The sequence below is a fragment of the Micromys minutus genome (genome assembly GCF_963924665.1).
Source record: "Micromys minutus genome assembly, chromosome: 13".
NCBI classification, from domain to species: domain Eukaryota; kingdom Metazoa; phylum Chordata; class Mammalia; order Rodentia; family Muridae; genus Micromys; species Micromys minutus.
This window is the reverse complement of record NC_137982.1, coordinates 39,836,796-39,980,974: the sequence shown is the minus strand read 5'-3', so window position 1 is coordinate 39,980,974 and position 144,179 is coordinate 39,836,796. Positions and strand designations below refer to the sequence as shown.

Here is a 144,179-nt window from a genome sequence, read left to right as displayed (position 1 = left end):
TTTCCTAAATTGGTTTGAGTTTCTCTGCACTTAACTTGATGATGGCTATCTACTTGCTGCATATTATCTTTGTTATGTTTAGGTATGCCCCTTTTATCTCTGATCTCTCTAAGGATTTTATCATGAAGGGGTGTTGTGTTTTGACAAAGGCTTTTTCAGCATCTAATGAGATGATCAAGTGGGGTTTTCTTTTCATCTCAGTTTGGTTATATGGTGAATTTCATTGACAGATTTTTCATATCTTGAGTCATCCCTGCATCTCTGGGATGAACCCTATTTTATCATGGTGAAAAAAAAAATCTTTGATATGTACTTGGATTCAGTTTATGGGTATTTTATTGAGTATTTTTATATCAATGTTCATGAGGAAAATTGGTCTGTAATTCTCTTTCTTTGTTGAGTCTTTTTGTGGCTTGGGTAATGGGGTGACTGTGTCCTCATAAAATTATTTTGGCAATATTCCTTCTGTTTCTATTTTGTGAAGTAATTGGGGTTTTTTTGTTTGTTTGTTTTTTGTTTGTTTGTTTGTTTTTGGTTTTGGTGGGCTTTTGTTGTTTCTTTGTTAGGAGACTTTTTTAAATGACTGCTTCCTTGTGACTCCTTCCTTTCAGGTTATAGGTCCCTTTAATAGTGTATCTGATCTTGGTAAATGGTATCTCTTGAGAAAGTTGTCCACTTTTTTAGGCTTTTCTAATTTTGTGGAGAAGTTTTTGAAATATGATCTAATGTTATTATGTCCCCATTTTCTTTTCTGATTTTGTTAATTTGAACATTTTCTCTCTGCCTTTTAGTTGGTTTAGATAATGGCTTATCTATCTTGTTGATTTTCTCAAGGAACTAACCCTTTGTTTCATTAAGTTCTTTGTATTGCTCTCTTTGTTTCTGTTTTACTGAGTTTAGTCCCAAGTCCAGACATCTACTCCTCTTGGGCTTGCTTGTTTCTTTTATTCTAGAGCTTTTAGGTATGCTGTTAAATTGCTAGGATTAAATCTCCTTAATTTCTTTATGAAGGTTCTTAGTGCTGTGAACTTTCCTCTTAGCACTGCTTTCATTGTGTGCCATATATTTGTGTTGAGCATTCATTTTCATTGAATTCTAGAACGTCTTTAATGTTTTTCTTTATTTCTGTCTTGACTCAGGGGTCATTCCATAGAAATTGTTGACTTTCCATAAATTGTAGGCTATCTGTTGTTTTTGTTATTAAAATTCAGCTTTAATCAATGGTGGTCTGATAAGATGCAGTGAATTGTTCCAGTTTTCCTGTATCTGTTGAGACTTGCTTTGTAACAGAGTATGTGATCAGCTTTGAAGAAAGTCCCATGGGGTACTGAAAAATGTATATTGTTTTATGTTTGGGTGAAATTTTCTGTAAATATCTATTAAGTCTATCTGAATCTGTTAGCGCCATTATTTTTCTGTTTGTTTTTTGTCTGGATGAACTGAAGTCTCCCACCATAAATGTATGTGTCTTGATGTCTGGTTTCAGCTTTAATAATGTTTCTTTTACAAAAAAAGGGTGCCCTTGCTTTGGGGCCTTAGATGTTCAGAGTTGAGACATCATCTTGGGAGGTCTTTCCTTTGTTGAGTATGAAGTGTCCTCCATCTCTATTGATTAATTTTGTTTTGAAGTCTATTTTTCTATATTTGAATGGCTACCTCAGCTTGATTCTTGGTCCATTTTCCTGGAAAATCTTTTTCTAACCCACTCGTAGGTAATGTGTGGCTTTGATGATGAGGTGTGCTTCTTATATGCAGCAGAAGGATAGGCCTTGTTTAGTTATCCATTCTGTTAGTCTGTGATTTTTTATTGGGAAATTGAGTATCCTGATAGTGAGAGATACTGATAATTAATAATTGTTATTTCCTATTATTTTGTTGTTGTTTATGGTAGTGCTAGTGTGTGTGTGTGTGTGTGTGTGTGTGTGTGTGTGCATGTCTGTGGTTGCATGTCTCTGTTTCCCTTCTTTTCTGGTATGAGATTATTTGTTTCTTCATGGGTATAGTTAACCCCCTAGGGTTGGAGTTTTCCATTTTATCTCTATAGGGTAGGGCTGGACTTTTGGGTAAATATTGTTTAAATTTGACTTAGTCGTGGAGAATCTTGTTGTCTCCATCTATGAGGATTAAAAGTTTTGCTGGGTATACTGGTCTAGGCTGGTGTCTATGGTCTCCTAGAGTCTGTTCAGGCCCTTCTGGCTTTTAGGGTGTCTATTGAGAAATTAAAATAATCCTAATAATTCAACTTTTGTATGTTATTTGGCTTTTACCCATGCAGCTTTTAATATTTTTTCTTTGTTCTGAATGTCCAGTGTTTTAATTATTAGTTGACTAGAAACTTCCTTTTCCAATTCAATCTATTTGGTCCTTTAAAGATTCTTCTGCCTTTATAAGCATGTCCTTCATAAGGTTAGGACATTTTTCCTGTATGATTTTGTTAAAAATATTTTGGGCCTTTGAGATGGGCAATGAGCTGTGTGGATGATGAAACACAGAAGGATGTCTATAGAGTGTGCCTTAGGAAGCCACCCCAAGGGCATAGGAGGTTTCCATGCAGATGGAGCTCTTTCTTCTTCTCATTTGCCTGGCCTGCTCCTATGCTCCGGATAGTCACCTGAGTAGGGGAAAGTGCAAGACGTGAGACAGGCAGCAGGATGGTGGTGTCAGTGGCTTTGGATCTTTGGGCTCCAAACCCAGGTAGCACTAGGGTTCAAAGAGCAGGTAGGGCTCTTCCCTGTTCTGGCTGGCATGACCTGTACCTGAGATGTAAACAGAAATGCCAATTTTTAAAGAGCCACCATCGTGATCTGATTTTCAACCTGTTAATACAAGAGTAAATTGGGTAATAATGTTTCTGTATTGGAGTAGGAGTGCCCAGAGAATGATGAGAAAGGACGAACTGTTGAGTTGCGTGTTCTGGGTACCGAAAAATAGCATTGTAAACATTAGGTCACATGGGATATGAAATCAGAAAGGAGGGGAAAGGAGATCAAAAAGAAAAGGATGAAGAAAGGAAGAGCAGAAAGGGGGAAACAAATAAGAGCAAAGATTTGTTTTATTACATACATACATGCACACATATATGTGTGTGTGTATATATATACATATATATATACACATTATACATATCTATATATAAAGACATTATATATGTGTATATATGTATATATAATGTCATAAAAGGCATTACTTTGCATGACAAATTAAAATTTAATTAAAAATAAAAGCACTTAGGAAAGGTGTGAAAGCACTGGCTAGTGTTGTGCGGACCCACCAGAGAAGGCTGCATGGACATGGATGTAAGACACTAGAAAGTCTTTATTATTAATATTCACTTGTGCTGCAGTGAATATTAACATGGAAGGCTTATTTTTTTATCGGCTCCCAAGGTCTCACTCCACGGGCGCTCTAATATTGAGCCTGACACAGGACTCTGTTACTTGGTCCATGAGCTACACTCACCAGGAGATTCCCTTCCCAGGCAGTTCACTCTGCCCACCGTGGTGCTTCTGCCTCGGCATGTCCCTTAACCCACTGCCCGGCACAAACATGACTCTAAGGCCTGATAACTTTTCATGCACGTTTATATATTACATTCTCAATCCACAAACCCTCTATACCATAGGATTACATAAAATGGACAAAAATATAAACTGTCCTTCTATAAGAGATAAAAGACCTATAGAATCCCTTAAAAATATTCATTTCTACCTAACACCAATTATAGCCATCAGGATCCAGGTCTGCTTTCTCCTGCTCCATCTTGATCTCCCTTCAATCTCTGTTCCTCTTCCATTTTCCTCCCTTTTCTCCACCAACCTCTCCACTGCCCAGTCATATATCACCTTAACATCAATCCACAACACTGGGTTTTCATGATCCTGTACAGTCCTGAGCCTTTCTCAGAGTGAGTTTTTCAGCACAGAACCAACTCCTGAATTGACACACCTCTGTTAGTAAGAACAGTTAACCAAAAGGAGGTCTACAGAAGCCCAAACACAAGAATGGTACATTTAGAGACATCCTAGAGCTATTAGCTTTGATGAATCAGGTCTTTGTCTTTGTTGTAGCTGGTGGTACTGTCCATGTGCTGAGCTTTTAAAGCCTAATTCAGCTTTTAGTTTTTAGAGTTCTTAATCTGTGGGTCAAAATCCCTTGGAGAGGGGAGGCAAATGACCTTTGTACCAGGGTTACCTAAAACTATTTTGCATATCAGATATTTACATTATAATCCATAAAATTCGCAAAATTACAGTTATGATTCAGCAACAGAAATAATTTTATAGGTGGGGATCACCACAACATGAGGTGGTATTAAAGAATTGTAACAGCATTAGGGAATGGTACTTGCTTTATGACTTCACTTATGTACCTGTTACTATAGTACTCTACAGCACCACTTTTAAACATCAGCATCCACTGGAATCACATGACACATCTCATCAAAACGTACTTTCTGATTTGGCAGATCATGGGACAAAAAAAATGGACCAAAATTTCAAATGTTCAACAAGAGCCTCAAAGATAGAGATGCTGTGGCTCCACTGCCTCACTCTGAGAAACAAGGCTTTAAAGCTTACAAAGATTTATGTTCTTGTGTGATCTTTGTCTTCACAAATATCCAACAGAGTAAGAAAGCACTTGCCTTCTCAAAAAAAAAAAAAAAAAGTGTGCTGAGGAAAAGGAAAACAGAGCAACTAACATATTTGAAACACGAAGCTTTGTCAGAACACCCTCATTGTTAACCTCTCATTTTCAGAAGTTATGCTCTTGTAGTTTTCTGATTTTCCAATAAACATAGACTTGTAGATACTAAGGTACTGACGGACTGAGAGGAATTGTTCCACTGAATGCTCCTCTGGAATTCAGTTGATGTGTTTCCTTGGCCAGAGTATTTCCAAACACTCATATCCTTTCACATGCTGTTGGAGATCTGAAACTCAAAGCAAAGTAAGAAGAGTTGTCATTCGCTACTCTTCTTTCAGGCCACATGCCTCACATCACATTTGACCGAACTGTGGCTGTTGCTGTGCCTCGTACCTCAAAACCCCCTTTGACTGGGCACATGTAGTAATGTGCTTCATCTGTGGTGTCTAAGTAAGTGCAATGTGATGTATCCCAGTTCAGTGAAGTAGCATGATCTCCCACTTTACCCTGTGACAGAGATGTGACAGTAGCATAGCAGTAATGTGGCACTGTGCAGAGACTCATAGAGAACAAGAATATTACATTGAAGATAGGTTCTTATTTTCTAAACTACATTTTATCTCCTCCTTGGCCAAAATTGTCAACACTTTTGAATTTTGGTTTTCTAACCCATAAATGATGATGGTAATATTGTGAGTTTTCAAATACCCAGCATATATTAAGCTTTTGCAATAATTTACATACCTCTGAAATCATTATCAAATTTGACCTGAAAAGAGAAATGTTTAAAAATTAATACATTTTTTTCTGAGACCCTACCTTACTACAGGATAGTACCAAGCATCAAGGTGCTAAGTAGAATCAAATAACATAGAGCTTTTAACTCTATAAATTATATTAAATCTATGAATGCTTTTTTATAGTAATTTATTTTTTTCTTTTATAATTAGAACATGATCTCCTTTTTCCTTCCCCAACTCTTCCCATGTACCCTTCTTTGTTCTCTTTTAAATCTTTGTTCTTTAATTGTAGATAGCTAGATAGATGGATAGACAAATGATAGATAGTGTATATATATATATAATATATATATAATTCAATGTGATATTTGAAACACAAATTTGCTCAGTCTATATGATGTCACCTATATATATGCTATACCAGGGCTGACCACTTTGTAAGAGATAGCAGTTGGGCGCTCTTCCCCAGAAAAAAAAAGAAAAACAAAACATTTCTCCATCTCTCATCATTGCCCTATTGTCCATAGCTCTTCCTCTAGAGTGAGGCTCCTTTCTCTTCCAGGTCTGTTAGTATGGCCATTGCTGTTGTCATTGTTCAGGTCTTGCAAAGGCAGCCATGTTGATGAGACTTTTTGGGTGTGACCTCTCTGACATTTCTAGGTGACCTGGCCTCACAGAAGCTTGCTGTCCCTCTGGCTCTCATACTCTTTCCTCACTGGGCCATGGGAAATAAGATATCACTTATCTCTAATGGCACCTGCACTCAGAGATGAGCCTTCAGGGAAATAGGAAGTACATATGTGCTTATATTAAGTTATGGCAAAGTTCAGTTTTATTTTGTAAATATAAGTTTTCATAAATATCAGCAATTTCCTTTCAATATCAAAAAAATCTGTATACTTAGCAAAACTTTTGCATATATAGCAAGTGCTATAATTAATTTCAAAATACTGTCAAATGGAAAAATTGCTATTTGAAATCCAATTAATAATGGTAATAGTTTTAGTTCTCAGTCTCAGTTGTCTTACCTTTGCAAAGGAGGAGAATTACTGAGGAAAGAGATGATAAAGGAACCCGGCAATATATTTAAATGACTTGCTAGCATAAGAGAGTGTGTTTGTAAGCACAGAATAGAATCCAGCATAGTAATCGAATTTTTTATGACTCTCCAAGAACCTTCTTTGTTTCTTGTTATAGCTTCATTATCTCTCCATTCTCCATCTGGACAAATTAATTGAAATACTATAATATACCTAGATCCTGCCTCCAAACCCAAGGCCTAGTCCTTGATCTGTTTGCCATAGGGGTATACAACATAGGTATGGGAACATTGCATATTATTTTCCAGTCCTTATTATATGCCTTCAGTCATGGCTATTTGAGTAGCAAGACAGAAGGACCATTCAGGCACAGGGGTTTGAAGGTAGTGAACAAGACAAGATAATGACTTTGTCTCCAAAAAAAATTTCTTTGTTTTCCTGTGAGACTATGATTTATTAACTAATGAAACATAAAATGTGTTTTCAGATTTCACATCACATTTTAATAAAATTTTAGAACCTTGGGATGATTTTCTTCCAGGTGTTTCCTAGGACTCTCCTTGAGCCCAATGAAAGTCATGAATGTTGTTCTTTCATGACCTTGAGTTTGAGAGTTTTATGGTTACTCTTTAAAAACTGTGTGTAGAGATAGACATTAGGAGGATCACTGTTTTTATTCTTTGTTAACCCTAATATTAATTTAGTCCTTGCTTAGTCGGGGTTTCTATTCTTGCACAAAACATCATGACCAAGAAGCAAGTTGGGAGGGAAGGGTTTATTTAGCTTATACTTTCATATTGATGTTTATCACCAAAGGAAGTCAGGGACTGGAACTCAAGCAGGTCAGGAGGCAGGAGCTGATTCAGAGGCCATGGGGGGATGTTACTTACTGGCTTGCTTCCCCTGGCTTGCTCAGCCTGCTTTCTTATAGAACCCACAGTGAGCCCTCCCACTTTGATCACTAATTGAAAAAAATATCTTACAGCTGGATCTCATGGAGGCATTTCGTCAAGGGGGGCTCCTTCCTCTGTGACAACTCCAGCTTGTGTCAAGTTGACACAAAATCAGCCCTTACAGTCCTTCAACTATTTCTTGTATTCACTTTATGTCTGATTGCAACCTTTCTCCTTCCTCTCTTCCCAGGTGTACCCTACCCTCACATACTACTCCCCTCAGTGCCAGCTCACCTTTTCCCAAGAGCCAACTGTTCCCATGGGTATACCCACCATGGCACACTAACAGTGTTAGGAATTGGCTCTTCCATGGGGTGGGTCTCAAATTGGGGCAATTATTGGTTAGCTTGCACATCTTACTCCTGCACATCTACTAGGTAGGACAAATTTGGGGTCAAAGGTTTTGTGAATAGATTGGTGTTCCCCTCCCCCCCTGGGAACCCCACTTGGTCCATCACCATTTTAAACAGTAACTTCTGTTATATCCTCTATTACATTCATATCTGTCAAACATGAGTGAAAATCAATCATGGTATATCTATTGATCCTCCACTCCCTCCCCTTTCACTTTTTATGTGCAGATGTTGTGATGTCGCTCAATATTCATTTTCTTTATAGTTTGAATAGACTCTTACCATGCCAAACTGCCTTTGTAACCTTGAACAAGACATGCTCTCTCTCTGATGTCACATTTCTATTATCTAAACTAAAGTCATCTTCTGGATGGTCTGAGAACACATTGCAGCTTCACATTTCCTTAATGATTATCAAACAATATATTCAAACAGTGGTTGTCACAATTGTTGCATGACATTGACATTGTAAAATTGAAATTAACAAAGAGGTTTTTTTTCATATGTGGAGATTTTTATAAATTGCACTGTGGAATTTTAATGCTTTCTGGTCTTGAGAAAATTTGAATCATTCAAGATGCTAATCACAAGAGACCCTCTTGCTCATCTTAAAACCAATAGGTACAAAGACCTAGGTTGGGCTTTCAACTTGAGTCCCACATTTTTTCTTTAATACACACAATCTACCAACCGAGGTAACATCTAATTGTCATCTCCCTTCGTGGGCTACTAAGCAGCCAACTCTTGCTAGCACATGACAGAGTAACAACAAAGTAAAGGCTTCGTCTTCCTGACATAGAAAGAGACACAAAAGCAATGGTAAGACATTTTATGCTCTCATTTTCTTCTCTTGTTGGAACCACTTATAGAATAGGTACAGCCCACAGCTTACCTGTCAGGTTCCTGTGTTCAACAACTAGGGAAGTAGAGACAGGCAAGAAATAGCTGGTACATTCTTCTCTTTTCTGAGATGAGATCACACGGGATCTCCCCAAAATCGGGAAATGGCCTGTTCAGTATTTATTGATGGAAACATGACAGGGAAAAGGGAAGAATAAAAATTATTCTTTAATTAGTGAGATACCACAGAAAGTATATGATATGTAAGCTGAGAGCTCCACTGTAGTTTATTATGTAGAAGGTAAACAGATAGAAATGGGAGACCTTTATCTCAAGTCCAGAGACAGCAAACACAAAGGTATGAACAGCATGAAGTTTCAAGGTTCTTTTTAGTTTGCATTTTTTACATTTTAAAAATGAACATTTTAAATTTTGAATATATGCATTTAAGGGTATTCTACAGTAATTTCTTAAAATCTTGTATTTTTCTTCAGGTCTTATATGAAGAATAAAGTAGTTGGTATTGTTACCACTCTGATAAATCATGTGTCTACTACTAAATGACAAGCAATTTATTAAAAGCACTCTTGTACAATTAATGGGATGTTAAAGTTTTTCAGAAGCAGTATACAAAGAAACACTTATTCTCTTATGATTAACATTTTCAATGTAATACATGACCATATTCCATAAAAGAAAACATTTATTTTATGATTAACAGAAGGAGCCTACTCACTGAGAACATTATTAGAGAATCATTAGAGAAAAACATACTCGACTTAGACACTTGAGACATTGGTACACTTTGCAATGTACAGAGGGCTGAAGGCTTGTCAAGATGTATAAGTCATAAAAAAAGACATGCAAGCAGAAGGAAGAGGAAATGCATGCATTGAAAATACCCTGACTTTCTTGTTGGCTGATGTGGGATGAAAATTTCATAAAGAATTTTGATGTGCTTGGCTTGCTGGTGTGAATTATGCCTGAGAAAATGCCTTTATTAGCAGGTATTATTGAAGTAAATAAATTCAGAGTCGGACAATTGTGATATGACCAGTATTTGATATCTCAGTGCATGAAGTTCCCTTGTAGTAGATCAACTGGTTTGGAGGACACAGAAGGATAGCAAAAGAGATTGGTACAGAGACATTTTAGGGGCTATCTTGTAAACTCAAACCAGGAAGTACCAGATCTTCCGAGATACTGGACCTTGAGCCTGTGACATCATTAGAAACCCAGAAAGTATTCTGGCTCTTGATTTTTCCCTCCTCCTTTCTTAGGTGGGAAATTTCCTGTAGGCATCCTGTCTGCCTTACCTGGTCCTAAAGCTATAGCAAGAGGAGGCCTCTTCCATCGACAATAGCCCTGTCATGGTTCTTTAGACTGTCTCACCTGGGAGTATACCAGCCACCAACCCCTCTGGTCCTCTATAGACAAGGGGACAAGTGCATGCTGGCAATCAGAAAGGAGAGATGTTGATATGAGTACTAAGAAAATGCACAGCACTGACTTTTGGAATATGCTACTAGAAAGTACTAAAAGTGTGCCTTTGGGCTGTTCTTATTTGAATGTCCACATATTTCAATCCTAAGCACTGTTCAGGTGGAATGTGTGGTTTAGAGTCACAATATAACATAATATGAGTACTACATCTTTAGTTCAAATGTTTTTTTTTTTACTGCCTTTTCATTTCTAACTTTCCAGTAATTAATTACCAGATGTTGGTCACTCAAGCTATTTTAGTGTTACTCAGATTGAACCAGAGAAGGAAGGAGCAACAGTATTTTCAGACACTGAACAACTATAAAATACTGTGGCTTTTTTTTTTTAAACTGGAGCAGAAAGTTATCTTAATTTTTTAAAAAGACAATTTCTCACTATGTAGTTAAGTTGGAAGCTAAGTCTGTAACTGTGACTGTGACTGGTACTGTGGCTGAGGCTGTGGCTGTGGCTGTGACTGACACTGTGACTATGGCTGTGGCTGTGACTGTGACTGTGGCTGTGACTGTGGCTGTGACTGTGACTGTGGCTGTGGCTGTGGCTGTGGCTGTGGCTGTGACTGTGGCTGTGACCGTGGCTGTGGCTGTGGCTGTGGCTGTGACTGTGGCTGTGACTATGATTGTGGCTGTGACTGTGGCTGTGGCTGTGGCTGTGGCTGTGGCTGTGACTGTGACTGTGACTGTGATTGTGGCTGTGACTGTGACTGTGACTGTGGTTGTGACTTACTGTGGCTGTGGCTGTGGCTGTGACTGTAACTTTGACTGAGACTGTGACTGTGGCTTTGGATGTGACTGACTGTGACTGTTACTGTGGCTGTGACTCTGGCTGTGACTGTGGCTGTGACTTACTGTGGCTGAGGCTGTAACTGTGACTGTGACTTTGGCAGTGACTGTGACTGTGGTTATGGCTGTGACTGTGGCTGTGGCTGTGGCTGTGACTGTGACTGTGGCTGTGGCTGTGACTGTGACTGTGGCTGTGACTGTGACTGTGACTGTGGCTGTGGCTATGACTGACTGTGGCTGTGACTGTGACTGTGGCTGTAATTGTGACTGTGGTTGTGGCTATGACTGTGGCTGTGGCTGTGACTGTGACTGTGGCTGTGACTGTGACTGTGACTGTGGCTGTAATTGTGACTGTGGTTGTGGCTATGACTGTGGCTGTGACTGTGACTGTGGCTGTGGCTGTGACTGTGACTGTGGCTGTGGCTGTGACTGTGAATGTGATTGTGACTGTGAATATGACTGTGACTGTGACTGACTGTGACTGTGGCTGTGATTGTGGCTGGGGCTGTGGCTGTGACTGACTGTGAATGTGGCTGTGGCTGTGACTGTGGCTGTGACTGACTGTGACTGTGGCTGTGACTGTGACTGTGGCTGTGATTGTGATTGTGACTGTGGCTGTGACTGTGACTGACTGTGACTGTGACTGTGGCTGTGACTGTGACTGTGGCTGTGGCTGTGACTGTGACTGTGGCTGTGGCTGTGGCTGTGACTGTGGCTGTGACTGACTGTGACTGTGACTGTGACTATGGCTGTGACTGTGACTGTGGTTGTGGTTGTGGCTGTGACTGACTGTGACTGTTACTGTGGCTGTTACTGTGGCTGTGACTTACTGTGTCTGTGGCTGTGGCTGTGGCTGTTTCTGTGGCTGTGGCTGGTACTGTGACTGTGGCTGAGCCTTGAGCTTTGTCTGTACCTGAGACTGTAGCTGTTTCTGTGTCTATGTTGTGTTTGTGTCTGTGGTTGTGTCTGTGGCCTTGACTGTTGTGGTGGCTGTGACTAAGGCTGTTTCTGTTGTTGAGGATGAGGGTGTGGCTCAGGTTGGCATGGAATTTTCTAACCCATAATAACTTTGAACTCATATTTGTGGTCCTTCCCAGTTCTGAAGTTTCTAAAGTACCCAGCAGTCCAGGTTGCTGAAAACCTGTATTTTGTGCATGTTTGCTAAGTGTCCTCTCAAATGAACTCTATTTCTAGCCGTAGGGTCAGTACTTTGGTCGGTTTGCTTCCTTTCAGAAACCAAGAAAGGGCCCAGGAGATAAACCCACGGTCCCATAAACAAGTATTTGGGAGCGTTTTTATAAAGACACAATGAAGATGACACTCCCAGGATTTTAGAATGAAGAGGGTAAAACACTTGCTATGTCCCAAAGATTAATAAATTCTGGAAGTAGGGACCTCATTTTTATTATTCATTGGTGGGTTGGTTGGTTTGCTTGTTTGTTTCTCTTTACAAACTATGTCTCTATAAGGTTCAGAATGTCTCGCTATTCTCAATATACAGCTATGGGAATATTCACAGTATATGCCTCACTGTCCTGTAGGAAGGAATAGAGAAATTAAAGACTAAGAGGGGGGATGATGGATGATGTTTTTTAAAGTGACAAAGCAGGTGCGGTGATTTCACCAGCATTAAATATGCTAAGTGACAGGAGAAACACACCCCAGATAAACAAGTTTATGCAAGACCAAATGTGAAAGATTAATTATACTTTTAATTACAACCTATGGCCTGGAAAGTTTAGGTTCTGTTGCTCCCCATAGTTCAGCACGGGTTCTTCGTTGTCTTGGGAAGATCTAGTGGACCTCAAGGATGCGTGTGCTTGCGTTTGTTCTCTCAAACACGGTGTGACAATCCGATGCCAAGTAGTATCTGAGACATACGTAGATATAGTACAGTACAAGATCATGAAACCATGGACGAGGATGCAGGTATAAAGATGATCCTTTGTAGCATCAATACTAAGGATAGGGGAATATAAGTTTTAAAACATGCTCACCAATACTGAGTTTAAAGTTAAACTCACATTGGCCTCCTTCAGAGCGGTTCACCATGAAGTGGAAAAGCACAGTGCACATGGTGTTATGAAAGAAAATATTCAAGTAAGTTCCTGACGTAAATCCATGACTATGCAATAAAACATCACTCATTTTTTCTCCAGACAGAAGAAAAGAACAAATTTCATTCATAGGTTCCATAGTCTGTAAAGGTAACAATAATATATTTATAGGGAAAATAAAGTCGTATTTACAAACAAGAATAGCACTTCTTTCTTTCCTTAAAAGAAACTCTCTCCGGTTATGACTGTTTTATCTTTAAGTCCATAGTTCCTTGATAGACAGAGAAAAGGTGAATAAAAAAAGATATTAGAGGAAGTAATAAAACCAAAATGAGGGGAAATGGGGGAAGGAACCTGAAGGGGTTGAGAAAGAACACACAAATTCAGGCTGTGGGAACCTATTTACTATGTGACCACTAGATGGCGTTATAACGTTAGGTGCTGTCTCCACTTTTTTCTTTCTTTCTTTTTTTTTTTTTTTAAACAAGCTATTTGCTGATTTGTATTAGGTACCATAGAGTGAGGCGAGGATGAAACCGAGAGGATACTGCAGAGGTCTCTGGTGCGTGTGTGTGTGTGTGTGCGTGTGTTTGTGTACGTATGTTCTGCCCCTGTGAGGCTGCAGCCCTTGTGAAACACTTGGTCACCTTTTGCGAGCAGAAATCCAAATCGTTGCAACTGAAGGTGCTGACTCGTCGCGGGGAGATGTTGTTCCTCACTGCAGATGGATAATTCTCCTTTTGATCAGGTAAGTCACCTGATTGTCTCATTGTGATCTTACTCGGTGGTGAATTCTTACCTGGTGATGCTTGGGGAGAAGAGCCCATGGAAATAAGAGTTGGGGCAGAACAGGAAGTCTATTTTTTGCATGTGAATTCGGACCAACTGTCCCCCTCCTCCTCCTCCCTTCCTCCTCCCCTCCTCCTCCCCCTCCTCCTCCCCTCCCCCTCCTCCTCCTCTCAACCTTCCATGAACTGAAATCTGGTTCGTTTTGCAGTTCAGCGTTTTGATAGAAGGATGCGATTCTTTGGCCTAAAATAACTTGGCATCGGGCCAGCTCTTGCCTTTGCTTGCCTGCATCCTCCTAGTCAAGGTCTTGTCTTGAAGCCCCTCTGTCATTGGTGCTTTGGAACTGGATTCGATGGCTGTGAATAGAGGTCATTATTGGTCCTAAAGATGATGCAAAAATTAGACCTCACATAGGAAGCAAGAAACAGCAGGGCTGCTTCAGGAGCCTTAGCGTTGCAGGAGAGGCGGCTTCTTTGGGCAGAGGCTTGACTGTTGGAACGGAGTGCCTCATTCCCAGGACAAGGAAGGGACAGCCGGCTGCTGTTTTCCCCCTGACTCTTCCTTAACTACACTTGCAAATGAACTTTAGGGAAGCGATAAAAGGCATTCTCACAATGCCGGTTAGTAAGGGCTGACTTACTTTTAATTAGACATAGGTCACCAACAGCAATGATACTGCAGATGCCTCCTGCCTGACACAGAACCACTGCGAAACCTCTTGCTTTCTGAACAGGGAAAAAAATAAAAACTGTTTTAGGTTGCTGTGAGGCTCTTTCACGCCACTTCCTTACCTCTCCTGGTTTCCTTCTCTCCTACCTGTTTGAGGTCTGTATATACAGCCCACTTGCCACGTCTACAAAGTACCTGCCGCCCCTCCTTTCAACAAAGCAGCGGAAATGCGCGTGTGAGCAGACGCTTCTGCATGTGTCTGGCGAAACGACTGAGTCAAGCCTGGGTGTCTTTCTGTTCGGATGTGCATGTGACTAAATATTTTCCAAGCTGCAGTAGCGAACTTGTAAATTGCCAAACGCGGTTGCTATCACACCTAGGAAATGTGGCTTCTCCTCGGCTATGGATCTGCAGGTTTGCACCGTCTTCTCTGGTGTGCTAGTGTAGCGGCAAGAGTTTCTCCAACCAGCGCTTTAAATCATCCCGAGAGGAGGACGCCAAACAGGAATAGGAAAATTCCATGCTGAGCTTGAGGCTTCCCGATTCTGTCCCTCCTGCCCGAGGAAAGCACAGGGTAGCTCACCTCTACCTTTTGCTGTAACACCTGAGGGCCGAGGTGACACAAATGTGAGCTTCCACACACATTTGCCTCCCCGGAGTCTGGCACTTCCCTTTCTTTTCAGAAGCAGGATAACTGTGGTGAAAAACTCCTCACAAACTCCCCTTCCTGGCTACTGATGGGTAATGCCAGCGAACACTGCCTCTCTCTTAGCTGGAGGAGTGTTGTAATTTAGGCCCTTCCTCCACACAGCTCCTTGAAGTGATTTTTAGACGGTGTCTATTTTAGGAACATAATGTGTAGACAGGAATGGATGGCCACAGAGATTTACGGGAAAACAATTTCGCAGAGAGGATGAGGTAGCATTATAAACCGCCAAGACCCAGCACAAGTGGCTGGTTATGTCACAGGGACCTGGCAGTGGGATTTGCTCTTTTAAACTCCCTATTTCAAAGGCTAGAACAAGAGAGAGCTCATATACAGGTTAAAAAAAAAATAACACATTGGCCTTCACTAGGACTCCATTTACGTGACTCCCTCTTGCTGGGAAATTTGCTATCAGGAGACTGATTTATTATAGCGATTCCTCTTTAAGGCATGGCCAGGAGGGTTTCTCCATCGGTGGAGGATAGGAAGGCAGGATTGGAGGCCTAATTAATTATACAGTATCCAAGAAGGCACTGGGGAGAAGAGCTCACCATCTACCTTCCCATCCAAAGAGATCAGGAGGGAGTGGACAGACTGAAGGACACAACTCAAGGACCAGGAATTCGGGACTTTACTCCACTGAGAAGCCTTCTCTTGTGGAGAGGTGCTCAAGATTGAGACACACACAGACACACGATGATCAGATCACGTTCTCTGAGTGTTCCTGACAGTACACGTTACCCTGGGGTTCTTTTTCATTTTCTGTGAATAGCAGAGATCTGGGTGGAGCAGTTAAGCCTAGCATGCAAAGTTCCATCCAAGATGTCCTTTCTCTCCAGGTTTGGTTAAGAAGAAGAAATCTGTGGGGTACTCCTTGCCACTTTGCTTCAGCAAGAAGGCCCTATCTAGCTTGGGAGAGGGGGAGGGGGAGAAAGTCCAGGGAAAGAGAGAAATGCAGCAATCAATGGCCAGAGGAGAGATTTGTCACAGCTCTGGATCTGTGAAGTAATCACTTCCCTTTGAAAGTCTGAAATGTCAAATAAGCAGAATTTACAGCTCAATTTTTGTTTCTCTGGCTTGGGGTAGGCTACAGAGAGAGACTGACTCTTGGTGCATGTGTCTGTAAAAAATCTGATCTACAAAGTGCCTCCAATTAAGCTTGAAACTCTTCCCTTTTATCTCTGTGCCTAGAGGTGAATTTGTTATAGAGATACAGTATTTACTCCATGCAGGTACTTTTCTAAGCAGTACTTCATGAGTGCACTTTTGAATCCTAAGAGGTATGTAGTAGTGCTAATTTGTCAGGGGAAGAAATTAAGGCCACGAGACTAGATTACTTTGCAGGTCATTACCCGGGTAAGTGGCAGAGCAGAGATTTGAACTCAGGGAGTCTTGCCATAGCTTTTGCATTCTGAAACACTCGTGTCTGTGTAATGGTAGAACCACTGCCCTGTGATTGCAGACTCAGGAATGGGAGTCTGCCCTTGTCGGCATCACTCCTTGCCATTCTCCTGTACCAAGATGTCAAAAGTGGTCTTCCACGATTAAAAAAAAAAACTTTTAGAAAGGCTTCTACAAGTTGTCTTAGGTGTTAAAAGATGGGAATCAGAAGGAAATTCTTGCCTATACTGTGCCTTCAGTCTATTAATGGAGTTAGAGACTAGAAAAAAAATGCACAAAGGACTATCAAAGCCCTTAAAGAAAAAGTCACAGCACAAAGAGATGATAGGAGAGAGGGGTTTAAAGAGATAACAGAGGTAGAAATGTGTCTATGAGGTAGATTCCTAAATGAGGAGAGAGATGGAACACCTTGTGTGTAAAGAAGAACAGTTGAGTCACAGGGAAGAGGGGAGGTGATGTGTGATAAGGACCATCTGTATGGGTGGCTCTTCATGCAGAAACAAAAAGGGGATGAAGCCAAAATCTGCCCCATCCACAAATCTGTGGAGTTCTGGTGGCTAGACTCAGACTCTTAAAGTGGCTTCTATTAAAAGACATGAGGGAGATTTGTTGAGTAAATTTAAGCCTTGTATTTTATATTGGCAAGTTTCTAGGTTTAAAAAAGTAATCTGTTCTTATTTACAAGAAGCCTTAAAGAAAAAAAAAGACTTGTTAAATCTCTGAGGAAAAAATGTTCTCATTCCTAGAAGGCAGTGATGTTGGTGAGAAAATGTTACCGCGCGCACACACACACACACACACACACACACACACACACACACATGCACACATGCACACACACACACACACAAGCGCACACACATACACATACTCACACAATTCAATGAAAGATTCTGGGTGAGGTTATTGGTGAGAATGCAACAGACTATCAGGTAAAATAACTCTGAAGTGGCTGAAGAACTAGCTCAGCCGTTAAGAGCACGTGCTCCTACAGAGGACCCCACTGAGTCCCCTGAACCTCATAGGGGGTTACAGTCATCACCTTAGCTCCTTTGAGGTGAACAATGCCCTCTTCTGACAATCTGCCACCGAGCATACATGTGATATGTAGACATACATTCAGACCAAAAAAAATTACATATATAGATGATTTTATTTAAAAAAATCTTTAAAGAAAAAGAACAACTCTGGTCATCTAGTCAGTCTTTCTTGCACATAAAGGATTTTTTGTCTGCAATAAATAAATGGGGAAAACACACACACACACACACACACTCAAGAAGAAACCTGTATACCAGTGTTTATCTGTTACTGCAGTTGGCACACAACAGCTGGTCAGAGGTGTTTGATTAAGTCATGTTTTGCAAGTAAATGAGTGTGCTATTTTAAAATAATTTGGAAAAGCAAAGCTCGGCTTGAAATTACCATTGTTAGATCTTTGTGCACTCAGAACTCACATTCTAAGGGAGTACAATGTGAATGAGAATCGTTTTAGACTTCATAACTACCTGTTTTCTCTTTGCACTCAGATCACACATTATAGTCCTCAATGGAGCTTGGTTTCAAGTTTGCCCCTAGGGACAGAAAAACTCCTGTTCAGCTCCTCCGGACTCGGTTAATACCCCTCTAGCCTCAGTGCAGTACCTGCAGACTGTTTGTTTGTTTGTTTTTAATTGGTTGTTTGTTTTGGCTGGTTGGTTTTTTTTTTTTAATAACACCTGTCCTTCATATAGGCCTAACTCTATGCAAAACTGTACACTTCCTCTCTTGTTTGCAGTGTTTTTGTGGCTGGCTCCTTTGTTTATGTCTCTGGTGGTCCATTTGAGTCAACTTCTTGTATTCCATATGATTTACGGATCATGCTTCTTGCTTTGGCTTGTGAGCATCTACTTAGCCCAGAACTTTTTCCTGAAAGGACTGTATTCTCTACCCCAATTGAACTTTCTTAGCAACATTGCCAGTGATTCGTTTGTGCTGTTACTATCATTTATTTACAACAAATGCCCAAGACATTTTTAAAGAAAATGTCACCCCCAAAAAAAAGTATCTTCTTTGAAAATCTCACATAGATCTAAAGTTTTTTTTTTAAGGGACCCATATTCTCCCATTACATATTTTTGAGTTTAAGTGTACCTTAAATTTTTCCTCCTCATTGGAAAAGTATTTGCTTATGATACTCCCAGAAAGCGAAGGTGATTATTAAGTACAGCATTTTAATGAGCCTAATCTTCCTGAGAAGAGATGGCTATTTCTGAGAAAGGTTCCAACTGCACTGCACATCCTCTGCCGAACACACATAAGTGATGCTCCTGCCCTTCATTAGAGGCTGCTTATGTGCCGCTTAGTCACTTTTGTCTCTCAAGTGCCATTAGGGGTTCTGTTGGACTTGTAATTATACCTTTCCAATAGAGTTGGTTTTATTTAGATGCTTTGGGCATAGATAACAAAACACTGGATACTGAGTGGTTTAATCTATTGGAGTTTTTGTCTTATGGCTCTGGAGACTTGAATGAGGTCAGGCATTGAGATATTAACAGGTATGTTTCCTTGAGTTGCTTCTCTGCTTGGCTTGCTGATATCATATCCTGTGTTCTAGCATGTTTATTCCCTTTTCCTTCTGTGATCCTGAATTCACAACGCTTGCTTTGATGCCTAAATTTCCACGTAAATGGACAAAACTCAGATGGTATTGAATCTAAAGACCATGTGGAATCTCACTATTTTAAGGCCTTGCCTCCAAGTACATACAAGTATGGAATATGGAACTTTAGCCTTAGGCAAATGAACCTAGAGGTAAACATGATTCATCATGTGATGGTTGCTTTTGGCTTGCTTATAGTAACTAAAATAAATAAGGAAGACTGAATGGATATCGTTTTTTTGTTGCTGATGACATAATTAAAATTGTATTAACGATGGATTTTCATCATTCATAGCATTCTCCCACAATTAGTAGTGGGGGACATATGTTGATATGTTAATGAGGCAATCAGCTAATTACCATTATATTTAAAGAAGCAACATAAATGACAACTCGTGCAGAAGTGAAAGCATATTTAGAGCCACCATCTGTAGTAAGGATTAGGGCTTTTACTCATTTTGATCACAAGAGGAACCAAGGCAGATGCAAAACTTAAGAGCTTATGGACAAATTTATAAATAAAATGATCAATTTCAAAGTGTTTCTATAAGCAATAGAAACTGGGTCAGTCTCATTTGAATAAAACGCAATGTCCTGGGGAAATGTTGCAGCCTAGAACCCAACTTTCGAATCAGAAAAAAATGTCAGGACCGAGGCCAACCATAAAAGTAGATGGGCTGATGTCTGACTTCCCGTGCTGTGATCTCCCTCCTAAAACAAACCAGCTAACCGCTCTCAGGCATTCTTGCTGTATGTGGGACAGCTTTTGAACTACAGTTCTAAGAAATCAGCATATGACTGATAAGTTTAGATTATTCATCCGATTATTTTAATTCAGAATAATCTGTATATTTCATTTGACTGTCACTTGTATCAAGTGATTCCCATGTTGGAAAAAGACATTGCAATCCAATGAAACTTAAAACAGTCTACATATACTATGTTAAATTATGGTCTATGTAGACAACAAGATATTACAATGCCATTGCATGTAACTTATCAAATAACATTTAATTCTATGGAAAGCTGCTCGGGATACAATAGCACAAATCCCAGAAAGATACAAATGTTTGTTTCCTCTAAAATAAAAGAAGAAAACTGGTGTTAGAATTGGTAGAGTCTGCTGTATGTGACTGTGATTTCTGTTTTCTTCTTATAATTTTTCTAATGTCAGAATAATTGTTCCTTTTAATAAAGTAGAGCAAGTAGATATAGACATAAAATACAAACAATAACCTAACTTAAGGTTGTATAGCAAACATCAGTATTAACAATGCCAGTGTTTTGTTGTTTCTCCTGTTTTATTGATTTGTTTTGAAATCCTTAGTTTGTGATGGCAGAAAGTATTTTTGAAATAAGAATACATGGTTTTAAAAGTTAAAATAGAGGCTGGAAATATGACTCCGTGGTAGAGCACTTGCCCAGTATGTATGAGACCCTAAGCTTGATCCCTAACATTAAAAAAAGACATATCAGAACACATTATTTCTCAAATGAAACTTGGTAAATAAATTTATAAGGATAAACATTATAAATAACCAATTATTTTAATATTTTATTGCATAGAATATTAATTAAATTAATCAATATTCAATAATATCAATTTGCTGGTCTGAGAAAATTCTAATAATGGAAATTTTGAAAAGGAATCTGATACATTTGGAATAACAAAACTTGAAATTGTGTAGTTTTGTAACCTAATGCCTCTAGTCAGACTTCAGAAAACTTTCAGGAGATTTATTTGTACTCATCGGGTGTCCGTTACTGGATATGGGACTCAGGAGGAAAAAAAATGAGTGTACACCAAAAAAACTAAATAGTAAACAATAAATAAACAAAAAGCATCACTAGCCACTGAACCAGAAGATAAAATTTTAAATTGTGTAGAACTCAACTGATTACATTGTCAAAAATCAATCTATGCCAGTGTCTGGATAAGACTATAGCAAATGTGGGGTGTGCAAGGCTGAGGCAGACCCATTGGTGGAGAGAGGCCCACATAAGGAAGAACCGCCTCCTGGAAAGTCAGAAGTTGTTCAACAGGAGCAGGGAAAGAAACCCTGTAAACAAGGATTGTTAATGTCATGTGTTAATATCTTTACCTAGATTATTTTAAGGAAAATTTAAGATTTAAATACTACAGGAAGTGAAATAAAATAAGGAACCCAGAGGTCAAGATTTCAAATTGCACACTCAAAAAGGTTAAAAAAAAGTTATAAAGAATTCTTCCATATAAACATTTCTGTCTAAGAATTCAGTGGATTGAAAATCCTGGAAAGTGCAACTTTGAGAGCCTTGACAAATCCCACCGCCAGCAGTTTTGAGCCCTCCCCTGGAATGTGATATGCCATTTGAAAAGGCCAGTGGTATTTTGAGCTCTCTAAGTCAGTGTGCTGGTACAAAACCAAAGAGCCAACAGGCTGGTTTCGGGTCTAGAATACCATAATCTCAGAGCCAGCTGACCTAAGCAGGTCAGGTTTCAGACCATTTGAAATGTCTGAAAGATCGAACACCAGTACTTCCAGAGCATTAGAGACAGTTCGAGCTGTGTAAAGAAAGTCACGGTGTCGGTTTGAAGGATTTCTAGATGAAAGTTTGGACCTAAGTTAAGAGCAAGCGGGGTAGAAACCATTAAAGGGAGGAACTAAAAATAAGAAAATGAACTTCTTTGTGACGCCACAGAGTAACAAAGCATCCAGCTCCAGCAGCCTCTCCTCCAGATAAACCTTACCTGCTCACCTCTCCTTTTCCACTATCATTTTTGTTGACCCTCTGTTCTCGGATACTCTTCATTTTTAATCTTGTCCCCATTTTGTGACATTTGTAAAAAAAATAAAATAAAAAGTTTGATCAGATTATCAGTTCAGGTTTTAGTTTCTGATAATCTCAAAATGAACTCTCCCCGTCTGGACTGGAAAATACTTTAAAATAAAGTTTTTGGTTCTTTTTTCCCTTACCCGTAACCTTTGTGCATTTCCTTGAAAACACTTAGGGGTCCATCACATCCCAGCTGTCTTCATAGCAATATAAAACACCATTTCTTCCTTTCAATGTCCATGTTTATTTATAGTTACAAAAACAATTTCAATTTTCTCATGTTAATCCTTAGTAAGACAGTAGTGTGAATAGTCATTAAAATTTTCACAGCCATTCGCTCCTAGGAAAAATAATAAACAAATAAAATGAAAATCCAATTCCCTTAAAGGAGTCTGTTTGATGATGCTACAAAATTATTTCATCTGGATCCCCAGGGCTTGCTGGTTCTTTGTTTGTTGGCTTGGTGCTTTGTCTTGTTTTGGTGTCCTGTGTTCTGTAATGTGGAGTGTGAGGTACAATGCTGTCCCCAGAACACATCTGCATGGCTGTGTGAGTGACCAGCTGAACTGGTCACATTTCCATTGAGCACTATTATGACTTGGAAAAAGCAGCAGGTCGATAAGTCCAGACCAGGGAAGTTTACATTTTAAGTAATTTTTAAAAATTATAGAGAAGTGAGATCCAGCCATTTCAAGGGGTGGAATATGTAATTGTAAATATGTATTACCCGTAGCAAAAATGACCATTCAAGAGATAATCAGAATACTGGGACACTTTTATCTGCCACCAGGAACTGGGTGGCATTTCAAATATGCAGGATTTCCAGATGTGACTAGCTGTGATGTTGACAGACTAATGAAGAGCGGTTGTAAACATTTAAACTTTGCACAGCACAGTCAGCTAACAATCTATAAATGGGCAATGCCTATGACATACATCTTTTGTGGATAGTAAATCTCCTAACTGTTCAAGATAAGCCAATGAATTGCATATGTCAAAATATGGGGGGTTTGTGGTTATGACTGCAGCCCATTTGTCTAATGTGGACATACCAGTAAGGAGAAATATTCATAATTACATAAAATTGCTATTACAGGGCTTCAAGCAGCTCTCCACAAGACCAAATGATTTTCATATTCTCCATCTAAATATAAATTAAAATATGTTAAATGTAAAAGAATCTGGATGTTAGGTTCGAGCCATTGCTCTGTACACGCTGTGTGGTCCAGGGTGATGTCCCTGGTACCAAAAATAATAGTAAAATTAACTACATAAATAAATTTGGAGATCCAAGGGTTTTTATAAGTCTGAGTTTGATGACTGATCCGCTTTTATAGTGCAATGAATTGTGTGTGCTTGGCTGTTAAGAGACACTCATTGAGATTAAGATGCAAGTGATTTAGTCGCCTTGATTTATGCTACCTAGATAAAATATTTATCACATTATAATATTGTTAAGGTTTCCAGCTATAATAAAGAAATCTGTGCATATTATCAATTTATTAAGCTTTAATAAAAGAGAGTAAAAAGTGTTACAATGCAAGTCAGCCAATTGTGAATGTTTATTTAAACTTTTACCATTCCTTACTGGAATGAGTGTAAGCATTTGCTATTGACCATCTCCTTTCTCCCTGTCCCTAAGTTAGACTCTGACCTCTATCCTCCTATCTCTCACAAGCACATTTTACTTCCGCTGTCGAGCCTAGTTTGATGCGCTGTTTGTTTGTTTGTTTGCTTGTTTTTGTTTTTTTGAGAGTTAGGACGTATTAGTAATTTTGGGCGTGTGCTGGAGTTTTCAGTCAGAATGGAGAGTTAGTTCCCTTTCTTAACGGTAGCCTTCACCCAGAGTGGAGAGCTGGAGATATCTCCTGGCTTTGAGTGCTTCATAAGCGCCTCAGTGAGGAGGGGGTCATCATCCAAGCTCCATCCCCAAGGGGGCACACAGTGGGTCTGTGGAGAAAGCAGGGGCTTGCCGACAGGACTGGCGGATGGTTAGCAATGGACAAAAATGCAAAAGACAACTGCCAACCAAACCAAGCTGTACGAAATGGGATGTGCCTGAAAGTCATCCAAGGAAGTCCACCTTAGCTGCTGTAGACTTGGGGAGTAGAGGGGGTGCATTCTCACCACCTCACAAAGATAGAGCAGGGATGCTAGACAATCAACAGTCAGTATCCGATGACTCGGGGTGTTTAGGATGGGTGGTAATAGAAAGCTTACCAATAAGCTCCTATTAGATAAAACGGATAAGCATCAGGAGAACGGAATCGGGGGTCCTATAGACCAATCTTTAAGTCCTGATCAAAGTCGTGGCATCACTGAAAGGGAGGTTGGCACTCTTCCACCAAACCCTCAGCACAAAGTGAGAGTAATGTGGAGCTGCAGGGGAGGGAGGTGGGCGTGCTGCTAAGGCAGCCGAAGCAGCAAGCAAGAAGCAAAGCAAGTAAGAGGGTGTTTCTTCATGAATGGGCTTGTAAGGGGGAAGTGTGGGCTGGGCCTAAACTGCTAAATACTGATTGGACATATTAGACAATTGTTGAATTCTTACAGTTGGTCCTCGGTGTTTCATCTCAGGAATGAGTCAGTGGCCAAATACAGACCTTGGGTGATAGATAGCTTTAGGAGCCTAAGGACTTTTAGTAAGGGAGAGGAACAGATGTGAAATCTGTCTGCAATGTTTGCCATGTCAGGGCCTGCTAGAGCACCTTCAGCAAGAAGATCACCACGAATTTTGGGGTCACCCTGAGCAAATTAGTGATATGCTATCTCAAAGCAAACAACGACAATGGCAAACAACAAAAAGCTTCCATTATTTAAAACTGGAGTCAGGGTTTAAAAATCCAATACAAGATGACTAGCTTCCATGAGCTGCCTAGGTTTGTCTCTTACCCTGTGGCCTGCCTACTCTACCATTAATCTTGTTGAATTAAATATGTCTGTGAGTAATTGAAACTGCTTCCAAGCCTCCGGAACTGCTTCATTTCCCTCTGAAATCATGACCTCTCCTTACCCCGAGTAGAAATCATTTTCCTTCAGAGATGTGTCTAGGCCCAGTGTGAACTTCCATCACAGCACCAGCTCTATGCAGCTCATGGTGTCTGCTTGCCTTACCCTCTGCACCTTCTTGGCCAGTGTGATGTAGTGTCTCATACATCACCACTGTCGGTTTCAATTTTGTATGCTCAGTAATTACCCAATAGAAGTAGGTTAGATGAAGTGAAACCAAAATAATAATGTTTTATATTATTCTTACATTATTTATTAATTCTATACTTTAAGTATGTTCTTAAAAATACTATTGTATAAAATATACCTAGGAGGCATATAATAATTTTATATTATTTTATACAGATTCTAATAATATCACTTAGACACACTCCCATCAGGATATCTTTTTTCTAAATAATTCTGACATTTTTCTCAAATGACTATCTGCAGTTCTATGGCTTTATTCATTGTCTGAAATTTTTCATTTCTTTTTTTATACTTTTTAGGCATACATGGAAGTTTGCTTAAAGCCAATTTTAATAACCTATTTTTTACAGTTATAAATTCACTATTTATAATCTTATCAAAACAATATTTGAAAATGCATAAAGAAGAAAATAATGTTCATAATCTCATAATTTCTAATTCTCTATATTAATCATGAGTGTTACTTAATATTTAATATATTACTCTACATTGTTCTTTTTGTATGAGAGAATTTTATAATGTTTTCAGTTAGATGCCATGTGCCATATAGTAAATGTTTTTAGTGCCCTCAGAAAGAATAATATAGTGTTAAATATTTATTAATAGCTTTAAATTTATAGAATTACTCCTATAGTCATGGAAAATTTATCAGATCATGACATTTGAGAGAAAGTTAAAAATATCAAATACCTGAAATATTTCAAACATGGAATGGAGAAATGGCTCAGAGGTTGAGCGCACTGACTGCCCTCCCAGAGGTCCTGAATTCAATTGGCAGCAACCACATGGTGGCTCACAACCATCTGTAAGGGGACCCCATGTACTTTATGTCCTGAAGGTACACATTCAGGCAGAACACTATATACATAACAAATAGTTTTTTCAAAAAATGCTAATCACATCAGCAAATTTGTGCTTTTGCTGAGGAGACAGAGGCCAGCAAAGTCTTTCTAGGATCTACAAGAAGAAAAACCAAAGGGAAGAGAAGGGTTAGGGCATGGACTGGGGTTAAGACTACTCTCCACCTTCCTCTTGTGCTTGGTTCTCTTTGGCTGGAGAGCGCACAGGGCTTACCTGCCACAGTTTTCACTCTACTATCATTTGTTCAAAACATATGTTGTAGTTCATTAAACGAATCCACCTTTTTCTACTTTCAAGAAGAAAGACAAAGTGATTTCTACATCATCAGCAACAACCTGTAGATGTTACTGTGTCAAATTGATTTCTCATATTTTTAACATTTTCTAGCAAAACTGGACTCTTCAACAGAAAGTTTTTAAGGGATTTAAAATATCCATTCAAGTCTGTCCTTCATGACATATTGGATAATATTAGATTCAGAAGGGAGATAGAAAAGCTTTTATAAAATTATTGTTTATTATTTAAATATGTATTATTAGAAGTTTGCTCTCCCCAAGGCAAAAGAGTCATTAAGATTTTTCTTGAGATCTAAGAACCTCATTGCATATTAAATCAGGGTAACATGTAATATTTTCACGTTTATTAAAAATAGAGTCTTTACTCAAACAATATATCCTCATTCCTGTTTCTCCCCACTCCCCATTGATGCGGATCCATTACCTTTCTGCCAGTAATTAGAAATGAACATGCTTCTAAGGGATGACAAAACATAATGAAATAAAATATAATATGACAAAACGAAAATCATCACCTTAAAATGGAATGAGGCAAGCTAACAGGAGGTAGACAGCCACGAGAGTAGGTTTAAGAATTAGAGTTGCCCTCGCTCACACTCAGGAGTTTCATAGAAATGCTAATCTGAAAGCTATGATATATGTGTATATATAATATATCCTACACACAGTTATATCACATATGTAACATACATTATACCATGCAGAGAACATGATATAAACCCATGCATACCCTGTGCTTGCTGCTTCAGTCTCTGTGAGTTCAGATGGGCTTTACTCAGTTGACTCAGAGGCCTTGTTCTCCTGATTGTTCTTTATTCCTGACTTTTAAACCATCTCTACCTCCTCTTCCAAAATGGTCCCTGAGCTCCAAGGGGAGAAATTTGGTAGAGACATCCCATTTAGAGCTGGTAAGACTGTAATATTAAAATTACTATAATTATTAGTTTAACTGAGAGTGTAATCTTATATCTTGCAACAATGATATATATTATATTAAATATAATTATATGTAACTCTAAGTCACAGGGATATTTTTAAATTTCATGGCCTTTAAAAAATAATGTTATGTTCAAGTTAATGTATATGAATAGGACCTTGATTTATGGTGTGTTCAAGGTCATTTGAGTGACCTTGCCTTCCTTTCTTATATCAGTAATAGAATAGATAGTACCTGTCTAAAGTAGAACTGTGTGGGTGTCCCTTGAGGTTAGATATCCAGAGGGCCTAGAAAATTGATTTATTTCATCAAAATTCCAGAGGAGGGCTTGTTAGTGAGTTCATTGCTCTTGCGAAGGATTGAATAAGCATTGGGCTCCTGACCTCATTAATGAAATCTGAGGCCAGTCTGCCGTCAGGCTGTATCCGAAAGGCCGTCGCTGAAAGTTGTCCTCTGGCTTTTACAAAACCACATCATGACATGAGTGCACTACTACTCACACATATACATAACACACACACACACACACACACACACACACACACAAACACACCAGAAATAATAAAATTAAGTTCACAAAAAGGAAATTAAGAAGTAATGATGATATTATGTAAGAATTATTTGTTATCTTTTTGTAGTTCAGTGTTTTTTAATTCAAAGTTGTAAAACCATCATTACAATCATTCTATAACATTTACATCAAGTATCAATAATACCAAGTATCATCCGTGGGCCCCTCTATGCCCATTCAACCCAAGGCAATCTGGAATTTACCTTCTACCCCTGAATATTTGCTGTCTCTAGACAGTTCATAACAGAACCATCCATTATGTCCTAATTTGTAATCTAATCTTCTACCTAAAATATTTTGAGATTCATTCAATTTGTGTCATATATATTATTTTCCACTTACTTTCTAGTCTAAGTATCACTTTGTTTAATGATCACCATCTATTGATGACACATTTGTAAATTCTACATTTTGGATATTATAAATATCATTGCTAAGCCCATTTCCATGTGGATTGGGCATTGGATAAAGAATGTTTCTCTTAGGACTTAACTTGAGGTCATTCAAAACACCACACATAAGCTGAGAAATTATCTAATTTTCTATCAGAATTGCTCTCCTACAGATAAAGTCTTTGGAGTTCTATAGATTCCTTGAGAAGTACTTTCTCAGGGTGGTGATGTTAATTGTTTTCAGTCATACAAGCAGTTCTGTGTTTGCTTATCTATGGAGGCATTCTGGCAAAGCTAAGTGACTAATTCATTTCAAAGGTTAAAGAGAAAGGAAGAAAGGAAGGAAGGAAGGAAGGAAAGAAAGAAAGAAGAAAGGAAGGAAAAAAGGAAGAAAAGAAAAAAAGGAAAAAGAGAGGAAGGAAGAAAGAAAAGAAAAATGTAAAAAGAAAGGAAAGAAGGAAGGAAGAAAGGAAGGAAGGAAGGAAGGAAGAAAGGAAGGAAGGAACCTCTGTTGAGCTGTTGGCCAAGAATCAAAAATCCATTGATAATATGCACCTTAATCTGCTTTTCAATGGGAATACCATGAAGGGAGAAACATTAGATTATAGAGAATGTACAGGAGCTGAATTGATGTTATATAATGTAATGTTATATAGGCCTCTCCTAAAATTATATTTAGTATTCTTATATCTATAATTAACACTTAAGTTACTCATTTTAACAAATGAATAAAGACATTGAGCCAATAACACCCTTTAACCCACTCAAAAGAATAGTATTCATAGTTATTGGGCCTAACCCTAAAGCTGATAGGATGAACCCAGACCTTAGTCTTGTGACTTTTGTTCTGTCTTATCAAGTTTAAACCATGATTTATAGATGAAGACATGTGTTAGGAAGGTAGAACACCATACCTTTGAGTTTTGAAGCAAGTCCTTCTTAACCCTGCCTCCAGGTCCATGCTTTATTCCAGAATTTTGATTGGTTTCACAGCATTTTTTTCCAGTATATAAGACATCTACTTCTTCCTGATAAAGCCTCACTTCTTCCTCTGGGCTCAGTAACATCTCTCATCCTTCTACACACAGACAGATTTCTCAAAGTCTGCATTTCTTCGTGTAAAGTTACCTTTTATGCCAGCCCAATTGTATTGCATTTCAGCATGACATATTTAATACAGTGATTACGAGCAAATACCTTGATGCCTCAGGGCCCTGCACTCTTCCGGAACTAGGTGATGCTATAACATTATACGGAGTTCACTTTCTCTCTGTAAAATTCTCTCTTCCTTGTCTTTCTTGTCTATAAAATGGAGATCACTACTTTTATTTTCTACAAAGCTTGTCTATTACATTTGAAGAGTGAAAATATTCCCAGTGTCTGCAGCCTAAATCAAGAATCTTTTTTAACTTCAGGCCAGCCTGAAATATTCAAGAACTGTGCTGAAATGAGACCTTGTGAGGGAAAAAAAAAAGAATGAGAACATTCATTTTGATCAATATCTAGTGTCATCATTTTCTTTCTAGAGTTTTGACAAATCATGTCTCTGGAATTCTTTCTTCTGCTCTCCATAAATACCACCAATGAAATTAACTAACCCAAGTGAGTTCTGTTTCGATCGATTCACTTATTCTTCATTCAGTGGATATTTATAAACATGGTCCCAGGCACTCAGCCATGAGCAGAGGCAAAGTTCCAGCTAATAGGATTCAGAGAAACGACTCTAAGAGCCTAGACAATGGCAAATCAGCATTAGTGTTCAGCCCTGGCTGTACATGGGATCAAGTTGATAATGTTATTTTGTCTTCTGACTTTTGCTTTCTCATCTATAGAATAGTGATTCCAATCTACATTTGCAAATCGTAGCATAGGGACTAAAGTGACGTTTGCCAAGTACATAAAGTAATGTTTGGCACTGATCAAACACTTTCAAACACAGTCATCATTTTGTTTTGCAATTTTCTCCTAAATATCAAAACATTATATTAATTTTACATGCCTCATATACCCACATCCCTTTCCTTTGCTTCCTACTATACTTTTATTTGAGCTCAAGCCTACTGAGGAAGCTTCTTGGCAACATTTTCCTCTCCGAAAGTCCTGAAGAAATTAATCATTCATCGCATCCTCTTCTGTATGTCTGTATTTCAAAACTGTGTGTGTGTGTGTGTGTGTTTATGTGTGTGTAATTTACTCGGTCAGTTGACATTAAAATAGTCACAACAGCTAGCTCACACCAGAGAGCCTGAGAGTCTAAAGCTACTTGGTTCTTAAGGCTGCCTCAGCAGAGAACTTCCATAGTGGCTGTCCCACACTGAGAAAGAAGTCTAAGCAACCTGGCAGTTGCTCCATTCACAAGGCTGGGTGCCTCAACAGTCTCAACATAGTGGCCAAAATATGGATGGTACCTGGCAGGTACCTAAACCTTAACCTATGATGAAAGATGGGTACCCAGGTACCAATGGTCCTGATTATCAGTAAAGGAATGGACGGGAGAAACTAGATGGTCAATAAACTCAGAAGCAAGAGGAAAGGCTAGGTCAGCAAGCTGTGAATAAGCTTCCTTCCACTAAGTATTTCTTTATCTGGATGGCTACTAGAATCTGCCACCCACACTTGGGGTGTGTTTTCCTACATCAATTAAGGTAATCAGAACAATTCTTTAGTTCGGGCTTTCCTACTCAGGAGATGTGAATTTGGGGCAAGTTGACTAATAGACCATGTCTTTCTCCAAAGCAGAAGTTCTCTCTCTCTCTCTCTCTCTCTCTCTCTCTCTCTCTCTCTCTCTCTCTCTCTCTCTCTCTCTCTCTCTCTCCTTCCCTCCCACTCTCTTTCTCTTTCTTTCTCTCATATTCCAACTCAATTTGATAAGCAGTTCTTCAAATTTCTTTATTTTTTTAATATTAAACCATGCCATGTGTAAAAGCCCTGCATGGTCTACAAAGTAGGTGCCCTAAAAATAAGCACTGAAATGTCATGTGTTGAATATTATTTTCTCATTATCTAATTTATATGTGCAAAATACATATTTACAATGATATATTCACTAAATAATTTTGCATTAACTTAACAAACAAAACTTGTCTCTGCAATTCAATGGCTTCTGAATACTAAAAAGTTCCTTTTACTATGGATGATAAAGTATTTGAGATTACATAAGTTTTTATATTTATGCTTAAAAATTCATCTTTCAATCACCAAATGTATGGCAAAATATAACACAATTCTTTAATCTAAATCTTTCATTATAAATATGCATTAACTCAGTAACATCATTTTACCATGTGTTCTACATTAGAAAATGTAAATATTTTCATGTCATTGGTTTAAATGACAGCAATATTTTCTTAGTTGGATGTGTGTGTCAATTGAATGATGATCGTACTGAGTGACATTTAGGCATACAGTCATTCCAATTTTCCATTATTACTTCCTGCTTTTTGTTTTACAAGTAAAAAATTATAACACTGTGAAAATGCCCACTTTTAAAATTTTATAATGGAAAAGTAGTTTGGTAGTAAATGGTTTCAATAGTCAAATATAGACTAGTAATGATGAATGAGGAAAAATAGGTCTTTAATGAAATTTTAGTGAATACGAAGTTTTACAAATATTAAAACATAAGATGTTATTCCCAACCTTTATGTAACCCTACCATACCCCTAATCAACATATTCGTATGTATGAATAAATATAATTTATATCACAAATTCTAATAAAAATAGTTGAGAAAAAGCAATATGAATTATATGAACTGCATACGAATATTTCTACAGAACACTTTATTAGCTACCTGTATTTTCTAGTCCATTGGTTCTCTACAGAACTACTTAAAACCAAGAATTAAATGTAAGGGCTTTGCATATACTAACTAGTTTTTATACCCTGCATTTTCAATTACATATGAAAAGTTTAAAACTGATTTCTGTTTAAACTAGCTCTCAGAAGATACCTAATTTCCTGAGATTTCTAAACCCTGGTATTTAGAAAAAGCAAATTAATAGGGATTAATGTATGTGATACAAACAGATTTCTAAAAACTTGCATTTTCTTCTAGGCAAAAAGTAACCAGAAGAATTTTAAAATACAAGCAAAAATGTAATTTCCATTCATTTGTTAAGTATTAAAATATAAAAAGACTATGAAATGTTGAGATTTATTTCTAAATGGGTAATAGAATGTGTCATTAATCATAGCACCTAACTCTAGGAAAAGGTAAATTTGGACTATTATCCTTGAGAAAAGAGGTTAAATAGCCTTAATACTTTCATCTTCATTCAATATCTTAAAGTTTCTTCTAAAGAAAAAAAATCAACAAAAAAATGATGTATTTAGACTGACAGTCGTCCAAAACAGCATAGAATAGAAGCCAGGGTAACCTTGTGAGTGAAAGTGGTGTCAGATCAATCCAACTTCTTAGTGAAATAAAGTAAATAACCATATTGATCAAAACTGAAATAATTAATAGTGATTATCTATACTTCATAAAGACTGTTGCCTATCAATCTATTTAGCTATTAATCAACTATCATAAATCTACCTATGCTTTTTAAAAGGTGTGGTCTCTCACCCATTTACAACCTTTTTATCAGAATCATGGGGAAATGCTCCATGAAAATGTGGAATCCTCAGTGTTGATTGATGGTAGCCCTGCACACTGGCTCTCAGCAGGCTTTTGTAAGGAAAGTACCTCTTTGAAAGACTTTAATTTTATTGGATACCACTATATGTATATTTCTCTTTTTATGGCTGCCTATAAAGCGTGTATTCACAATGAATCCAAAGCTGGAGTGGACAATACAGATTCTCAGAGCTTTCATGATTAAACCTGAGTTTGATTTTCTTTAACTATCTGTATTGGGACTGTCACAGGCTTATGTGTGAAATTCAAGTTGGTTAGTACAACTCTATGAAATCCAGAGGAGATGCACTAACATCTTCAGAAACTAAACCAGACTATAACTGTTTAAAATGTACCATTAGTCAGAATGTTAAAATGAAAAGCAAATGCTTAAATGGTATATAGAAAGAGGCATGAATTTTTTCCCAAAAAAGTAGGAATGTAAAACAAATCAGCCTTGACACTTAAAGACTAACTAGTCCTTTGAGGCAAAAAAAAGATTGTAATGTTACTTTGAATCAAGAGCTATGCAGATAATAATGTTGTAGTTGAAATGCTAGTCACAAACTTAAAGGAATTATCAATCGTGTTTTTTAAATAAATAATCAACAAAATATTGTTTCTGATTAATAACAGGAATAGGAGAACTATAAACTTTCTTCCTATGAAAAGATCATATTTTTGTTTCATTTTCCTCTTTTAACATGTCAAATTTATGTGTACAAGGACAAACACCAAGCTTGTCATGGTGCCTCAAACCTGAGCTCTAATTTCTCAGGATTGAAGAAGACCAAAGGAATCACTCCCTTCTGATTCCCCTCTCCACCCCATTGCCTTGGCATTCCCTTACATTGGGAAAACATGCCCTCTCTAGTACATTGATACCAGACACAGCTATCTTTAACTACATATGCAACTGGATCAATCAGTTTCTCAAAGTGCACACAAGGTTGGTGTTTTACTCCATGGGAGTTTTGGAGGGTTTGGTTGGTTGATAATATTATCTTCCCATGAGGTTGCAATCCCTTTCAGCTCCTTAGGTCCTTTCTTTAGCAACCTCATTTGGATCCCTGAGTTCAGATTGATGGTTAGCTGCAAGCATGCTCAGCTATATCTATATGACTCTAGCATAGTTCCTGAGGGGCATCTCTGTCTGGTTCCTGCCAGTAAGTACTTTTTGGGATCAGCTATAGTGCTTGAATTTGGTGACTGCATATTTGGTGGATCCCCAGGTAGGTAAGGCTTCTGAGTGATCTTTTCTTCAATCCCAGTTCCTCTATTTGACCTTGCATTTCTTCCCATGAAAGTTTTGTTCTCTTTTCTAAGAAGGACTGAGGCATCCCGATTTTGACCTTCCTTCTTTTTGAACTTCATAACATGCCTGTGAACTGTTTCGTGGGTATTGGTTATTCAAAGCTTTCTGTGGCTAGTATTCACTTATGAGTGAGTGCATGCCATGTGTGTTCTTTTGTGACTGGGTTACCTCAGTCAGAATGATAGTCTCTAGTTCCATCTGTCTACGAATTTCATGAAGTCATTGTTTCTAATAGCTGAGTAGTACTCCATTGTGTAAATGTACCACACTTTCTGTATCAATTCACCTGTTGGTGGACATCTGGGTTCTTTTTAGTTTCTGGCTATTATTAATAAGGATGCTATAAACATGGTGGAACATGTGTCCTTGTTATGTGTTGGAGCATCTTGGGTTATTTGCCCAGGAGTGGAATACCTGGGTTTTCAGGTAGTACTATGTCCGATTTTTTGAGGAACCGCCAGATTGATTTCCAGAGTGGTTGTACCAGCTTACAACCCCACCAACAGTGGAGGAATTTTGCTCTTTCTCCACATCCTCGCCAGCATCTGCTGTCACCTGAGTTGTTTATCTTAGCCAATCTAACTGGTGTGAGGTGGAATCTCAAGGTTGTTTTGATTTGCATTTCCCTGATGATTAGGGATGTTGAGCATTTCTTTAGATGCTTCTCAGCCATTTGATGATGTTCCTCAGCTGAGAATTCTTTGTTTAGCTCTGTATCCCATTTTTTTAAAATAGGATTATTTACTTCTCTATAGTCTAGCTTTCTAAGTTCTTTGTATATACTGGATACTAGCCCTCTATCAGATGTAGAATTTGTACCCTTTCCCAATCTGTATGCTGTTTTTTTTTTTTTTTTTTTTTTAACAGTGTCCTTAGCTTTACAGAAGCTTTGCAATTTCATGAGGTCCCATTTGTCGATTCTTGATCTTAGAGCATAAGCCATTGGTGTTCTTTTCAGGAATTTTCCCCCTGTGCCTATGTGTTCTAAGCTCTATCCCACTTTTTCTTCTAATACCTGATTTTATGTAGAGAACTTTGATCCACTTGGACTTGAGCTTTGTACAAGGAGATAGGAAAGGATCGATTTACATTCTTCATGCTGACTGCCAGTTGAACCAACACCATTTGTTGAAGAGGCTGTCCTTTTTCCATTGAATGTTTTTAGCTCCTTTGTCAAAGATCTAGTGACTATAGGCGTGTGCATTCATTTCTGGGTCCTCAATTCTGTTCCACTGATCTACCTGCCTATCTCTATACCAATACCATGCAGTTTTTATCACAATAGCTTTGTAATATAGCTTGAGATAAGGAATGCTGATTCCCCCAGAAGTGTTTTTATTCTTGAGAATAAATTTTGCTATTCTAAGTTTTTTGTTATTCCAGATGAATTTGAAAATTGCTTTTCCCAACTTGATGAAGAGCTGAGTTGTGATTTTGATGGAGATTGCATTGAATCTATAGATTACTTTGGGCAAGATGGTCATTTTTACAATGTTGATCCTACCAATCCATGAGCATGGGAGATCTTTCCTTCTTCTGAGATCTTCTTAAACTTCCTTTTTCAGAGTCTTGAATTTCTTGTCATACAAATCCTTTACTTGCTTGGTTAATGCCCCACCAAGGTATTTTATAGTCTTTGTGACTATTGTGAAGGATGTTGATTCCCTAATTTCTTTCTCAGTTTGTTTCCTCATTGCATTGCATTGTTTCCTCAATCCATTGCATTGAGGAAGACATTGAATTTATTTGAGTTAATTTTATAGCCAGCCACTTCACATAATAAACACATAGCTGAAGTTGTTTATTAGTTGCAAAAGTTCTCTGGTGAAATTTTTGGGGTCACTTAAGTAGACTATCATATCATCTGCAAATAGTGATATTTTGACTTCTTCCTTTCCAATGTGAATTCTGTTGATTTCTTTTTGTTGTCTAATTGCTCTGGCCATGACTTCCAATACTATATTGAATAGGTAGAGGGACAGTGGGCAGCCTTGTCTTCTCCCTGATTTTAATGGGATTGTTTCAAGTTTCTTCCCATTTAGCTTGGTGCTGGCTACTGGTTTGCTGTATATTGTTTTTACTATGTTAAGGTATAGGCTTTGGATTCCTGATCTTTCTAAGATTTTTATCATAAAGGGGTGTTGAATTTTGTCAAATGCTTTCTCAGTATCTAGTGAGAGGATTGTGTGGTTTTTATCTTTGAGTTTGTTTATATGGTGGATTACATTGATGGATTTCCATATATTGAACCATCCATCCATCCCTGGAATAAAGTCTACTTGGTCATCGTGGATGATTGTTTTGATGTGTTCTTGGATTTGGTTTGCAAGAATTTTATTAAGTATTTTCGCATCGATGTTCATGAGAGAAATTGGTCTAAAGTTCTCTTACTTTGTAGTGTCTTTGTTAATTTCAGTATTTAAAACAGTAAAACACCAACTAAGTCACCAACCAAAGAGTACACACAGAAAGATCCATGGTTCCAGCTGCATATGTAACAGAGAATGGCTTTATCTGGCATAAATGGGAGGAGAGGCCCTTAGTACTTTGAAGGCTCAATGCCCCAGTGTAGGGAAATGTCAGGGCAGTGTGGTTGGAGTAGGTAGGTGGGGGAGCATCACCATAGAACTGGAGGGTAACTGGGAAAGGAAATAACATTTGAAATGTAAATAAATAAAATATCCAGTAAAAAATTAGTGAAATTATTAGATCTATTGGGCAAAGCACTCCATAATTTATATTTTGTTTTGTTGAACTTTTTCATTATTCACTATAATCTTAAAATTCATATAAGAACATTGAAATTCTCTGCCATATTGTATGGGTCAATTAGAAGATGGTATATATGACTCATTTAGGGGTGATTACTAAAAGTCACATATTCTCAAAACAATGATTATTTATGAGTGTCCATGTTAACCTTTACCCATTACAAGATAAAGTTTCTCTAGTCACGGCTGAGAGCTGCACTATCTATGGGCATAAACAAACATATTTGGAAATTATTTCAGCAGCATGGCATTTAGCAAACCAACAGTTGTTAAGGTCACTATTAGTGCTTATGAATTCCTTAGCCATAGGCTTAGGACCAGCCTTACAGCAAGAAGCATGAATTCATCCTGCGAGGTGGGCTTCATATAAAATCAGAGAGCAGTTGGTTTCTCTCATAAGAATCAGTCGTGTCATTATAGCACCAGTAGGCACGTTTTCCTGGTAGGTTGTTCATAAATGATTTAGGCCATCTAGTCAATGATGACTATCTCCATTCACAGATTGCAAAGCACTTTCTGGTTCCTATAAGAGCTAACCAGCAGGGAGGAAGCCTCAAGGTCAGTTCCAGCTTGAATTCAGGGTCCTATCATCCATTTCTGATGAGAAACCAAAGGTAGCGATAACTCAAACTGTTCTATGGTCTGGCCACTGGGGCCTCTATGAGCAGCAACTCCTAGAAAAGAAATTGTTGTGGTACATAATAACAAGTAGAAGCCTTATTGCACACTAGGGCCAGAACCCATAGGGCCACATGGCACTGCTGGAAATCTCTAACTTAGCAGCTCCAGGTCACCTCTAAGAACTCAGGCGTGGTTCACTCCACTGCCCCTACTTGTTCCACTCACTTTCCTCCACCATCTGGTACAAACATGACTCCATAACCATTAACTTATCAAACAGGTTTATATGTTAAATTCTTAATCCACAAATCGTCAACACAATAAGTTTACAACCAATGGACAAAGATATAAACTGCCCATCTAGATGAGATAAATAGACCCATAGAAACCCTCAGAAATAATCATAACACCTTATCAAGCTAGAGATACACCTAGAGAAACATTCACATCTGCTTCCATCTGCTTCCATCTTGCTTCCTCTTCAAATCCCCCCCAATGCCTCCTCTTCTGCTTTCCTAGATCTTTTCCCACCTGCCTCTCTACTGTCTAATCATATATCTCCTTGACATCAACCTACAAGAAATAATATAAAATCAGTGCTGAAAAACATTGTTTCCTGTATATGAGTCAGCAATACCAAGTCACAGTGGCTATGGTTACTTATACAAGATTCAGCCCATGATATTCAATCACACAAAACACTCATGCTCACACAAACAGCTTTAATTACACCCAAAAAGGTAATCGTGACCTTCCAAAAAGGGGACTTGAAACTTGGAAAGAACTTATTGAGAATAAGGAGTTTACTGGGTGCAGGCTAAGAGGGTGATAAAAATGATTAACGTACATAATGGACATGAATGAGATTGTCAGAGAGCAAATTACAAAATACAAAAGAAAAAACAATATTGAAGAATCTAGCCAGCTATGGTGGCTCATTCCTGTAATCACAGCACCGGGAGAATGAGGCCAGGTGATAAAAGATCAGTTTAGACTACAGAATGAATTACAGTCCCTGATAGGTTACAGAGCAAGACTGTGTCTCACGAATAAAAATAAACAAAAATAGAATTATGAATCATTAAAGGAAAGCGTGACTTGAAAAGAATTTTCACATTATGTTTGTGTCACAGAAAACTATAGTAAGAACTTATTTCAGCTTAATATAAGTAATTGGTGCATCAATAGTGGGCATACAATCCAGGAGCACAGGGCCTCAGTACAACTAAAGCAGATGCAGAAGTGCCTCTGAGAATTTGACCACCTCATCAGATAAGCCCTCTCTTTATCTTGGTGACTCTAAAATTGCTGTTTTTCCTCTCTTTTGCTGTATGGTCCTTGACTTGCTTTAAGCTTTGCCTCTCCAAATTCAACTCTAGATGACTTTGAGTTCATGCTTCCTTGACATTGTGACTCATAGTCCAATTTAGTGTTGCTCAGAAAGAGATCCTGACTTTCTCAGCTAACTAAACTTATAGTTTGGTCCCTTGTGACCTATTTCTTCTATGCACCTATGATCAGAGAAAGGGCTGGGACTCATGTGTCCTATGTAAAAGTTGTCTGAGTGCAAGCGACTATTGGGAGGCAATGTTTTAAGGCATAGGAGGGCTATATAGGCTTCTAGTGTTTGTAGGCTTCAGAAATAATGGAATTGAAGCTATGAGAAATCAAGAAATTATATTCAGAAATAGAACCAGATTCTGAACCCTAAATATTCTAAATTTAGTGATATCACCAAGAAAAGTCTATAGCTAGAAACTAAGTCTTCAAGACAGAAACACTTCCTTCTACTGTTTAAATCAGTTTGATCTTGGATCCATCTTTTAAAAAATTGCATTTGCCATAAATAAACTCACTCTCTTTGACCCAAAATTTGGGTTTGGCAGTATAAAGCAGAGGTTCTCAAGCTTCCTAATGCTTTAGTGCAACTTAGTACACTTCCTCTTGTTGTGGTGACCTCCAGCTATAAAATTGTTTTTATAGCTACTTCATAATTATAAATTCGCCATACATTGCATTATGAATCATAATGTAAGTATCTATGCTTTCCATAGTCTTAGGTGACCTCTATAAACTGCCATTCTACCCCCAAAATGTTATAACCCACAAGGGGAGAACCACTGATATAAAGAATATTTACTAGTGTTTCCTTTTTCAACACATAGTTATTCACTATGTAGGAACTTTGAATCCTAATTACCAAGATAGGAAGCTTTGAGAGGGAGCCTGTATATGTAGCTTTCTTTTCTTAGCTCTAAATTTAAACTATAGAGCGAGTTCTTTTAAAAAGTCTTCATTTGATTAAAATTTAGTAGGACACTCCCAGATTCCTTAAGAGGTGGGGTGTATTAGCTAAACAAAGCTCTGTGAGTTGCTTGGTGAGCAAATTTCCTTTGATTTGGCAATGACATGTATGTTAGAGTTGGGCCAGGAAGATAATGGCATTGTCCTTTCCTTGTCTGTGGTGAGGAGGTGACCAAAGGGAAATAATTGATTAGGAATCCATTTAGTTATTAATATTCTATTGAAAAATTACCGAGCACCATGTATGGAAAGCATTTTGTTCCAAGATGTCGGACAGAAGCGTTCTGTTTATGATTTTAGGGAGCTGGGAGGAGGAAGAAATAAAACACAGGACACAGGAGGAAGTTCAGTAGACAGTGTAGATTTTCATTGTTTGTTCTTCGCCCAGTTGCGGATTTTTTCTCTGCCTTCCTTTCGGCAGAAGGGTTTAGGTTGTCTGCAGCCAGCCACATACAAGGGATTCTTAAAAGGTGCTGAGTAATGTTTGCCGAGGAAAGAGGCGAGTCCCTTTCTCTGCAGCCTAGTTCACAGCCTCAGCCAGGACTCTTTCAGCCCCGATGTTTTTAGATCACTCCACCCTTTATAAACCTCAAAATTAACTTCAAACTGAAGGAAGCATGAAATAAATGCATCAGGATTCGCTTTATCCATCTCAACAATATCTAAGTCCTCCTCTGGAGACTTTATAGTTTGAAATTGTTATAAGCATCTTTATTTTCTAAAACGTGTTCAATGATTTCTCGAGTTAAATGCCTTTCTTCGCATCCAACACGCAATGGACTCTCTGCGAGGTTAGCTTTGTGAGTTTTCAAAAAGGCAGTCTCTTTTCTGTGTCAGACGAAAGCAAGATCACAGCCACGAAAGGAAATGGTTTTAGTGCCACCGGCCTGTGTCACCACTGCACTGGCATGCTGCTGAAAAAAAAAACTGTTTAACTTTGCCCTTCAGTAAGGCAGCCACACTGCTCCTTTTCTCCCATAAAATAATGAAGATTAATTCAATATTATATTGATGATATCTGTCATCAATATAACATTGTATAGCATGATGTACATAAGGTATCATTATGTCTGTCTCATGTAGATCATGACTAAATAAAAGGCTGGTAATTGAAATAAAATGTTTGGGATAATTTTGGTAAATTGTATGACTTTTAAACATAAATTTTAGGAAAATGAAATTGTATGCTTTGGTTAGTTATGTAGGAATGACAAATAGCAACATGAAAAAGCTACTATAACGTATAGCAGTCAGCTATTGGGAGTTGGTTAATGTCTTAGAAGTTTGTTTTAAATAGGCATTACCTAAAAATTACTCATTAAAAAGCTGAAACAGAAAGTAAGTGTACATTACTCTCTAATTTACATACAAGGGTTTGTAATAATTATAACATATAATACATTAGTTACATTTTATAATAAAATCCCTCCCTTCTGCTCAATGAATGCTGCAAACTGGGAAACTGAGAAAGACCTCAATGTCTGGTGACTCTTTATGGAGGACTAAACAATAAATTCACACTTACCACTTCACATTTGGTAGGAGTATTTTCCATCACTAACATCATCGAATGAAAAGAAAAAAGTTCTTTACTTCTTTTCTCTCTCTCTCACACATACAAACACACCCTCTCCCTTCCTCCTTGCTCTCTTCCCCTCTTTATTTTCTCCCTCTGCCTGCAGGTTGTAAATCAGGATGTAGCTCTGAGCTACCTCTTCAGTGCCTTGCCTCTCTGCCTGCTGTTAGGCTCCCTGCCATGATAATAATGGACTGTAAGGCAGCCCCCAATTAAATGCTTCCTTTTATAAGAGGTGCCTTGGTCATGGTGTCTGTTCACAGCAATAGAACAGTGACTAAGACAACCATTGAAGTGGAAATATTACTAAAGTTGTTGATTCCCAGATTGCTTAATGATAAGAAACTGACTAGCAAAGACAGAAAGCTTCACCACCCAGAATCAGAGTTGGGGACCCTATGTGAGGTTCATGCTAAAATTAGAAGCTAGGTTTCAGAGCACAGCTTTTGAAAATATTTTCTAAAGATTCATTAAATTGCATTAGAAACTGAAATGACCTTCCTTTTTCATTTATCATTTTGCTAATCTGAATCTTCTTTTCCTTCATCTTTGCCTATTTTTTTTACAAAGAATTACCACAGTGTTTTATTAATTCTATGCATTGCTTTTAAGCTTCTCTTTAATGTCTACCCTGATTATGATTCTTTCTTGTTGGGGCATGTGATTTTTTCTTGCTTTTGTAAGTGCTTAATGTACAATATCAGGACATTTGTATGATAACTATTTATTTTTTATTAGTTCTTTGAGAATTTCAAAACAATGTGGTTTGAGCATATTTAACTTCTCTCTTGGCTCTTTGCTATTCGACATCTTCTCTACCTAACTTTGTGCCCATTGTCTTTTTAGCCTTTCAAAGCCTATTGGTGTGCGGTCTACTAGTGGGGAGTGGTCAAGTAACTAGGGTTCCACTATACTCTTAGGGAAAAAATTGCCTCTTCCTCTCCAAGCAGCTAACCAATCCCCTTCTTCCTGCTGGGGTTTGGTCTGGCTCTATGCACGTATTGTACACTCTGTCGAAACAGTTATGAGTTTGCTCGGCTGTGTTCAGATGATAATGTTTTGTTGTCATCAACCCCCACCTCAGGCTCTTCCATGTTGATCCCTAAGCCTCCAGGAGTGGGGTTACAGTAATTATGTTCCCTTTTGGGCTGAGCATTCTGCAGTTCCTTTATCTCTATACCTTAGCCAGTTGTGAGTCACTGTGGAGAGACCTTTGCGATTTTTAATCACTCACAGCTATAAACATTCCTTCTAGAACTACCTTTTCTAGCCCAAAGATTCTCTTAGGATAGGTTTTTACTTACGATTCCAGCAATTTTAAAATTTCTCCTCTAACTCTTTCACTGTCCAACGTGTCATTCAAAAGTATCCTTTTCAGAGGCTGTCAGTAAAGTCTTAGAGGCAAGAGAACCTGTGTTCAGATCTGTAGCACCTAAATAATATGACTAATGGGGCAGAACATGACTGTAATTGAAGTTTCGCAGAGGCAGAAGCAGAGGAATGCTGGGAATGTGCTGGTCAGTCCAACCAGGCCAAATCAACATGTCACAGCTTTAGTGAGAGATTTGTATTGAAAACTGAAATAGTAACTGACCAAGGAAGAGCCCTCAGACACATACACTGACCTCTAGCCTCCTCACAAGTAAACTTACACATCCATATGCAAGCGTACACCTACATACTCATGAACATGCACACACATATATACCACATTGTAGGATGGTGTCATTATACAACAAGATGGTTCATGGAAGAGTAGGTGGGGAAACAGGCTAGGAAAGATATTGGAGTAGGAGAAGCAGGAGACTCAAGACAGAAGAGGAAGATGACCCATCTCCATGCACGAAGCTCTGAGTAGACATAGGCAGTTATGTATACTTACTAAGGAATAGATTTCTATAGGTCAATTTATATTATCTAGGTGGGTAGTTTATATCTTTGTCAACTAGTTGAAAGCTTATTGTGTGGGTGGATTGTGGATTGAGAATTTACAGATAAATCTGATAAGTTTTTGATCATTGAGTCATGATTTTTACCAGGCTGTGGGAAATATGAGCTAAGATCCCAACTGATAGAGAAGCAGCCAGTGCAAGTGGTTCCGGCTAAGTGACCCTCAGCTCACAAAGGATGTTCTCGGAGTGACACATGGAAACTGATAACAGCAAATACATGTTTTTAGTTTTACCACAACACCACATACATACAAAAGAGTATAATGTTCAGTCTTCATGTGTTTGTGTATGTTCTGTAGTTTCTCATGCTGCTGATTTCTAGTTTTCCACCCCTGTAATCTGATCTGCTATAAGAAAATATTTTGATTTTTTTATGTTGTTTAAGACTGCTTTGCCAAATAGCACTTAAAGAAATTTTCATAGGCTGTTGAGAACAATGTGTATCCTTTATATACCCATGCTGGATTGATTATTCTGTATATATATTTAAGTCCATTTGTTCTATGTAATAACAAATTCCTTTATTGACCCTCACCTTGAATAAAGTATCTAAACATGATTGTGTGATATTGTTATTATGAACTATTATTATTTAAGAATATATTTGAAGTTTTTCCTCCATTATGTTTTATGAAGTTAATAACTCCAAATTTTAATGTTTATCTACAGTTTCTTCTTCTTCTTCTTCTTCTTCTTCTTCTTCTTCTTCTTCTTCTTCTTCTTCTTCTTCTTCTTCTTCTTCTTCTTCCTCCTCCTCCTCCTCTTCTTCTTCTTCCTCCTCTTCCTCCTCCTCCTCCTCCTCCTCCTCCTCTTCTTCTTCTTCTTCTTCTTCTTCTTCTTCTTCTTCTTCTTCTTCTTCCTCCTCTTCTTCTTCTTCCTCCTCCTCCTCCTCCTCCTCCTCCTCCTCTTCTTCTTCTTCTTCTTCTTCTCCTTCTCCTCCTTCTCCTCCTTCTCCTTCTCTTTCTCCTTCTCCTCCTTCTTCTTCTCCTTCTCCTTCTTCTTCTCCTTCTTCTTCTTCTTTTTCTTTTTCTTTCTCTTCCCCTCCTCCTCTCTTTCTTCCTCATCTTCCTCCTTCTCCTCTTTTCCTTCTCCTCTTCTTCCTCCTTCTCCCCCCACCCCCTTCTCTCTTTCTTTTTGGAGACAGTCTTTCCATGTTGCTCTATTTTTGAACTGTTGCTCAGGCTGGCCTCAAAGTCACACAGATTGGCCACTTCTGTCTCCTTTGTTCTGGGAATAAAGGTGTGTGCTGCCGTACCTGCCCCAGTTACTATATCTTCATAATTAATTGCCCCGTTTATTACTCACTTGGTTAATTTGTCTTAAAGTCTACTTCATCACATATAGGACAGCTACCCCAAATATTTCATGTTTCACTTACTTGTTAGGTTGTCCCACTCTCCAACAGTGGCTGGCATCATACAAAGGCTATGTTTTTTTGAATATAGTAACAGGGTCAAGGGTTTTTGTTGTTTTGTTTGCTTTTATCTAGGCATCTAGGTGGCCAGCCTGTGTTTATTGACGAGTTCTGGCTATATACATATAATGTTATTCTTCTTGAAATATGTTTACTAATTCCTATAATTTTGTTAGTTGTTTCTTTTTTAGTTGGTGTAAAATTGTTTGTCATTTTCTGCCCTCTTAGTCATAGGGCTTTGATGGTTCAATAATATACTTTCTCCTCCTTCATTAAGTCATTTGTCATGTTGTTTTCCAATGGCTTGTTTTTGGTTTCTTCATTTCTACTATTTTTAAAAAATGTTTTTCCATAAAAAAATCTCAATTTTCCTTTGAATATTTTATGCTGCTGACATTTTTTTTATGTACCTTACTGTTTTGTTCATCAGTCCCGTTGACATTTTCTTATGTGTTGTTGACTTTCCTCTGCAAATACTAGAGAGAATTCATCTGCTTGTTTGGAAATCATTGATCAAATAAACTTGTGAAATCTTCATCTAGATGTTTATGAATATACATGTTTTTGAGAAGCTGAGGAATTATGACATTTTGGGGGAGCCATATTATTTCCTTCGTCACATTGCTGTGTTATTATGCTGTATTTTTTTATATCTGTTGTTTATTTGGAAGTACAAAAAGTATGTTGTTTATTACAAATACAAACTTAACTCTTTGTGTGTGTGTGTGTGTGTGTGTGTGTGTGTGTATTTTCTGGCAACTCATTTCGATTTCTTTTCAATTTCTTACATGGATATATATATATATATATATATATATATATATATATATATATATATATATATACATATACATGTCTCCGTGTGAGTGTGCATGTGAGTGTGTGCACATTCATGCCTGTGTGTGTGCTTTATGGGTGTGTGCTGTGCAGAGGTCAGAGGACAATTGGTAGAAGGGGGTATTTTCTCCCCTCATTGGGCTCCAGGGATGGAAATCAGATTTGACAACAAGTGTCCTTTATATATCAAACCATCTTGTCAACCTTCTTAAGAATTTCTTAAGTCATTGTGGACATTCATACTCATAGACTCACTGACATAAAACTCACCTTTAGTTTTGGTGATTCATATTTTCCAATCTCTAATCTAAAAGTTGAGTCTCAGATGAAGTGCTGGGTGTCTCTTCCACCCTGGAATCTATGAAGAAAGGAGCAGCAGTAAACACAAATGGCCTTTGTATGGTGGACTAACTCTGTGATCTTTCAAAACCAAAAATAATAACTCCCGACATTGTTTAGTTGTTTCAGTACCTTATTGTCTTGAAATTAGAGTAACTGGTGGCATAATTTTGAGATTTAAGTAGAAGAAAAAAATAGCTGGGTATAAGTTTTTGTTCAATGTTATAATATTTAAGTTATTTACAATGTTTCAGGATAACATAGTTATACTTTGTCAGTTGACACCTGCTGTTGAAGATAAAAATTATTTTTTTCATACTTAAGAAAATGTTAGAAGACATGCTGTTTTGGACAAAAGGCATTGGTTGAAAAACCAAATTTCCTGTTTTTTTTTAAACCTGTTTATGTTTTTTGGTTTTGAGCTTAAGTTATCAAAAGTTCTTTAATTGAAATAAGAATTAAAATGCACATCTATTTTTAGAAAAAATATGTATGTAAGATTTATATATAGAGGTTACTTGACGCTTATTCTTTTACTTTTAATTTAGGGTAGTTGTTACTGCTCCTTGCCCTTTCACAAATTCACTAACAGACAAACACACACACACACACACACACACACACACAGAGGGAGAGAGAGAGAGAGAGAGAGAGAGAGAGAGAGAGAGAGAGAGAGAGAGTTATAAATTCAAAAGAGGTTTTCCATATTTAGAGTTAATGCCAAAATATCTAACCTTCATTTTCACCCATTCCAGGACTAAATACATGACTCTAATGACGTCAGAAACACCAAAGTTCCCCCAAAACACTCAAAATCTTAGAGCCAGTTGCATAGGAAGCATGTGAAGAAAAGTGCTTTAGTCTCAAGAACCCAATATTACTATTATTTTCCTCCCCCCCACCCGATGATCTGCACTCTCCTGTCTTGTCCGTGGCATAGATTAAATGAATACTTTCAGAATGAACAAAACTGATTGGGCATATTGTGTGTTATATATCTAGACAGGAATAGATTTGGCTCAGTGTTCCAACTGCTGTGACAGGTGTCCTAGCATCTGGTGGTGTGCTCTGTCCAAAGCTGACAGTAAGCCACGGGTGGGCACATAGAAAGCTAAGAATCCCCAGAAAGGTCTCTATAAACTAGACCAGTATATCACAAAAGAAAGATCAGATGACTGAATTTAACTTTCAGGTTGAAAGTCACCGGTTATAGTTTTAAATAATAGATTGAAAACCAAACAAGCAAACAAATAAACAACAGAATAGTGAAAACAGTTATTAACAATAAAAGAACTGCTGGGGGATTGCCATCCCTGACCTCAAGCTCTAGAGCAATAGTGGTAAAAACTGTGTGGTGTTGGTACAGAGACAAACGGGCTGATCAATGGAATTGAACTGGAGACTCAGAAATAAAACCACATACTTACAGACACTTGATCTTTGACAAAGAAGCCAAAAATATACAATGAAAAAGAAAGCATCTTCAATAAATGGTGCTGGTCTAACTGGCAGTTTGTATGTAGAAAAATGAAAATAGACCCAATTTATCACGTTGCACAAAGCTCAAGTCCAACTGGATCAAGGACCTCAACATAAAACTTGATACACTAAATCTATTAGAAAAGAAAGTGGGAAAGAGCCTTGAACTCATTGGCACAGGGGGAAGCATCCTAAACAGAACTCCAATAGCACATGTTCTAAGATCAAGATTGATAAGTGGGACCTAATGAACCTGAAAAACTTCTTTAAGGCAATGGAAGGCTAATATCCAAAATCTATAAAGAACTCAAGAAGCTAACCACCAAAAACCAAACAACCAATCGAAGAATATAAACATAGATATTCATATTTACATGACAACTGCTTTACTAAGGAACTATCTTCCCAGCCCATTCTTTGTATTCTTAATATGGGTTAATCAGCATTCATTGAATGAAATTTCCTGAATTGCGAAATGATTGTCAGAAGATTCTAATTTCCCGGGTTGCCTAATACTGGAGAGTTCCTCCTCTAGAACTATAGATGGAGCCTCGTAAGGTGGAGAAGATTTAATCTCAGACAACGTTTGTGTCTGAGAGACAAATATTCCTAATTAACTCGATCCATTTAGCTGTCTGGGCTTTGGTTGGTGCCATACACTTGCACATCAGTAAGAACACTGTCAAATGCCACTGCCACCTCATTACTTTTAAACCCATTAGAGCCTATTAAATGCCTCTTGATCTCAAGTGAACGTGTCTTCTTATTCCAGGATCCAGACTGAGAAGGAAACACTCATTTGAGAAATGCCCTTCTCAGATCATGAGGCTGTGTGGACACACAGTGCCTCAGTGCAAGTTTGACTGGTGTCTCTGAGCCTCATCCCATCAGGCAAAGAAAGTCTAATATATATATATATATATATATATATATATATATATATATATATATATATATATATATAGGCAAGAAGAACATTGCAGGATTTCCACTGGTTGGGAAGGCCTGCAGGTTGTACCCCCAGGGGCATAATTCTCCTCCAACTAAGCGGATATTTGGGCATTCAACCCCAACTGAATACCGAGAAGTGCCACCCCACCTCATCAAATCCATCTTGGGCTCTCTGTCTTTTTAGTGTATTGTCAAGATTGAAATTCTAGAGTCTTCCATGTCTAGGAGTTAGTCTAGGGATGTCCTGTTAGACAGTGTCATCCTGCATATAATTCTGCAATCTCCTTCCCAGCCTGAAGACCCTCACTGCTCATCTATACGATTCTCTCCCCTACACCAGAATATCTGACATATTTGAGATACACTTAAAACCCTTTCAAGAGAGAAGAGGGCATTTAATGTTAAACTGAAACCTCAAGAAAATAAAGTCTTTATGATAGAAATAATAGAGAAAATACATATATACATCCACATATAAAAACAAATGTGTATATTTCTCAAAAGTGATAGTATATAAAGAATTTTTCTAACAGTTTTTAGGCTTTGATGTGTACTTTATCCATGCATACACTTCATGCACACACACAAAAACAACAGTAATAAATATTTTAATTTCTTTTGTGAGGTCATAACAATAAGAATAATGTTCACCTGGCTTTAATTTTTGGCAGTAGAATATTTTGCAAGGTAGACCAAAGCATTTCTTCAAGATGTCATAAGAACAGTAGTAGGGCTTGCACGAGCTGACCATCATGTGAGCAAGGGTCCAGCTAATTTCCACTATAAATACCATGCCATTTTAGAAGACATTTCACACATAAAGTTATGCAACATAATATAGCTGAAATGTACTGACATTGAATAACCATATTAGCTGATAGCTGACATTACCAGGCTTAGAAAAATATTTAAAAGTTATAGAAATAATGTATGAATTGTTGGTGAAGATAAAACCAGAAGGTTCCTATTTGCATGAAGTAACTCTTATTTCTCTTTCATCCCTATTTTAATTTCTGCATATGAATTACATTTTATAGCAACTTCAAAAAATTGTTCCTCACTTTTTTTTAAACGACTTTATTTTGCAAAACAAAGATAAATGTAAAGATTTTAAACATTTTTTGCTTAAAATTATACATTTTTGTCAGTACTGTTTTTTCAGACATTAAAATAAATTTTACATAAAACCATGTGAATATGTTTTTTAGTCAGTACTTGATTTTTTTCAAGGGCTTGACAGTATGCATTGAAAACGTACTAGTTGCAATAAGCGTAAAGTACATGCAAAACAAAACGCAACATGGAAATAGTCAGTCTTCTTGTTTTGTGAATATATGTATATTTTTTGTTTTCTTTATTTCTTTCACTTTTTTTTAAGATTTACTTATTTTATGTATGTGAGTACGTACATAGTGTTCTCTTCACATACACTAGATCCCATTACAGATGGCTGTGAGCCATCATGTGGTTGTGGGGAATTGAACTCTGGACCTCTGGCAAAACAAACATCCAGTGCTTTTAAACTCTGAGCCATCTCTGCAGCCCCCAGGTCTTCACTGCTACTTCAGCTTTCCTCGGAGATTTTAGCATTTGTTGTTGCCTTCTTTAGAATGTTGTCTCTACTATTAAGTTTTAAAAGAATTTTTCCAGAAATAATCCATTTTCTTGCCAATGTACTTCTATTTATTATTTTTTTCTATTTATTATTTTTAAGTATGTCTGTTAACACAGAGCATCACTTTTTTCTTTGTAACTACGGTAGTTTGTATTTTGAATAAGTTCTTATCTTATAGTTGTCTTTAAAATATGACTCTCTCTTTGAAGCGTTTCTCACCAAAATTTGTTGGCTATTTTTACTGAAGTGTAGAAGGGCGGGCGCCTCTATATAACTTATCCAAACCATCACACTAATGTAAAAAGAACTCTGAAACCCTCAAGCCTTGTGGTCCTCAAAGGAAGCATTTCTAATACGATGTCTATTTCCACAAATGGGGACCATTGTCAGTTTAAAGGTTTTGAGTTAAAAGGTCAAAGTTTTCTTTCTAAGCTAATGAATATTTCTGGATGGAGAAAGTAGAGGTTCAAATAGGAATTTATAGATTATATTTCATAAACAACTAATGGAACAGTTCATCATGTTGAAAATTAGTTATTTTTTTTTTACTTAGCGTGTGTGTGTGTGTGTGTGTGTGTGTGTGTGTGTGTGTGTGTGTGTGTGTAGAGATAGAGAGGGGGGAAGAGGGAGAGGGAGAGTAGGAGGGAGGGAGAGAGTGATGGAGAGATAAAGAGAGGGATAAGGCAAGAGAGAGGGAGATGGAGAAAAGGAGAGAGATGGAGAGAGGGAGATGGAGAAGTACCATGGTGGAGCTTAGAGGATAGATTACAGGAATCAGTCATTCCTTCCACCATATGAGGCAGACATCAAGCTCAAGGTCTTGAGGTACAGTGGCAGGAACCTTTACCAAAGCATTTCTCTAACCCCAGATCACAATTTTGAAATGTTAGTTATTCTTATAATTAATATAAGTTATGTTTTACTTTTCAGTAGTATTTGAATATAAGGTCTAATCAAAGATTAAGAAATGCTTTTTCTCCTAACCTAAATATGTTGTTGATATAGTTAACTAAAAATTGCTCACACATGAGTCTAATTGGTGTAAATGAACCAGGTCATAATCATAACAGTAGATTTGCAGTGGTCATATTCATCAGTGGGTTTTGTCTACCATCTTAGCTGTTTACCCTGTTGGTACCCACAATCAATGACCCTTTTTTTTTCTTATCCTGCTTTTCTCTTTTCTTCTTAAATTATCTTTAATCTTTTTTTACAGTCTAATCGTTATCTGCCTCCTGTTCTATTTTCAGACAGTTCCTTATCCCATTCCTCCTTTCCGATCTCCAAGAGGATGTCCCCACACTCCCACACACCCCACTAGCTTTCACATTCCCTGTGGCCTCAAGTCTCTCAAGAGGTAGGTGCATCTTCTCTCACTGAGGCAGACCAGGCAGTCCTCTGCTGTATGTATGTTGCGGGCCTCAGACCACGTAGTACATGCTGCCTGGTTTGTGGCTCAGTGTCTGAGAGATCTCAGGAGTCGATTTTTGTTGAGACTGCTGGGTCTTCCTATGGGGTCACCCTCGTCCTCCACTTCTTCCAGTCTTTCCCTAAATGCTTGGCTGTAAACATCTTCGTCTGCCTCAGTTGGCTTCTTGCTGATCCTCTTGGAGGGCAGCCATGCTAGGCTCCTGTCTGTAAGGACACCGTAATAGTGTCAGGCCTAGTCGGTGGCTCATTCCTGCTGAATAGGAAGAACTGAGGGAGCCGCTTCTGTTCTAGCCACACAGCTTTATGGAAAATAAACCCTGTTGCTTCACCCTTTCAGAGAGACTGAGATTATCCACAATCAATAAGAATGTATTTGATGGATGCTGCCATCCAAAGTTTAAATATTTGCATTAAAAAGATCATGTTTAAGGTATGAAGCAGCAAAGATGAGGTGAAATGTGTGGACAAAGACCCAGATTAATTACAAATGAGAAGAAAGCAGAAGCCCTTATATGTTCTCAAATTTGTTTGCAGTAAAAAATAAATGAAGAAAGAAAGAAAGAAAGAAAGAAAGGAAGGAAGGAAGGAAGAAAGAAAGAAAGAAAGAAGCAAAATCTATACTGGAAAGGAGCGTCAAGAGCTGTACAACAGTACCTTAGACACAGACAGATGGCAACATAAAGGTGGTCCTAGGAGTGGAGCTGAGAAGTCCCAGTTCTTATTCATGTAGCTGTCCTAAACTCAAGCACAACACATGACGTTTATGGTCATGGTGGTACCCATAGATGTCCTCGGCTGCTGGTCCTGTGGCGCATGGCGGTCTTTCAATTATGTTTGTGTTATAGCAGGTGATGAGGATAACGGCAGCTCTGTTAAGAGTTTGTGGATTTTCTATACTGTACCTCTTTCGTTATTACTTTAGAGTATATTTCTACTTATAAAAAATGTCAACAGTAATAAAAGAGCTAGCCACACTCTTCTGATAGCAGCTTCATATGACTATTTATAGTGGACACTTTGATGCATTAATGTTGAGTGATTTGTCTATACTATGTTAGTCTGTGTAAGTATTCTATTATGTTTCCACATTAAAATAATCTAGTGATATTTTTCTCAAACATACCTATGCCTTTAATTGACATATGGCTGTTAATGGTTCAATTCATCTTTAAACATCAGATCATAAATATTATCTATGCATCATATAAATAGAAGTAGCATTAGAATTCATAGGTGGTGGTGCAAAACCGTAATCCAAATAATTCAGAGATTACAACTTGAGAATTGCAATTTCTTTTTTTTTTCACTTTTATTGGATATTCTCTGCATTTACATTTCAGATGTTATCCCCTTCCCACAATTCAATACCCCTCCCCATCCCATTGCCTCCATGAAGGTGCTCCCTCTTCCAACCACCCTCTCCCACCTCTGCACATTGGCTTTTCCCTATGCTGGGAACATGAGTCTTTGCTGGACTAAAGGAGAGTCTTCGCTCTCTTCCCCTTGATGCCATACAATGTTATCCTCTGCTGCATATGCACCTGGAGCCATGGGTCTCTCCGTGTGAACTCATTGGTTGGTGTTTTAGTCCCTGGGAGCTGTGGTGGAGTTGGTTAGTTGATCATTTTGTTTTCCCCATGAAGTTGTATACCCTGTCCACTCCTTCAGTCCTTTCTCTAGCTCCTTCATTGGGATCCTCGTGTTCAGTCTGATGGTTAGCTGCAAACATCCTCCTCTGTATCAGTATGGTTCTAGCAGAGCCTCTGAGGAGGCATCCATATCATGTTCCTGCCAGTAAGTACTACTTAGCATCAGCAATAGTGTGTGGGTTTATTGGCTACCTATGTGATGGATCCCCTGGTGAGGCAGTCTCTGGATGATCTTTTCTCCAATCCCTGCTCCTCTATTGGACCCTTTATTTTCTCCCATGAGTGTTTTGTTCTCCCTTCTAAGAAGGACTGAGGCATCCATCTTCTGACTTTTCTTCTCTTTGAGCTTCATAAGTTGTGTGAGTTGTTTCTTGGGTTTTTAAGCTTTTGGGGTTAGTATCTGCTTATAAGTGAGTATTCTTTTGTGACTGGGTTACCTCACTCAGGATGATAGCTTCATGTTCCATCCATTTGCCTAGAAATTTCATGAACTTATTGTTTTAAATAGCTGAGTCGTATTTCATTGTGTATGTGTACCACAATTTCTGTATCCATTCCTCTGTTGAAGAACATCTGGGTTCTTTTCAGCTTATGTCTATTATAAATAAGGCTGCTATGAACATGGCGGAGCATGTGTCCTTGATAGATGTTGGAGCTTCTTTTGGGTATATGCTTGTTTATACCCAAAGTATAAACCAATTAGTGGTTTAGCTTGGTCCTCAGGTAGCACTATGTCCAATTTTCTGAAGAACCACCAGACTGATTTCCAGAGTAGCTGTACCAGCTTACAATTCCACCAACAGTGGAGGAGTGTTCCTCTTTCTTCATATATTCACCAGCATCTGCTGTCACCTGAGTTTTTTATGTTAGCCAGAGAATTGCAATTTCAATGCCAGCCTGAGCCATGGAGTAAGTTCCACGCCACCCTTGGAACATTCTAAAATCCAAACTCAACAATCACAAACAAACCAAAAGATTGGATTGATAGAATAGATATATCAGGAGACTAAAATCAAATAAACACACTAAGACAGAATTCAATGCACTTTTAGATTCAAAACCATCAAGTAGGTGAGAAGGACGCCCAGACAGAGATGATCTAAATGACAGGTAAAATACAGTGATGTCATTGCCATGAGAGAGAGCCCACCCCTGAGATGATTATTAAAATTCTGCTGTCCTTGCAGACAGGAGGCTCGCATACCATTCATCTGAGTGGCTTCATCCAGTAGCTGGAGAAAATACAAGCAAGACCCAGAGCCAAACATGAGGTGAAACCCAGGGAATCCTCTCAAAGAGAGAGAGGAAGAGTCAGGGAGGTCCAGCACACCATAAGAAATCCTAAAGAATTAACTAACCTGGTCTCCTATGGGCTCACAGGGACTGAACCACCAACCAGAGAGTATGCATGGGATGGCCCCTTATATGTAAGAGACATACAGTGTGATCCTCATGTAGCACCTCTAATTGCAGGAGCGGGGGGACTGTCTCAGACTCTATTGTTTGCCTTTAAATCCCTGTCCCTAGCCTCAATAAAAGATACACCCAGTCCTATACAACTTAATTTGCCAAGGTTGGGAGAGGGTGTTGTTATCTATGAAAGGTCTTCCTTCCTCTGAAGAGAAAGGGAAAAAGGCATGGGGGTTGGGGAAGAGGACTGGAAGGAGAGAGAGGAAGCTTTTGTTTTCTATTAGAGACCTAAGCATTAAAGCTGCAACTAATTGTATCAGAGCTTGCTGACTTTAATGAGCTTCTATCCAAACAAAGCTGAATCAGGCAGAGCCTGGTCTCTGGGAACTTTTGGCACAGCCATGTATGAAATCTGAGCTCTTATTAAACATATCTTTAAAAGGATGCATCTTACACTTGGCCTTGACGTCTGACTCTGCGATACAGAGTCGAATTTTGCCTAGGTCCTCATAATACCTGTAGCAACGCAGGACCGTAGCCACTGCAGTGTATTAGAATTGCTTCAGTGAAGAAAACCACATTGTTACTTAAGCCAGAACATTCTACTATCTCCTGTGAACATAGCTTTCTTTCCAGTTTACTATTTCTCCATCTCAGCCATATCAGTGGCATTTGTCCCACCTTGGACTGCCATTGCCTAGGAGACTCTTGGAAGGGTAATGTAGATCTCAGGCCATAGAGACAGTCACCCACACCTCAGAACACATACAGGCATAAGTAGGGTAGCAATGGCTATCTTATTATGTAAGTCTGACTGAATGCAGCAAACTCTAACTGCTTTGTCCTCATTTGTTGGGCCACAATGGCTGCATATTAGATCTTCTTAGAAGCAAGTTCTTTTTACATGATACCTTGGAATTGATTGATCTTGTGCCTCTTTAGTATACAGGTACATCTCAGAGTGAGCAGTTTATCAGTGATGTGGTGACAATTCTCGTCCTGTACTTAGAGCAATAAGGAACCAATGTTTAAACTCACTACCTAGTTCCTCTATTAGCAAAGCACAAGACTAAATACACAAGGATGCTTGGCTAAAGCTCAGCATAATGAATTTGTTTAAATGTTTTATAATTTTTTTCAAAGTCTATTTTGGAGGCGATAAAAATGTGAGTGTTCTGGCTCACATTTCTAGACGAGCATTTATTGACATTAATAACATTTGATGTCCTTCATGCTTTTGGTTCTTCCGTCCTCAGGAATCTCACATGAAGAGCAAAGCGTAATTAAAATGTGCAGGATGACAAGATGGAGCAATCAGTGCTTGTACCGCCAGGACCTGACAGCTTCAACTTCTTCACCAGGGAATCTCTTGCAGCTATTGAAAGGCGCATTGCAGAAGAAAAGGCTAAGAATCCCAAGCCAGACAAAAAAGATGATGACGAAAATGGCCCAAAGCCAAACAGTGACTTGGAAGCTGGGAAGAACCTTCCATTTATCTATGGAGACATTCCTCCAGAGATGGTGTCAGAGCCCCTGGAGGACCTGGACCCCTACTACATCAATAAGAAAGTAAGCGTTTTTATCAGGTATATTGCCACTAACTACATACCTTGGACTGTTACAGAAGCCTCACATACTAAATTAGCACAGCCTTAACCATCCCTCTGCTAAAGAATTAAGACCAGATTTGTGGGTGTTTTATGCATATTCATGAGAGGTGAATAAATTATATTATACCATATGGAGCTGCCCCAAAGTCCCCATGACAGAAATCTAAATATAAGTATAAGTTGTTGTAGGCGACTAATTTAACAAATTAAAAAATTCTCACTGAAGATTACAAGTACTAAGCAGTTTTAAGTACTTTTTTTGTACTATGAAAATGTTGAAGTCACACTGAGTTACAAAAGACCTCAAAATATATCATGTGAATTTCTCATGAAAGTTTTACAGCACAAGAGGCATTTTTTGCCATATTATAAATAATAAATAACTTCTTGAAGAAATTGTTTCCACATGGAATACAGTTTGGCAATATACAAGGGCATTTTGTGTTGTTGTTGCTGTTGTTATTGTTGTTGTTTTGTGGTTTTATAGTTTGTTTTTTGGGAGAAATGGTTTCTTTTAGCTCATAGTTTACACAGATAAGATTCTTGAGGGGATATTGCAATCAAACTGTATCAGTGCCCACTCTAATCTATATAGGGTTTCTCTTAACAGTGCTCAGTCTACAAAGACTTTGTTTCCAAAGTAGATACAGCTTCACACTGGCTTGGACTTTTAGAAGAAACTATCCAGCCAATTTGTGCTACTTCATAAAATTGGGGAATATATAACCAACCAAGTAAGGATTTCCATAAGTTCTAAAATGCTCCAAACTTTTAGGGACAGCTTACTGTTAGCTTCGTTCTTGTCAGAAAAAATGCTGCCATATGTGGTAGTTTGAGGTAAGAGAGATGTCTTAGCTAGAGCTTCTATCATTAGGATAAATAAACATCAACACCCAGCACCACTTGAGGGTAGGAGAATTTATTTCAGCCAACAGTTTTACATCACAGTCCATTATGAAGAAAGCTGGGGTAGAAAATCAAGGCAGCTACCTGGAATCAGGAACTGAAGCAGAATCCATGGAAGAGCATGCTCACTAGCTTTCTCAGTTTTTTTTTTCTTTTTTTCAACAGCACCTAGGATCACCATCCCACTATAACAGGCTAGGCCATTCAACATCAATCAACAATCAAGAAAATGTACCTCAGGCTTGCCCTCAGACCAATCTAAAACTGGAATTTTTTTTTTCTAAAATTATTAGAGCTTATGTCAAGATGTCATGAAAGCAGTCAGTTTAAGAGATTGTTCATCCCACAATTGCTAGTTGTTAAAAGGGAATATTAGGAAATTATGAAATAAAGACCCAGATATGTTCTATATAGAAATTGGTTCCTCTCGTAAATTTTGTTCATTTATTGATAATTCTTAGGGACATACATTGTTTCAGAGGCTCCTATGGTAAATGTTAAAATGCCTTTTCCTCACCAGGTATTTGTTCCCCAAAACATGGAGCAACAACTTCACAGACAAAACCTGCTATATAATAGTCATTTTTTATTTATATAACATCATAAATATATAAAAATTATTTATTAATGATAAAAATTACTAAGAGGAGGCACTATCAAAATACAAGGTTAAAAGCCAGCATCCCAGCTCCTAAACTGTGTTCTTCTTTATAAATCTAGAACAGAATAGTTTCAGAAAGACCAAATGGAAGCAAATTTTAAAAGCACAGTAATTCACTATGTGGTAACCAGCTGTCATAGTGTTATGTTGCTATGAACGGAGACCATGGCCGCAGAAACTCTTATAAAATAAAGCATTTATTGGGAGCTTGCTTACCTTCAAAGGTTTAGCCCATTATCATTATGGCAAGGAGCATGGCAGCACGCAGGCTAACATGGTGCTGAAGAAGTAGCTGGGAGTTCTATATCTGGATCCACAGGTAGCCGGAAGAATTACTGGACCTCGCCTAACCTGAGGTTTGGAAACTTCAAAGTGCTCTCCTGTGGCATACTTCCTCCAACAAAACCATACCAAATCCAAGCCACACCTTCTGATCCTTCTCACGTAGTGCCATTCCCCTGACAACTAAGCTTTCAATTGTTTCAGCCTATGAGGACCATTTATTTTGAAACCACCACAAAAACTATCAAATCCACATTTTTTTTCCTTTTAAGTTAAAAGACTTTTAGACTACCAGCCCTGGTTGTACGCACCTTTAATCTCAGTAATTGGGAGAAAATCACTGTGAGTTTAAGGCCAGCCTGGTTTACAAAGTAAGTTCCAGGCCATACAGACCTACATAGTGGGATCCTGTCTTAATAAACAAACAAACAAACAAAATCAACAAATCAATAAAATAAAAATAAAAGCTAAATAATATGTTTTCAAAAACAAAGAGCTTTCAGATTGATGAAAGATACTGTTTCAAGGGAAGGTCTGCCCCTAAATGGTCCCTGACTAGGCCATGTTGAATTTTAAATTTAAATAAAAAAGGCATAAAGGAAAATGAAAACAAAATCACATAACCCAGTGACAAATACTTAGAGCTTTTTAAAAAGTCTCAAGGTGCAAACCCAGCTCTAATGGAAAACCTTGGCAGCCAGAACGGTTTCTCTGGTCCCCCTCTAAACCTGCCTTTCACATCAGCTGTCCTTATCTTCAAATGCACATTATGTGAAGAAGAAAAAAACATCCTGACATTTTGGAACAAATAACATTGTATGAGCAGAACAACTTGATAAGGGAAATATTGTGATCAGGAAGAAGTATCTCAAGGAAAGGTACGGCCTTCACTTTCACATTACTCTCCCACCAAGCCAGTCTCCAGATGTGAGCCTCTGGAGAGGTTGAACCATTTGCAAAGCTAAGTTCCTTAAAAGGGACATGCTATGTGCTTCATTGTTCAGTTTCTGATACATTACTTCCCTATGTATCCCCAGGCTGGCCTTGAACTCACGCTCCTCCTTTGTACAGGTGCTGGGATGATAGGAATGTGCCAGCATGTCCAGCATAGAGTACGTTAGGACACATGGCCAAGCCACATTCAGAACATTGCCTTGCTTCCCAGTCCTGAGTTTAAAACTTTCTTTAGTTTGTGTATTACTGATCTTAAAGTTTCTCTCATGAACAGATTGCTTCATTATGGTATAATAATTATAAATATTGTTTTCTCTGATTTATATTGAAGTTGCTTAGTAAAATCGCAGTCTTTTAAAATATTTCATCTAATATTTGATCACTCATTTTGTTTTAGTGACTACTATCTGTCAACATTAGAGTAGCCTTCATTAAAACCCATGTGTGTGTGTGTGTGTGTGTGTGTGTGTGTGTGTGTGTGTGTGTGTATGAGAGAGAGAGAGACACAGAGAGAGCCAGAGAGTAAGAGGGAAGGAGGAAGGGAGGAAGGAAGAGAGAGAGAGACAGAGAGAGAGAGACAGAGAGAGAGAGAGACAGAGAGAGACAGAGTGAGAGGGAAAAAGGAAGAAAGGGAGGGAGGGAGAGAGAGAGACAGAGAGACAGAGAGAGAGAATGGGAGTCAGTGGAGGAAGGAGGGTAGAAGGGAGAGGAAGAATGAATGGACTAGAACAGCCAAGGGGTTTACTAGTCAAAAATTATTATTATGAGATTTTCCATAATTGAGGAAACTGTGAATATGAATTTGTTTTGAAAAGAGTTGAAATATGCAAACCTCAATGGATCCCCTCAGATTAAACTGGATATAGTTAATAAGCTCTTTTATATACATTATCATGTTCCTTTCTTAGTAAAACATAGAAGGATTTTTTAAAAGGTAACTCTCTAAGACCCTTTAGCCTGCTGTAACATTACATCTAACATTTGGAATTACAATGAAGAGAAATGTATTGGCTTAAACTTATGGATACCAGAGAGTCCAAGATAGAGGAGCTAATTCAATCACATGGTGGAAGGCTGTAAGGCAAGGCAGAGCAAGAGGGGTCTGATCTTACATGGGAAAGACACCAATTCATTCTTGAAGGCAAAGCCTTTATTGGCCAACAACCTGTTAAATATACCAGAGTGTAGTGCAGCATAATTAAATGTATGAGTTTTGGGAAGGGCAAGCATCGAATAATAACACTGACCATGAAAATGGTTACAGAGTGTATTCTTTATGGTACACCTGAGGTGCAATTGTACCATATGTGCAGAAAGTCGTATGAAGGCACTGTAGTGTGCCAGGGATCTCTGTGTTCTTTCTAAAGGCAACCAATGTCACTGGGCTAATGGAAATGTCACTGACAATGGCGTATGTTATCGTGACATATGCACACATATTTTTAATCCTCTGTGCCCCAGTTTCTGATCCACAAATTATATAATAATTAAATGTTCTACTAAAATTATTAAAATGATTTAAACTGTGATCAGAGATACTCTGTTGGCAATTGAAGTGGAAAGAAGATAACAATGCTGTTTAATGCACAGAGTTTCTATCTCATGATTACTGTCCTCAGGAGACCTTTAAAATGTGATTCCAAGCTGAATCCTTTCTATCTGTCCCTTCTCTTTGTGTAACAAGGACATTTCAGTTTGTGAGTACAGTTTTTTCTTTCGGAATTTTTTTTTTACTGTTTCATAACTTGAGTTACTACTGTACCATTTGCCTATACATTCAACTTCACCCACTCTTTGTTCAGAAAACGTCTCCTCTCTTATGTTCTTAAAATTACAGATGACTCATTAGTGCCATGGAAAGAAATATCCTTTTGACAATGTGGCATTTGACTAGAAATAGAAACATATTCTAGATCCGCTTTGAAAATAGAAGCCTGTTATATTTTGGAATATAGGAATGTATTCATTTAAAAACTGTGTTGTGTCCTTGAATGTCTCCTAACATTAAAAAAAAAAAAACTATTGTTTCCACCAACAGTCCTAAAATGATGGATCTCTATATGGTTCACATATGAGGCTACCAATTTATATCTGAGCTGCCATCACAAGCATGTGTATGACTGAGGTACCAAGCTCTTATTTTGTTTTCTGTTAAGGTGAGGAGGCTTTTTTCTTTTTCTGGGAAAACCAGCTCTTAACCTCTGCCTCAGAAAATGTCCCAGGACAAATAAATTACCTTTGACATTTAGTTGATTTGAGTCATATTAGTTAAGAGACCCTTTGGATAAAAGTAAACAAAACTCAGCAAAAACTACTTTGGAGGAGAGACCAAAAGAAGAAGAAGAAAAGAAGCAAACTAATGAGACAAGTCTAGTGTGAATACCAAAAAACAGAGAACCTGAAATGACACCACCAAGACAGCCCACAGCCCGTGGACAATGTGGGCTCTGCTTTGCCCTATGCTGGCTTCCTGTGTAGGTGGGCTCACCCACACATGGCAAAAATATCCCCCAGTCACAGTAAGTTAACATCGGACAGCACAATAGCCTGGAGAAAAGGGGCAAGTGTTTCCCAAACTCTGACAAAAGCTGTAGAATTTCTTCTAATCAACTCGCATGATCTATTCTGGTGAGCAAAGTTACCGAATCAGGTAATTATCACATGCAGAATCACGTCCTAAAGAATGAGACATGTGTCACATGAATAGAGTGGAGCAGACATTTTCTCCACAGTGAGGAGACAGAAACGTCTAGACAAGTTATTCTGGATAAACTGAACAACTATCACCTCCCCTATATAATGTACACACACCTGCATTTTAAATTCATATCGGTACCTTACAGGTCCATTCAGGATGGCTTTGGTCTCAACTTAAGAATAATAAAACTGAGGTGAAATAGTTTGGCCAAGATTGCAAAACTTATAAGTGAGTTGGTGGCCTGTCCCCAAACTCCTGCTTTTTAAAAACAAATCTCTCATGCTTGGTGTCAGTGTCAAATGCAATTCAACTCCACCTCCCACAGGCTCCTAAGCGGGCAGTGTACACTGTTGTGTGGAAACTCAACTTAAAACTTACGTGGTGGGCATCTTTAAGGAAATTGTGCCTAAATTTAGACGTGAAGACAAGTTTCTGTGAAAAGAAAAGCACAGAGGATGCTAACAGTGCCTCTGGGCTGTCATATGAAGAAGTTAGCTACCCGACTGGCAGGGCAAAACAGATCTGCTCTCATATGATGGCCCTGAAGTTAGATAAGGGCATCGTTTAGGAGGTCTTAGAGAATATATTCTTTATTTCTTCTAATTTGTATTAAGGCAAATAACCCCAGAGGGTTCTTTCCATAAGCCCTGCTTTCTGTCCCAGCCTGTAAAAACATGAAAGTACTACAAGAGAATCCTCCTCTGCGCACAGTCCTCTCTCGCACAGCCAAAATTAAAACAAAAACATTTGTAAAGTACTGATGTCTATAATTTTTGCTATATAACGTGTGCATTATTTTGCATAACTTTTGAATTATTTTTCAAGGTTCATAAATGTGACAGGGATGACTCTTAAGCACCCATTCCCACTTTTCAGTCTCTGTCATTTCAGCTTGCAATCCACAGCTTATAGACCTTACCCATAACTAGGTGGAGGCTGAATTAAAGTTAGTCTGCTGCAGGTAAGCAAATGCTCTGAGAAGACTTTTCATGAGCCACACAAGGAGGAAAATCTTTGCTTGAAACCAAGGGATAGAAAGGGGGAGAGGAGGAGGCAGAGAGACGGTTTAAAGATTCTCAGAGAGGGAAAAGGAGACTTAGTCTTGTGGATTGGATTAGAATGAGAAATGCTTGCAGAGATGGAGTTTGATAGAAATCTCTTACCATCTGAAACAACATCTAACTTCGGAGCATCCCTCTTATCGGTACACAATTGTGATTCTGGCCCCTGCCTCTCACTGCAGAACCTGTGGGATGTGTCCTGATGGAGTTAGGACAGTTCCCCAGTCTGACCGTCAGAGTGGACTGAGATAGCGATGCTGAGCTCAGCAGAGAGCCGTGTTACTATGTCCCGACTGACACTTTCTTCGACATGGTGATTCCACCTACCATTAATTCATAATTATATTTCATTAGGAATTACATAAGGCCTAGAAATAGTTCACTGGAGGAGTGCTTACTTAGCACTTGTTGGGCCTGGTTTGGATCCCAGCACCTGGGGAAGAAAAGTTACATTGTGTTCAAAACTTGAAAAAATATACATATTTATTTACTCCCTTATGTGAAAAGGCATCCAAATTTCAAAGGAACTGACTCCCAGGTACACTTTTAGAAGGCAGATGATATATAAATTAAAAATTACCTGTGATTTAAACTTCCAGGCAAAGAATATATTTAGACTGCTTATAGTACCTACTAGTTATGTGTTTTGTCTTCTGAGGAAGGATTTTCCTCCAGCACTCAGTCTTGCCTCAAACTCACAATAAAATCCCCCTACCTCAGCTCCAGGCTGCTAGCTTTACAGGGATGAGGCTCCACATCTGAAGGCACTACGTTTAAACTATTTCTTTCCACTTACTTTTGCCCTCAGCTTAACTTTTAGAGAAAATAAATGGAGCACATCTGGAGCAATCTCTGTTACGACAATGCCCAGATGAAATGCAAAATTAGAACTGAGACTTAATCGTATACCTTAAAAAAATACGGACTCATGATTGAAATAAAGATTCCACCGATGGCTATATACTCAGAAAACAAAGTGCAAATACACCACTTATCAAATTCAAGTTTCATTCTTGACAGTAACCATTGCAACAATTCACTTCCCATAAGTGCAGGTATGAGAGAATCCACTGTATCTTTCCCCAGGTTGGTTTTCGGGTCATTAAACTGTTCATTACTAGGGGTGCTTATCAGTCTTTGATCAAACCACCTTGTATTTTCTTTAGCACCTGAAATGGTATTTGTTGGCAAGGTTTGCTGCAGAGTGTGATTTGATACCACAATGATTTTTATATCATTTTATCCCCAAATGTCCATATTTCAGTTACATTGGGTTACAGAAAACACTGCTAAGATGCACCGCACCTCTTCTACGGCTTTTCATGTATTACTTAGACAATCTGAAATCCTTGGCTAAAGTTCAGGTTTGTATTTGACATTAAGGTTGGCTTGGTTGGTGCCTGGCTATCTACACCTTCAATTATTTATCTTCTAGATTCTTGTATGCTACTGTTGGTAGCTGAGCATTCTTTTGCAAGTGCCCGGATTTAGATGTGTGTGTGTGTGTGTGTGTGTGTGTGTTTTCTTTTCAGAATGCAGCACAAAGGTTTGCAAATGGAGTGCTACCCAGTCACCTTTTGCACCTAAATTAGATCTGTGCCGCTTTTCAGGTGTCTACTATATGTATGCATATGCAACTTACCTTTTTGTCATTTAAGTATTGCAGACATTATCTTACTTTGGTGAGTGTGTGCGTGTGTGGCCAGAAAAGTCCTAAGACAGGTAGGAATATTTCATTCCCTTAAATGCATCTACATACCAGTTTTTATGCATAGATGTTAGATCTGAATTTACCCATTGTACCTTGTTTAAAAATTTGTTCAGGTAGAAAATTATTCTGGTATTAAAATGTTCTCACCAAGTGCTTATAATTCTGCTCCACTGTAGTCATGAGCTTAAAGCATTTATTTTTTTGTCCCTGATAGTAAATGAACCAAGGGATGGGTTTAAGGAACAGACACACTTTGGGTACTTGCCACCAGGGACATTTACACGCATAAACAGAGAAGGCCAGTGTCTGGGTAGTTGGTAGGTTTGGAGTTAATCCTTTGATCTAAGTGAACCTTGATCTCTTTGGGTACTTGCTCCATGCAGTACCTTCAATCCGATGATTCCGAGTGTCATTGCTGTTGCAAACTGACTTCTCAACAATGGAAATACTATAAGGAATATAGATACTGCCATGTGAAGAAATAAATAGTAGACTAGTTGTAAAAAGCAAAGCTTACATTCTACATCAAATTTAATGACTTCATAATGATTACAGCCCTACACCTACTGGAGTGCTATCCAAGTCTGAATAATGTCTCTACTGCAAAGCTATTGACACTAAAACCGTAAACACCTCAGAGTGACTTATGCAAAGCTTACATTTGCACGTTTCCATCTAAAAGGAATACATCTATAAGAGGGTAAAAAAAACACTGAAAATGGCTTTGCAATGCTGGCATTATTGCTACAGTCCTTGACAGTGGTGGGAGGAAATCTTATTAAAAATTAAAGCACAGAAACCATGTTGTGCAGACAAACCCCACCAGTCTCCTGTCTCAAACCACCTACGTGGATCATCCAATGGACTCCCAAGTTTTCAATTACTAATCGGGACTGAGGTTGCTGAGCCTTTACTAAAGCCACTTTGCTGAGTCCCAGTGCCCAGAGCTCCCTCCTGGTTCTCTTCTGCTATGTTTCTGAGTCTCCCCTTTGAGTTCTTTTTAAAAAGGCAGCGTTTCTGTGCTTCCTTGGGCATCTGTTGGCCTCTCTAACATTTCACTGTTTGTCCTTGCTTCCTCTTCCCTTTTCTATTTTTGGCCAAATGTTTCTGTAGTGGTCACTTACTTTTCTATTGCCGTGATTAAGGCACTACTCCATGATTAAGGCACTTGCAAAGGGAAGCATTCAATGTAGGGCTTTGCATGAGTCTGTGACCATCATGGGGAAAGCAAGTCAGAAGGCAGGCAGGCAGGCATGGTGCTGAATCTGTAGCTGGGAGTTTGCACTGGATCCATGGACATCCATGGACAAGACACAGGAGAGAGAGTTAGTGAGAGAGGGAGAGAGAGAGAGAGGGAGGGAGGGAGAGAGGGAGAGAGAGATACAGAGACAGAGACAGAGAGAGACAGAGACAGAGACAGACAGACACAGAGACAAACAGAGGCAGAAAGACAGAGACAAAGAGTGCAAACTGGGAATGGTACAGACTTTTGGAACCTCAAAACCTGCTTCTGTTGACACCTGACCTCCAAAAAAAGTCCTTCCCAAACAGTTTTGATATCTGAAGCCAAAATATTGAAATATATATGTCTATTGAGGCTGTTTTCACTCAAGCCAGCAGTTTTCTTTGCTCACCATTTAAACAGAGGGTGGCCAAGTAGCCTGTGTCATGTCTCATGGCGATTCTGAGTCTAGCCAGTCTCCTTGGGATGAGCCTGGGAATTTCCCTGCCTGCTGAACTACCGTTGACCCTCCCAGGACTTCTCACCCTCACCCTCCAGCCTGTGAAAGAGGAGGCCACAGTAGACCTGAAACTCACTTATCCCTACCACCACAGTCATTTCAAAACCAGCCAATGGTATTATATGAAATAAGATTTGTAGTTGAAGAGCATATATTCTTTCCAGCTACATATTTTACTATTGCCCCTACTCTACGCCGCAATATTTCTATCACATTTCACTCGCTGTGTTTCTGGATAAGGAGGCAAAGGCAAAAGCTCTGAAAGATAACTGGTCCTAAGCTTTGCTCTTTCTGTGTCCTTGAATGCTCACATTCCTTAAGGCAAGGGCATTTCCCTTACCCAAGTCCACTCATATTTTATGATGCTTTCACAAGGTCATTTAGGGACAAAAATATTGAGTGAATCAGGGAGAATACCGGGGACTATGTACCGTTCACAAGCAATTGGCACTGGAGTAAGTACATTCCTCCAACACAGACTGCTTGAGATAGTCCCCCTTGTGCTGGGTGCACCCATTCAGAGATGATTGGGTATGGGGTCAAAGGTGAGGCTCTGAGCAGCAGCACATTCTCACCTGGTTGATGAACTCTCTGTTTATCTACGACACCGTGATGCTAATTGCCAAAGAACTGAAATAAAATGGGACAGCCCAGCCTATGGTCCCTCGTTTTATTGTATCCTTATTCCCAACAGACACAAAATTGCCTGTCAAATTGTATTACACCTTTCTAAACACAGGTTTTACTCTCAGTAGTTGGAAATTTTGTTTGTTTGTTTGTTTGTTTTATAGCCAAGACAGCACTAATAGTCAGCGCACTGCTTAGGGGATGTTTTCATAGCACATGTAGGGCATTTCTGCCTAAATCCCAGAGAAAAAGAGCTATTTTCAAACAGTAACACTGTGTTCAAGGATTGCTCTGTTTGAAAAATCTCAAAGTCAATGTGAAAAACAAAACAAAAATCTGTTAGTGATACCTGAAGTTTAAATGTGCAAAAGAAATGCTATAAAAAATGCGTAGTAGAGAATGAGGAACACATTATAGAGTGTGCTGATTACAGTGGGGTCCATGCGGATAAAAAGCTAAAATATGGGAATTTTAAGAAAAAGATTCATAAACATTTTAAAAATTGTGCTGGGGGACATTATTCAGTGGTGGGTCACTAGTATAGCAATCTGGGTTATAGATTCAACACACACACACACACACACACACACACACAGGCACATATGCACACTCTGAGCTAGGAACATGATACCAGTGGCAAAGTGCTTACTTAGCATGCAGGAGGTCTTAATTGCATTTCCCCATACTTAGAAAATAAAATAGAGTAATAAAATATAAATTCAAACCTTAGCATTCTCTCTGTTTAGTGTGCTATTCACAGAGATGTCAGCATCTTCCACCTAGGCATAGTCTGGACACCAGTAAACGCCTTAGAAGAACTGTGTCTGACTAAGTCATTGCTCCATTGCATGGTGAGTCCTTTCGGTCTGCATGCTGATCATTGTCGTGCACAGTAAGTCTAACTTTGGTGATGGAATCTCTTCTTATCTGTGGGTCCTGAGTGCTGCAGGGACTTTGAGATTTTCCTCCATGCAGTTGGGAGTCAGTTGGGATTAGAATTCAAGTGTCAACTAACTCAGAAATCCCAATACAGAATTTAGCACTCCTAGTCAAAATGATACCCTCCAGAGAACCTGGGCTCTGCATCAATGCCTGGAAGATAGCCACCCAACACAGTGGACTTGGTGGCAGCTGCTTTTGTTTTCTATTACCAGCGGAGTGGTGATGTTTATTTTATAAGCACGATTAGAGAAGGAATATTTATTTTTAAAACATTCAGTTCTGTTGAATGATTGTGCATTCTACAGGATTAACCTTCCAGATACCTCATCTAGGCAAACAAATCATTATGAAAGGGAATTCTTGTGAATTTTAGAATGAAAGTGAAACATGTTCTCATTTCAAACTTTGGCTTAAGTAAGACACTTAAAATATTAAGGAAATAAGGACATTCTCCTGGTTGATGTACAAACTCAGGTAAGTGGTTGGTGGAAGGTAAGAGCCATCGTAGGTTTCATCTGTAGGACATAAATGATCCGAGCAGAGCTGATATTCATAGTACACATCAAAACTGATTGTCCTTGTTGTCCAAATTATTCAGTTTAGCCCTGTTGGAAGATAGGAAGCAGGGTTTGTACTTATGTGTTTGTTCCTGTCTTACAGACCTTTATAGTATTGAATAAAGGGAAGGCCATCTTTCGGTTCAGCGCCACCTCCGCCCTGTACATTTTAACTCCCTTCAATCCTCTTAGGAAAATAGCTATTAAGATTTTGGTACACTCATATCCTTTTTGCAAGTGGTTGGTGTTAACTGTTTGTATAAACTGTGTTTTATACTTTTTGTGGATTATTAAGTAATAAAAAAATGATGCATGTGCTGTACAGCTTTCATCGATCGTCTTCTGTTGGTGAGGCAAGTCTCTTTTCGCTGGAGTGCTGAGAACTGAAGCCAGGACCTTAGATGTGTTGGGGAAACACTGTGCCATTAAGGCGTCCCTCCAGCCTGAACCCTATTCTACACTCCAGGATCTCAGCCAGGGAACAGTGCCAGACACAGTAGATGAGCCCATCTGAATTAACAAAGCTGTCACAGTAATTCCCAAGATGCAATGAGTCCTGTCTCCTAGATGATTCTGGGTTCTGTCAGGTTGACAACTGATACTAGCTATCATATATGTATTGAATCCCCTAAGTTTTGTGAAAGACAACCATATTTCTTGTCACCGTCTTTGTATAGAGTTGCACAGAATTCTCAGTAAAATGAATCACACACACACACACACACACAAAATCTACTTTCAAAGTAAACTATACATTAGATAGAGATATAATACGCACCATTTTAAAGGACCTCAGGATGACTTTGTCAGCATATAAGAACCTCAAGAAACTTCGGGCTTAGCTAATCAGTCAACTTTTCTGATCAACTTTATGACATTCAGTGATATTGGCTGAATGTCAGATTTAAGCCGCTGAGAATGACTCTGCTATATAACACTGTTTAGAACAGACTCAGGATAGAAGCTAAAACTCTTCCGAAAGGTGGGAGTTTGCCTCTGAGGTTGCCTCTGGGTTTAAAGGTTTCTGCATCTCAGTTCCGATGTGGATATTGATCAGTGAAAAACTTTCATTATGGCTGAGTCTCTTTTGGTGTCCTTGGTCATAATTATATAAAATTACTATTGTAGGTATCATAAGATCGTTCTAACAAGACTTTCATTTAAAAAAAAACTTAAATTCTAAAATCTAAAGTGTTGAACAAGCACAAGACCCTGGGTTTGATTCTTTGGCACTACAAAAACAATAACTAAATAAGAAATTTCCTTTAAAAAAAAAAAGCCAGCACTAAACCAAGAAAAGGAGATAAAAAACAAAACAAGAAAGTAAAATAATGACTAGGAAAAAACAATAAAAGCAACAAGTAAAAGTCCTTCTTTCTTGGTCCAGTTGATCACAAGTTAATCCTTAATCCTATTAGAGTTAACATATAAAAGGTCTCTAAATTCACTCCAAAGCTTTTTCATCTTCGTTTGTATTTCTAGTGCCATCATGTGGTCATTTGATGAAAGCTTTCTTTCCACCTAAAGGAAATGTTTCGTGTGGTCAATCAAGTATAGTAGAAAGAGTATCTAAGACAGAAAACATGTCTTTTAAGATCTTGCTGACTATCTGTTTACTCCAGAGCTTAGCGGTTATAACTCTGACCTGCAAGTCAGTGCATACACATTTCTCTAACAGCAGTTTCCAAGCATTTCACACACACTGGCTACTTTAATCTACACGGCCAAACAATAAAGTCTATCCACGATTAACATCCGTGTGTTGCATGTACGTTCAGTCAGAGGGCAGTTTGTTGGCAAGAAGAATAAATGACTGACTGGCCCATGAACACGTGTCTCGTGGAATTTCAATTACATCCCAGTAGAGATGAGCCTTGACCTTCACACATCTCCCCATTCCATCCTCTCGGGCTATTGTACTTACATGAACTCACTCAAAACACAGCTACCCACACTGCGTCACACTCTGCTTTGACCATGAAGTATCTGTGTTCATAAATTCTATCCATTAATGAAGAGATCTCAATCTTACAGAAATGGACCTTCCTCGACATTTTACTATTCAAATTGTGTGAATTAATTCAAATCTATGCTTTCTGATTAAGAAGGTTGCAAACAGAAATATTGTAAAAAGAAAGGACACACACATATTACCCACACCCCCTTGAAAAACTCTTTGGGGGGTAATCATGTTGGTTTAAAAACAACTGCAATAGCAACTGTATTCTCAAGTCCTGCCACTCCCTCCTTTAATCGGCAGTTGTGGAGGTCACACTATGATGCATGTTTAACAGAACACAGAGAAATATAAGGAGATTAGATAATACACGTGTACACGCTTATCTATGAGTCCTGTTGAATAGAGATTTGGGTTTTTGTGTGTTACTTATTTTCTAATATAATACATGAACTTCCTTCTGTATGTTCCTTAACACGAACCTACATTATTCAGCATGTTAATCATGTGCACTATTTTGACGAACTGTGTATTTATGACAATGAGTAACCCTCCCGACTGGACAAAGAATGTAGAGTAAGTTCAATTATATATATTTAAATGTTTGTTCCTGTACATATATTTGAGATTCTGAAACTATGTCTCAATGTAGCCTTTAAATAAAACTGGAGAAATGTTTGATAAAACCATTTATAGACACAATTGTAAAATAAAACAACAGTTATTGGGTTCCAGGCTTGTTGGTGTCGGATCTAGGATTTCTTTTTACTCTTATAATTGATACGAAGTCTACTATAAAACTCAAAGGCTTTCTCTTAGGATCTAGTATTTGGGAAAAAATTTAATGGAAGTAATTTCAGAAAGATAGACAATATATGATGAGCTTTTATTCCAGATAACCACCACATTAATTTGGCTAATTAAGAATTTAAAAGTTTAAGCTGTAAATGCTACATTAAGAACCACATTGAGTCTCTTTCTCTCTGGGCATTCTTCTTTCATCCAGGTTGATATCTATTTCAAGAGTGATCATCAGGGACTCAACTAAAATTTAGGATTATAAAACTTGGAAATGCAGTTGGTTGAAGGATAAGCAGACGACAGTGAAAGTTTAGGTAGCATTTTTCAAAGGCCAGAAGCATGACTAGTGATACTGACCATCTCTCTTGATGCCCCAGTGGAAAGAGAGGCAAAGTGTTGTGACTGGAGCTATGGAAGCTCCAGTCCCAGCTTTTGTACCTGCCCATGTTCTGACAGCTGTAACTCTCTGGTTGCTGACCTGTGACCCTTACAGCGTTTTCCAAAGCCTCTTCTTCTAATGGTTCTAAGTGGAAGCCAGTGAGGAAATGAACAGATTCTAAAATAAAAAAATAAGAAACCGTGTACCTGATGGGTTCTAAAACTATTCAAGTTAATGTATAACACACACACACACACAACTAAATAACATAAATGTTGCCAAAAGTATTGAGGTTGAGGTTTATTTTCTTCCTTCCAAAGGAAACATCTTATGTGCCCTCATGCTATTGGTTGTTCCAACATTTGAGCTCACCAGCTAACTCCCAGGAGGCTCTGCTTCTGTTGTTGCCAAGACATTTCAGATAGTAGTTAGTCTGACAGTGCGTGGCATTCGTTTCTCACCCCGATCTGCTGGTCCCTTAAAGAAGGACCCTTCATGTAGTAAGAATTTACTCTAATTTCATTTCTGTTGCTCTGATACAAAAACCTGACAAAGCAGCTTGAGGGAGAAATGCATCCACAGTTCTAGGTTGCACTCTGTTATTTCAAGAAAGTCGAGGTGGCTGGTCAGATCACATACACAGGCAAAACAGAAACAGATCAGATGTGTACATGCCTAGGATCCATCTAGCATTTTCTAATTTTATACAGCCCAGGGCCCTAAATAAAGGGTGCTACCCAGTTTCTACTGAGGGAGTCAAGACAGTCCCCTACAGACATGTCTACCAACAAGCAGAAGCTAGCCAAGTACATAATAGTGTACTTTCAATGAAACTAAAATCAATTGGTTTAGGTTTTGTTTAGTTTTGTTTGTTTGTCTTTATCAGTATCCATAGTTTCTGAAGACAGAATGCTAAGAAGCTGATGTACTCTTAATGAAAATTACAAAGTCCTTAATTTATTTGGCTACTTTTTTCTAGGTACACCTTCACAGGAATATATACTTTTGAATCACTAATAAAAATTATTGCAAGGGGCTTCTGTTTAGAAGATTTTACTTTCCTTCGTGACCCATGGAACTGGCTGGATTTCACTGTCATTACATTTGCGTAAGTGCCTTCTGTCTCGGAAACCTGAGAGGAGAATATGGTTTGGTTTGCTGTTCGTGCTCACAATTTAAACAACCTGCTTTAATGGTAAAATATGCTGGCATGATTTAAGCATGATTATTAAAAACTCTGGGTCTCAAAAGGGTAAGCCCATTCCACTAATCCATGAGAAATAGCTACAGCAATGATTTTAATATCAATTAAAATCTATCAAAATTTCATATATGCTGGTGTTCTCAGACAAACACCTGTTGCAATATCCTCTTCAACCCAAATAAACCCATTCAATGAAAACACAACTCAGTTATTAGGAAAACAAGCTGCATGTCTATTTTGGGCAGATTTACCACTACACTCTCTATCCCCTCCTAGGCGATCCCTTATCACTTGCTATTAACTGTCCTCCTGTTCCTTTTCCTGTTCCTGTTTCTCTTCTTCCCTCCTCTGACTCCTCTGCTTCCAGTTTACTCCCTGACTCCTCCCCTTCCGTCTTCTCTCCTTTTCCTCACCTCTTCGTCCTGTCTAATCATGTATTGACCTAACATAAATTTACAAACACCCATAATGCCAAAGCATAAATTATTTATCTCTTGAGCTAGAGGATGGCCTGAAAAGTTCACACAGTAAAATTTGTCCTGGTCCGGCAGATTTTCACTGACCTTTCAAACTCCTGTGCCTCCGCCCCATGATTTCTTTTGTTACCTTTTAGAATAGTAGAAAACAAGTTGTCACGCTGGAAATAAGATCATAAGATGAAAATGGCATTTGATACATTATAAATTAAATACGTATTTCTTGAGCAGACACACCCTAGCTCTATTTTCCTTCTGACTCAATTTTTATTCTGCCGTCTCTCCCCCTCTCTCTCCCTCCTCCATTCCCCCTCCTTCCCCTTGCTCTCTCACTCCACTCTCTTGCTCTCACTCTCTCTCTTTTTGGGGGTCTTTTTTATTTTACTCAACACAAACCTTTTTGATGTACACTGAGTTGTACATTCAGTCCCCACTTTCTTGTCTTCTCCCTTTTGCTAATGATAAATCATGCCCTCCAAGCCAGGAAGAGATGCTGAAAATAATGGGTAGTTATTCTAGAATAGTCAAAAAAATAAGATATGGAGGACCGTGGATTAACAGCACGTACCTCATGTGGGTAGCTGACTTTCTGGGCATCAGTAGTCATGAAGAGATAGACAGAAGAGAAGACAGTACCAATAATCTCAGACTTGCAAATACTGGTTTCTGTTTCTAATTATACAGCTTCATATCAGATTAGAATATGAAATATGTTCCCATGCCTTTCAGCCACATCATTCAGGACAGTATTTGAAACGTCTCATTCTTGAAAATAAAATAGAAATAATGACAGAGCAGTTCTGGGCTACATAAGATGCTTTTGTTAATTTGTCCAACTTCTATTCAAAAAATATGGTAGAAAATGCTAATCTTAAATGGTAGGTCAATAGGCAATCTGTTATAATAGATAATTTCCATTGAGCAATTTCTTATTTTATTTTATTTTTTTAGCTGAAACCATAGCCCATGGGTTTTGTTCTAATTAATTAATTTAATTTTCCAATTCACATATAATGTTTCTACCTTGCTTTCCAAATGGCATCAGGAATGTATATTTTATGAAATTTACTTTTAATTGTGATATTTATCATGATAATAAGGCTACATTGATAAGTCTAAATTTTAATTTGCAACTTACACTATTGTCATTTTAAAACAGCAAAAATTCTTCATAAAATATCATATAAATATTGTTGTCTTTTAAATCTTAAATAATTTACAGGTAAGTACCAGAATTTGTAAACCTGGGTAATGTGTAGCTCTTCACACATTTAGAGTAATGAGTCTAAAGACCGTTTTCACACTGACAGGTAAAAGTAATTAGTATAAAGCATAGGTAATTGTACCTACAAATCCTTCTCTGCATCCTGCTATCGTATTTGTGTGTGAACTCCTTATTACAGATATGTGACAGAGTTTGTGGACCTGGGCAATGTCTCAGCGCTAAGAACATTCCGAGTTCTTCGAGCATTGAAAACAATTTCAGTCATTCCAGGTGAGAGCTATATGCAAACATATAGGCTAATCAGAGAGTCAACTCAGAGACGTTTTCCACTGGGCCTCCTTGCTTGCAATTCATCACTACAGAAAGCAAGAATCCCGAGACTGAGTACTTCCTATAGTATTACTCCTATTGTCTTCTAGAGGTTTTATCAACCTCTGTGTTTAATTTGTGGACACCCTGATATATAATCTAACCAATTTCTACTATGAAATGTATTTTGTGATTTCACTGTCATTAAGAATATGTTCCTTACTTTATATATGAACTCTTAATTTTTATTCATCATACCCATTGATGCCTATGCAAAACAATCTCATTCTTTGCTAACAAAAAGCCAAATTATAAGATGCAAGGAATAATCTAAAACAGCATGGAAGATATGTTCTTAAATGAAGCTATACTCCGTAATTTTTTATAGCAAAATGTCTCTGTCGTGAGCAACATTTGGGACTTATACATTGTTTCCAAGAGAGTTATGTGTAGAATTTATTTAATATTTCAGATGCTTACTACACTTTTTTCAGGCCTGAAGACTATCGTGGGGGCCCTGATCCAGTCTGTGAAGAAGCTGTCTGACGTCATGATCCTCACTGTGTTCTGTCTCAGTGTGTTTGCACTAATCGGGCTGCAGCTGTTCATGGGCAACCTGAGGAATAAATGTGTGCAGTGGCCCCCCACCAACGCTTCCCTTGAGGAACACAGCATTGAGAAGAATATAACTATGGATTACAACGGCACACTTGTAAATGAAACCGTGTTTGAATTTAACTGGAAATCATACATTCAAGACTCAAGTAAGAGTCATCACTATGTGTCCTTATCCTTCTATACTGTGTCTGCTTCTTCTCTATTCACAGACTAACGATGATCATCACCAAGAAGTTGTGATCGCTTGGAAAACTATTTGATGAAACTTTTGAAAATATTTAAACTTACATTATTTGACTTTTTATTATTCTTTAATCTTTTCTTACAGTTCAGTCATTATCCCCCTCCCAGTCCATCCTCTGACTGTTCCTCATCCCATACTTCCTTTCCTGTCCCCACCCTCATCCACCCCCCAACCACACCTCCCCACTCCCTGCAACCTCAAGTCTCACAAAGGTTAAATGCATCTTCTTTCACTGAGGCCAGAACGGGCAGTCCTCTGCTGTATATGGGTTGGGGACCTCAGAAAAGGTGGTATATGCTGCCAGCTTGGTGGCTCTGTGTCTTGAGAAATCTCAGGGGTCCAGGTTAGTTGAGACTGCTGGTCTTCCTATGGGGTGGTCCTCCTCCTCAGCTTTTCTCTAAGCACGGGGTTCCCAACTTCAGTCCAATGGTTGGGTGTAAGTATCTGCATCTTTCAAATGTTGTTGGGCATCTCTGAGGGCTAGACTCCTGTCTGTAAATACACCAGAGAATCAGTAATAGTGTCAACCTTGGAGTCTCCCCTTGAGCTGGATCCTGATACCTGTCACTGGACCTCCTTTATCTCAGTCCCTGCTCCATCTTTGTTCCTACAGTTCTTTTAAACAGGGACAATTCTGAGTCAGAGTTTTTGACTGTAGGATGGCCACCCCATCCCTTTACTTGGTGCCTTGTCTTTACACTGCAGGTGGGTTCTACAAGTTCTCTCTTCCCGTTGTCGAGCATTTCATCTAAGGTCCCTCCCTCTGAGCATCTCTCACCTCCCTGGTCTCTGGTACTTTCTAGAGGGTCACCCCACCTGCTACCTTCCGAGGTTGCCTGTTCCATTCTCTCTGTCATTCCTGTCTACTCATCCAGTAAACTTCCTTGAGAGGCTACAAAAATCCCAATCTAAACAATAGGGAATAATGAGAGTGGCTTTATTTCTAATCCTGCTAACACTTTTTGAATGAGTAGCTATAATAGAATAACGAGTGAGCTGAGGATACTGTCTGCATACAATCTAACAGACAGGAGTAGAGGTTCTTTCTTCCTTGTCAGTCTTTAAATGAAAGTAAATGGGCGGTCAAAGAAAGCTTTGCAGACATGGCTCCTCTGGTAGCTAGCGAAAGGAGGCATGTACTCATGAGAAGTAGGAGCATTGATTAGAAGTGGTGTTCACCTCTAATTGTCTTAGCTTTAATATTTAAGATTTTTATACTTTTTTCATTAAAAAAACATTATTTGTTTTATGTAATCCTGAAATGTTTCATTTCATTAAAATATACATATAATTGATACAATTTATGAATCAATTGACATATATTCTAGAAACTGAAAATGTAAATTATAATTAATTTGAAAAGTTTGTCAAGGATATTAAAATATAAAAATGGAACAGGGAATATATCATCATTTAATTTTGAAATATATAATTATTTTGAAATATCTGTCCTTTGAATGATGAACTTTTTTATTTTTACTTTGCAAAAGTAGTAGAAAATACTGATACCTTTTCATAAAGTTCCATAAGTACGCAGGGTTATCACTACCTTTATGTCAATAATAATGAAAACCTTGTACCATTGAGTACCTTAATATAATAACATGATCTGAAGAGTGAACTGGAGCAACACGTGTTTATGTGGATGATATGGTATTTGTAAACTCACATACTGAACCTAAAAGTTGGCCCGGACTTTTCTACTCTCCTTTTAATGTGTTTCACACTACAAGTGTGTATTACATGGCTTTCTTTATTTTTTTTCAAACAGGATATCATTATTTCCTGGATGGTGTTTTAGATGCACTACTGTGCGGGAATAGCTCTGATGCAGGGTAAGCTGATCACTTGTGTGAGATGTGAGTATGTGTAGTATGTTCTCATACATAGATGTGCGTGTGCATGTATGTGTTATCTCTTTCTCTAGAAATTCACTGATAACAGCAACTAACTTTATATATAATAATTGTCAGTAATTATGATATAAATAAAACAGGAATATTTATCTAAATATTAAAGTTTCTTCTGTAAAGCAAGATGCAACACTTTGATCTGTATGCTATTTTCTTGGTGTGCATATCAAGCTATAAATCACCTTAGGAGACTCCACAGTGAGGGAAAAAGGTTACTTGGCAACATCAACACCTTGCAGCTAATAAGATACTATGGAGTCAAAGGTGGGAAATGTATCAGCGATTTGGATTCCACACTCTTGTGTCTTTTAAGTAGTGACTAAATTATTTTGTAAGTATAGGCTTCTACCAGAATAAGAAGACGGCAGAATGTCTTGTCATACTTTCTTTTTCCCCATTTGCAGCCAATGTCCAGAAGGATATATGTGTGTAAAAGCTGGTAGAAACCCTAATTATGGTTACACAAGCTTTGATACCTTCAGTTGGGCATTTTTGTCTCTGTTTCGACTGATGACTCAGGACTTCTGGGAAAATCTTTACCAACTGGTGAGAATCTGAAGAGATACTTACTGCATTTAAGTAAAAGCGTGTAAGAACACAAACTGAGTCATGAAATGCAACCCACAGCATGATACAGGAGAGAGAGAATGACTGGAGATCAGAGATGTGGGCTTCTCTATCCCATTGATTACAATACATGTTAAATGGAGTAAAGCCAAGGAGAGTAATACTGTTCTGTTTATCCATGACTTGAATTATATGTCTCATTCTTCATAGACACAATTTCTTCTAAACAAAATCAAGTCTTCCCTCTGCCCTGTCTCCCACTCAAATATTACCTGCTCCGTTGGTCTCTTAATTTCCATGAAAGGCTCAGCTTTTTCATGGCGGTCCCTATTGCTTTCCATCAACTGCTATTCCGGGTGAATCCAAGAATCCCTTACTATGACTATTAATGCATATCTCAAAGAAGAAAGAAGAGATAGAGGTTAAACAAATACTGAAGGGTCACAAATGTTAATTTTGTCAGAGTTCTGCCACACACACAAGTAAGTTGAAATGAGAAGTCACCCACTACTGACATAATTGTGAAAATAATTCTGATATTCTTGTTTCTAGACCTTGCGTGCTGCTGGGAAAACATACATGATATTTTTTGTGCTGGTCATTTTCCTGGGCTCATTCTACCTGATAAACTTGATCCTGGCTGTGGTGGCCATGGCCTATGAGGAGCAGAATCAGGCCACATTGGAGGAGGCTGAACAGAAAGAGGCGGAGTTTCAGCAGATGCTGGAGCAGCTTAAGAAGCAGCAGGAGGCTGCGCAGGTACTCAGCAGGTCTTATCTCAGACCTTCCTTCTCTAGTCTTCTGGCATCACCTCTTTTACTGCCAAAGAGCTGAAATGAAACAAAAGACAAAGTCATCTGACAGAACGTGAGGAAATGGAGAACAGCAGTCTCCAAGGCCTTCTGTGTGTGGGTCATCTCTTTAGTTTGAGATGGCCCAGTCACATCACTAATTTATACAAAACTGTTTTAATACTAACTACAGAAGATGTTTCTTATGTTATTTTTATCACTTTAAGTAGAATCAAGAATAAAGGGAAAATAGTAACTTTGGGGCTTGAAGGTTCCCCCCTCCCAAGGGGAAATGTTTTTTACTTGAATATACTGGCACTGGAAGATTATCATAAAGGAACAATATTTCCTGACAAGCAAATTCATTAGTTGCCATATAAAGCCTGTTTTGTTTGCCCATTTCATTAAAGTAATTCCTTATTTTCTTTACTCAAAATTACAATGTCTTTAGGTGTCGTTGTTTAATTTCCTTTATAATAAAATTTTCTCTGCTGCAAAATTATCCACCAGGCAAAGATGCATTATTAGCAGTATTGAGTAGTAAAAGAGGTCTGACTTGATCTTTCCAGCACATGTCAGTGTACCTGTAGCACTGAATAAGAAAAATGAATTTCACCCTCACGTTTCCTTGTGATTTCTAAATGGGACGTAAAAATCCACTGTGTGTGTTTTCAAAAAGACTAATAAAAATTGTTTAGTTCAAATTTTATTTGGAATCACTCTGACCATAAAAAATAGAGTTATTTCAGGCATGCTAATTTCATTGCTCAGGTTCTATAGTAAGGCTACTGTGGGAAGAATGTTGACTACGAAGTGTTAGCTCCATCAGAGTGGAAGCTCGGAGCACTCAGCATGTGATCCCCATAACTAGAACAGACAATGGTGAGATGAAGATAGTTGGAATGGCTTTTGGAGAGCTGAACATCTTACCTTGTTTAACAGACAGCTCCCAACTGTCCCTCTCCTTCCTACGGGTGACAGTATCACGGGGGAGTGAGGAAGAGACGGTGCTACCTTTCATAACATTGGTTATGTGGAACATATCAACATATGTTGATAATATGTGGAAGGCATTGAACACTTTGATAAACATGGAAACCCAAGAGGACCCCAGCTCATGACCTCATTTTTTAATATGGATCTTTAGTAAGATCCTTAGTCGTCCCTTACGTTTTCATCCAGGTTCCAGCTTGCTTTTCAGAGAAATGGAGTAATGCCATTCTGTACTTACTGAATAGGTTGCATCCTTCAATTCTTATTTCTATTCCTATTGATTGCCAATGAATTTTGTGAATCTTTGTGGCATCAGGCAAAGTTAATATCTGTTATCATGGAGAAAAATAGACTATTTTTTATTTATTATTTGTTAAAAAAGAAAAAAAATAATAAACTGGAAAAGATCTTCTAGATGATACTTGCTTCAGTTAGCTTGTTCTTTGTACATGATATGCCAAACTTGAGCATCTTGAAGATTTTAAGCAGTTGTCTCTTGCCACACATTGAAATGGTTTCTCCTCTATGTAGCAGGCAGCGGCTGCCACAGCATCAGAACATTCCAGGGAGCCCAGTGCAGCAGGCAGGCTCTCAGATAGCTCTTCAGAAGCCTCCAAGTTGAGTTCAAAGAGTGCTAAAGAAAGGCGGAATCGGAGGAAGAAAAGGAAACAGAAAGAGCAGTCTGGAGGGGAAGAGAAAGATGATGATGAATTCCACAAATCTGAGTCTGAAGACAGCATCAGGAGGAAGGGGTTCCGCTTCTCCATAGAAGGGAATAGACTGACATATGAAAAGAGGTACTCTTCCCCGCACCAGGTATGCACTACAGAGTTCTCAGATGCATGGATGAAGCTGAACCAGCTGACGAAGAATTGAAATAGATGGATGGGGTTTTCACCAACCAAGTTGACTGCTGTTACATTATGCTTACTTGTTTCCCTTCATGTAGTTATGTAAAAGTTTCATTTCCCATCCACCCATATGCAAATCTACTCCTAGATCTATTGAAATAGCACAAGGTTGGCATCAGGAGGACAGGGTTTCCATGCTAAATGTGCCTTCTGGTAACTGTAATTAATGACATTTAATCTTGAACCTCTTCTAACAACATCAGCCCAATATACACTAGGGCTTAGCTACTCAGAAATGTTCCTCTTAATTTAATACACCATGTTGGTTCTCATCCCATAACTCTTTATCAGTTTTCCCATGAACTTCAAAATGATTAGTCATGATAAAATTTACAGCAAAGTACACCATTCAGAATTTCAAAATTTATAATTTCTGGTTCTATAGATAATTCATCTTAGAGATAAATTGAAAAAAATGATGTGACTTTAGGAAATTGAACTATAATAGTCTGTGAAAACTATTCTTGGAATTATGCAAATGGAAAGAGATATTAAAAACAGTTATCATCTTTACTGCCCATGCTCTTTGCACGTGGGTACACTGATAGAAAGATTCTTAAGGATGTCTATGTTTAAACTTGAGACATGGTGGTTGCTATTTTTCTCCCATTACTTTCAGGCTGCATTCCAGCTATGTTACTTAATATCAATGGCTGGAAGCCATACTGTACAGAACTAATTTAATCTCATCTGAATGTCGATAAATTATATTAATCAGAAGGAATATGTGCTACCCTCTCAAACAAACAATGAAATGTTCTTCAACTTAAACTTGCAAAACTATTTAAACAGGCTGTTCTAATATAATTTTATTTTCTGTCATGTGTTTCAAACTTCCAGTCTCTGTTGAGTATTCGTGGTTCCCTGTTTTCCCCAAGACGCAATAGCAGAACAAGCCTTTTCAGCTTCAGAGGGCGAGCAAAGGATGTGGGATCTGAGAATGATTTTGCTGATGATGAGCACAGCACCTTTGAGGATAATGAAAGTCGGAGAGACTCACTCTTTGTCCCCCGGAGACATGGAGAACGCCGCAACAGTAACCTGAGCCAAACCAGCAGGTCCTCCCGGATGCTGGCGGTGTTTCCAGCAAATGGGAAGATGCACAGCACTGTGGATTGCAATGGTGTGGTTTCCTTGGTTGGTGGACCCTCAGTTCCTACATCGCCAGTTGGACAGCTTCTGCCAGAGGTGATAATAGATAAGCCAGCTACTGATGACAATGTAAGAAAGTTTTACATAGTTCAGGCATGGCTGGCCTATGATTGCTGCACCAGCCAGTGTTTCTACAGAATGGAACTCTTGAGAATGATTCCTGGTTGGTCGAGCTGAGAATGCATCTGCATCCTGTAGCACTTTTAATAGACTAACCAAATAATACCAGAGCCCCAGCACTCCTTGCACAAACCGGAATGCATTACCTACCGTATATGCTAAGGATTAATTGAACAATAGTTATTATTGCCTTGGAGGATTTGCTATGTACCCATACTGAATTTACATATGGAGACACCACCCTAAGGCCCTATTATAAAACAAATAAATGGTGTTTAAGTGTAAAGGGTGTATAGTAAATCTTCCCACCAGACTCCAGATTTTCTGGGCTTTATTTCAGATTTTCAAAAACACTGCGCATAGATAGCTTCATCATTACCTAAAATTTCTAAGGTTCATATTTATCTCACTAAAAAAAAATGCTGATATAGGTATTTGCAGAACAAATCTACTCAGAGACACCAATAAACTACTAATCTGGATAAAATAATTGATGGTGTAATGAAGGAGTATTGTGTGTTTGTTACTGTACATTCAGACAATAACTTTCTAAACAAAGGCTGCTTCCTCTTAACTGTTCAATCACTTGGAAATATATCAGCATGACGAGGCATGACTCAGTATAAACCCGATGACTTATTGCTTTGGTACCCTGGATGAAGCTGTTGCCCCTGCATCACATCTACAGATTAGCATATACTTTGTAATAAATGACTATGTGTCTTATGCCTAGAAAATGAGATGACAGCTAAGTGTGCCATAGTCTTCGCTATTTTCTTAAAATGAAATGTCTGTTCTCTGGAAAGTGAAAAAATGGCTCGACCATACATAAGTTTTTACAGTATCAGGATCCGACAATGTGTTCATTAATTGAAATACTCTATTTACGTCTATGCAAAGCTTTGCTAACTATATTGTAATCGCATCATATTTCGTAAGGTTATAAAATCAGGGGGTCAAAATTGTAAATCTTCCCTCACAACTACATGGTTAACAGTTTGCATATTCCAGGTTAATGATCCAATAAGTCACCAATATCTGCCACTGGCCATTAAAAATGAAGATGCATGGGGCATGCATTCCATGAAGATCACTGCCTCCCTTTGTTTCTGTGCTGTAATGCTCAAACTAATCGTTTAATGCCTTAGCATTTGCTTTACAGGGAACAACCACTGAGACTGAGATGAGAAAGAGGAGGTCAAGTTCTTTCCATGTTTCCATGGACTTCCTAGAGGATCCTTCCCAGAGGCAAAGGGCAATGAGCATCGCAAGCATCTTAACAAACACCGTGGAAGGTGAGTAACAAACCCTTCCGCCATCAGCTCAACTGCCTCGAAATACCGTGTGGAAGTTAAATACCCCCACGGATGTGCTGCCAAGTACATTCCAAGAACAAAAGGAAAGGAAACAGTCCTACTATTAAACGGGCAGTCATGTATTCTGGAAGTACTGAATACTAAATTCAGTATTCTACATTTCTGAACTTTTAATGTCTTAGTCCTATGTGGAAACTGTTAGCGATTTCTAATCTATTAGCCACAAATACTTTGTTGTCATTTGCTTCAAACTTTGGCAGCAATGGTTCTTTCCATTATGATCTTAAATAATTCTAAAATTGGAGAGAAGAATAAGTGACTTTCACAAAATCAAAGCTTAAAGAATGATTTCTTTATAACTAATTCTTGCCCTAAATCTTAAAATTGTGTAACCTATCAGTACCAAGAAATTCTACACAGAGTGAAGAGCTTCAAGCTACATTCCTGAGGATTGTTGTTTATGCCACCAACCACTGTACTAGAGGCCAAGTATTAAGCAACAGTGTTTATGGCAAAACAAAAGACAAAAGGATTTCTTTCCTATCTCTACATTCTGTACATGTCTGATCATATCTACATCATTTCACTAAGTAATCATATTTGCAGCAAAGAGAAATGTGTTTGCTACTGAAAGCATGTTTAGTGGATCTAAAATAAATTTGTACTCAAATAATAATCAATTATTGTTCCTTCTAATTTTTTTTAAATCTAGAACTTGAAGAATCCAGGCAGAAATGTCCACCCTGTTGGTATAAATTTTCCAACATATTCTTAATATGGGACTGTTCTCCATATTGGCTAAAAGTTAAACATATTGTCAACCTGGTGGTGATGGACCCGTTTGTTGACCTGGCCATCACCATCTGCATTGTGTTAAATACCCTTTTTATGGCCATGGAGCACTACCCCATGACTGAACATTTCAATCATGTACTTACAGTGGGAAACCTGGTAAGTGTGCAAGAAGGTAAATGTGTTTGGTCTTCAAATTTTCAGCTTGAGAAACTGTCTATAATATTTAATTGTTTATCAGCATTCTTTCAACCACAATTCCTGCATTCCTAAGGAATTCTATCACTGCCTTTTGCAAAATAAGGGCCTTTATATCTGTGCAAAAACTGAGACATACAACATAGACCTGTAATAATAATAATTGAAAAGTCAAGAGTGGTGTTATTTCCGAATCTAAGGCCATGTTCTTCTTTAAATAATAGCATCACTATGTCCTGGCTCTACATGGTTCAAATAAAGGCATGAGTTCATTCTTGTGTGTTCTTTCAAAGAATCGTCAACAACACAAAAGTGTCTCCATCTTTTCTCCTTCCAGGGTCTAGGGAGTCTATGTTCTGTTTTAAAGATCTGTTCTAGTTACAGATCATGAAATATTGACAGTACATAGTGCATTTTGTACATAAGTCCATTTTTGTGAAAGTTTCCACTTAATACTCTTCTTTTTTTTACTTTAAGGCATAAATTATTAAAACATTTTCCATCAGGCTCAACGTAGAAGTCTCAGTTTTTATTTGAAGGAAGAACACCTAAAGTATAACATACATTCTATATATTTAGGAGAAAGTTTAGAATTTTGCGGATATAGACAATACATATAGCATAAGCTCTGGTGCACATACATTTTTAAATATCTATGCATATTCTGAAAACACATTTTTAGTTCATGTAACAAAATAATATTGATAGAGATGGGAATGCTATAAGACAAGATACACGTGAACAATACCTACCTGATTTGAATGAAATAAAGATAAACTTATTAATGAAATGTTTATGGGCAAAATAATGTGTAGGTTCATGAGATCTGGAAAGAGAAGGAATGGAATGAACATTGTCATAATTGTACATTGCTGTTCAAATTCTAACTTAGTCATTTTCTAGTTGGGTAGTAATAGATGGGCATTTTACATACCTTGAAACATTGTTCTCTTTATTTGTAATAGAATAATTACAGCATTTATACTGCCTGGTTATTGGAACTTCTATGAGCATAATACAGTAAACTAATGTAAATCAGCCTTGTCGAGTAAACTTGTAGGAAAATCCTAGGATCGGTGATGAAAAAGCAGCACTAGTCTTTTATCTTAAAATAATTAATATAATGTTATCTTTGATATTATTGTCAGCTAATATAATTAGAATAGTTTCATTTTGATCTTAGGTCTTCACTGGGATCTTCACAGCAGAAATGTTCCTGAAAATCATTGCCATGGACCCATACTATTACTTCCAAGAAGGCTGGAATATCTTTGATGGTTTCATTGTGACACTCAGCCTGGTAGAACTTGGCCTTGCCAATGTGGAGGGATTATCAGTTCTCCGTTCATTTAGACTGGTAAACAAGACAACAGCAACGATACTTGTCTTCCCCAGTGGTGTTTTCATAGTGCTCCCATACATTTTTCCACACAACCATTACCATTTTAAGGTGTTGTGTAAGTTGTGTAACTGGGGAATAATACCTCTTAGGTGATAGTTGTGTGTTGTTAAAAGAGAAACTTTCTTCTGAAAGGTATATTTATGTAAACTTTCAAATATTACTACGTATAAGTTTGTAGCGCTGGGTTACATAGACTAGGATCTTGGACATGTCCTGCCACTGAGCTGTCACTAGCCCTGTCATAAGATTACTAATGTTTTCTTGTTGCCATGTTGACAAAGTGTTGGTTCTAATGACTTGTACAATTAACACTTTCAAACTGAAAACCCTTGTTTAATAGAAATGGTTAATAGCTTAATAAAAATTGAAAATGTAAACAGTCCTTTGATATTCATATAAAAGTTATGATTATAATTCTAATTCTAATAAATATATTCCATCAAAACAAAAGTTTATAAGACTACTAAAGACAGAGAGACAGACAGAAAGATAGATAGGTAGATGATAGATTCACATAAATGCCCTTGAAGATTGAAGAAAAGTCATAGTAAATATCCCGGGTTTAACAATGCATTACATTTTTATATCTTTACTCCAGTGTAATATTAATAGATAATAAATATCTCAATGCATTGTTACTTAGAACCTTTTGACAAATGAGCCTTTGGGCAGAAATTACTTACATTCAGATGTCAACATGACACTATAAAATTTGATAGATGGTCTCAGAAAAGCAAATTTAAAAATACAATTTTCAATATACAACTAAGAAAAATTCACTTTCAGAAAAGATGAACCACATTATTAAAATCTGGAAAAGTTAGGTTCTTCCTTCAAAGATCTAAATATTATCTATGAATCTGAGAAAGTTGGAGCAAGACAATATAATATTTAGGGGTGTGAAGCGCTAGCAATTTATCTCATGGCTGCATGCCTGCTAAGGAGGTGTTCTGCCTCTGAATCACAGCCCCTTCTTCCTTAGTAAGCCTCAAGATAATTAATGCTTGAGACGATCATAATGATGATTATTAATTTGTTCTCACGTTCTAGCTGCGAGTCTTCAAGTTGGCAAAATCCTGGCCCACACTGAACATGCTCATTAAGATCATCGGCAACTCGGTGGGCGCACTGGGCAACCTGACCCTGGTGTTGGCCATCATCGTCTTCATTTTTGCCGTGGTCGGCATGCAGCTGTTTGGCAAAAGTTACAAAGACTGTGTCTGCAAAATTGCCACTGACTGCAAGCTGCCGCGCTGGCACATGAACGACTTTTTCCACTCCTTCCTGATCGTGTTCCGTGTGCTGTGCGGGGAGTGGATAGAGACCATGTGGGACTGCATGGAGGTCGCGGGCCAGGCCATGTGCCTTACAGTCTTCATGATGGTCATGGTGATTGGGAACCTGGTGGTAGGTACCCAAATTAGGAATGTGCTTCAGTACTACATTAACAGCTTAACAAATCTGTGGCCATGTTATTAAAAAATAACTTTCAATGATTAGTAATTTTAAATGCATATGATCTTAAGATATGTTTGTGTTCTTATTCTAAAAAACATATTGTAATATGGCAAAGTAAGGTATCACAATATACTATGGTAATATAGAAACACATTTTAAAATAAATGTATACACACTAATATTATCTATAATTTTTATATTCTCAACTCCATATTTTGCAGCTCTGTTGCTTTATAAGACAGGGCTCCTTTATGTATCTCTGGCTGTCCTGGAACTTATGCTGTAGATCAAGTTGGCCTTGAACTCAGAGATCTACCTGCCTGTCCCACCCAAGTACTGGGATTTAAAGGCTTGTACTATCACTCCGTGGCTTTTTGCCTCCATTTTAGATCATTACTTCATCACATTTAATTATTAAATTGCATAGGATTGTTAAAATTTTACACACATTTGCCATGTTATATGTGTGTATGTATGTGTGCAGGGGGGGTTGCTACAGAATAGTGTTAACAAGAGTGATCCATGCATATGTTGAAGACTTTCATCCTTCATCATGTTATTTTTAGTTATCACCCAACAACATAAAACCATCAAGAGAGAAAATCCAAACATCATTTAAATGCATAATTGCACATATTAATCATTTTAAATTTAAAATTGTTACAGTATACCAGCAAGTATGTTTCCTTTTACTCATCTAATTTTAAACATAATAATAAACTAATTCACTCATATTCTTCATCTCACATGTGGGAGATCTTGAGACTGGTAGAAAGAACCTTTAGTTTATATTGAGATGAAGCCATATAATAAATTCAGGTGCCCAAAACCTTTCTGGGACTGGGTATTGAACCCAGGGCCTCATGTGTTATGACCTTGGCCCACCTAGCTCCTAATGACCCCTGTGCTATGTCAGATAGCTCATAAAGCATCAGATTATCTATTCTATACCCAAGGGAATAAGATATCCTGTGTTCTCCATGTTGTGGTAAGCACACACCTTTGTCTATTTTCAAGGTTCTGAACCTCTTTCTGGCCTTGCTCCTGAGCTCATTTAGCGCAGACAACCTCGCAGCCACTGACGATGACAATGAGATGAACAACCTTCAGATTGCTGTGGACAGGATGCACAAAGGAATAGCTTACGTCAAAAGGAAAATATACGAATTCATTCAACAGTCCTTTGTTAGGAAACAGAAGATTCTGGATGAAATTAAGCCCCTTGATGACCTCAACAACAGGAAAGACAATTGTATATCGAACCACACGACAGAGATTGGGAAAGATCTGGACTGTCTGAAAGATGTGAATGGAACCACGAGTGGTATAGGGACTGGCAGCAGCGTGGAGAAGTACATCATTGATGAGAGTGACTACATGTCATTCATCAACAACCCCAGCCTCACCGTGACTGTGCCCATTGCTGTGGGAGAGTCTGACTTTGAGAACCTAAACACAGAGGACTTCAGCAGTGAGTCAGATCTAGAAGAAAGCAAAGAGGTAAGATGCTAAAAATTGGTGTGTATGTATGTGTGTGTGTGTGTGTGTGTGTGTGTGTGTGTATGTGTGTGTGTGTGTGTGTGATTCTATGTAAGGATTATATTGTCTGTATTAATGACTTGTAGAACCTTTTTTGATATAACATTAAATATTATTTTATTGAGATCTGATCTCAGGGAAATGAATGCCAATGCAAAGTGTAACACACTGTTGTGTGAGTTTTCTCACTCTTCTTAAAGTCTGTTAATTGGAAAATAAATAGTGAATAAAAAATTAGCATATTAGTTACTCAATCTTTGTAATGAACAGAGAAAGAAACTTATTATTGCAACCTTTTCAGTGAAACAATTAAAACAGCCTTGGCTGCCTAAGGGAATGTAACCTTTGAGAGGTGGAGCCCCACCTTGAACCTATAGCCTTTGTTTACACGTTTTTAGATTTAGGTACGCATCACCACAGCTCAAATTCATTGAAGGGAACTTCAGAAAGAAGTGTTCCACACCAACCCTCACATTAAAAATATGTAATGTTATAGTTCTGTGTGAGCTAAAATAACACTGTGCTAGGAACCAGATGCATTACACAAACAAAATCCATAAATTCCCTATTTTAGAAAACAGACAATTCAAGACCATGGTCCTGCAGGGTCTGTGTCTGGTGAGGGACATCTGCTAAGGTTGTAAACGGTCATCTTCTCATAGTGTCTTTACAAGGCCTGACTATATGTGCACAGAACAGAAATAGATCTGTTGTATCTTCCTCAACTTGTAAGGGCATCATTCTTTTCGATTAGAACCTTGGTGTCATAATTCATTTGATGTGTAGAGTTCATTAACAAACCCTACCTTCAGATACATAGAGACTCACAGCTTCAGCATTTGAATTCAGGACAAAAGGATGGGTGGGAGAGTTTAATTCAACCCATGAGATCCTATTTGAAAATATTAAGCTAAAACATTCATGAATATTAGGACAGTCTCTAACTTGGGCCAATCTGGGCTAACTTACCATTACTATTTCTCAATAGCCAACACATTCTTGTGAGCGTATTGATGGCTATGGTGTGCAGTAGTTTGCATGTGCTGAATGTTGATTTTGTTTGAACTATGTTTTCATCATACAGTGGGCTTTCTGCGACATAATATTATACATTGAGGAAAGGAGCAATTTTGTAACATTGTTCTGAAGAAGTCAAAAACTGAAAATATGTAATCCATGCTTTCATGGAAGTCACAAAGATAAGAAGGCATATTTATTGCTTACGTAATCTAAATACTTTAAAGACATCAGTAGGTCAAAGATACTCTATTGCTAATAAAAATTGACTGCTATATCTACTATGAACAAGGGAAACATTGGTGTGTTTTGGTTGGTAGTTGCCTAGGACAGACATCATAAGCATATGATTTAATTTTAGGTCATTGAATATGTTCATTTAATGATGACTCAAGCCTTTGTAACAACTTTAGCGTCATATGGGTAATTCCCACTTTTAGAAGGAGGAGCGGATATTAAAGCTAGCAATGGTTGCATTGGGGTATTTTGGGGATTTGTCTTGAGAACAGAAAGGGAACAGCGCAGAGACACAACAGTGGGAAAACGCCAACTACAGTGTCTATGGAGATAGATTTAGGGTGGGAAGAAGGATGTGGGGTTTTATAAACATGATGAATTTCTTAAGGTCTACTATGTGAATATTATCTCATTTACATTGTTTTTGTTACATGGTATTTCCTAAGCAATAAATGATAGATGTCCACTGAGAAATAAATGTTTGCTGGGCATGATGCCTCATGACTAAAAGCCCATCATTAGGCAGGTAAAGTCAGAAAGACCAGGAATTCAACATCGCAGCTATACAGTAAGCTCCTGGGAAGCTTGAAACATATAAGACCATAACTAGAAGTCAAAATATCAACAACACATCCCATTTAAACACTTCATTCTAAATTGCTGATAAAATAAATTACCAAAATTCTTTCTAGTATGGGTCTCCTCATCTTATGTCTTTGAATCTATAGGCATACATTTAATATTGGGTCAATAATAATAGCAACTACTTATTATGTACTGAATGAATATTACTGATAAACTATTTTACTGTAAAACCATCCATAAAAACTATTTTTCCTGCTGAAAATTAATGTGACTCATATTTATACATCTTATGTTTGCATTAATCAGAAATAGAGAGAACATTGACATATTCATCAGTGATTGTCCGCAGAACCCCTAGAGGCAATTCTCTTTCTCTGTGCATAGAAAGCCGTTGTTAAAAATTGTAGATATTCTATTAGTAAAAACGTAAGTGATGTAATTTTTTTTCTAAATTAAAAGCCATTACCAAGTTAGAGGTTAAAAGCCAATTTGTCATATCATTTTTTTATTATAGTATATTAGACCAGACTATGTCAATGCATTTTACCTATTGTGGTGGAACCCAAACAGGGTGTACTGAGAATACCACCTGGTTTTATGTCGGGATGTTAGGGTAGTGAAGAGCAACACAGGGAAACAGACACAATGGGGCTCTAAGGGCTGGTGTTTGATGCTGTAGAGTGTGATGGCTAATCTGCATTGGCTCATTGAAGAATCATCTGAAAAACTGTGAGGTTCACCCCAAGGTTTGTCTATTAGGGAGTATATAAAGAGGTGACTAAGGAGAAGACTGTCTTTGAATGGAAGTGACATTCTCCCATGGGCTAGGGGCACAGACTGAATAAAAGAAGGAAAGGAGGAGGGGGGGAGAGGAGGAGGGGGAGGGGAGACAACAAAGTTGACAAAGGGGGAAGAAGGGGGAAGGGAAGGAGGATGAGAAGAAGGAGGAGGAAGAAGAAAAAAGAAGAAGAAGACAATGATGACCACGACCATGACTATGATGACAACGAAGACCAGAAGAGGCAGGGTACCCTCTCTGTTTCATGCTCATCATGAAATTCACTGCTCTCAGCCAGCATGCCCTCCCTACCATCACTCACTGCCTGCTCAGAAGCTCTGACACAAAAAGAACAAAAGACGTTCCTCCATTTAAACTCTTTTGCCAAGTATTTTAGCCCTTTAAGACACTAATAGCTGACCAAAAGAGCATTAGGGGTCTCATTTATGTGTGTTTGCATGTATGTATCAACTCAGACAGAAAGCTAAGATCGAAAACGGGCCATGCTCTGTTCGTAGATAAGTCCGGGCTCCGTTTATAGATTAGTCCCTTCCATGCTATTCGTCATTGCGTCTCTCTCTATGTGCATGCGACAGTGCATTATATACCCTTCCCGTTTACTTTATGACTTATTAAATATTAAACATTCATTAATATCATTAATATCCATCAACAATATCCCTGCAATGAATCAGGTCACTTTACTTTTAAAGGTAAAGCTAGGCAGAATGAGCCACCTGATTGATTCCTTCCAAGGAAGTACCGAACTGCTGCCTGCTCCTTTGCTCTGTTTGTGCATTGCTTCATCTTTAAGGTCAAAGTCATTTTCTCTACCAGTGAACACCTTTAAAAACAAGAAAAGAGGCATAAGTCCACCGAGAATGGAAAATGTTCTCACCATCGGGGTTGCAGTCAGTAAGTGCAGTCAGTAAGTTGCAATAAGTAAGGGGTCCACCAGGAAGGAGTGCCCTGGTGGACACGGAAAAATGGGCATTTGAAATGCAGTGCAGCTTCTGTATTTCTTCATCTCACCTATTACAGAACCCTGCCAAGTCCATATAGATTGCACAAATCAGAGGCTTCCTATGGAAATCTATGCCCAGCTGCTAATCCACCAGTCCACTACAGAGTTCATAGATTGAAAATTGATTCGTAGAATAATAAATGCTAAAATGTATTTAACCTATTTTATCAATTTCAAACCAGTGAGAATCATACTTGAAAAGCAAACGTTAATAGCAATTTAAGAACATAAAAGGAAAGAAAATAAACTTCGTTAAGTTTAAAATTAATGAAATATTTGTTTAGCAACATTGGGTTTCGTTGTTACCTAGGATCTTTCGAATGTTGTGTGAAACATGTCTGTGTGCAGTTACAGCTTCCTCCCAGCTGAGTGGCAATGTTGTCTCAACCAAAAACAACTGCACTCATTCGCTTTGTTTTAACAATGAGAACAATAATAAACATACATTTGCTTCTAAAGCTCTGGATCCGTCCTGTGATTCAAACGTGAGTAGCAAATTAAATGATGACATTGACACTTTTTTTATCTCATGCACAAAGATTTACAAACACATGCACACACATGTGCACTCACACACATATTTGCTTCTCTGTCTATCTGGGTGCTACTTACATACCTGCTGTCCCCAAGATCAGACGAGGGCATCAGATCCTCTGTAACTGGAGTTACAGATGGTTGAGAGCTGCCACGTGGGTGCTGGGAATTGAACCTGGGACCTCTGGAAAGCAGACAGTGCTCTTAGGTGCTGAGCCATCTCTCCATCCCCAAATTTAAGACTCTTAATGACATAATAGTGAAAGTATGAGATGCCTTTCCAAATGTATATGTATCCTATTATAAGTACTAGTAACTTTTTGAAGATTTATTTATGGTATATATGTGAGTACATTGTCACTGTCTTCAGACACACCAGAAGAGGAAATTAGATTCCATTACAAATGGTTGTGAGAAACCATGTGGTTGCTGGGAATTAAACTCAGAACATCCGGAAGAGAGGTCAGTGATCTTAACCACTGAGCCATCTCTCTAGCCCAGTACTAGTATTTTTAACGTTAGTATTACTCACAAGTATCCATAAGGTGTTTACAAAAATTAAATGTATATTGGAACTCAAAATAAAGCTTAGTAAATCAAGACAGCAGATATTTTACAGGATTATCTGACATCATGTCATTTAAACTGACGTTAAAATATAATTTAGAAGACAGAACTCCATCTAAAAACTAAAGAAAACTAGGCTTTATGTAAGCAAAATTTTGGTAAACGTGGTCAAGATTTTACACACGATTATTTATCTTATTTTTTTTTGTCTTATTGTCCTATTATATACTCATAAGAAAGTATTGTTTCAGTAACTCAAGAGAATGAAATACAAACATAAATAATGTAACTCTCAGATTACCTTTATGAATTAGAATGCCCATATATATAACAAGGGGAAACTGTCTGCATGCATTCTTTAAAAAGACTTTAGAAGAGTTAAGCCCTTATGTAAGTAGCTTTAAAAAGTTAATGAGTGCGTACCCTTCACAATCGTTACAAAAACTATGAAATACCTTGGTGTGACTCTAACTAAGCAAGTGAAGAACCTGAATGACAAGAACTTCAAACCTCTAAAGAAAGAAATTGAGGAGGATCTCAGAAAATGGAAAGATCTCCCATGCTCATGGATTGGAAAAATCAACATCTTAAAAATGGCAATCCTACCAAAAGCAATCTACAGATTCAATGCAATACCCATCAAAATTCCAACCCAGTTCTTCATGGAATTGGAAAGATCAATGTGCAATTTCATATGGAATAACAAAAGACCTAGAATAGCGAAATCCATCCTCAACAACAAAAAAACATCTGCAGGAATCACTATCCCTGACCTCAAGCTATATTACAAGGCAATTGTGCTGAAAACTGCATGGTACTGGTACAGAAATAGGCATGTGGATCAATGGAATAGAATAGAAGATCCAGAAATGAGCCCTCATGTATATGGTCACCTGATTTTTGACAAAGGAGAAGTAAACATTCAATGGAAAAAGGACAGCCTATTCAACAAATGGTGCTGGTCCAACTGGCACTCAGCATGCAAAAGAATGAAAATAGGCCCGTTCTTATCTTCTTGTACAAAGCTCAAGTGTAAGTGGATCAAAGATCTCCACATTAAACCAGATACACTGAAACTATTAGATGAGAAAGTAGGGAAAACCTTAGAACACATAGGTACAGGAGAAAATTTTCTGAACAAAACACCAATGGCTCAAGCTCTAAGGTCAAAGATTAACAAATGGGACTTAATGAGATTGCAAAGTTTCTGTAAGGCTAAAGACATCGTCAAGAAAACAAACCGGCAACCAACAGAATGGGAAAAGATCTTTACCAACACCACATCAGATAGAGGCCTAATATCCAAGGTGTACAAGGAACTCAAAAAGCTAGACACCAGAGAATCAAATAACCCTATTAAAAAATGGGGTACAGAGCTAAACAAAACGTTTTCAGTTGAGGAACACCGAATGGCCAACAAACATCTGAGGAAGTGCTCCACATCCTTAGCCATCAGGGAAATGCAAATCAAAACAACCCTGGGATTCCACCTCACACCAGTCAGATTGGCCAAGATCCAAAACTCAGATGACAGCAGATGCTGGCGAGGCTGCAGAGAAAGAGGAACACTTCTCCACTGTTGGTGGGGTTGCAAGCTAATACAACCACTCTGGAAATCTGTCTGGCGATACCTCAGAAAATTGGATATAGTACTACCTGAAGACCCAGCTATTCCACTTCTGGGCATATACCCCAGAGACACTCCAATATACAACAAAGATATATGCACCACAATGTTCATAGCAGCTCTATTTATAATAGCCAGAAGCTGGAAGGAACCCAGATGTCCTTCAGAAGATGAATGGATACAAAAATTGTGGTACATATACACAATGGAATACTACTCAGCCACCAGAAACAATGACTTAACCAAATTCTTAAGAAAATTGCTGCATCTAGAGAATATCATCCTGAGTGAGATAACCCAGTCACAAAAGAACAGACATAATATGCAGTCACTGATAGTGGGATGCTAACCCCAGAGGCTTGTACTCCCCCAGAAACAACTCACAGACTGTATGAAGTCCAAGAAATAAAGAAAACAAAAAAATATACATATATTTACAAAACAAGAACACTTTGACTATTTCCATGTTTCGTTTTGTTTTGCATGTACTTTACGCTTATTGTAACTATTAGGTTTTCAATGCATACTGTCAAGCCCTTGAAAAAAATCAAGTACTGACTAAAAAAAAATATATTCACATGGTTTTATGTAAAAATTATTTTAATGTCTGAAAAAACAGTACTGACAAAAATGTATAATTTTAAGCAAAAAATGTTTAAAATCTGTACATTTATCTTTGTTTTGTAAAATAAAGTCGTTTAAAAAAAGTTAATGAGTGAAATATGAATAATAAATACAGTCTAAATGAATGTCACTGGAGTGTGTATCTATTTACCTTCTACATAAAATGATATTTTGAAAATGTATCAAAAATAACATAACATAGTGCCTTGTAGGTTCTTGCAATTTTCATTCCACGCTTTTCTCAGATAAATCTTTTTCTTAGGACAAAAAAAAAAAAATACTACTTAGTTCCATCAAATGAGTAATCTTACAGACAGAACAAGAGGCCAGTACTTCACATGTATCAATGAAAACAGTGGTCACCATGGGGGGAAATGTTATAATTGGCAAGATGTGTAGAATCAGCTATAGGTGGTGCCTTACTAGTGGATGCCATTGGCTTAGCATGGCTGCTTAACAGCTTTTTTGTTTCACTTGACCCTGAAAAATAATACCACTGAAGACAAGGCTTTTATTTGGATGACACCTGATATTGTGATTCTTGATAAAGACTAAAATATCTTTAGAGGTCTAACAGATAAATGTTATATGTTCAGTAAGTTACTTTTTTATTTAAACTAAAGGTTATCTGAATCCCTGCCCACACATAAGTTTATTTGGGCAGAGGGATAGAATTTCTAGTAATTAATGGATTACATCTTAACTTCTCAAGCCTATTCACTTACTACATGAAGAGAAGGTATCTTACACAGAATATTTTTATTTTATAGTGAAGAATTCTGGATAATAATAATAAAATGATACTCACAGGATTTTTTTTGTAATATAAAGAGTAAGTCTTGCAACAATGATACTGCCAACTGAAGCTATTGGATATAACTACTGATGTGGCAAATCTCAGCCTAGAGCTATCCCGTTCCAGTTGATTATAAATTCCAGTGATGTTGAGGAAAAGGCCTGGGAATCCTCAGAATGGGCATTGTAACTCAAGCTCACAGTCTAACAACTCTCTTCATTTGGTACATTAGCAAATGCTTGACTAGCCCTTGGATATGTTTTTAAGTCAGAAAAAAAAAAGTTGAATCAGAGATAAGTTCATTCACAGCAAATGCAGTTGAAGTGTAGATTTAAAATCTACCTGTTGTATCCTGGGCTGAAAAGTAAATGCTCCAGATGCTGAGTGTGTAAGCAGGCTACTGTATTGATAAAGTTAAAAGTAGTTCATAGTGAAGAATCTATGCATAATGACAGAGGTGATCTTTAAAATGGACACTCGAAACTGTGACTGGGTTTTCACATCACTGCAGATGCCAATGACCCCTAACTTTCTGTTACACGAGAAATTTAAAAGGAAGAGAGGCAGTCAGTTTGATAGAGACCCAGGTGCAGAAGCCATCTTCCTTTGGTGGAACAAATAATATTCTGTTTCATATATATGAGAAATTATTATTAATAGTTTTAGCATGGTCCTTAAAGTTTATTATTTAAAAATATGTGTTGACTGGGTAGCTGGTGCGATCTCTTTTAGGTTAAACATAAACCCATAATTCTATAGTGCTATGGGTGTGATTGTTGACAATGAACACTAAACTTCTAACACATTGATGGAGCTCAATGTATCTTATTTAATTAAATTACCAAGTGTACTAATTACTTTTAGCCAGATTTGAAGATCAGTAGGATAGGTTGATATTTTCTGCTATTTTTGCTGTTCTTGACTCTTGAGAAGCCAAAAAGAGAACATGGTATTTGGTTACTATTGCCAAACTCTGAGAAATGCTGTTACTATTTATTTAGCTTTACATGAGATATTAGTATAAACCTTATTCATTGAAGGAAAAACTGTTTTTCCCATGCATGCATTGTTTCTGTAACACTTTTGGTTCTAAAATATTTTCCAGCAATGAACCAACTTAAGTAAGAGTCTATAATTATTTATTTATTGATGCAATTTTTACTTATTTTAAGACGTCTTTTCTCCAAAGAACATATGAAATATAAAAATATGAATACATTTGTAATAAATAATTCTGATCATCTGATCTACCTAACAATTAGTAAGTGTCATTTAAAGCACTCAGTTATAATTGCTCAGAACTGAGACACTATTAAAGAAACATGTAAATATTTAAACACAGACAAGCTTACTGATTTTATTTTCTTCTAAGGAAGTGATTCTCTGAGTTTCACATCCGACAAATCATAACAGCCTCCCCCTCCACAGGACAGAAGCTTCCCTACTACATGATGCTGTTGGGCATTTGTAACATTGCAGCACCCAACAATCTTCACACAGAAATTCCTGGGAAAGGAATCAGCAGCGAGATTTTCCCATTCCCTCTTCTGAGTCTTCATTTTACTCTAAGTTTCCATAGCATCTTACCTCAAGAAAGATAAAGGGACGGTCATAGTAATAATCCCTTCTTAGCATGCCACTCATTGGGGAATGAAATGAAATGAATATGCTTTTTATGAACGTTTTATGCCCAGAAACTCAATGAAAGCAGTAGCTCCTCAGAGGGAAGCACAGTAGACATCGGGGCGCCTGCAGAGGAACAGCCTGTCATGGAGCCAGAAGAAACCCTTGAGCCCGAAGCTTGCTTCACTGAAGGTAAAGAGATGCTCACACACTTGATTCAGTAAATAAAAGTAATGTGAGGAAGTCAAAGACACATCAAAGCAAGTCCAGGCCGTCACCTGTTAGCAAACATAGACAACTTAAATAACTGTGTACACCCCTTTCGGGATTACCCACAAGGATATCCATGTGTGGATGAAATGTACGTTGGTACTCCACACACTGAAGAGGAAAGGTTTCTGTCATGTTACTAGTTTAATTTTGAAGTCCTATTCTAGAGTAGCTCCAACCAAATGCACTAATTTCAAACAATAAAGTGAAACCACTTGCCAGTGGTTTTATTTTACAAAGAGTTTTCCTGGAAATCAACATTGTTTCAGAGAAAGGACAAATATGAAGATGCTGTATGTTTTCACTGATGTTCCACTTTTTATAAATACACACCTGTTACTTCAACGTTAAAGTGTTATTAAAGCAATAGCGCTGGTGGTGGAGGGATGGAGCTGGACCAAAGTGATGGAGAATGGAAGAGTAGCTATCTTCCCTACTCTGTTGGAACCTTATGTTTGCAGGCTGTGTGCAGAGATTCAAATGCTGTCAAATCAGCGTGGAAGAAGGAAGGGGAAAACAGTGGTGGAACCTACGGAGAACGTGCTTCCGAATAGTTGAGCACAACTGGTTTGAGACCTTCATTGTGTTCATGATTCTCCTCAGTAGTGGTGCCCTGGTGAGTGACCCAAAGTCATACAGTAGCAACTGGGAAAATCTCACACTGGTGACTCTTCAAGCCTTTGTATCCCATGGCCTTAGTTGCCAAGGAGTCATCAATAACTCCACCTTTTAATCTTCCAGCCGGAAATTTAATGAATAAATTTATTTCTGGATTTGCATTTATGTGCATACATACATTTCTAATCTTTAACCAACTATGAAACAGATAAAAATGGGCTCCTTTGCTTGGTCATTATAAGCAAAGTAAATACGTATTAAATTTCTCTTTGCTTAACTAAACATGACTAGGAAAAGAACAGCAAAGGTCATGTTAGTGCTATTTTGGTGATTATATATCCTCTGAGTTCTGATGAACTCTTTTGGGGCACTTAGTAGGTACTTGGGGATCTCTTCTCTTTCTCTGTTCATGTGGGTTCCCCATTCTTGGGCTACTGAGGAAATAATGGATATTGGTGATGCCCCTATTCATAGTGGGCACTGTGCCTAAGTGATTATTTAAAGACTGGATTATGTTTAGAGGAAGATGTTCATTTCCTCAGAATCTATTCAAATTTAGAAGAAAGTTATTTACACATGTACAACTATATTGAAGTATTTTTAGATATACAGAAATGTTTAAGCCATTAAATGTTTGGATGGGTAGAGAGATAGATAGATAGATAAATAGATTGATAGATTGATAGATAGATAGATAGATAGATAGATAGATAGATAGATAGATAGACAGACAAATACACACATTTATGATAGATACATAAATTTAGAGAGATGGTAGAATATATACAAAAAGTGTTTGCTTAATTGAAACAAAGTTACTTTTCATTTTAAAATTAAATATATATTTCCTGTAAAATTCTTGATGTAATAAATGTCTTCTACATATCACTATCGATATGCCTGCATATCATAGACAAAAACATATATTTGTATATATGTATATATATATATATATATATATATATATATATATATATATATATATATATATATGATAAAGTACCAGCTGAGCTGAGGTTCATATTATAACAACACATTACTTTCTAATTGAAAAGTATTAAGTAATGTCATACTATACCTACAAAAAAGTAAAATTATCAGTCAGGTACGGTGTTGCACACTTTTAATTTCAGCACTCAGCAGGGAGAGGAATTAGGATTTTTGTGAGTTCAAGGCCCAGCGTAGTCTTCAAATTGAGGACAACCAGGGCTATTTCACAGAGTAACCCTGTCTTGAACAACAAACAAACAAACAAACAAACAAACACAAAAGAAAGAAAAGAAAAGAAGTACAACTATCAACAAAAAAGAAAAGAGCAGCTAACTACTTAGTAAAATAAAATTGGATAGTATGCTGATAAACCATAATTTATGCTTTATAAAAACAGCCATTATTTATTTATTTAATCTCTCTCCTAATAATGAGCTGGATTTGTTTTTTGTTCTCATGGTGCTGAAGATCAGCCTCCTGGTCTCACGTGTCTTAGACAAATCTTCTAGCCACTGAGTCACACCCACACCATGGGAACAAATAAACACAATGTCTGCCATAGAGTGTGACATTAAGAAATACTTCCTGGCATAGCCAACTGACTCATGAAATCACAATTTCACTTCAGGAATAGTGGAGTCACAAAGAACCCTCTGTGGTTTCCGTAGCTATCTGAAGTATATCTACCTTTCCTCTGGTTTATAAGGAAAAGACCCAAAGAGTAACAAAACAGTGGAAATACTGTGTCTCTGCTCTTCTGTACCGAGGAAATACCATGTGCATATATAATGGGAAAAATCTAGCTTTAAGGTTCCAGTAGCATTTAAAAGATGAAATGTATAATGTTTTCTTTTTAGGCCTTTGAGGATATATACATAGATCAGCGAAAGACCATCAAAACCATGCTGGAGTATGCTGACAAAGTCTTCACCTACATCTTCATCCTGGAGATGCTTCTCAAATGGGTGGCCTATGGCTATCAAACCTATTTCACCAATGCATGGTGCTGGCTGGACTTCTTGATTGTTGATGTAGGTATCTACCATATTGTTTTGTTTGACGTGGTTTGTCTTGTTTGTGCCCTAATTCTACGTCAGTGAATGAATTTCTGGCCACTGTGTTGTGATAACAAGATAGGATGCCCAGCGCTAAACTCTCTCACCTAATAATAGCATAGAACTTACAAGTTCTGGACTAATTTATTAACTAATTTTAAAAAGGGAGATAAGATCTAGTAGAAAAACAAATGTAAAAAAATCATTTTAGAGTAATTGTGATAGAAACTGCATGGTGTTGGTACAGAGATAGGCAGGTAGATCAATTATACAGAATTGAGGACCCAGAAATGACCTCACACACCTATGGTCACTTGATCTTTGAAAAAGGAGATAAAAACATTCAATGGGAAAAGGACAGCCTCTTCCACAAATGGTGTTGGTTCAACTGTCGGCATGCAGAAGAATGCAAATCGATCCTTTCCTATCTCCTGTACAAAGTTCAAGTCCAAGTAAATCAAATACCTCCACATAAAACCAGGTACACTGGGACTATTAGCATAGAAAGTGGGGAAGAGCTGAGAACACAAAGGCACAAGGGAAAATTTCCTGAACCGAACACCAGTGGCTTATGCTCTAAGATCAAGAATTGACAAATGGGACCTCATGAAATTGCAAAGTTTATGTAAGGCTAAGGACACTCTCAAGAAGACAAAATGGCAGCCAACAGATTTGGAAAGGATGTTTACCAATTCTACATCTGATAAAGTGCTAGTACCCAATATATACAAAGAACTCAGAAAGCTAGGGAATCAATATAATGATCAAATATAGGGGATCAAATAATCCTATTAAAAAATGAGGTACAGAGCTTAACAAAGAATTCTCAGCTGAGGAGTATCAAATGGCTGAGAAGCACCTAAAGAAATGCTCAACATCCCTAGTCATCAAGGAAATGCAAATCAAAACAACCCTGATATTCCACCTCACACCAGTTAGAATGACTAAAATCAAAGACTCAGGTGACAGCAGATGCTGGCGAGGATGTGGAGCAAGAGGAACACTCCTCCACTGTCGGTGGGGTTGTAAACTGGTACAACCACTCTGGAAATCAATCTGGCTGTTCTTTAGAAAATTGGGCACAGTAATACCTGAAAACCCAGCTATTCCACTCCTAGGCTCCAAGGATACCACAAAGATGCTTCAACATATAACAAGGGCACATGCTCCACTATGCTTATATCAGCTTTATTTATAATAGCCAGAACCTGGAAAGAACCCAGATATCCTTCAACAGAGGAATGGATACAGGAATTGTGGAACATTTACACAATGGATACTACTCAGCTATTAGAAACAATGACTTCATGAAATTCCTAGGCAAATGGATGGAGCTAGAGAATATCATTCTGAGTGAAGTAACCCAGTCACAAAAGAACACACATGGTTTGCACTCACTGATAAGCGGATACTAGCCCCAGAAAGCTCTTCTTTTTATCATTTTTTAATTCATATGAGTACACTGTAGCTGTCTTCAGACACACCTGAAGAGGGAATCAGATCCTATTACAGATTGTTGTAAGCCACCATGTGGTTGCTGGGAATTGAACTCAGAACCTCTGGAAGAGCACTCAGTGCTCTTAACCACTGAGCCATCTCTCCAGCCCCCCAGAAAACTCTTAATACCCAAAAAAACAATTCACAGACATTATGAAGGTCAAAAAAAAGGAAGGCCAAAATGGGGGTACCCTAGACCTTCTTAGAAGGAAGAACAAAACACTCAACAGAGATAATGCAAGGTCAAACTGAGGATCAAGGATTGAAGATAGGATCACTCAGAAACTGCCTCACCCAAGAGCCACCACATATGCAGACACAAAATCCTAGCACTATAGCTGATGCCAAGAAGTACTTATAGGCAGGAACCAGATAGAGATGTCTTCTCAGAGACTTTGCTAGAGTCATAAAGATACAGCTGAGCATGCTTGCAGCTGACCATCAGGGACTGAACTCGGGGACCCAAATGAGGGTGCTAAAGAAAGGACCTAAGGAGCTGAAAGGTGTTGCAACCTCATGGGAAGAGCAACATTATCAATATCAACCAACTAAACCCTCCAAAACTTCCATAGACTAAAACACCAACCTTTGTTTACACATTGAGAAACCTATTGATCCTGTTGCATATGTAGCTGAAGATAGTACTGTCTGGCATCAACGGGAGAAGAGGCTTTTGGTCCAGAGAGAGTATGTTTTCCCATTGTAGGGGAATGCCAAGGCAATGGGGTGGAGATGGTGATCAGGAGGGAGTGCACCTTTGTTAAGGCTACTGGAAGGGGAGGAGAATGGGAGTGAGTGGCGGGGGGTGGGGGGGATAACATCTCAAATGTAAATACAGAGTATCTAATAAAAATGAGGAAAATAAAAGAAAAAATCATTTTGGTAATACATAATGTAAATGGTGGAAAAGACATTTAAAGAGTGTGGAGTTGACTCTGCCACATTATAAACCACAGACTCCAGATTGTATCTCCATGCATTTATTCATTGGTTTTCTTCCCCAGTAGTAAAGAATATCAAGACATGAAAGGGATAGTGAGTACTAATGTAATTTTATAAATCTTTGCTATCTACTGGAAGATTTTCATGGAGAGATTTTTTAAGTCTATTACAAGTAAGGTTGCAGAGGGTAGGGAAGGAGAGCCCACTTTATGACTGGGAAGAAATTTTTATATAAATGAGATTTGCAGAAATTTTTTATATGACAAATATGCTTATGGAGAACTTTAGTTATTAATAGTGAATATTTTATTTACTTAAAACATTTAACAAGACAACTCAGTGAGGCCAAAACTAAGTGAGTAGATTTATGGAAACCTCAAAAGAATCATCAGTCTTACAGAACAGAGAGAGGAAATTAATCAATAGGCATTATTAGTTCATGCTCTTGTAACTCATACTAGGTTAGAATTTGGTATTTTGCAAATTCTTTACTCTTAATATTCATTGATGCCCTTTTTATATTTTTATTACTTTAAGCTTTTCACTTAGTTTAACTTTTCATATAGTGTATTTTGATTATATTGCTTATCTTTTCCCAAGTCTTTCCAGATCCTCCTGTCCTGCTATCTGAACGACTTCAATCTCTTTTTAAAAAGAGAGAAATTGAAGAGAGAGGAGAAAATGAAATATAAGCAAAAAACAAAACACAAAACAAACTACCACCAAACCATAACAAAACAACAACAAAAAGCACACAAACCATTTACAACACACAGAGACACCTATGGCTCCCATTGCATCTGTAGCAGAGGATGGCATTGTTTGGCATCAATGGGAGGAGAGGCCTTTGGTCCAGTGAAGGTTCCTTTTCCCAGTGTAGGGGAATGTCAAAGCACTGAGGTAGAGAGGGTGATAGGGAGAGGGAGCACCTTCATGGAAACAAGTGGAAGGGAAGAAGGAGAGGGGAGGGGAGAGGAGGGGGGAAGGGGATAACAGCTGAAATGTAAATAGAGAGAATATCCAATAAAAAATGAAATTAAAAAAAAAGCACACAAACAACAAATATACATCTATTTTGGTTGGTCAGCTATGTCTGATCACAAAGACTGCCTTCATGTATGGTTCATATACAGAGTCACTTCACTGAGGAGAATTTAGCTTCTTCTCTCCCAGTGGTATCAGTTGCAAATCACTTCATGGTTAGGATAGGACTTCCTGCTCATATCCCCTCCTCAGTGCTTAGATTTCGTCCGGTATCAATTTTCCTCAGGTGCATGCTGTCAGTGTCAGGTGAGCTCATATGTCCCTCACCCTGTTGTGTCCAGAAGACACCAATTACCTTGGAGTCATTGCCCACCTCTAGTTCTTAAAATCTATAGCCTCTTCCAAATAGCTCTCTCAGCCTTAAGAGGAGGGGCTTCATGAAGAAACCGATTTACTGCCAAGTGTTCCAAGGTCTCTCAACTGTCCAGTTGTGGGTCTCTGTTAACCACCACCTACTGAAAGAAAGAGCTTCTCTGGTTGGGTGCAATGGAACACTAATGTGAAGTTAGAGCATCATTGGGAATCACTGCTGCTGTATTTCTTCAGTTGAATAACTGAACAGCTATGAATAAAAACCGTTTTGGTTATCTTAGTTGAGAACTACAAGCTGACCGAAAGCAGTGGGGTTTACTTGCTGTCATTTGTATTCTACAGGTTTCATTGGTCAGTTTAACAGCAAATGCCTTGGGTTACTCTGAACTTGGGGCCATCAAATCCCTAAGGACCCTGAGAGCTCTGAGACCCCTAAGAGCCCTATCACGATTTGAAGGGATGAGGGTAAGAAAAATGAAAACCCTGCAGCATTCTATATTGTCAAAGTTAGACTGATTCAACTTAACTAACGAAGAACACGTGCATGCAAAAGGAATGGCAACCCTTTGCGAAACTGCTACTTTCCCCTTTTCTCTGTTGCATATTTACTTCTTGGTAATATGCAAGAGAAAATAGGCCTCTTTGAAAATGATGTGATATCATTTATCTGCTTTGCTAATTAAAATAATCTTATTTTATAGCTGATCTTGGGAGTTTCCTTATAATTCCTAATCCAAAGGGGGAGGGGCAGATACTTGGTTAAAGAACTAAAGCGAAGTTACGTGGTAACTACCTAGAGACAATTTGTGTCATGTCGTTCTCTATTATGCCCATCTGTACTTAAAGAAAATATTATAGAAAATAATGAAAATCACAAGTGTGTATGAGTCCAAAGGAAAAAAATGAAGAGATACAAAAGATACACAAGAGTACATAAGAAAAAAATGAATGTTTTGTCTTTACAATGCCAAAGTTCTTCTTATTTAAATATATTCGAGGGCAGGTATTAACCATTGACTGGAGTAAAACTAATACTGCCCAGACTGTAACTGAATTAATCCCAATGAACCCGTAAGATACTGATTGAAATACTATAAATACCCACGTAGATACCCACGCATTCCTTAACAGTAAGACTGTTAAGGAAAGAGAAAAAATATCTATTTTTATTCCTTACTATACATGACTCACTAACCTTAACTCAAACCTTATTTCTCACACTGTTTTATTTCTATGTAAATCAATATTTACTTATTTAATTTTGTCTCCACTGGATCCTGTGTTTTTACAGCAGCTGCACAGTTTTAGTTTTAGTTTTTTAGTTTTTGCACTCTTGAGCAAAGCTCTGTTGCCGTCTCTGTAACTCATCTCACGTTAGAGTTTCACACTTGCTGGATTACAGCTATTATCATTATTTCAGAGCATAATACAATCCTTTATAGATGTGCAGTGTGGAAATTACTCTTTTTAACTTTAAGATGCTAGATGTATGTTGTCTAAACAAAGCAGAATAAATGTATAAACTAAAGAGAACGCATTTCCCTTACATTTCTTTACACTGATAAGCCAGTGGGGCACTAGAGGTTCCTCACCGGAGCACAGCGATGGCGTACAGCTGTGTTCCCTCATAAATGAAAACTATCGTGAATTTCATTCTACTATGCTAGAAGAAACCTAGGTCATTTTTAATTTCTCTAACACATATGAAAATGCCCCTTCAGTGGATCCAAGGAAGCACAAAGAAGCTTTGATGTTCACACAGGACTTCACATTTGTATTTAAAATGTATTATGAATTTTTCTTCTAATTATGCAAAGTGTAAATTCTTTCCTATTAAAAGAGCACTTTCATGTCAGAATAGCAATTTTAGTTGTCAAGGATGTTTTTATACATTTTTACATAAAATAATATGTGAGCCAAATTAAAATCCACATCATTTTTAAAAACTTTTTAAAATGCTTTTTCAATGTTTCCCTTTATTTTTTTACACCCATCCATTGTCCTCCCCTCCAGATCCCCCCTCCTACAGTTCCTCGTCCCCTTTCTCGTCTCTCTTGCCTCCAAGAGTGTGTTCCCCTTCTCACCAGGCCTCCCCCTTCCCTGAAGCCTCAAGTGCCTCATGGATTAGCTACATCTTCTGCCATGGAGGCCTGACCACTCACCTCTGTTTTATATGTACCAGGGGCCTCGGACTGGCCAATGTATGCTCCTGGTTGCTGGCTTAGTCTCTGGGAACTTCCTGGGGTCTAGGTTAGTTGACACTGCTGGTCTTCAACCCTTTTCCTAATTCAATGATAGGGGTCCCTAACTTCAGTCCAATGGTTGGATGTAAGTCTCTGTGTATGTCTCAGTCAGCTGCTAGTAAGGCCTCTCTGAGGGCAGCCATGCTAAGCTCCTGTCTGCAAACACATCAGAACATCAGTAACAGTGTCAGACCTTGGTATCCCCTAAAATCTACATTTTAAAATAATGAGCAATGCTAAGTGTATACGGTTGTTAGAAAATACTTCAACTTTGGCACTTTAGAAGATTATTAAATCTATAGTAACTTATTTTCATATGTAATATTTCACTGCGTTATATGTAATTTTATATACTTTTGTATGTTTGTATATAACTAATGGGTCTATTCCTTTTCTAGAAATAACTTTATCAATTATTGCTAATAATGCTTTTGTTAATTATTGTAAACGATGTTTTTCTTTTTTAAAACTGGAGTCACTGGAATAAAACTTCAGGTTAGATGCTGTGAAGCTGGCTCTTGATTCCAATTCCTTGACTCCCAGTGAAAGCACAAATACCTCAAGGTCAGGGCAATTCCTCACCCCCAGTTTGGCATTGTAAAGTCAAAAATAACCTTCCATTGATTCTATTCTTTGTATTTCTAGTATGAGAACTCTTCTACTTTGTAAAAGGGTGATTGTCGATGGTAGTGAGGTTGGACATGATGTCTGTAACCGGGAAGTGAGATAGAGTATGTTCAGAAACTCTCGTTCATTCCCCTTGGCAGCATAGAATCGCAGTTGCTGTGTCCAAGCGCCAAGCAGGCAGCCATTTTGTTTTGGGTTCTCCGTCACTCTTTCAAAGCATGTGCTTTACGCAACACTACCGAGTACAGCATGCTGCACAGCGCCTGAGGAGTTAGAAAGTAACAACCGAGTTATCATCACGTTGCCCTTTGTGTTTTGCATGTCTTATGCACACTTTTGGCTGACAGCTTTTGAACATTTATTGTATTTCAAATTTCCAGTCCAAATTTTTTTCAACTTGTGAAACTGAACGGAATGAACTGATGTCGTGAATACCTAGGGTCAAATAAACCTTGTATTTAAATTAGTACATTGAATTTCCTAAGCTGGGAAAAATGTAAAAAAAAAAAAAAAAAAAAAAAAAAATCCAAAGAGCTCAAGTCTCAGATGCTAGGGAAACAGACAGTGCGCATCATATACAAAAAAGTAACACCAAATGTTCTGTCATATCAGCTTCTAACTAATAATAAACTATATATTTCTATTTTATATAGGATAATCTTGCTCCAACTTGGATGGGGTGGAGCGGTGGTTCCTCCCCTCAGCCCTTTATTATGGGTACTGTATTCCCCCTTTTGCTACCTTTCATCCTTGCACTGTGACTTATGTGTAGTGGGGTTGAGGGAGGGAACGGGAAGGGTACGAATGCACCACAGTAGGGACAATACAGTATTTACTTCCAGAGCCACTAATTTCAATGAGCTTACATTTCTTCTTTGGGGAAAAAAAGATATCTCTGACTTACCTTCTGTGCATTATAACCTCAGAAGGACATATCTTCATTAAGTTTCAATGACTATGATTTCGCTACTGTGTACTCCATTGTCCATTTATGGGGAAATTATGTAACTGGTGAGGGCGGGGGACCCTGGTGTAGGATGGAGATGAAAACCGTTTTGATTTGTCAAGCTCATGGCAGTGATGGAGGCATATAGCCCTTGTTAGTAGATACACTGCTCTGGTCCCTCAACTGACCAGCCACACTCCATCAGTTCGTTGTTGATGTGTGCAAGCACAAACTAAGGTGCAACAGACCAAGTCTTTTAGGGCTGTCATTGGTTATGGTCATTCTCATCTTTATTGCATTAAAATGTGTTATTTGCAAAAGGTAGCAAGACAGGACACCTGTGAAACAAGGGAATACAGAAAAGATGTGTTTTAAGTTATAAAACCAAAACATGCCAAAAATCAACTTGACTGAAATACGTAGACTAGAATATTTATGGAGAACAATTTTAAAAGCTCTTGAGCCATAAGAAATTGGTGTATAAACCAACTCTTTGTTAGCCACCCCAATAAATTTCCAAGACTCTTAGAAGTATCACAGTGAATCCCCAAATAAAAACAAATTTACACTTCTGCTTCCTTTTAAAATGTAGGAGTCTTGTGTAAGAGAGATACGTTATATTATTTTGAAGAAGAAAAGTTGTTGTTTGGATAATTGAGACATTTATCTATCAAAAATATTCATCTTAATAAAATTTCACAACACTGAGTTTATGTGTTGGCTTTTTAAAAAACTTTTTACTTTTGATATTATGAACTCATGATCTCTACTTTCTGCTTTTTGAATTCTCATTCACATAATTTTTCTTAGAAAACCCATAGAACCTATGGTTACCTGTGACTTGAAAAAAAATCTAAATATCTCCACTTAGATGATACTTTCAAATGCATTGAAATTTCTAATATCAACTAGAACATTTGCCTGTTCCTAACTTCTCATTGATTTCACCAGAAGTGTGAACCCTAAAGAAGAAATAGAGTCAAGGAACTGGTTCTGCTACAATACTAAAATTCTGCTGGGAGATGTCTTTTTAAAACAATGTTAGAAGAGACAACCTCTACAACCTGCCCATTAACCATACCTCTTTCTTAGACATCTCCCATTATGTACCTTATAACCTCAATGTGTTATTTCCAATTTATTTAGACCAGCTATTCCTGGTGCATCCCACAAGGGAGCCAATTACTGACTCCCCTGAGAGACTGCAAAGGATTAATTCAAGTCCCTCTCTGCAGAACCAAGGGATGGTTGGGCCCTTGGGAGAGGCAATCCTTTTGTGATCTTTTGCTCTGCACGTTAATGAAATCACAACTTTAAATGGATTTTGAGTGGCAAATCCTCTGATCCTATGCCAAATGTTTTTCAAGACAAAGTTCCTTGTAAAATAAATTCCCTCACTGGGCCAAATCTCTGGAAAATTTGCCAGTTTTCCTGAACTGCATTCCTATATGATAATTGACACCACAAATCTACTAATGAGCATTAATTCTAACTCAAAGCCAGTCCCTGTCTTAAAGGAAATTCCTCACATGTATGACACTATGTGCATTGTTTTCTTATTCAGTGGTTAGTTAAGTTTTTAGCCAGACATGGATGAGGAATGGAATATGGATCTCCAGAACCCTCATAAATGTCTGATGGGCATAGAAGCTTACTTGTAATTCTTGAGCTAGGAAGGTGATACTGCATCTCCAGAACATTCTGGCTAGCCAGACTAACCCTGTCATCAGTCTCTGAATTCAACTGACTCAATGAATAAGATAAAACCCTACTCCCAACCCCCATCTATTTCCTCTACGTCTATACATGTATTTCCCATACATCTCTATGCCTGCATATACACATGCTCATACATGTGCATGCACACCTGCATACATATGTACACTCATACACACATATACACATTAAAACATTTTAATCTAACAATGATATAGGAAAATAATTGACTTTCCCACAGAGCAGTCAGGGGAAACCATGAGAGGTTGAAACTCTTGAAAAAAAAAAAAGCATGCAGGGGAAGCAGAAAAGAGTATGAGATGCCAATTCCGGTCTACTTTCTGAACCCAACTTGTTTTAACTTCATTAATCTAATTTTTCAAATGAAGGTCCAGCACCAAATTGTCTTTATTGATCTTTCCAGTACTAAATTTTAATTCTTGAATTCAAAGGGGGAAACTTTCATCTTTGTTAAGGAGGCTGAACTGCTGGGTAGAATTAGACTCAATAAAAACGTGTTTATCTGAACTAAAGACTGGAGACATGAGATTATTTCAAGGACAAGTACTTGACAGGGAGTTTCAAAGATAGAAGAGTCTCAACTCTCAGGCTAACACATTAGTGTAGTGGGACTGTCGGAGAGCAGTATGAAGTCTATATAACCAGTTAGGGAAGTTGAAAGGGCAAATGTATCCAGCTAGTGAGAATTCTTCAGCAGCCAAGTCTATCACTAAGCACAATCCCCAGAACTGATCCCACATGGTGGAAAGTAGAGGATTAGCTCCTGCAAATTGTCCCCTGATCTCCACCCAAAAGCAAATACACACATACACACGCAAATAAACGTAATTGTAAAATGGTTCAAGGGAAGTAAACTCACAAACTGTTGAGTGATGTAAATGCCAAAGAAAGAGAAATGTTTTCTAATGGCTAGAGAACCATTAAGAAAAAATTTAAATGGGCCTTGGGAAATTTTATTTTATCTGTAATGAAAGAAGGCAAGAAAAAAAAAATCTGACAATAAAGTAATTCTTTAGTAACTGAGGACAGAGTTAAGAAGATCAGGAGGGTGGGCAGATGGCCAAAGTAGAGAGGTCTGAAGAAAGCAGCAATAGACCTACAAACTGATGTCAAAATGTTCAGAGTTGTGGGTGTTAAAGGCAAGAGCTCACACTTTAATGTGGACTCCATATCCTTGGCTGACATAGCATTCAGGTGGGTGGGGGATCATGTATACAGAACAAAGAAACGACTACCCACCTACCCACTTTCATTGTTCATATCTCGAACCCAAGAAACTATAACTTTGGGGCTACAATTTAAAAATATATAAAAGTGATTTTTTAATCCCTTCTTAATAAATAATTTAAAAATTAAATGGAAGACTACTTTAAAAGGTAATATGTACAGGAAAGTTTGTGGTGTGCTCACTCCTTTAGGGAGGTCATAAAGGGAGACAGCAGCTCATTAGTTTCTCCACATAAGCCTATCTTCTGGTTCTGCCTCAATAGAGCAACCTAAACTATTTTGCCATGTTCGTTCCTCATCTTCCCCGTTACTGGTCTCATTCCCCTTGGGCACATAACCCACTATTTTGAGTGCCCCAGTGGATATTGTTTCTTACAGAGTCTAGCCAGGGTTCGGAAGTACAAGGAATTGGCTCTTATACTCTGTCAGACAGGCAGAAACTCAATTCTAAAATTATACTATAATCAAAATCAAGTAGATGCTATTCTGAATCAAACTGATGAAAGCAGCAGGTGTTCCCTCATGAGTGGAATTAATCTCAGTTATCCGTGTTCAAGTCTGCAACACATCTGCTGCTTAAGAGCATATGAGGGCCAGCCTTTAGCTCCCTCTTAGCTACTGAAGAGCAGCTCCGTGGAGAGCTATAGAGAAGGAAACCAGGACTATAGTGTGTCAGGTATAGAAGATCCCCATTTTTTAAATCTGTAGTCCTGAGTTAAGGATAAGAGGAAGGTAAAGATCTTTCTCATTAAAAAAAAAAATGGAGGAAAAATTTAGCACAGGACTTTACCCAATCACAGCAGAGCTTACAAGTGCGTATGACATCCCTCCTCTTCCTGTTCTCCTGAGAGACTGACCTCTCTCTAGTGTTTCATTTCAGATAAGTTTATTGGATTAAACTCAGTAAATGAAACTGACATGACTGGAGCTTGAAATAAACGATGTGATGATCTACTGAAATACATGATGCTAAAACGACCTGCTTCTTACGCAAACACTCTTGTTAGTTGTAGCGAATGCATGGAGAATCAAGGCCAAAGTATATTAGGTGTTTCAAATAGTTTTGTATTTCTACATCTGAACTTGAACTTATAGTTGAAGTATATTGGCCCAATCAATTCATGCCCAAATATTTAAGTTGTGTCCTCTGACATATTGTTTTTTTGTTTTAATGAGCTAATCCCCTGCCTAGGAGCTCCTACTTTTCTCTCCTTTTTTCTAATAAACTACATGTGTCTTCATCCAGTAGCTAACTCCTCCCATTTCACTTTTTCTTTAGCTCCTTTTCTTTTGTATCAGATTTCTTTTCTTTCTCCATTTCTTTGCACATTGCCTATATTTCTTTTCCAAAGCATAATGTTTCAGAAAGAATAAGTTTTATTTTTAAGATTTTTGTTTATGCTTTGCTCTTACACAGATAGGATAAGTAGTCTTGATAGAAAATAAAGCAAAGTTTCCTAGGGGAATGTCTTTTTGCTCTTAATCAATGAGGATTCTGACTTGTCTTTCTCTCCATTTGTGTATTAGGTGGTTGTGAATGCCCTGTTAGGAGCAATTCCTTCCATCATGAATGTGCTCCTGGTTTGCCTTATATTCTGGCTAATTTTCAGCATCATGGGCGTAAATTTGTTTGCTGGCAAGTTCTACCACTGTGTTAATACCACCACTGGTGACATGTTTGAGATCACCGAAGTCAATAACCATTCTGATTGCCTAAGACTAATAGAAAGAAATGAGACTGCCCGGTGGAAAAATGTCAAAGTAAACTTTGATAATGTAGGATTTGGGTATCTTTCTTTGCTTCAAGTTGTAAGTGAACACTATTTTCTCTGAAAATTTTATTGCTCGGAATAATAAAAAAGTGATTATTGTAGCTGTTGTTTAGATAAAAAAAACTTTATAATATTTTTTCAGCATTATCTGTTGGTACAAGTTTGTGAATCCAGATGAGTAGACATAGTCAAGAGAGGTCAGATATTTTCATTTTTTCCAAAGGTCTTATTTTCTTCTCATTCTCTCTCTCTCTCTCTCTCTCTCTCTCTCTCTCTCTCTCTCTCTCTCTCTCTCTCTCTCTCTCTAATTCTCGTCACTTTATGAAAAATTATATTTTTTCTATTGCAATTGCAAACCTTGTTTTTGTAGATTGCCCTTCTTGAATATACATGTGGATACATACAACATGCACACACACACACACACACACACACACACACACACACACACACACACCTGAATGGTGACCAAATTATAGGATTCACTGATGCTTAGTTACCTCATTCTGGACTGGAAACTTGGGAACGATGGTTGGTTGTAAAGCGTTTATCCTCGTAGTGAAATGGAAACCACAGAGCCTCAGCACACAGAACAAAAATTCTGGCAACTCTAGTCTCATACCAAAATGCTTTCAGCTCCATAATGCAGCTGTTTTACCCTAAACATTCTTAGTTCCCCAAGAACTATTTGTATCTTGCTAAAAAAAAAAAAAAAAAAAAAAAAAAAAAAAAAAAAAAGTCCACAAAGACAGTGATTCCTTAAACATATTTATCCAATGACACTTCTATCTGCAACAAATCAGGGAGTGTTAAAAAAAAAAAAAAAGCTATGTAACTTGTCCCCATTTAATCAGAGCAGAAATTTACTTTATTTACCAGATAAGGTTTTAGTTACTCAACCAGATGCATTGAATAAGCCTGGGCTGTTCCCATCACGCCTGTGACTTTCACCCACATCTTTATTATGATTATTTTATAACGTCTTCTCATTTCTTTTTCTTGGAATCACTGTCTTTCAGACCCTGCAGCCGACTCTGGATGTTTATACTTAATATCAAGATATTTTAACGTATCAAGAATGATTTCTTAAGTATTACACTACATTCACCACCTTTCCCTTGTATATTTGCCCTGGCCTGTACTGACCACTGTAGCATATGCATCTGTGAAATATATCACAGTGCACATAAAACCAAGGAAAGACAAATAGGACACTTTCAATGATCCTTTAAAATGCTAAGTGATTCAGAAAATGACGAAATGGCTTTCTGCACAGAACACGAAACGTGTTCTGCTGCTAAATAATAATAATAATAAAATCCTAAAGTGCCATTTCACACTAGACTACAATACCCATCTCTCTGTTGATTAGTAATTTCATAGAAATAGTTCAAATCACTTTTTTTTGTTTTTGTATCATGTGTGTGATAGACAGGTTCTATTAATTGACCTGAGCCACAGACACATCACCCATCTCTCTCCTTGATATGAACAAAAAATGTCTGTTTTCTGACTAAGATGCATTAGTCTCCGGTCATCTAAGAGTCCTTGATTTATAAACCAAGGCACATCCCAGAAATTATGTGAGGCTTCGTCATTGACTGAGGAATATGTATTTCAGGTCCAGTAGCCCCAAACTTGTGTTCCAAGACACAGGACAAATGACTGTGGAGATAAATTATAGGAGGAATCTCTCTTTAATGTGCAAAGGACAAGTTTCAGTCCTATTTTATCACACTTTTATTATTTATTATTTATATCAGTGCAATCTCTTCAGGGGTTACCCCGTGGGAAATGGATACAGTGTTTTCTCTGAAAATTTCTTGAAAGGATAGATTCAGGTTTCTTTTATTTATGCCCATATGATTCATATGTTTATAAGAGTATAGAAAAACATTAAATACTGTCAAATCGTCACCCAGAAGACAAGATTTCTGTAGAGTATCCCAGATCAAATTTGTCAGTGCTGTAGATAGTGCCAAACCTGCTTACATTTCTAGGACTTTCTTCCAAATTATAGTAGCATGTTAAGATTGAGAATTACTTTAGAGCTGGTTATAAAATAGGAAGATATGGGGGTGTGTTCGCCATTTTGTTGGCTTTCTATCTCTTTTCAAGATCCAAGGAAATTTAGTTTGAAATGACTTTAAATGATTTTTAAACATGTACAGTAGGAATATTTAATAAGTATTAAATAGGAATATTTAATAAGTATTTAACGCAAAGTAAGACATGCATGTCCTTTCCGACAGGCCACATTTAAGGGTTGGATGGATATCATGTATGCAGCAGTTGATTCCAGAAATGTAAGTATTCTTCATGTCCAATATCTTCTGGAAATATTGCTTTGGTGTTTAAATTAGCTTACGAATTAGCCAAGCAAACTAACTCTATTTTAGCTACCAAAAAGCACTAGGAAGAAAGTATGTTGAGTTTGAACTTAAGGGTGGCAGTGTTGATCAGAGATATGGTATTGAGTTCAGCCAAAAACGGAAGTCAAAGAAAAAAAAACTCAACACATTCATTTAACAAGCAACAGATATTCCTAAGTGTTTCTCTTTGTTGTGCAAGAGCAAATGGAAAAGTGTATAACTGTCAGCACTAGCTGAGATGTGTAGGCAGACTCCATGCTTGGAAGGCTGAAAGGCTAATGATGCTGGGCTAGAAATCTTAGACATATGTCATAATCTTTGCCAAATCCATGTGTTCTATAAACCACATTCATGCTTTTGCTGGAGCCTGGGCCAATACTCTTATCGCTTCTACCTTATTTGAATCCCTACTGTTTCTAGCTTTCAGGTGTTCTCTGAAGATCAAAATCTAAGATTGATCTCCAAAACTAAAATATGTTTTCTTCTTTCCTGTGTTTTATTTTTTTTTCTTGTTCATGTGTCATTTTTCCTTGGCAACCTAGACCTCTAACTCACTGTGGAGACAGTGACAAACTTGAGGTTCTCCTATTCCCCTGCAAATATCATGATAACCTCTGGAATTGTGTCACAAACAGTATTGCATGGAGTTTGCCTTAACCTGTTTAGTTGACTTTAATTCAGTTGTCTTTGAAAAGAGAGTGCATTAGGAACCTAAGTATAGTAAATCTTGACTCTTTTGTGCAGTAAGTGACTGCCTTCTGTCTAGTTTTATATGCATGAGTTTGAGAGTCAATTATCAATGGAGGATTTTATAAAATGAATCATTGAGCATGTCTATTTAATCTAAAAATTTGAATCACTGTGCTAATGGTAGGGCAAGATGCCAGCATCCAAATGAATAATTCAGTTCTTTCATTTGCTATATAGGTTCATATACAAGTGAATCTTGATTATAAAAATGCTTTCTCTATATTTATAAGATCTAATTTTTTTACCAACATTTTCTTTGGTCGTTTTGAAGACAGGATGTTGCATTGTATCCCAGACTAGCCTGGTATTCAAAAAGTCTCCAGCCTCAACTTCCCAAATTCTGGGATTGCACAGACAAAAGATACCACACCAGTATTTTCAAATTACTGAAAATCAATTAATTTAAAAGCTACCAAATTTTAAGCCTATAATCCAAATAACAAAATATTAGTTATGCTACTTAAAATTATGTAATTAGTTTTAGAATGCCAAATTGCATTACTTTTTTACACATAAACTTTTTGGTGACTAATTTCAGGGTTGGTATTTGGTTGTTTGGGTTTTTTGTAGTTGTTGATGTTGTTTTTAAGGTTTTGGGATTTTTCCTATTTGTTTATATAGGAATAAAATATACTGAATTTTTCCTAAGCATATAGTAGTCTACTCTTGTGAAAAAGCACAGATGTGCTCCCAACATTTAAACCTGGTTTATCATTTAACCAAAGCTCTCTGTTGGCAGGTTGAACTACAGCCTAAGTATGAGGAAAGTTTGTACATGTATCTGTACTTTGTCATCTTCATCATCTTTGGGTCCTTCTTCACCCTGAACCTGTTTATTGGTGTCATTATCGACAATTTCAACCAGCAAAAGAAGAAGATAAGTATTTTTTTAATTTTTTCCTCACACAAGCAAACAGAACAATTAACATTCAATTTGAAATGAAATTCAAGATGAGATCTTAAATTTAGAAACTAAAAAGGTCTTTTTCCTTATGTTTTATCCTTAATAACTCCTCATTCTCCCTTATAAGATATTTGCAGTTAGGAGCTCACTAGAGGCTGGAAAAGCATGTGGAAATGTGAAGGAGAGGTTGGGTTTGATCAGAGAACACTGGCATGTGTCTGTACTGAAATACCACCCTAAATCTCATGACTATACACAAACACTAAATAGCCATCATTGAAAATAAGGCTCAGTGCACACTTCTTTTGTACTCTCTTCCATTTGCACTTCTTTCTTCTAATTATTTAATTAATAGCAACTATTTCCAGTTCTGACTTGAGAAGCTTTTGTTTTATCTATTATCATAGTTAACAAGACCTGTTTATTTTAATTATTTATGTACACTAAAGAAAGCATCCAAACAAATACTGTTACTCAGTAGTAACACATTTCATCCTAGTCTGCTCAAACTCTTTCTATGAACATTCTCCATTTTCAACTACCTCTTATTTTGATTTTTCTTTTGAGATGGTCTCACTTTTCAATCCTGGCTTGATCTCACTATATAGCCCAAAACCAGAAATCTACATCTGTCTCAAAAATTTTGGGACTATAGACACATAACATATTTTCTGACTCTGAAATAATCTCTGTACAAGTCTCTCTCTCTCTCTCTCTCTCTCTCTCTCTCTCTCTCTCTCTCTCTCTCTCTCTCTCTCTCTCTCGTGTGTGTGTGTGTGTGTATGTGTGTGTGTGTGTGTGTGTGTGTGTGTGTGTTTACTCATACTGAGAATTTAAATACGACAAAGCACTGTCCTTAATCCTGATAGACTCTGCTCCATTTTCGTGGATCAGCTGCTGTTCAATCCCCGGTGCAATCTGCCCCAGCCCACACCTGTCACTCTTCTGAGGTCGCTCTTCCCCTAGCTCTTCCAGTTTCCTTTCAGTCCCTTCCCTAGAATCTCTGACCAAGTTAAAATGGTGGTGTATAGCCAACTCCAATGCATTTATATGCTTTTCAAAACTACTGTGTGTGTGTGTGTGTGTGTGTGTGTTTCTGTTCAATTCTTTTCTACATCTGAATAAGAAAATCATTGGATTGTACTCAGAAAGACAACTTGTTTAATACAAGGGACTAAATATTTAATGTCTCAGTGAACCAAGTTTTACTACCCCTTGTGCATATGCTCTAAGCTAACCAGCTAAGAGTTTCTGGGCTTTGAAACATGTACTTATTTATTCATATCCCAAATGCTGCACCCCTTCCCTCTCACACACTCCCCCATGCCGCTTTCCCCCTCTCCTCTGAGAGGTTACAGACTCCTCGCATCCTCCACCCTGGTACATAAAGTCTCTGCAAAGGTTAGTTGCATCCTCGCCCACTGAGGCCACACAAAGCAGCCCTGTTGGGGGAACAGGTACATCAGTCAGGCTACAGCATCAGTGACCATGGTGCCCATTGTATGGTAAACTTTGGAGAATGTTCATGAGGTGCTGGGAAATGGGTACATTCTTTTGGTTTAGGGTGAATGGTTCTGTAGATTTCTGTTAAAACCACTCGATTTACATCTTTTAGTCTCATTGACTCTGTTTAGTTTCTGTTTCATGGACCTGTCCATTAGTGAGAGTGGGATGTTGAAGTCTCCCACTATTTTTGTGTGGGGTGCAATGTGTGCTTTGAGCTTTAGTAAAGTTTCTTATACAAATGTGGGTGCCCTTACCTCTGGGGCATAGATGTTCAGAATTGAGATGTCATTTTGGTGGATTTTTCCTTTGATGAGTATGAAGTGTCCTTCCCAATTTCTTTTGACAATTTTGGTTGAAAGTCTATATTATTAGATAATATAATGGCTTCCACAGCTTGTTTCTTGAGGCCGTTTGCTCGGAAAACCTTTTCCAGTCTTTTAATTTGAGGTCATATCTTTCATTGTTGCTATGGTGTGGTTTTTGTATGCCATAGAATTATGGATCTTGTTTACATGTCTAGTCTACTAGCTTGTGCCTTTTAATTAGTGAATTAAGTTCACTGAAGTTGAGAGATATCAATGACCAATGATTGTTGGTTCCGGTCATTTTGATGTTGGTTCTGTGTGTGTGTGAGGGGAGACAGAGACAAAGACAGACAGAGACACAGACAGACGGAGAGAGACAGAGAAAGTCAGAGACAGAGAGACAGATTGAGACAGAGAGATTCTCTTCTTAAAGTCTTACTGTGAGATGTTTAATTTCGTGTTTTCTTGGGTGTAGTTATTCTTCACGCGTTGGAGCTTTACTTCTAGTATCCTTTATAGGGCTGGATTAGTAAATTTTGTGTAAATTTGGCTTTGTCATGGAATATCTTGGTTTCTCTATCTATAGTGACTGAAAGTTTTGCTGAACGTAATAGTCTGGGCTGCTATCTATGGTGACTTAGGGTCTGCAAGACATCTGTCCAGAATCTTTGGGATTTTAAAGTCTCTGTTAAGAATTCAGGTATAATTATAGAAGGTCTGCCTTTATGTCTTACTTGGCCTTTTTCACTTGCAGCTTTTAGCATTATTTTTTTCTGTATATTTTGTGTTTTATTATGTGGCAAGAGAATTTTATTTTCTGGTCCAATCTATTTGATGTTTTGTAAGCCTCTATAGTGACTCCTTTCTTTAGATTAGGGAAGTTTTCCTTTATGGTTTTGTTAAAGATATTTTCTAGTTCTTTGAACTGGGAATCTTCACTTATTCTATTCCTATTATACTTAGGTGTGGTCTTTTTGAATTTCCTGGATATTTTAGTTAGAGAATGTTTTACATTTGGCATTTTCTCTGGCCGATGTATCGGTTTCTTCTATTGTATCTTCTATGTCTGAGATTCTTTCTTCCACTTCTTGTATTTTGTTGGTGATTTTTGTGGGTGTAATTCTTGTTCTCTTTCTTAGGTCTTATATCTCCATTTGTGTCTTCTTTATTGCTTCCGTTTCCATTTTAAGTCTTGGACCATTTTATTTATTTCCTTCTAGATTTTTCTACATTTCTTTAAGGGATTATTTGTTTTCTCATTAAGAACTTCTACCTGTTTGGTCATATTTTCTTGTATTCTGCACAGGGTTTATTTATATCCTCTTTAAAAGCATCTGTTGTCTTTATAAGATGAGATTTAAGGTCATAGTCTTGCTCTTTGGGTATGTTGGGATATCCAAGGCTTGCTGTAGTAGGAAAACTGGATTCTAAGGGGGCCATATTGCAATGGCTTTTGTTAACTTTGTTCTTGAGCTTGGCTTTAGCCATCTCTTTTTCTCTGGTCTTGGCTAGTCTGTTAATCCCTAGGAGTAGTAAAGCTCAGCGACTGGTTGTCCCAGATAGCTAAAGGCCTCCCCAGAGACAGGCAAAGCTGTGGACTGAGGTGTAAGGTGTAGATCCTCGATTGTAGGTGGAGGTGTGGACTGGAACCTGGAGCTGATTGTCCTGGGTGTCCCAGGTGTGAGCAGGCCTTCCATATGGCAGGAGGAGCTATGGCGTAGAGAATAGGGTGCTGGTCTGTGACTGCATGTGGAAACGTGGGCCAGAAGAAAGATGAAGCTTTATTGTGCCATATTTGGGCTTTCTTCCTTCAATATAACAGTAATACAAATTTTAGTTATCTTCAAGTTTAAATATTCTACAGTCACTACAATGTACTTTTAATTTTTCAAATTCAAAAAAAAATCACAGAAATAACCATGTTAATTTCTTGAAATCCCTTGTTATATTATTTTAAAATTTATGAAAAAAATGAACACAATTTTAACCATCTTTGATTTTTCTTTCTATACTTTGGAGGTCAAGACATCTTCATGACAGAAGAACAGAAGAAATACTATAATGCAATGAAGAAATTAGGATCAAAAAAGCCACAAAAACCTATCCCTCGACCTGGAGTAAGAAATACCAAATGAAAATCACATAAAGCAACAACCTGTAATGAGTTTTGTTTCTCAGGGGAAATCAACTACCATTTCCAGCACACACACACACACACACACACAGAGAGAGAGAGAGAGAGAGAGAGAGAGAGAGAGAGAGAGAGAGAGAGAGAGTTAAAATAAAAAACTTTGTGCTTTTTGAGTATCTTTAATCCACGTTTTCATAGATTTTTTTAAAAAAACACCACAAAGGATAAGAATATACAGTAAATGCAAATTTGTCTTCAAATGACTTAACACTATACACCAAACTGCGGAGACAAAATATTGTCCTCACAATAGTTATGCTTTTTACGGTGGCTGCTGTGCAATGACAAGGGACGCAGAAGCACTGGCCAGGGCTAGTATCCATCCACGTTCTGAGATTTAGAGGCAGACAAAGATGCTCAGTGGCACACCATCTCCCTTTGTAGTAGTTGTTTCATAAGTAGAAATATGGACCACTTGAGAGGAGGGGGGATTCCAGTAACAAATATATTTCTGTATGGCTCAATTACTAAAATTTATGATAATAAATAACCATTCTTACATTTCCAGGATAAATCTACCACCTATAAAAGAGAAAGAGCCCTTACTGAGGCTATTTTTAGGGCAGTGATTTTTTTTCGGTTATTACTTTTATTTATATTACATCCCAATCACAGCCTCCCTCTCTCCTTTCCTCCTAGTCCCACCCTCACTACAAATCCCTCCCCCATTGCTCCCTCCCCTTCTCTTCAGAGAAGAGAAACCCCCGCCCCCCATCCTTCAGTAACACCTAACCCTGGGACACCTAGTCCCAACAGTGGTTGACTATGGCAGTGATTGTGAAACATCAAATAGTTCTCAGGATGAATCACAGAACAGAATCATAGTGAATATTTCTATTGTGTTAGCCAAATTTGTTTGCTTGTTTGTTTTGAGACAAGGTTTCTCTGTGGAGTTTTGGCTGGTCTGCAACTCCTACTGTAGATCAAGCTGGTCAAGAGGCACCTGCCTCTGCCTCCCAAGTGCTGTGATTAAAGGAATCCCGCATTACTGCCCACTCAAGCATTACTTTCCTAATGAGAACATTTTCCCCATTGAGATGTAGTACCACGTAAGAGAAGTACTGCCACAGCAAGCATATTTTATGCTACTAAAATAGACTTAGAATTCTTCAGTGGCCCAAAGAAATATATAGCAATGGCTTGCTGGTCTAACATCAGCTGACTTAGGATTAGAACCCCAGATGGATAGCAAAGGACATGTGCTCCCTTTATTGTAGCATAGAAAAAAAAAATGTCTTTTCATTCCGATCACACCTGCGGAGACTAGTCATTGAGTCTGACAGTATCAGCAAAGACGACTTGCTGGGAACAAATTAATGTTGCCAAAGTGGAATGTGAATCCTTGAGGTCACAAGTTTCCTTTGACACTTCTCTAGAAATAAACTAAATGCAAGACAAATATTTACTAAATTTATAAACGACCACATTGTCTAACTGATCATTGGAAAGTACTTCAGACAGGGAGCTAACGTTTGGTAACACAAAATGTTGCAGTAAATATTAAAAAATGAAAGGCTTTTCTCTTTATCAGCCTGGAGGTCTTACTCCGAAGGCGCCACTTCTAGTATGGAGCTGCGCACAGGGACTCTGCTGCTGTGTCCTCGCTGCCCCCATAGTCTCATTCCATCTGCACAACTGCCCTACTGCCCCTGTCCTGGGGTGTTTCTTTACTCCAAATCCTAACACAAACACAACTATAAGGCCCAATAGCTTTTTATACAGGTTAATATATCAAACTCTCAATCCACAAACCCTCTACACAATAAGATAACATCAAATAGACAAAGATACAAAGTGCCCTTCCATATGGGATATTAGACCTATAAAATCCTTAATATGTTCATAGCTACCTAACAACAATGAAGCCCACCTGGATCCAATTCATCCTTCTCGACATCCATCTTGGAACTCCTCCCTCGGTCCTCTCCTCCCTCTTCCCTCTGACCCTGTCCCTCTCCACCTCCTTTCCCCTGCCCAATCAATGGCTCTCCCCTTTATTTTACTAATTAAAATAGGAAGGTTTTGATGAAGTCTGAGTATGTGACTAGGCAGCACTTCTTGGGGAAATAGAATTAACATTAAAATACGAACAGCTTCAGGACAATGTACAACCAAGTCAAACAGGTTTCAATCTACAACCAAATCAAACAGCCTTGACTTGTTGAAATTTACTGTTTTTTTTTAAATATATATATATACAGAGTGTATAGAGAGAAAATCTTCAGCAAGGGATAGATGTGCTCAGGAATATACAAAATTAAAAGATAATTTAAATAACTAAATATAAAAATTTACCTATTAGAAATATTTGTTTCAATTGGTAGGTGCTATGCACAATCCTAGAAAGTAGGGAATATAGCAAATATATGTATTACATGCTATATCTACCAGGAAACTCACCCTTTGCTGAGAGTGTCTTTGTTTCTCTGCAGAACAAATTTCAAGGGATGGTCTTTGACTTCGTAACCAGACAAGTGTTTGACATCAGCATCATGATCCTCATCTGCCTCAACATGGTGACCATGATGGTGGAAACGGACGACCAGAGCGATTATGTGACAAGCATTTTGTCACGTATCAACCTGGTGTTCATCGTGCTGTTCACGGGCGAGTGTGTGCTGAAGCTTATCTCCCTCCGGCATTACTACTTCACCATCGGATGGAACATTTTCGATTTTGTGGTGGTCATCCTCTCCATTGTAGGTAAGACCTGTGCAAACTCTGTCAAATTCCTCCTTAGAAAGGTGAGAGTTGGAAACAGGATTTTAGAATGGAGGTCACCTCACTATTCAAAGTGAGGGGGTTGGCATGTGTTTTTTGAGTTGCATTTGTTTTTCTTCCAAACTTAGGCTTCTAATTTATACAAACATTATGTCCCATGGCATCAAATATTTATTTCCCAATTAGTAAAATCTCCTTTATTGAGATGCATCATATTAAATAGATCTATGATGTGAACCAAAATTAAAAGTGCTTTCAGTTGGGCGAGACTGAGTTCTCGCTACACTATTCAGATCAATGGTTTTCAATCTGTAGATCACAACACTTTGGGGGTTGAGTAGCCATTCCATACCAGTTACCTAAGACCATTAGAAGTCTTAAGTATTTATATTAAGATTCATAGCAGTAGCAAAGCTACAGTTATGAAGAAGCAAAAATAATTTTATGATTGGTGGTCACCATTGTATGAGAAACTGCATTGAAAGTTACAGCATGAGGAACGTTTGGAGCCATTAATCTATATGGTCTAGAAGAGGGGTATGGAAATCTGGTCTGATGGTCAGGAAAGACATCGCATTAGAGATGTAGTTATGGGGTCACCAGCATGTAGAATAGAACGTGGATATATGATAATGGGAAAGGCAAATAAGGGCTAAGAACCAAGTGTTCACAAGAGCTAATAATGATTTCTTGTGGCTATCATCAGAAATGTTCAATATTTCTATGAAGAAGCTGGTAGCACAGGATGTCTCTTCTAGCCCTCTCCTACAAATTGTGTAACACACAAGGGCCTCATGAAGGTAGCTTATCTCAAATAATGCTTCAGAGAAGGGGGAAAGTCCCTGTATGAGGACTTCCTTCGTAATTAAGATGAGGTCATTGTGAATTTTCAAGCATAGGACTCAGTTGGAAGGATATCTGTGCTATCACCCCACCCCCTCTGAATAAATGGGCCTTACATCTAAGATCCAACTCATGTGTTATATGTAATTTTTAATTACAACAGTTTTTGTGTAAATAGTGTATCAATAAAGACAGAGATAGAGACTGAAACAAAGAAGGCTGACTAAAGGGAATGATGTCTTTGTGCTTAAAGGCATTTGAGTTTTTTGTTTGTTATTTGGTTTGGTTTTGATGGTGGTGGTGATAGTGGTGGTGGTAGTGGTGGTGGTGTGTGGTGTGTGTGTATGTGTGTGTGTGTGTGTGTGCATGTGTGTGTATAAGTATGTGTGTGTGTGTGTGTGTGTGTGTGTGTATGAGTGTGTGTATGAGTGTGTGTGGGGTGTGCATGTGTGTGTAGTTGAGAAGTACACTAGCATCTAAAGCACTTCTGTGCAAGCTTGAGAACTAGAGAACAGATTTCCAGCACCCGTATAAACTCTAATCACGCATGGAACCTGACTAAGAAGGCTGTTGGATCCCCCCTCAAATTATCTAGCTAGCTGCCAGAGAGTTCTGTGTTCACTTGAGAAGCCCTGGCTCCATAAAGGGGGAAGTAATCAAAGAGATTTCCAGTGTCAGCCTCAGGTAGGACACACACACACACACATACACACACACACACACACACACACACACACACAGAAGGGGGCAGGGAAGAGGGGTAGGAAGAGGGGGAAGGAAGGGGGGAAGAAGAGGTGGGGAGAAGAGAGAACACATAAGCCATATGAACAGATATGTGCCAAAAAAACAAAATCACAGGGAGAAAAAAGCTGTAAAAATTAAAAACTTGAGCATTTGATAAACACACAAGCACATGCATGAACAATTCTGTAATTACATTAGGTTAGAAACTCAAGTTTACAGGAAGACAAAAACAGCATTAGACGTTCTGAGACTTGGGATTAATGAAGTGTGAAGAGAAAAGTTTGGTTCATCACGTTTAGAGATAACTATCCTATTCACATATGTATTTGCACTTTTATCATTGGTTGTTGATATTGAAGCAAACTTTAGTATTAATTTTTGATGAGACTTTAAGATTATCATAGCACACCAATATTCCTGGAAAAAATAGTTACTATGATTTTTATATTTTAATTTATTGCTAAGTAAAAGCTAAGATTGACTTATACTATACAAAGTATAATTCTATATACATTGTTTCCCATATGTATAAATCAAATATGTGTAAATTCAAACACAGATCAAATATATTTTTAAGAACCCTGCTCCTCTATTGACCATTTTGGGCTCTTGTTTTCTATTTAATAAACTGCAGCAGCTCTGTTTTGTTTTGGTTTGGTTTGGACTGGTCTGGTCTGGTCTGGTCTGGTTTTGTTTTTCAAGGCAGGGTTCCTCTGTGTAGCCTTGGCTGTCCAGGCACTCTCTCTGTAGACCAGGCTGGCCTGGCACTAACAGAGATCCCCTTCCTCTGTCTTCTGAGTGTTGGGATTAAAAGTGTGTGCTACCCCTATCCAGCCTTAATTGGTTTTTGATGTTATTGTTTGTTTTGGATTTTTGGTATATCATAGTAACTCTTCACATGGTGTTTACATTGTTAAATGTGACAAACATTTTATATATAAAACTTTCAGAAGGGTGTAGATAGGTTCCATGCAAACGTTCTCCCTTATGATATACAGGCCTTTAGTTCCTTGAATTTTGATGATCTAGGGAGGGTGGGTGCATCCCGGAAAAAAATCAAACACTGATACTAGAAGACGATTATAACAAATAGGTACCATACCCAAGATTAAACAACTGAATCTCAATACTCTTGAAATTGACCTTAGACTTTAACAACTCAAATATTTTAATGAATGATTAATGAATGACTTCTTTCCTGATTAACAGTCTAATTATTTTCCCACAGGAATGTTCCTCGCTGAGCTGATAGAGAAGTATTTCGTGTCCCCTACCCTGTTCCGAGTCATCCGCTTGGCCAGGATTGGACGAATCCTACGCCTGATCAAGGGCGCCAAGGGGATCCGCACACTGCTCTTTGCTCTGATGATGTCCCTTCCTGCTCTGTTCAACATCGGCCTCCTGCTCTTCCTGGTCATGTTCATCTACGCCATCTTTGGGATGTCCAACTTTGCCTATGTTAAGAGGGAAGTTGGGATTGATGACATGTTCAACTTTGAGACCTTCGGCAACAGCATGATCTGCCTGTTCCAAATCACCACATCTGCGGGCTGGGATGGGCTGCTGGCCCCCATCCTCAACAGTAAACCCCCTGACTGTGACCCTAATAAAGTTAACCCTGGGAGCTCAGTGAAGGGGGACTGCGGGAACCCCTCTGTGGGGATTTTCTTCTTTGTCAGCTACATCATCATCTCCTTCCTGGTTGTGGTGAACATGTACATCGCTGTCATCCTGGAGAACTTCAGCGTCGCCACAGAAGAAAGTGCAGAGCCCCTGAGTGAGGACGACTTTGAGATGTTCTACGAGGTCTGGGAGAAGTTCGACCCCGACGCCACCCAGTTCATGGAATTTGAAAAATTATCTCAGTTTGCAGCTGCTCTTGAACCTCCTCTCAATTTGCCACAGCCAAACAAACTTCAGCTCATCGCCATGGACCTGCCCATGGTGAGTGGAGACCGCATCCACTGCCTGGACATCTTATTTGCTTTTACAAAGCGGGTCTTGGGCGAGAGTGGAGAAATGGATGCTCTCCGCGTCCAGATGGAAGAGCGGTTCATGGCTTCCAACCCCTCCAAGGTCTCCTATCAGCCAATCACAACTACGTTAAAACGCAAACAAGAGGAGGTGTCAGCAGTTATCATTCAGCGCGCTTACAGGCGCCATCTTTTGAAGCGAACAGTCAAACAAGCTTCATTCACATACAATAAGAACAAACTCAAAGGCGGGGCTAATCTTCTTGTAAAAGAAGACATGATCATTGACAGAATAAATGAAAACTCTATTACAGAGAAAACTGACCTGACAATGTCCACCGCAGCTTGCCCGCCCTCCTACGATCGGGTGACAAAACCCATCGTGGAGAAACACGAGCAGGAAGGGAAAGACGAAAAAGCCAAAGGGAAATGAACAAAACACAAACAAAAATAACAAATTGGGTGACAAATTGTTTACAGCCTGTGACGTCAAAGGACTCCTTTAGGAAGTCAATGCCAAACTGACTGTTTTTACACAAATTCACTTTAAGGTCAGTGCCTCAATAAGACAGTGACCCCCTTGTCAGCAAACTCTGTGACTCTGTGTAAGGGGAAAATGCCCTTGGCAGGAGGTCACTGTTCTCAGTACCAGCTGACATTGCTGATGACAAGAGACAAATGGCTATGCAGAATGTAGGGACCAGTCTAAAGGGGTGCAGAGCTATAATTTGGGGGTTAACGTGAAACACTTTAATGTAGTAAGTGTATCCACCGTTCGCATTTCAACTGCCACATTTGTCAGGTTTTTTACAAACTCTGTTAGTGGATTCATCTTTTTTTTAAATCCATATGTTGTTTGTTACATGTAACTATTTTTGTAAACAGGGTTTCTGTTTGGGAAATAGACTAAAGGAACTCTTTTTCTGGGTGAGTCACCTGGGGTATTGACATCCATATGGCCCTCCCGTCTGCACGCCGACGATGACGTGGTTTTGCGTGTGAGGGCATGCTGCACCTTAGGATGATGCATGAGAAAATGTCACAAGGGAAGCAAAGACAGTTCTTCAACAGTTCTATGTCATCTGTGTTTCTGCGGAGGGTGGGGGTGGGGTAACTGAGGTGGTGATTAGACCGTGGACTTTCCTAAGCTGGCTTTGTCAAATCCAGCCATTAGTCCAAGGAGATTGTTCAGACAGGTCATCACGCCTTAGTGGGTGCAAGCTTCATTCAAATGTCTGGATTCACATCACCTTTCCGTTCATTGTCTCTTAAAAGTCTCTACATTATGACTCCGACTCCCTACCCCCAACCCTAGCAGAGCAAAACGACCAAAAGAACCCTTTATAAATTCCCGCTCAAGCCTGCACTTTGTTTAGCCATCCTCAGCTCTCAGCGAGGTTGACACTGTATGTGTTCACGAAATGCTATTTGTGATGTAAATAGTCATTTTACTCTGTGGTGCACGTTTGAGCAAACAAATAATGACCTAAGCACAGTATTTATTGCATCAAATCCGTACCACGAGAAACGTAGAGTGTAAGCTGTCCACGGGTAATATGCTGTATTCTCTACCATTATAGATAGTGTGGATGCTGCCAGTGCATGTTGATATTACCATGTTGCAGTATCTAGATTCTCTCACCACTCAGAATCTCATTCCTGAGAAACCATAGGTCAGTGGCTAAGTCAAGGAAACTGTTCAGCCGATTTCATTTCTTTAAGTCATTAAGCAATAGTTTGCAGCACTTTAACAATGTTTGGGTTATTTTTAAATTTTAAGTGGACAACGTTCCATGTATTATAGCCAGACTGTACATACATGTTCGAAAGACAACACTACCGCTGAACCTGTTAAAACATGGTTAGAGTTTTATAAGCAAATATAAATACTGTACAAAGTCACTTTCTTTTATTTTTCAGCATTATGTACATATGAAGAGGAAATTATCTTCACGTTGATATCACAATCACTTTTCTTACTTTCTGTCCACAGCCGTTTTTTCATGGAAGATATTTGCTAACTAAGAAAAGAAACTATGACTGGGTAGTGGTAGATCTCTGCTTTCTTATTACAGTCGTTCATTTGGGGTTGTTTCATAATTTTAAGGAGCAAAATACACTCACAACTTCACATCCAAATTATGATTTGCAATTGGAAAAGGGTATAACATTTGATTTATATTTATTATAGTGTCTGTGCAAATGGTCAAAATGCTTTTTTTCTCATCTTTTTTCTTTATTCCCTAATTTCTGTTTGTTTTTCTTTGCTTTGGAATTATGCTTTAGATTGTTCTAAATATAAAAGTGGGCTACAGCATTTATTTTCCTCAAAACCAGAGAGGATTACACTTCTATAGTCAATTACACCAAGATATTGGTGTTTCTTACAGAAGCAGACCATAGGCACCTCTTTTTACTTAAATATATATATATATATATATATTTAGACAAACCATATTCATGAACTGCATGTTGGAAAATGCTACTATTGCCCAAAATGATGCTATTCACAATTAAAAATGTGCAAATCTAATAAAAATTAATTTTTTATTTTACTGTTTGCCTGGTTACTTTTTGTTGACTCAATTTAATGCAAAAATAATTAGAGATGCCTTCATCCACTTAAGGTAGGGAGAGCTGCACACACACGTGTGTGTTCACGAACACACATGCATATGCACACCAAACCAAGCACACACAAGTAGGCATCCATTTAAGGATAATAGTTTTTTTTCTGTTCCTGTTCTAGCTCCCACATATTTGACATAGACCTATTTCATTTATTAGCAATCTTTAAGCGCTATCACCATGCAGATAGTCATCAAAGCCTCTAAACTATCTACCTCGCAGCCAAAGGCCCGGTGTTCCTTCCAGTTTGAATTATTCTTATTCTGCTTATTCTGTTCCATGTGTGTCCTCATGGAAAACCCTTTGGCAACCTGCTCATTATGAGTCCTCCTGGACCCTGTGGCTCAGGGCTGCCTCCCTCTTTTTTCCTCATGGTTCTTTTACTTCTGTCTACCTCTCATCCCTGGCTGGGGTCATTAGTCCAGCATTCCATCTCCTCTGCCTAGCCGTGGGCTGAATCTACTCTTTTATTGACAAAGATGATAGAAAAAAAACAAATTTTACATAACAATGCGATCAGAGTTGCTTGATCATGCCATCTTCTGGATTATAGACAGATCTCTGCACATAGAAATCAGTGCCTGAATAGATAGCACACAAGACCAACCCCCAATATACCATGCACAGAAACACACACACAGACACAGAAACACATACAATACACACACACACACACATACACACACACACACACACACTATAGAACAGAAAACTTGAAGTAAAAATTGACCACTCAGCAGCTAGCAGCAGTAAGATGTGATCTCTGATCAAACAAGAGCCATTGCTAACACAGAAACTAGTACATATGCATGGGGGAAGGAATGCTCAATGGGAATGGCCACTTGAGATACACAAAGAAGCCTTAGAAGCATCATTGATGAATCAAAGCTGCTGATAGTGGGCTACGGTGTTTCTCCAGAAGTCCCCCAATACTCGCTTAGTGTTTCTTCTGAGAAAGATGACCTCTGTATACACGCCTAGGTTCACTGTCCTTTAGTTTCCAATTCCCTTAGCCAATAGAAAGCCTGTGCTGGGATATCAATTCAAAAATGTGAGACAGGAATATTTATCCACCTGTTCCTTCCTTGCAGGTCATCTTACTCACTGAAAGTCACCGGGTCCCGTCTTACACTAGACCAACTTTCTGTGAAGTGGAATAACCTTCTTTCTCCTCCCCTTGTCTTCTCTGATCTAAGGATGCTTCCTTACTTCTTATTGACCTTCCCCTAAAGCTGCTGACGTCCTTATAAATAATTTCTTTATGAAAAGCTCGCTATGCCTCATTTTAACATGCCATGTGCCCCTTGCTGATACAAAATGGTGAAATAGCTCCTCAAAGTCAGCAAGGAGCAATGATTCACCTTAGGTTGGCTTGGAGACTTTATCTGACTTTCATAGACACGGAAAGGGTCCCTGAGAGAGATATACATGGTAGGCTTAGAATCCACAGACTTATTAGAGTGGTCTGGGTAGCAAAACTGACCATCAAATTATCTGCATCTCTGAGAAAAGAAAAACTTTCATTTAACTTCAGAATTCCATCATCTGTCATGAAGCCAGAAAGGGCAAAAATAGGTTTGACCAGAAAAGAGAGTAGGCCAGTGCGTTTTCCATTGTTCTACATATTTCTGACCACATTTGTTTACAATAAACATCCAACCCAAATGGGAAACTCCAAGTTAGAAGTGGGGGGAAAAAGTTTTTTTTTTCAAAGAAAGACTAATAGGACCCTGAGCTTACACAGGTCTTATCGTTACTTTTCTTCATACCAAAAGAAGAAATCATGAAATAGAAGCCTACAAATCTCCTTCATTTTTTGTAATATATTCTAGGCCAAAAAGTAACTCATGTACATACAATTATGGGGTCTTGTAACTAGGAGAAGTGCCTAGAATATCCATGTGATAGACCAAATCTGGGGCAAGATGAACACCCAAACAGAACACAGCACATGAAATAAAGAATAGCAATGCATGTAGTGGGTTTATTTATATAAGAAAGTATAGAAAAGGGAAAAATATTTTTCTTATAGTAGGAAATTAGTGAATAAATTTAAAAGAAAAATGTTAGAAAACTGGTGTTGGACAACCATTACAATTAATTCACACAAAAAATACATCAAATAATTCTAGAACTCATGCATTAAAGTTTGAAGAGGAGCAGGAATCTTACATTGCTTCAGACCATGTTTTCTTTATTAACTGATATCTTTTGAAGAAGAAAATTAGCAATGGATAAACTGACCAGATACAATCCCCAAAAGAATTACCTGCTTTGAGATCAAAGGAGACTACCTATCTCTTGTTAAGTTCAACCAAGAAAGCCACATCACTTCTAAGTCATCACTGGGATTTCATAACCTGAGTCTAAGAAGTTGCAAAATTGAATCAAAGATGTTAGTTAAAGGACTGGGCTTATTGTTAAAACATCAATGTCACAGGAAAAATAATCTCAAGGAAATGCAGGACAAAGGACTACAGGAGCTAAACACCATATAATAATATACTAGGAAAGAGAGACAAATTTATCATTGGAAATGCTGGCTAAATCTGAGTATAAGCCACTAATTATCTATTGGTACTTTTTTCAAAGTATTGTTTATTTTATGTGAGTACACTGTTGCTCCACACTGTCGCTGTCTTCAGACACACCTGAAGAGGTCATCGGATCCCAATAGGGATGGTTCTGAGCCACAGTGTGGTTGCTGGGAATTGAACTCAGGACCTGTGCAAGAACAGTGAGTGCTCTTAACCACTAAGCCATCTCTCTATGCCCTAAGAGTGATGGACCTATGAGAGAAGGCTGTGTTGTTCTCGCTTCTAATTGTAAACGGCATCCCTTCTATTCAGTGTTGATTTAGACATGCAGAATGTCAGGAGAGGTAGCGCACTGGAGAAGCAAGTGCTGAGAAAGATACAATGTTTCCAGGTTTACCCAGTTGTGGACTGGAGGGGAGCTGGTAGTGATTTGGTTTGGTTTGGTTTTTATAGGTCTTTAACTTTTATTTTTGACAGCATGAAGCAAAGACCTGAAACTTCTAAATGAAACGTAGGAAACTTTAACCTTAATGGTAAATACCTCATGTAAATACTGTTACAGAAGATTGCTTTTCCTACCAGCTTGCTAAGGAGGTTGTTTCTCTCACATTAAAACTGCCACTGCATCTCCATGTGTATTTTATTGGGAAACATGAAGACGTTATCTTCCTCCTTAGAGTTATTGGAAATAAATTTGAAGTCAAGCAATCCAACTGTGGTAGCAGACATTTCAATACATACAGAAGTGGGAATGAATATTGTCAGCATTTGAGAGACAAGCAGGGTCCCATGACAGAAGGCCTTAACTGCATGGTGTGAGCTCTGCATTTGAAATCACACATAACTAACCTAAAATGCTAACACGTTGCTAAACTTTGTTCTTTGAAAGCAACCTTTCTCTTTTTAAAGCTCCAGCACATGACTTCTGTTTATAATCAGGCAGATTCAATGATCTTTATTCAATCTTGACTGAATATGAGATGTTTTTGAGAATTTGATGGCCATGATCATTCACATTTTTCTCTAAATTGTGTCTTTAATTATCTCTTAGGAAACCAGAGCACTTTAACCTTCTTCCCAAATCTTCGCTTGTTTATTTTTGCCTTATGTGTTTTCCCTGCAGATTTATACTGCAGTGGGTATTGGCAAGTCTTGCTGAGCTGATGCAGTGATTTCAACTGTCTGTTGGTGTTCTGTGCTAATACATTCAGGTGTCATCTTAAATGTATCACATCCAGCACCCGCTTCTTCACATCCTATTCCTCTCAGCCACTAATGAGCCTATCCAGAAGGGACAACTTAGAGGGCAGAGACGCTTGCTGCCAGATGTAATAACCTGAGTTTATTCTCCAAGTTCCACAAAGTGGGAGGAGAGAATCAACACCTGAATGTGGTCCTTTGGCCTCCATATGATTGCCATGGTTCGTGTACACACACACACACACACACACACACACACACCACCACCACCACCACCACAACCACCACCACACACCACCACCACCACCATCACCACCACCACCACCAACAACAACAACAACAGACAGACAAATATAATAGACAGACAGATGATGAACAGATCAGCCAGAAGTAAACCCGCTTTCCTAATATCTGTTACTGAGTTATGGTTCTAATTCAGAAAAGGAAAATGAAAAAAAATTATAAATAATAGTATCTAAGGGATAGATGATCAATTCAAAGTGAGACTCTGTGCTTCTACTGATTTCTACTGAATAAAAGAGGTAGGACATACTTAACAGAAAAACATACGAAGCCACGATCAAAATCATGCTGTCCAGTGTTAGAGCGCCTGAACTCACTTCAGTCGTACTGAACTGCTTGCTGCACGGTGCTCAAAGTTGCCTCAGGGCCTCTTTGATTCAATTTTATCACCAGCAGAACATAACGAATTATTCTTGTGAAGACAAAATGACTCAGTGCAAGTGTTCTTTCCAGGCCCCTAGTCCCAGACACACAGTCATTGCTGTAGACATATTCAGTCAGACACACAAAGAGAAGCAGGCTGGTACAGTGGTAGGATTTGCAACATGTCAACATTCCCTCCATAAAGCAAATGAATACTGCCTGTGACTGAGACAAGCAGGGGCCACAAGAGAAAAGACCTTAACTGCATGTTAAAGTGCTAGCAATGAAAACTTCTTTTAGGATCTGTGTCACCGAAGGTCAGGAACAATCAGGTTTTCACCAATTGTTTTAAGACAAAGAGAGAGAAACATAAACATAATTTTAAAAGCGTCTCAAAGAATAAGTGCAGTCAGAAAATACTAAGGTATGAGCTTGAGAACCTTCCCTTGTGGTTGGTCTATGTAGCAGATGTTTTGGTTTTACCTAAGAAGTGGGCACTCAGGTTTAATGATGAGTGGTTTCTGAGTTGTCCTAGTCATATACTATGACAAAAAGGAGCCAAGTTCATGAGACCAATTATTTCAAAATAAATGACATTAATTGTTGTTATAAATAAAATTAATAGTTGTTGTTTCTAGATAGAACATAGCAGCTGGGAAAATAAGAGTTGTGAGAAACCTTATAACAAACAATTAGCAAAAATTAAATAAATTTCATCTGCATTTATCCATTTTTAAAGTTTTAATAAATGTTATATAGATACAATATACTACTTAGAAAAACACTGGTTGAGTTGTTTATTCAAACAAATAAAAGGTTTGGTTTTTTTTCAAATACTACCTTCCGCACTCTTTCTGCCAAATGAAACAAAGCTTATGTGTCAAGAACAAGTAACATTCCTTCAAACTGGAAAACAAGTGTTGCTCTCAGTAGATTTCTATAAGAGTTTATGAATGAGTCAAAGCCATCACCTGTAAGAAAGCAGACACTACTTAACTTCTGTGCTAACACAGCATCCGATGGGGCTAGCCTGGGCAGATCAGGACAGAAGCTTGGCTTCTTTATCTTCTCCACATTACAGTTCTCAGTAGGTTGTGTGGAATGTGATTTGGAATTTTGTTGTTCTTCCACTAGCCCTACCTTCTATGCTGACACAGGAAACATATACCTGCTGCCTAATAATCACTGGCTGTTTAGTGAATGAGCAAAAGACAATTTTTTAGCATTGCTATAAATAGTTTTGTTTTTTTTTAATACATAGCTGGGAGTATGGTTTCACACCAGTCATTCCATTCCTCTGGAGGCAGAAGCAGGAAGGTTGAGAAGAATCTAAAGAAAGGATGGACAACCTAGTCATTTATAGAGTAAGACTTTCTTCAACAAAGGGCAAACAACATGGAGAATATGACAAACTCCTCTTGTTTCTACAGGCACCAGGCATATAACCAATGTACATAAAGATATGCAGGCTCTCACATATACATATCACATAAATAAATACATTTTAAACAAAAAACCAATTGAAGAATTACGTATCTGCCTTAGTTAGGCTTCCCATTGCTGTGAAGAGACACCATGGCCAAGGCAACTCTTATACAGGACAACATTTAATTGGGGTTGATTTACAGGTTCAGAGGTTCAGTCCATTATCATCAAGGTAGAAAGAGTGTCAGCATCCAAGCAGACATGGTGCTGGAGGAGCTGAGAGTTCTGCAACTTGTTCTGAAGGCAAGCAAAGACTGGCTCCCATGTGGCCAGGAGGAGGATCTCAAAGACTACCCCTACAGTCACACACTTCCTCCAATAAAGCCACCTCTACTCCAACAAGCCACACCTCCGAAAAGTGCCATTGCCTAGGCCAAGCATATGCAAACCGCCCCACTATATAAGGTATCTTTTCCTTTATTTATAAACTGTGCCTGAAATCCATAATTATATATGACAATTTATGATAACAAAACATCAAACATTGGCAAATGGAAATGTATATTGATTATATATATATATATATATATATATATATATATATATATAATGTGCTATATAAAGAGTATATATACATATATATACATAAACACAAATAAATACAAACGTTTAGAAGAACATATTACTATTACTTATAAAAACCAAATACAGATAAAAGTAAATGCATAGATATAAACATGTATAAATGATTTTTTTCAGGATATTAGTCTGCAAGCAATTTTTCATTCTTTAGGACACAACAAGTATATAATATTCTGTTCTTCATTACATTGGGACTATTAAGTCTGCCACATTAAAGTTATTCTTATGAAAAGTACTGGGGTTGTTTCCCCTTCAGTACTGCTTGGCTCCATTTTAATCTGCATTATTAATGTTCATCTTTCATCAGATGGCAGAGCAAGACCGTGTTCAGCAGTATTCCGTGCATTCACAGATTTAAAAAAAAAATCTAAAGGCAAATAGTTCCCCTGATCCTTCTCTGTTGTACCTGTGTCCAATTCCTCTGCCTTAGGGGAAGTGGCTGCTGGGACAGATGGACTAACAGCCTGGACAGGTGAACTGCGAGAACAAAACGTGGCAAGGATGAGAGTGGTCAGTATAAAGAGATGGATAACAGGGCCTCGTAGAAATGGTTCGAGTCCTCAAGACATTTCACCAAAGAGAATAACGTAAATGACAGCATTAACTCATACACATCAGAGACTGTCCTGTAAGCCACATGCTATGACTGGTAACAAAACTCTCACTGAGCATTTACTGTATAAAATTGAGTATGAATGTAGACAGGTGTGCCTTAGGTTACTGGGTCACTCCCCTTTCTCTACATCAGAACCTAAATATCCCCATGGCCTTATCTTTGGACCATACAATAAATGTACACATCAGCGTCAGGATATCTGATATCTGAGCATGAAGGCTACCAAGACTCCAGGTCTCTGTATAACATCTACCACTTTCAACATCCTGTTTATAAAACATACCAGGGCATTAATAAAAATCCCAAACCCCATCTGAAATCAGAATCTCTAAGAAAAGGATAGGTGTGTGTATAGCACATATGCACTGAGCCTTGTTAGCGATTAGCCAGAAGAAGATTCTAGAAAGAGCTCCTTGGAATCTCTGATCAGACAAGTCAGAGAAACCCCAGCTTTTGGTAGCCCCACAGGAATCAAGGCCTCGGGGCTCATCTTGACTGTAACGTGTAGTCAACACAACATCCTGAAGGCGCTAGCACCGCTAAAGGTGCCTTGGAATCACAGGGCAACTTAGTACCCACTGATACACACTCTGGGACTTTTCAGCAAAATCCAGATGATAGGAGTTTCGTGTTTTCTTTGTGGAAGTAACTGCACCCACACTTCCTAATCAGAGAACATTTTATTCACCTGTGCTTGCAGTCCAGTGTTGGCTCTTTGCATGAGATGTGCTTGCACACTTAAAGGCAAGGTGTGGCAGGCTCAGTGGTTGGGCCGTCACCCTCTTGGCTTGCTCTTCTCCAACCATTATTTTCACTTGTGATCCTTTGCCTCTCTTTGTTAATTGGGTTTAGGAATGAATTGCTTGGAACATTTTCTTCTTTGAGAACTAATTATGGAGTAAATTTGCATTAATAGAACTTTACATTTGAAAAGGATATTTTAGATATTACTAGATGATCTGTCTATTGTGCATTTTAACCTTGGATTAATCATTGCTAAACAAACACTTTAAAAAATGTTAGTGACCTACACAACTCAGGGAGTTTTGTTTTCAAAAGAACAGGGTCTTAATAAAAAAAAAAATGCTGCGTTGCTTTTTCTTTAGTGAATTCACTGAAGGAAAGCATGCAGTACCATTAGGAGCATGAAACTGTTACAGGGCTTTGGGAAACCTGGAGGAAAATCATTTTTCTCTCCAAGAAAAACAGCTAAGCAGGAAAGGATCTACACCACGGGCAAACACAGGACCACTCTGGAAAGCCTGTAAACAGGTAAGCTAAAAATTGACTGTACCACAGAGAGAGCAGGACCAATCACCACCTCAGACAATCACTGTTAGGATATTTTATGGACACAGGGTCTTTTTCTTTTTTGAAAGATAAGTATTTTTATGATAAACTTAAAAACTAAACACCAATAGGAAATGGGGCCAGTATTCTCAGGCCGTTGGGCCAGGTCTGTAAACTTTATTAAAGTTTTGTATTATTTTCCTAATTAAGCTACAAAAAATGCACAGAAATCATTTATGGGGGAAAAGCAAATCACCCACAAACAGTGTAAACAAACACAAAATTTTACAATCCTACTCTTGAATAGTTATCAAAACGAGACCTCTTATTAAGGCCTGTTATAATAAACACATTTTTATGCTTTGCTGAATCAACATTTCAGTGACTATATCTCGGACATTTTTTTTCATGTGAGACATATATCGGGTTCACTCTTCTTAAGTGGTGAAAAATATTGCATTACATAATTTAACAACCATTTATTCATGCACACTGAAGGTGGGTTTTTTTCAGTTTATCCTTTATAGCTAGTAAGAGTGCAACAAATACTTTTATTTCTGTTTTTTAGAGACCCATAAGCAGTTCTATTGAATAAACTTACAAAATTTGGTGTGTTAGGTTAAAGAGTATTCATATTTTTCTTATTTCTTATTCCAGGAGATGTGAGTAGGTCTCCTGGAAGCAAAGACATCACATCACTCCACAATTTTTGTTGCCAAAAATCTCCTTTAGGACAAATAGTTCTACAGGTACAACCTCTATGAAAGTAGATCTATTGGAATAGCACAGAAAGAACCCTGCATTACATTCTAAACAACAGAATACGGTGAAGAGGGACAAACTGGACACCATTATCTTCCTCTGACCACACACACACACACTCACACACACACTTGTACACACACTCACACACACTCATACACACACTTATGTACACACTCATGCACATACTCATACACACACTTATACACACACTCTCACACACATACTCATACACACACACTTATATGCTCACTCATACACACACTTGTACACACACTCACACACACATACTCATACACACACTCATACATACACACACTTATACACACACTCACACACACATACTCATACACACACACTTATATACACACTCATACACACACTTGTACACACACTCACACACACACACTTTATTTAAAAACATCTTTTTTAAAGAAAATGTACACAGGTTCAGGCTACATGTCTGTTGGTACAGTGTTTTCTGTCCTGTAGGAGGACTTGCTTTCAAATACCCAGCAGCCATTAAGAAGCCAGGTGCAGGGGCATACATCTGAACCCTGGTGTTAAGATAACCTGGGTGTCCCTGGGGCTTGACGGAAATTTGTAACACCTCCAAGTTCAGTAAGAGACTCTAAGTCAAAGAATAATGCATAGGCTAACTGAAGAAGATACTCATGTTGATGTCTGGATGCTACATATACATTCATATACATTTTCATATGCATTCATAATCATACACATAGTACAAACACATACAACACACACAGAAAAGAGGAAACAGGGGGAAGGGAGAGAGAGAGAGAGAGAGAGAGAGAGAGAGAGAGAGAGAGAGAGAGATGGAGGGAAGGAGAAAAGGAGGGAGGCAGGAAAAGAGAGAGAGACAAAGACAAAAACAAAGAGAGGGGGAAAGAGACAGAAAGAGAAAGAGAGAGGGGGAAGAAATAGAGACAGAGACAGAAACAGAGACAACCACATCTTTAAACTGTCTTCTAGGTCTTAGAACCCAATAGAAGATGGCATTGGCATTTTTGGAACCTTATCTCAGAGGCTGTGTATTACCATAACATTTATGTCTCCATGATCAATTCATTTCTCAAATTCAACCAATTCTGGATTCCCCTGCAAATACAGTCTCTCAATATTATCTAGATTTTTTTATTTGCAAATGAATGGTTTCTCCCCTGGCATCTTCCATGTTGAGGGACAAATCTTTAAAATTGTTCCTGTACCCATAGTCTAAGAGCCTGTCTGTGAAATAATTTAGTTTTAGAAGTCATTAAAAGTTCTGGGAGCTCATAAGTTGGTTCTGTGTGTAAGCAGTTTCCCGTGCAAATGGTGACCTGCATTTGATTCCTGTTGCTTGCACAGAGATAGAAGGCTGGGACACACCCCACATAGTTGTCCTCTGATCTCTTCATGTGCCCTAGGGCACATGTACACACACACAATAATAAAATATTGCTGTCCCCATCCATATGTATGTATTCTCTTCAACTGCGTGCCCAGCAAAATAGTCTTAAAATGGAGAAATGTTGGTCAGTATGCAGAGGTAATACTACACTTAAACAAAAATGCTGGTTCTCAATGTGTGATGCTCAGACAGGAAGCATCACCAGTACTTGGAGACGTGTTCTAAACACACGCTTTGCCTACCTGCCTATGCCCAGTATCTCAGACTCCCTCCATTGGCTCGCCAAGCTCCTCCCCACACTGTGCACCCTCAGTGGTTGTTACAGGAGCCCACGCTTGACTGTCATTGTGGATAAATCCTTCTGGGTCTTTCCCATGGGACAACAATGTACTCCAGGGGCCAAAAACATACACAGTATTTTAAATAAATATACGTGTACACTGTTTTAAATGATGTACAAATTGAGAGACAATAGTCACAATGTTTGCAAATGGGTATGAATTTCTGTCTTAAAATTAATGTATATGCAAGAAATTTATTTTTAAAATGTGTACAGTATGTGCAAGAAATGTATATAAGAAAAAAGTCTCTTTTACTTCTTTTAATTAAACTCATGACTAATCACCAGTCTCACTTATCTGACAAGAACATTTTGTTCTTTTAAAGATGGTGTGTCTTTCTAGTTGTCTGTCTTGAACTCATGGGCTTAAGTGGCCATTAGGTAGTAAGTAGTCTCCTGCTTGGCACGAGGGACTTTTGGCCAAAGAGAGAGAATTTAAAGCAACCAAAATGTCTTAGGCAATACCGTCCATGCTGTGGAGCAGAAGGAACACAGGATGCTGGCCACAGGCGGGGCTGCCCAATGGGCTCACACCACTCGCTCCAGTCAGAGGTGCTTAGCCTTTGTGGATGATGTTTACTGCTCCAGTCAGTCTCTTCCGATGACTAGACACTACCCATATCTGTCAGGATACAAAAAAGATACAAATCAGGGTCTCTTCGAGTGCTGCCAGGGATATGAAGAGACACCCTGCAACAAACCAGTTCCTGTAAGCCTGTCTGAGGACCCCTGCTGTCCACTGCACTGCCAGTTTGCTTCCGTAGATGTATAAGCCCGAGCAGGACTTGAACGCTGTGGGTGATGGCATGCGATGCCCTCCGTCGCGCTTGCTTTTTGATCCCTTTTCTGACTCTTGAAGGTCATTCCGTCACAGAAATTGCAGATGCCCAAGAGAGATGCAGGTGGCTCGGGACACGTGCAAACCCCAGGGACCTCAAAATGTCGAGAAAACCTGGGCACCTTTCCTTCCACGTGCGCTGGCTACTGCAAATGGAAAACCAGAACCCACTTCTATCAAATGACAGTTCATTCTGGGAATTGTTCACCTTTGGATTTGAACTTTGCATTTTTCAGACAAGCATGTCTTTGATCATCTCTCACTGGACAGGGACGACTCAGACCACATTTTTTCCTTAGGGGCTGTAGAATGCTATAGACAACCATAATCCAAGTTTTGTGCGGAATGGATATTTAGTATTTGAGTTTGGGTTTTTTTTTTTTTTTTTTTTTTTTGGTTTTTTTGTTTGTTTGTTTGTTTGTTTGTTTGTTTGCTAGAAAGGGCATGAGGAGGTCCCTGCCTTTGGGATGCAATGCATATTGGAAACTTCCCAAGAATGAGACATTGCTGTAGTGGAACTTCTAAGCCAGGGACAGCAATCCACATTGATGTCTAGTCTTAGCTGGGGTCAAGAACGGCGCTCTTCAGGTATGGACTCTTAGTGTCTAGCTAGCTGTATCTAAAGCCTGTATTCAAGCCTCTTCTTTGCTCTGTATAATTGGATAATATAAAAAAAAAAAAAAAAAAAAAAAAAAAAAAAAAAAAAAAAACCTCTCTTCCTATCGAACTGTGACTGAGAAGAGCAGCTCACAGGTCCGGACTCTCCTTAATTACTCTTGCTTTTAACTTATGTAAACTTCTGTGGTGGACCCTCTATGTAACATATAGTGAAGTTAATGTATATAGTTTCTATTAAATGTTGAAATGTTATGGGGAAAAACGAACAAACAAGAGCACTGACTGCTCTTCCAGAGGTCTTGAGTTCACTTCCCAGCAACCACATGGTGGCTCACAACCATCTGTACTGGGATCTGATGCCCTTTTCTAGTGTGTCTGAAGACAGCAAGAGTATACCCATATATATAAAATAAATAAATCCGAAAAAAAAATTCTAAAAATTAACCTCAGTGGCAAAGAGACTCACGAACAAGGACATTTAACTATTGTTTTTATCATTCGGCAGCTAGACAGTGAGAAGGCTGCTAAAGGTCTTTGCACCGAGGAACTAGGAGTTCAGATGACGGGAGAAAGTGTGCACATTTCAGGATGGGGAAAGAGTAGTAGCTGTTGAATGAGATGTGTCTGGGTTACCACAGATGGAAAGGCTCTGGTCCTGAGGGAGCCTGAGGGACGCAGTAAAGAAAAATGCACATCTAGAGATATAGGGATACTGTGATGAGCACCTAGCCATATCCTTTTCAACCCAATAGCCAATTTGTTGCATTTTCCTCTTTAGCCCAAATAAACCCATTCAAAGAAAACATAACTCAGTAACTAGGAAAACAAACGGTGGTCTATTTTGGGCAATACCACTACACTTTCTATTCCCCTCCTAGAAAATTCCTCTCACTTGCCATGAACAGCCCTCTTATTCCCATTCCGTCCTCTCCTCCTTCTCCTCTGACTCCTCCTCTTCCGTTTTCTTCCCTTTGACCCACCCCCTCTCCCACTTCCATCAGCATCACAGGCTGGGGAGTTAAGCTTTCCACACTTTAAGGGTCAGTTCAGATCCAAACTATGGCAAACACTTGAATAAAAACCTAAAAGAAGTAACTACATGTTTTAAGTAAGACTTTGGGGTGGGAACTGGCGGGCCAGTTTAATAAGCACTCGAATAGCAAAATTACATTAGTGCCTGAGAAGATTTAGAACAAGCCCAAGCCAGGCTTCATGGTTTTGTTGTTGTTTTGTTGTTTTGGGTTTTGTTGTTGTTGATAATGCTGTTTTGGGGAGATTTTTTTTTTTTTTTGTTTTTTGTGTGGGTATTTTGTTGTTTTTGTTTTGTTGTTTATTTTGGGGGGGTTTGTTGTTGTTTGGTTGGTTGGTTGGTTGGTTGGTTTGGTTTTGGGGTTTTGGGGTGCCAAACTGTGATTTCTCTGCGCCACCTTGTGGCCTCTACACGATTACTACGCGTGTCAGGTAAATCCTTTTCCCTGGTCAAGTAAGCCACTAAGCCGCATTGCGCAAATCGGCTTCCACCAAAAAAAAAAAAAAAAAAAAAAAAAAAAAAAAAAAAAAAAAGCTGAGAAAATGGAGTCTGTCTTTGTTTGCAGGGATGAAAAGCGGCATTGCTCTTCC

At 38.2% G+C, this 144,179-nt stretch overlaps 1 protein-coding gene across 10 annotated transcripts; it reads left to right on the top strand.

The window, feature by feature from the left end:
- Nucleotides 1-55,757: 55,757 nt before the first annotated feature.
- Nucleotides 55,758-128,019, top strand: LOC308429150 (sodium channel protein type 1 subunit alpha; the record flags this gene model as incomplete). 10 transcript variants are annotated; one of them, XM_080927883.1, is made up of 26 exons in its annotated part: nucleotides 55,775-56,038; nucleotides 68,324-68,457; nucleotides 70,673-70,753; nucleotides 72,337-72,465; nucleotides 74,441-74,532; nucleotides 75,066-75,335; nucleotides 77,205-77,268; nucleotides 77,751-77,892; nucleotides 78,466-78,672; nucleotides 80,232-80,513; nucleotides 81,449-81,644; nucleotides 83,029-83,175; nucleotides 83,909-84,147; nucleotides 85,370-85,543; nucleotides 86,639-86,995; nucleotides 88,064-88,546; nucleotides 98,069-98,189; nucleotides 98,729-98,883; nucleotides 100,733-100,906; nucleotides 105,068-105,190; nucleotides 113,033-113,314; nucleotides 115,530-115,583; nucleotides 117,139-117,280; nucleotides 121,134-121,231; nucleotides 123,738-124,008; nucleotides 126,842-128,019. In XM_080927883.1, the coding sequence occupies 26 exons, from the start codon at nucleotides 55,775-55,777 to the stop codon at nucleotides 128,017-128,019; spliced, it is 5,859 nt and encodes a 1,952-aa protein (XP_080784009.1). The 10 variants fall into 10 exon arrangements, with proteins under 10 accessions (XP_080784011.1, XP_080784003.1, XP_080784009.1 ...); XM_080927884.1 differs by having other exon boundaries at nucleotides 81,449-81,649; nucleotides 83,043-83,175; XM_080927882.1 differs by having other exon boundaries at nucleotides 81,449-81,745; nucleotides 83,043-83,175.
- Between the last annotated feature and the right edge of the window lie 16,160 nt (nucleotides 128,020-144,179).